The following is a 117052-nucleotide window of genomic DNA, read 5'->3' on the forward strand; positions in this document are numbered from 1 at the left end:
TAATGGAGCTTGGTTCGGCCCAAATGCGGCTTAAGTTTTTCTTTCTCTACTTTTCTTTTCTTTTCTTTTCTCCAACTGGCTTTGCTTGTCCAACCGACTATTCTCCGCTGGCAAATTATTTACATGCTCATAATATTTACTCTCTCCAAGTTATCTTACTCTTCGACTTCTTTTTTTGTGTGCATTTTCATTTTTGGCAAAACGAAAAAGAAACCTAAACCTTTTTCCTCATTCCAGTTGGCCAAACAAAGCTTCTAAAATATTCATAGAATTGCTTTAATAACGGTAAATGAGCAAGTCGGGGACAACAAAAAAATATCATACACTGAGCAAAATTATTAAAATATGAAACATTCACTGTGCCTGTGAGTAACATAATAGTGGTAAAAGAAAGTAGTAAAAGAACACATTAATAGTTTATAGGAAATGTTAGAGCAAATGAAAAAATTGGGATCGACCCCCATATATAAAGGAGGCCCCTCTAATAATGGCCCTTTCTCTGTATCTATTGCAGATAACAAACAATTATCTTTTGATACTCTTCCAGAGAGTGCCTTAAATATGGTTTGGGTTCTTCAATCAGTTTCTATTTAAGTCACTATCTTAATTAAACATCAACATAAGATTTATTTTCGAATTGTGCAGCATATTTATTGAAATCCTCCCGGTTGGGATGTACAAAATACTGTCCTAATATTGCTTCCCTGTGTGGAACCCAAATTATGATGTTTCCAGCGTAGCATTCAATAGGTCCAAAATCTGTTTATCAAGTAGTCGTGAAGCGGTCCAACTTGGGGTCCGGTTCTTGGCCTTGCCTTAACTTCTGAATAATGGCTATTCAATTTACAAGCGGAGGCTTTAGTTGACCATTAGTAACCATATTGAGTCACGGCAAAGTTATTTTATCTAACGTACTAGCTACTATAGACAAGCTACTTCTCTATTCACCTTGCGAGTTGCTAACTACTTCCCACCTTTCCTTTTCTTTTCCAATATTTTTTAACAACTCACCTTATCTCTCTTTAACCTTCTGTCTCCTCACTTTGATCTGTTTTCTACTGATTTGACTGTGAATCTTAGCATTGCAAATACCCTACCCAAATAAAATACCTCCACATGGTAGGTGATTTTTGGTTGCGAATTTATATTGAGCTTCTCTTTGTTATTTTCATACTTGCTCACAGAATATATTTTATATTTGTAGGCTTTTTATAGGATTGCATTACAAATTTTGAAAATTGCAAACTTTATTTCGCTGATGTGTCAATTTTATATAGATTTCTTGCAGTGTATCTACTAGTGTTGGTTAAATATCATTGACTTTTCAATGAAAAACGAACTTTTTCATTCTTCCTCATTTAATTCTGATTTGTTAAATGTTAAGCTGTATTTTATTTGGTTTTTTTAAGTCTCTGTTGAATATTAACCATATTAGAATTTATTTGAATAAAGAAAAAATACTTATTTAACAGTGTACTAGTTCGTTTAACACAAAAGTTCATCTATTTCTGTCATGAACGAGGCACCACTAGCATCTGTGTGTCTGAAGATGGAGTGAGCTGATTTCATCTGTTTTCAAATTGTCTCTGTATTCAATTGATGGGGCGGCAACAAGGACAACGGCAACGGCACACCACATACAGGTTATTGCGGCAAAAGGCAATTTTTTCAACTATGGTCGTGGTGGTGGTCGTCCTCTTCTCTGATGACTGATTGACGTAGACGGCGCCGAAGCGCAAATACTTTGGGCGTCCATCTCAAGATTGTGGGGAGTAGAGGAAAAGTATCCTGCCGGGTGAGCAAGTTTGGTATGCAAATCAGGGAGTCGCCATGGCGACGGCAAGAGCAACGGGAACGACGACTCCGAAGTCGAGGACAAGGACAGGACGAAGTAGGAAGTTGATTAAATGACAAAATAAATAGAAAGTGAAGGATAATGTCAACATTCTAAGTGGTTTTCTTTTAAAAAGCTTAACTGACAATGAACCGCAGGCCGGGCAGTACAGGCCACGGAATAAATTATTTTTGTGACTGAGCACGCTCCCCGCATTCCCCTCGAGCCCCTTGTCTGCTATATTGGTTAGTGGAGGCAAGGTCCTTTTTGTGGTTGACGGGAAATTGACTTTGATAGTGCATGAAATTTGATGATATCTTGTGAAGCGCCTGTTCCATGCATAAATGATTTAACATTTTTCAATTTTCATTTTATATGCCGCCTGGGCAACCGCCCTGCCACGTCACTCCACGCCCGCCTCAGGCTAATGAGGTCTACGAAAATGTAAAATAATGCCATGCCCGATATTTTATCTGTCAAGACTAGAGAAGAGAAATTGTTGCCTTGTTGCCATACGATTTTAATTGATTTTTTTTGTTGGTTGTTTGGTTGGCGTACCACTTGGACACTTGGCGTCTCCTTTGGCGCTGTTCCTAATTGGTTTCGTTGTGCCAGGATGCAGCAGTTGCCACTTTGATACACTCTTCCCGAACAGGACAAATGGCGGCGACACATATGCATCATTAAACTTCTGGCCAGACGCCAGTTTAAGCTACGGCCGGATGTGTCCTCTTTCACTTCCTTTTATTGCTTCCCATCCTTCTGGTCGAAGCCTCTACAATATATCCTGGTACATACATATGTCCTGTAAGTTAAATTGAGCGCAAAGATTATCATTTTTTGTAATTTGCCAATCTTGAAATAAAGTTATATATCTACAAATAACCTCGAAGGAATTGGCTTGTAATTTACAACAGAAAGAGTTTTTTTATGCGGGAAATGCATCCAATACCGTACCACAGAGAGCAACAGTATATCAAAGTAAAAGCAATTCTATCAAAAAAATTGCATTAAATAAATATACAAGTTAAAATCAAGACGCTATGCACACTATTATGCTTTTAAGTTATCTTAAATATCAGGATTACAAGCCCTTTACACATAAAAAAGGTGGAATCTGCAGTTGCAAGCTTCGCCGTTTTTTTTTTCGCTTCATGCAGTTTGAGTTCCCAACTACTTTTATCGTTGAAGATATAGTATGGCCAGTACAACTCTGGATTCTTTAGCAAAGTATGCTGATGATAGAACTTGGAGATTCTTGAAATAGCTATACAGAAAACCTGATCACCTTTTGTGCTGCCTATCTTATGAATTAGTAAGATTTAAGCCTGCTAAAACCAAGTTCATCAGAATTATTCTGATGATATTTTTACAAAACTTCCCCAAGGAAGTTGACGACAGAAATGAATCATGCTCCAAAGATTGGTCTTTACAGGAAAACTCTCTATAAGGAAAATATTAAGATTTGATTTGGATTTGACACCTGATCTCGCTTCTAATTCCGAGCCAAATTATTTGGTTTCAAATTGTTTGCCGTTGAGTCAGTGGATTAAAAATTATGAAAATAACAGCTTTTAAATATTTTTCTGTTAACCTGTAATAAGTTGAGAACAATTTCAAGTATTAGTAGATAATTTCATTCCAACCATTAATTTACAAGAATTATTCTTAGCGGGCAACAAAAAATTTAAATGCGAAAACAAGTCGTAATATAATATAAAACATATGTTTAAAATTGTGTAAAAATTAAATTTACTTTTCAGACCTTGAAGTTATTTGGTTCAAATTCTATTCACAAACCTGAGTTACTTTTGCCAAAAATTGCACTCAAAAACAAATTAAACTTAAATAATTATAGAGTTCGATAGCACTGTAAGTTAATGTAATGGGCGAAACAAAAGTATTTTGAACTAAGATTCGAAAAGGAAAAAAAACAACATTCGAATTGAGAACTGCAAGTTCAAAACGGTGTTGAATTACTCTCGATTTACATTTCGAATCAACTAGTACAAGAGAATAGGCCACATTGGTTGATTAAAAAAAAGTGATTTCCGTTGATAATTACAAAATTTCTTCAACATTTCATTCATTATTTGCTTTATTGCTCTTTGATAATACAATGTTCTTAAAGCTATATGTGATAGAAAGATTTTACAGAATTATAGCGGTTGCTTTTCAGCTGAGAAATTTGTATATACATAGTTATACAAGTTTGATGGATGACAATATAATATGGCAAGGAAAAATGAGCGAAAACCTTTAATACATATATACCTTAAATACGAACTTAAGCTAGGTGACTGGGACTAAGGTGACTAATCTAAGATTTGGCGGCTTAGTGCCAGTGGCTACCCTTAGGAGGAATGAGTATTGTGATCAAGAAAATATGCTGCTAAACTGTCTAATAGTAGTTTATGAGTAGTTTTTTCAATAAGAGTCCTCGGATTGGTCAATAATCTGGAAAAAAATGGTTTTGAATATGATCATTTTGTTAGCTGTAGAAAGTTTAGATTCTCGATTTATAATTGGGTAAAGGGTGCAAATAGTTTTGTTAATCTTATTGATTGTGGAACCAACATGAGTGCTAAACGAAAGCTTTTTATCGAAGTGGATACCTATCTACCCAGTTAACTGGAGAATTGCAGATTTTTAGAGGCCCGTCAGGGAAAAAACAAGCCTTTCTTTTCTTGGAAAAGAAGATGGCATTAGATTTGGTGGCATTAACTTTTATTTTCCACTTATGGTAGTAAGCTTCGAGTTCGTTTAACTCGCTTTGAAGGGCGTGTTTAATGTTTCTTCAACATGATTCATTTTAAATGTTTTCTAGAATAATTTTTAACATATTATTTATTGCATTATTAACTGCTTCGCTATGAATTCATCTTCTTTAAGAATAGTTCTTTGGAAATATTTCAATTGATAGATACATATATGGAAACTTGTTTTTTTGTTAATCTATTTTTCCTATCCTAAAGACAGTCATTAAATTTGTCATTTTGGCAAAGTTAGCAATTACAATTTGCAGTCAACGGAAGTCCTTAATTTGCTAAAGTATATACCTACATGCATAGACATTTTTCTGTGGGTGTATATGTGTGAGTATCACTGTGTGCGTGTGTTGCTCCCAACTATCACATAGTGTCAAGTTTGTCAAGTGAAATTTATGCGAGCAGCTTCAGTAATTGAAGCGGAAATCCACAAGTAGCAAGAAGACGACGACGCCGACAACGGCAGAACGAAAAAGACGAGGGCAACGAAGAAGGAAACGACGAAGAGGAATCTAATAATTTACTTTATTTGCACCTTTGAAGAGTCCTGATGCCTGATAGGGGAAGAGTAACATACAGTTGCTGTGGGGTAGTAGAAAAAACTTTTACACGTACACATGCCATCAGCAAAATGGAAAAAGTTTCGCTTCATATTCTTTCTTCGCTGCTCATCAAGGCGCACAAATTAAGAAAATTATCATGCATCGTATAATACTCTCTATGTATGTATATACATACATACATACGCACAAATACGTAATACCTAGGCTACGTACGAAACTTCTGGCAAGCTGTGAGAATCCAATTAAACATAAAAATAAAATAAATTGTGACATTTTCCAATTAGCAGCTAGGAAAATAGTCGTTGACAACAACCACAACAACAAAGGCAAGAAAGATGAGCCCGCTGACAACATGTGTCATGTCCATGGCATTCCCCAAAACTCCCCTTTTGTTCCCTCTCTTTCTCTCTCTGCCCATCTCTATGGTCTTGTCAGAAGACAAATGCCGGCACCGAGATGTCTATCGGTTGCTAGAGTCGAAGACTGAGGCTAATTAATGGCATCACCAGCAACTAGCAAAAACAACAATAAATGAGTGCAAAATGTGGTCAGAAAATAGACTCTGTGCTACCGTGTAGGCCAGGATCTTAACAATAAATGAAATGGGCTGAAAAAGGAAAAAAGAATTCTAAAAATTTAGTTTGTTTAATATCTGTAAAATTTGATAATTACCGGGTAATTACTTTACAACTTAGAAAATAAGCACTTATATTTGCCATGAATTGGTAATTCAATTGTAAAAAGAATATGTTATTGAAGCTAAATTGGAGTTAACATCTAACAATTCTAAGATAAATGAATAATGAATTTAATTGTGGAATTAAACGGTAAATCATTAGCATAAAATATATTTAATTAGTTTTTTAGGCTTAGGACTTTTGCCATTAATATTATTTTGTAGGAAATTTAATCAAAATGCATGAAGTATAAATATTTTTGGATAGAACAAATGAATTTTCCTTTGACTTCAAATCGTATTTACCCCAGTAATAGACGAAAATTCACTTACTGTAATTATTTACACACCAATTACAATTTTACTTGTAACAACTAAATTCTACATACAAATCTATATACAAAGTATACAAAATGTTTAGTTTACTTAAATAATACTGTTCAAATAATTTCCTGAATGTGTCTTACTAATGTTTTGTAGATTATGTAAAAGGAGTCAAAAATCTAATTACTATTTTAAGAAAAATACCCTTTTTGAATTATTTAAAATACTTAAAAATTAACAACTTTTAACAAAAAAACCTTTTTTGAAATGTTTAAAATAGTTAATAATTAACAACTTAATTTACCTAAAACTACTCATAAAAGAAAATACTCCAATAGTACTTTTTTTGAAATAATAAAACTAGTTAATTACGTATTTAAAAGTCATCTATAATTACTCTCCAAATAAAACAGTCCAGTAGTAATTTATGTAAAATACAATCTTTGGAAACAAATTATTAGTTTCTAATTTTCAATCGGTAACCCAAGTGTAATAACTCGTAGAATAGTTGTTTCTTATATAATGGATATAACCAGCTCAGTCTTAAACAGCAATTTGGAGGCGTCACACAATGTGAGAAGTGTGTCTTCTGGCATTCATGCCTCCGCCCATCCCTCCATTCCAACTGGCTGCAAATTACAAATGAGCTCAACGCAAAGACAAAGAGAATACACCATGACACACAGGGAGACAGTCAGACAGACAGTCGAATGTGAAAATAATTGCCAAAAATAACACAAATACACACACACACAGAATTTATTTATGCTTCGCCAGTCGCTGGTCTTCCACTAGTGATAGACCGTTTTCTTCTCCTGCTCCAATTGGAAGCAGTGCTCAATTGCTAGCAGCGAGATTTTATGATTTCGACATAGACAGTTTGAGTTCCTTTTGCTTTGCTTCTTCTGGCCATTCCTTTCTTTTTTTTCTCTAAATGCGCAAAAACACATAAAAATGTTGAGCAATTTCTCCTCGGTGGTCAGCTTCGGAGTTTGTTGTTGTCGTGGTGAACGTTCTTTGTCCTTTTGGTTTGCTTTTTCATGCAATTTGCAACTAATTGCTACAAATTAATTTTAGTATGCTTTTAATGGCATTTTGAATGTGGTATAAATGAGGGAAGAAGATGACATGGACTAGACAAAAGGATTTTTGTGGTTTTTGCCTTTTGCTTCTCTTTGCTATTTTTATTTTTCCGTTTCTTTTTTTTTTACATCAAATTTAATGAGCTGAGACAATCGTCAACGTTCTTGGCCTTGACAAAAGTCCTAGAGACTTACAATAGAGCGTATTAGCCTGACAGGAACAAAAGAACAGAAATGGTCGCATGAAAAAGAAAGTGGAAAAAAGAAACTCAAATGCTTACTCATTAAACTGACATTGTGTGGCATTCATCTTGATGCATAAATCAACAGAAACTAATTTATTTACAACTTTCTCTGATATTTTGATTGGTTCGCTTCGTTCTTTAAAACTATTTCAAAAATTTAATATACGACTCACAATCGTACACTTCGTTAAGATCACAAAACAGATTAAGTGAATTGAATAATAAAAGTTCTTTAGCTCAATAAAATATGCCTTGAAAAATAAAGCATACTTTTCTGCGCTTTTAAGTGCAAAATATAATCAGCTATTAATTATGGAACTATTCTCAATATTGAATTGATTCTTTATAATTCATCGTTGTTATTTAATGTTTTAAAAATCAGTAACACTGCCTTTTGCTATGCAATTTGTGGTTTTGTTTAATACTTAAATATCTAGAAACTCTATTAAGAGCAATTGATTAAAACTTTATTGAAGTTTCTTAACAAGGCCAGCAATGTTTTCGATTTAATATAAATTTGTTGGTATCAAAATTTAAATGTTTATGTGCTTCTGTACTAAAAAAATAAATTTCATAGAGATACTGCAATTTCTTCATCTATGTTGCTTCTATAACTATATGATATAGAGGTCCGATCCTGCTTTTCATACTTTATCTGCTCCGGGCTATAAGTAGCTCAAATACCAAGTTTCATTCCGATAGCTCTTAAGATGGCGGCGTGAAGTTGATTTGCACAGACGGACGGATGGACGGATGGATAGACGGACATTTATATATCGACTCAGCTTCTCATGCTGATTAAGAATATACATACTTTATGGGGTCGGAAACGTCTCCTTCTGTGCGTTACAAACATCTGACCAACTTTATAATACCCTCTGTAAGGGTATAATAATCAAAAGTTTTTCAGACTACTGTTTAATGCTGGTTGGCCTCATTTGGCTTCCATGGCTCTTTACTTTTTTCCTTCTTCTTTTACCCGTTCATCCCTCCCACTGCCTAATTTAATGTAAAACTTCCTTGGTAGACATTTTATTTAACTTTAAAATCATACAAAGTGAAGTGAAGTTAATGCCACTGCAACACTTAAACAATTATAACCCTCAATATGATGTTGAACAGCGTAGTATTGAATCGGTTCAGAAGGTTTTCCTTAAGTTCGCGTTACGCGGTCTTAATTGGGACCCGAGTCTTCGCCTACCTTTTTATTTTGACACACTGCTTCTTATTGATCTTCCTTCACTTTACAACCGGAGGCTCGTAGATGGCATTCTCTTTCTCCATAAACTAGTCGACAGTGAAGTTATTTTTACTAATTTACTAGATACTCTATATTTTTGTGTTCCCACACGTCGGATCAAAAGATTTTTTCCCATTAACCTTAGTAGATGTCTGACTAACTACTCTCCTGTTACAAACCTGTTCGTGTTTTGCCAATCTTTTAACAAACGTTTTCACCTTATCTCTCATCTTTCTGTAACTTCTCTTCGCTCTATTCCGCGACGGTTTCGGAATTTGTTGACCAAAACATGAAATTGGGCTATAATTTTGATACAGCAAATGGGGGCTTATTTTTCTTTGTTTCTACTTCTTTTTAAGAAATCGTTATTAAATTGAATAGTTTAAGTGAAAAAATTGTTTTTTATTCAAATTTATAAGCATAGTTATGAATAAAATAAGCACTGTATTTTGGACAGCGCATTGCTTGCATCTCTTTCCTGACCACACCTTGTGCAAATAAAACACCTCCACCGGGTCGGGGATGTTTAGTTGCGTATAAATCTAAGCTTACTTTTCTTCAATTAATGTTATCTGTTTTTTTGGCTTAAGCTTATTCGTCGACTGCTGTGCTAGTTGACGTACATAAATAAATTCATTTGAATGCAAATGGAGTAAGTAAGTCGTCTCGCCGACTTTGGTATACCATACACCAGTAAAGCAAATATTTCAACTTTATTAAACAAATGCATTTTCACATGCTTTTTACAAGCATATCTTAGTATCTCGCTCACTCAATCATACGTGCACCCTAGCGCCCCCACCAGCCAACGGCCGACTCCGACTATGGAAAAACGTTTATATGCATAACTCGACTGTTTTTTGTCCGATTTTGATCAAATTTGGTATTTTGCTAGATATTAGTATTAAATTTAAATGTGCCAAATTTGATTGCATAAGGTAAAAAAATACGGGAGATAATAAAGTTTCAAATTATGGGGGCGGAAAAGGGCGTGGAAAAATTCTTATACATACAAAATGTGTGCATTTACTAAGCGAATATACATACCAAATATGGTGTCTCTAGCTGGAATAGTTTTTGAGATAAACGCTTTTTTTAAATTGCGGGGCGGAAAGGGGCGTGGCAAAAATTTGAAATAAACTTGATCACTCTACATACTACATACCAAATTTGGTGGCTCTAACTCTTACAGTCTCCGAGATCTAGGTGTTCATACGGACAGACGGACGGACAGACGGACATGGCTATATCGACTCGGTTGTTGATCCTGATCAAGAATATATATGCTTTGTGGGGTCGGAGATGCTTCCTTCTGCCTGTTACATACATTTTGGCGACTTTAATAAACCATTTCACCCTATGGGAGTATGGTATAAAAATATTAAGGGTGTATTCCTACGTTTCAAACAGACTTTCCGTAAAGTGTGGCATGCATGTATATTTTACAAGATTAAGAATAGCTCCTAGCACATGACTAATCAGTGCTGATTCTCGAGGAAGTTTTTTAGGTCCAATGTTGTACACAATTTAACAGCTGACTGAATAGCAACTTCTGCTGACGATACCGCCATTCATTGTAACATGCACATCAAGCTACCCAAAATAATAGATTATATAAAGGAAAAATACTTTTAGATCTAAAAAAAATCAAAAATATAAGCGTTAACAAAAGGTATGACCATTTATAACAAAAAATATATATATATTTTTCTCTATCTTAGTAAAAAGACTACCATGAAATGAACTTCTAATAAAATAATATACTAAAGAGGCCCTAAAATGTTGAATATACTCAAGCTTACATGGCGAAAAGTTTGAAGAAGGTGTGGTTTGATTTGAAATAATAATGCGTATAAGTTTACGGAATCGTATAACTTCCACATTCGTATGTGTATAATTACTACTTCAAAGTGTCTTGCCATTCGACATTAATGTGTATACAGAATGTTATCCAATTCAAATGTCTTTGCTGTACATGTGTGTTGATATTTCCGACCCTTCGAAATAGTGCTGTTTAGTTTATTATTGAAATAACATTGGCAGTGGGCCATAAATATAATACGCACCGTTGGCCAATACAGGTACAGTTATTGGAGCCCATTATTGTGTGTGGGTCGAATTGTGAACACACTCATAAATCAAATGACAAAATCGAATTCAAATGCAGTTTCCAATTGGGCTGCTTCAATGCCATCCTGTCCAATTCTGTCCGGCCCTATACAGTCCTGGCCTGGCCTGTCCTGTCCTGTTCTCTGTCGAGCTGTCCTGTACTTCATCCTGCTGCAGCCACGCCTGTGTTTGGTTTACGTGCTTAAATTGGCAATTAGCAGATTAATTGTCACAGCCTCAATATATGCGTCAATATTTTGTACGCCATCGACAGATGCAGTTTGGTTCGTCGTTTGCTTTACTGCCCAGTTGTTTACACAATTGTTGCACTGTGTTTGATTTCACTAACGAGCATTAGCATAAATTGCAACTAGACAGAGGAGGGTGCGGTGAGGTAGAGTTCAAAGATGGGTGGCACAGGGACAGTCTCTTGCGGCTGCCATATGGCCAATAGCTAACCGTTCGTTTGCATCATTCATGGACCATTGGTCAGGCAACTGTCAGAAAAACCTAAATTCGTACAATGTACCGTAGTCAATCAATTGTAAATTTTTAATGAGTTTTCTCATTTTCCCAAAGTGTATAAGTTTGTGTGTGTACACACATCAGTGTGTGTATTTGTTGTATGTGTCACTGTTTGCTGGATATTGGCCTGTGGTTTCCATGGACTAAGCAATTTGTCACACTAATTAGCTACTGCGGGCATTCGTCTAGAATCTAGATTGATATACAGCATTTTTAGCTGTTTACTTTGCACAAAGTGATCAAACATATTTGGAAAAATATAACAGACATTCCAAAAAAACCTTTCACAATTTTTGTCTTTATAAGGCAGAGCTTTTCCGGTAGGAGATTGTCCATATTACAAAAAAAAAAAAAACAAAGTCTGCCCAATTTCAATATGTTAATTAGCAAAAATACTCAAAAAAACCAACTATCGACTCAAATATCTCGAAATTTGAATCTTTCCTACCAAATAAGACTTGTACAAATAATTTTACTATTTTTAGAGACAAACCATTTCAATCTTTATGAAATGTAAAAGATAAACCAATGAAAAGCACAATGCAAAAGCATTTTATATTTGTAAATTCTGCAAATAATTTTATTAGAAAGTGGTGCCAGCTATTAAGGCCTTGTGCAGGCTAGCCGTTATCTAAAGCCCCAGAAACCAATTGTAATGTACCCCAAGTATCTCTATGTAATGGTGTCAATGATTTTATATCCTAGAGGATGTTGGCTTCCGTGGCTACCGTGCAACAAATCGTCAAAACTAAATTTTTTTGAAGGATGCCCTATTGACAAAGCGTTCGCTGTCATTTAGGACATAGGATTCGTATAATTTTGAAAAGGATATCAGTTCATTGTAGAAAACCTATTTTAATGAGCGTACCAAAGAATGATATTCAGGTTTCTTTGCTCTGGCCGAGAATGTGGCTAGCTATGTAATTTGGTTTTCACACGCTCCAATTAGACTGCTCTTGGTCATGGCGATTGTTGGACGCCGAATTTGATAACTCAATACAATGATGAGGGTAATCCGGAGAAGATCATAATCATTGATTTTCAATTGGCAAGAGCCTAACTGGCCCTAGATGTTAGCTTCTTTATATACTCGTGCATCAGCAAATCATTGCGTGAGGAGCACTATGATGAACTATTGAGAGCATATTTGGAGAGTGTACAGACATTGATCACCGGTTTGGATGGCAATGCCAAAGCTATTATCAGTTCGAATACCTTGAATGAAGAATTGCCTCAATTTGGTCGTTTCGGTTGCGGCATAAGCATTGAATCGTTGCCCAAGTTTCTTATCGAAGACGATGAGATGGCCGATTTGGATGTTGAGAATGCTGTACTCGCCGAAGTTTTGGAATAAAACACCATTTAAGGAACCTGCCAAAAGTCAACGTATTGCTGATACATATATTCAAGCATGCCATTGATTAGGGATATCTTAGATAAGGATTTACTCTTTCTGCCCATATCTAATATTGACAAAATGAATAATGTACTTCAAACTTTTTAGACATGAGTTGAATAATTAAAACTAATAGCAGATATAATTAACTCTTTTTACATGGCCACGAAGTCTTTCTAATTGGACTAGATCTTGCTGGGAAATATCTAATTCGACAGAAAATCAATTCACTTTTATTTATGGTTTAAATGGAAGTACTGAAGAGTTATGTAGTGACATAGAATGATACCAAGCCGAAAGACAAAAAAATGCATACAAAAATCAGTGTTCCAAATAGGCCCAAAGAGGATTCTGATGATAAATTTCGATTTTTGTGGTTTACAGTTTTTATAAATTTTACTAGACCTATCACTTTTTTAAGAGCTAAAGCTGAATTATGAAATAAATCTTGTAAGTAATTTTTTTAATCTTTAAAGATTTTAATGTTCTAAAAAATCTCAATAAATCTGTTTAGACCAATCAAGTACATATAGCATTGTTCCTGAAAACTCTTCACAAGTTTCGAAAAACCCATCGCAAACTATTTACTAATACTAATTGAAATGCCATATAATTTCTATGTAAACCACAAATTTTAATTGACATGAATTTTAATTAAATGTAATTGTTATAAACAATTGAAGCTTACCTACACAGATACATACATAAGTCATATGCGGCTGCACATAATCAATATGTGGCAATATGTGTCCGTGCAATCTCTCGACGGTTGGCTGGTGGTATGAGTTGTGGCAACAATTTCAATTTGGCAAAACTCAGCGCAGCGTGAGGACACACAAAATGTCGAACGTGTCTAAGGGAAGTCCAAAGATCTGAAATGGTTCTGGCAATAGAACAAATGCAATTCCAAACCGCCCCTAAACCCCTTCTCAATATCAGGTCCTCCAACCGCAGGGCTGCCAATGCACAACAGAGTCGCCTTCTTTTGCCTTATTTATTTGTTGGTCGGTTTCGTTTCGGTTCGGCTTGGTTTGGTTTGGTTAGGCTAGATTCGCCCCATTCTGCATTTGGCAAAGGACAATTTTTCGTTCCTTTTGTGCAAAATTAATGATATGGTCCAACTCTCCTTCTGTGCGGTTAGGTCAGTCCAACGGTTGCCGTTTTTATTGTCAACAACAAAACTTTAGATAAAGAAAGAACACACAAAAATAAATATAAAAAAAAACACATCTCGAGTTAAATTTTGAGATGCTGTAGCTGTCATACCCTTTCCCGATGCATTAAGAGGTTCCTTTTGGTCGGAATTATCTTCAGATTTAAGAGACATAAACCTTTTGGCATGAATAACAGTTAACAACTATTTCTTCAGGTTCCCTTAATTTCAGTGGTAAACTATTAGCCAAATTGAATATACCCTGCTTGGTAAATGTATACAAATGTTTCCAGCGTGCTGGAAAAACGACCGCAAACAAAATAGAAAAAGAGAGAATGGAAAAAAAAAACAAAAAGAAAATGAAAATGGAAAGAAAGACAAAGAAAATTGAAAGAAATGCAGAGAGAGGCCGGAACTACGATTTGCATGGCCTCCATTGTTTGTGGGCGTGTCCTTAGCCCTTTTCATTCTGTCTGTTATCGCCGACAAAGCGCTTATAAATCACAGCACTTCACATGCATCCTCCACTAACGTTTGTCCAGGCTAACCGAACGACATGTGTATGTATATGTAGATAATGGAAAGGACCAAAGTCTCCCAGCGAGGACGAAACCAAAAAAAAAAGAAAGAAGACATTTCCCAAAAATTGCATCATCTCGCAATGGATTGATTGAATTGAAATAAATTTTGGGCAATTCAATTGCAACACTTAAACAAAATCTTTAAGAAACAATCAGGCGAAAAGGCAATAATACAATAATGATATAATTTAAATTTTAAGCCAACGACAATTTTTGAACATTTTACTCATTCTGGCTACGTGAAAATTTAACACATTTAAATTATGAATACCCAGCAAGCTCTTGGAATTATATAAAAGTCTTTATCGTCTTGCTTATTTAAATTATCATAAATGAGCTCAATTTTTTATCATTAATGATCACATCGTCGGGAGGAGGCACCCTAGCTGCGACACTTCTTGATGATTCGCTTTATTATCCCCTGTTTTAATCATTTTGAGTGATATTTAAGTCGTATTACTATTGCACATTTTAAGCAAGTGGAAAAGTCATTTTTGACACTCAAAATGATTTCTGACAAAACAGAATGCTAGGAGATTAATACCTACTGGGTATACACGTATTCAAGTTTTTGAAGCAATTATAGGGCTAGTCTAGAGGACTGCACGAATAAACTCACATAGAACTACTCATATACCACTCTTATTCGAAAAGAGGAAAAACTCGAATTCTTAAATGTGTACATACTCATTTTACTAGTTTTTGAGAAAACTTTTAGCAAACGAAAGCGTATTACACAAAAATTAAAAAAACTTTTTAACGATGTTTTGAGTATTCATACGACACCATATAAAATTAATATTATGAATATATTGCAATAAGAAGACACATTTTTGTATTCCTTGTTTTCTAAGCGCTTTCTTCTATCGTTTACACAAGGTTGGGGCTTGAGGACGAATCCTAATCAAGAAATTAAAAAAAAAAATTTATAGTCGTTTGTTTGTATGAGTACTCATTCATCTTATTCATTTCAATCAAGTCAGTTCAGCATTTAATAAAAGTAGTTTTGAAACTACATTTATTTTATTCCTTAAATTTTTAATAGTTTGAAATATTTCAAACGTTAATTTGAATATATTCATCCATTCTATTCCCTGGTCTATCCTTAAATATTTTTTTGGATATCCTTATTCATAGATATTTATTGAATGACATAGGATTCTTCTTCTTTCTGACCATTTGCATCGTGTATCCTCCACAAATCGTCAAAAGGGTGATAATGTTTTGAAGGCAAGTTGTAATATACTCGCTAATTTTATAGAAAAAGGAAACTTGTTTTTCTCAGTGTAGTGGATGGATTAAATATATATTTTTACACAATAGTTTTTTCCTGACATGCATGACGTGATTAATAAGCAATTGTGTTATAATTTATTTTGCACTCACTCTGTGATTTCAAAGCTTTTGTGTACTTTATCATGTAGACTTTGATGGAATGAAAATGTCAAACCCAGCTTTGGCTGTTGATTTTCATTTACCGCTTTTGGAGTTGTCATTTTTATTGGCTACAAATTGAATGGCATAATAATGATGACACTTTTATGGCACACACGGACACACACACACACACACACACACACACACTCGCCCAATGAGTGGAGATTGAGTTTTGAGGGTGAGGGAAAATGCAGAAGGCTGCGTTGGACTGCAAAAGATATTTCCGGAAAAACTACCAAGCACTGAAGGTAAGTGGCTGACAGAAGGGTTTCGAGTTTTCAGTTCGTTTTTTTCCCCCTTTTTTTTTTTGGTTGGGTTTGGGTTTTTGGATTGTGGGTTTATGTGGTCCTTACGACTGTAAAGTGGCAATTCTTTAACAATTTATGTTTGCCAAACCAACGTCGAGTGTCGTATGCCATGGCTTTGGATGGGTGAAGGGGGTCGGGTGTGTTCTATAGTATAATCAAGTAGCCCTGCAACAGCTGACGCCATGTCCCTTTCCTCTCGTTTCCTTTCTTCCTGTTCGTGCTTTATTTTTTTGATTTTGTTGGCCGCTGTGAAATTTTCGTGAATTTATGAGCACTTGAGAGCAGGCGCCATGGCCACTAGTGGCGGCTGTTGGCAGCGTCCTTCGCCACCTTCCATTCTTCACTTCCATCACTTTGTCCTGCGCCTTCTTCTAGAGCGACTTTGTTGGCCTAATATAAATTTCCAACTTGAACAACAAACACAATGGCCAGTGGCGTATCTATGATGACCCAATTGAAGGGATCATATGGTTTGACAAATGCTTTCGTTGAAGGTATTCTACCAAGAGTGCAACAACTTTTCTAACTTGAAGATCTTCTTCAAGCCTCTTGTTTGAAATTGCAACTAACTAATCCCTTTTGCTTGATAATTTATCCCCCTAGAGAACCCGCCACTGAAAGCAACAAAGGTTTTTTAGAGGGCAACATTTTAATGGTCCAAGCGGTTTCCTCTCGTGCTCCCTCTTTTTTTTCTAAGTGGGCAATAAAATGCGTCTCCAAATGTTATGAAAGGATTGCGGATCGTAAATTGTAAACCCCCATTTCGAGGCATAAAAATTAGTTTACGTGGCACATAATTATACCCTAGTCAAGGGGTATCTGCTTTTTCCCCAAAATGTTAGTTAGCCTACTTTGGGTAAACGTACAATTAAAGGGGTTTAAAGATTTGTCTGCAGGTCTAGCCAACCGAAACGTTATCTAAATTCAATATTTAAAATAAGGTAAACCTTTTTGAATTTCTCTCTTACTCCTTTTTGGAGTGGAAAACAGTTAAACAGAAGCCAGGATTGTTCAAAATAGAAAAGGAAGTTTAGGATTGATAGATGAAATCAAATTTCTTATCCACTAATTAAAAAGTACATCTGCCATTCGACTAAAAATTGGCAAGGGTATAGACACTTTGGCATAGTTAGAGTTTAGTCTTATTTTACATTAATTTAATTTCAAATTGGTACTTGGCAAAACCCGAAAAGAAAACAACAGAAACAAAAACATTTTGCCACATTTTAAAGTATCTGTCACATAAAATACACATGAAGATGATGCTGGTGCTTTTGCGAGTCGAGAGTCTGTGAAAGTGAGTGGATGCAGAGGTGGAGATGGAGGATGGAGGATGGAGAAGAAGACTCTGGCCACTGAGCAAACAAAATGCAACAAAATATTTTGTTTTTCTCTCTGCTGCACACAGAAAAAACATTTGAGGGCAAACAAAACAACCGAAACAAAAAACGAAAAAGCCAACAAAATGCTTATAAAATGATAAGTTGCCGGAGAAGATGAGGATGACGTGAAGTCAAGTGAAATGTGTAAAAGCAACAACATGGAGAAAGGAGTGGGAGCAGGAACAGGAGCAGGAGCATAAGCATCAGGACAAGAACAGGACATCTCTCGTCTAGTCAACGTCAACGACGATGTGTAGCGGAAATATTTTGTGTGAAATTATTGCGGCTAAAGTGAGGAAAAGACAAGTGAATGATACATAAAAAAAATTAATAAATAAACCGTAAAAACGAACCATATAACTACAAAAACAAATAGACCAGACAACTGGAATATTCTTTTCAAAAACCTGATGAAAATTCAGTTGAACTACTGCGACCATGTTATAAAGTGTTTATATCTTATTATTTGATTTACAACTTTATCAACACGGTAGATTTTAAAAAAAAATATGATGCTGATACCTAATTAGATATGCATTTAATCAGTTTTCAGATTAAACAACAAAATATTGAATTGTAAAATAGTTATTTTTGTTATTTTTAGGTGAAACATTTTTTTTAATCCTCTTTCATTTTGTGTGATTATAACGCAAATTGTGAAGTATAATGAGATCTTTAAAGATTAATTGCAGGGAAATTAGTTAAATTTTCAGTACAAAATCGATTTTCACGAATAGACCTATATATAAGTATATTAGGGGTGTTCTTATTTTCAAAAATTCGAAACCCATCGAATTGGAAGCAAACATTTGAATTTGAGGAAGGTTTGACATACTGCCGTGATCTTCTTGTGGTAAATGATATGGCCGAAAGAGGAGTCCAATTTATGCCGGAGTACAACAGAGTTCTCACAAACAACTAGGAAGAAAAGTAATTATTGAGTCAAGTTGTTGAACCTTAGAAAAGGAAATACCCCACTGTAAAAAAAGTGATCTAGTCAGTGATAATAATAAAAATTTAAGTTAAACCCATTAATTAAGAAACATTTGTTTCTATTCTTCTTTTCTTTTTGTAATATAACAGTAATAGTGTTAACAATGTACTAACATTTTATTTTATAGCATGCCATCTCGCTCTCTCTTGTGTTTTTTGTATGTTGCTACGTATGCTTATTTGGGAGCATCACACTGAAAACTTTAGGTGAGTCCCGCGTCCATTAAACATTATCCGTTCGGCCCCAATTTTTTTTGAGATTTTTTTTAGACTAAAAGCAAAAAAAAAATGCCCGGCGCTTAAAAAACTATTAATATTTTTTTTCCCCCATACAACTAAGAATACCCGTAATACATATATGTGCCACATATAAAGTCTAAACTGTGAAATGTATGGAGCTAAATGAAATGTAGTTAAATGTATATCAAATTTATATAAAAAACTATCAAACTAATCCATCTATCAAAAACTCAGAGCTAAAAATATTAGATTAAAAATACTTTGTGAAATAATTAAACTGATCCGGTATGGATTATATAGTTATGTTATGAAAATTAACAATAAGGTTTTTAATAAACAAACTAATCAGTATATTGATAATTTTTTCCAAAAATGAAGTATAATTATAACTTTCAGTCCCTGATATATACATATTTTATGAATGGTTTTCAATAAATTCTGATAGAATACCTTAAAAAGTTAGTGAAATTCTTTTAAGAACGATAACTCAATTAAACTTTCGTAAGGCTTTAATCTATAGAAACCCTTAAAAAAAACGAAAAGATCCTCTTGATATGTTTATATAACTAAGGGCTATGAGATATAATTAAGGTGGAAAAATATGAAATTTAGGTAGAGAAACTCGAAATCAAAATTTGTATATTTCTGCGAATGTGGCGCCTCCTTAACAGAGCTTTTGCATAAGCTTTCTGTTCAATTTGGTTAAAAGTTTGTATTGACAAATATTTCAGTTTGAATTTTAAAAAAAGAAAAAAAAACAACAAAAAATAAATATCTTTTTTTTATTATATGTACACATAATTTTTGTTTTAAAGTAAACACAATCCGCATCTTCTTTTAAAAATGTCGCAGAATGAATTGCAATCTAGTGAATTGGATGGAGGCGGCGGCGGTGATGGCGGCGATGACATTTCTGAGGAGCAGGAAGGCTCTCTGGAAGAAGAGTCTCAGCCGAAACCGAAACCTAGTAAACTTTCAAAAAACTCGGTTAAACCTAGTTATAGTGTGGCCAGATCAAAGGGGAACTACTGCTGCATAGTAAAGGAATGTAAGCTCATTACCATATAATTACCTTTTGAGATTATTCCATTTTGGATTTTTTTAAAGATTTCAGTGAATATACGAATTTGGTTGATTCACTGATTATATTGCCACGCCTCATAATACATAAGACTGGTTTTCAGAAGAATTTAACATATGGTCTAACATTGACTATTCGAAATATGGGTTTAGTATGTATTTGTGAAAAGATATATCCTTGAATCCGATTAACTTTCATGTGTTTTTTGTTAGTATCCTCGTTTGATCCAATTGAGTTCGGATAGCCCCATAGATACTTCTATTTCCATAGTGGAAGCGGATTTGCATCGTTATCTTGAAACAGACGAAACACTAGATGTAAAAATTTGGATACGTAGTAGTACACCACAGGATATCAATCGACGTCGTCACATTTTCATACAATCCTTTCATCCGGACATTATTTTCCAAGTTCCTATTATTGTGCTCGATAAGGAGAGCAGTCCATCCATCTGCGAAGCTATCACATTTCCCAGCAGTGTGCCAAGCAACAATACACACTTCGAGATGATCGTCTATAATCCCACCAAAAGTCGCCTGCGAATGCGTTGCAGAAAGTAAGTCAAAGTCAGAAAAAAGTGTTGTTTTATTTACTAAACCCTCGTGTTTTCAATTAGTACCTATCGTGGACTATCAATTAATACGCTTAATAAGGAGTTGATTCCTCCTCGGGATTATTTAAAGATTCTGCTCACGCTGCATCCACGTAAATTGCAAGTTTACAAGGGTTTTTTCAACGTTAAATTCGGAGTAAGTAGGTATCTGTTGATAGAGAGTAGTGTATCCGATTGCAATTGTCGATTTTTTTATCAGCCCCACCCCATTTGGTTGTCTTTGATTATACACCCAAGTCCATGGGAGTTTATGTAGGCGCTGGCTATGTGAAATTTGGCTTGGCTAGATTCGGGAGCGAACACTTGCGCTCGATTCGCGTCTGCAACGATAGTCCCCATGAGGTCTTTATCGATGGGGACTTTCAATATGAACGACGGCAAACAGATACATCGCGGAGTTCGGCATCGACACACTCGAAGCTATCCAATAAGTTGATTGAGGACGCCATTAGTATGCATAGTGTGCTCATGTATGACTTCGAGGATAATGCCAGCGCTCAGAATGTTGCCTATGATGCGAGGGCGGGAAAACATTTCTGTGTATCAGCTCCCAAGACTCTTGAGGCCTGGGCGAGTGATCAGATAATAATCTCTTTACGACCCGTGTACAGTGAGAGCGAACCCTTTGCGGAGGAGCTAGAACCTCCGTATCATCAGCGCACTAAATTGATGTTTTGCGTATCCGATGTCGAGGAGTGCGTCGAATCTCATTTTCTAATTGTCACTGGCGATGTGGCCGGCGTCGAGGTTGAGGTTCATCCCAGTGTAATTGATTTTCGAAAAATCTATTTGGGTGAAGAGCATTGTGCGCACATTAAATTCCTCAATGTCGATGACGTTCAGGCCAAGGTGACATTTAAAGATTATAACGATCCAGAAATGGGTGGAGTGCGCATAACTCCCGTGGAGGGATTTCAATTGGAGCCCTGTACACGGGGCATATTTCATTTGTCCTTTTTCTCGACTATTCCATCGCGTTTTACGCTTACATTGAGATTCAAAGTGGAGAACGGAGCTTACCACAAAGTGCTAGTCAAGTGAGTTAATTAGGAAACTGAGAGATTCGATCACCTAACTTGATTTCTTTCGTCCATTTAGAGGCACTGGCCAACACGTGCAGCTGCGTACATTTCCCCAGCTGGTGGAATTCGGTAGCATACCGATGGCTGTGCCGCAAAAGCGTTATATGCTTCTGATGAATCCACTGGCTGTGCCAATCACTCTGCAGGTTCATGCCACAGAGGATGGGGAGGAACAACCCCTTGTACTCAATATTCGAGACTCATCGGAAATGCTTCCCATAACGGTTCGCGATCCAATCAGCCATTTGCAGCGTGTCCATGAAGATTTGCGGAATAGTGATCCTCTGTTGAATGGAGACATCGAGTTGTCCAATATGGAACCAGATATGTTGTCCCTTCAGTCGTATAAGCAAAACGAATCCGTCTACAGTGTCGAGTTCGAGGAAGATGTCATGGGTGGGCTACCGAAAATTTTCAAGTATTCACTAGATTAACTAACTCAAATCTCTTTTGTGAATAGAGCCTGTTCCTGTTATGGCCGCACATCTTCTGACCAATCTAAAGAAACAGAAAATATTCGATAAGTCCGAAACAGATAAACGAGTCATTCAGGAAGCTTTGCAGAGTCTACTCAATACCAAATATTTTTCCGTATTCACCAAGCATAACAATTTCATATTCATGGACTGGAATGCCATACCCAGTGACCCCCAGGAAGTTTATTGCGACAATGAGATCATCTATTTGCGACCGAATACGGGCAGAAGTATAACCATATTGGTCATTCCGAATAAGGTGGGCTATTTCCATAGATCACTCACGGTGCGTATCTGCCCGGCACTTCCCAGTGGTAATCCGGATTCAAGTGAGGATCAACCGAATGCTCGTACTCTGATCAAATCTGATTTCCTGTGCTCCAAACTCTGGTTCGAATACAATTGCTGTGTTCCGGAAATCGAATGGGATAATTTGGTTGATCTGACTCGACGTATTATCTATGCGGGTGAAAGCTATGACTTTGATATGAAGTTTATGAACTTATCAAATGTCGGAGGTTTTCTCCATTTTGATGTCATTGTGAGTATGAGTATCAAGGATAAAAAGATAGGTTTTTGACTCGATTTGACTTGGCAGCCCAATGACATGAGTTTTCGGGATGGCACATGGAAATTTTACATCAGTTCCGGTTGTCAAATCGAGGCAAAATGTTCGGTAACATTCCGTTCGCTACGTACAACCAAATTGTCGGGTTTGGTGAAAATTGTGGGAGCCCCTAGACCTTATCCCTTTCATTTGTTGGCCAACGTCTTGCCCACGGAAATACGCATTGATCCAACCTATGTCCATGGACGTTTGCAGGTCTATGAACTAAGTAAAATTCATTTCTATATAGACAACTATTCGCCGACCAATACTAAGCTCTCAATGAAGTTGGTAAGATCCATTTATAGTTCACTATCTTCTTCGATGTCGTAACGTTGTTGTTTTCAGAAAGACGACGAGTTTCAGTACTTGACCACAATGGGAGGAATTTTAGCATCCTCGGGTCAAAGCATGTATACCACATTGGTTTCATGTTTCCCTGATCCGGATCTATATCAGAATGTTTTGTTCATCGACCTGCAATTTGAGCATATCATCGAATTACCGATTACGTTTCTGGTTGAGGGAGTGCCTCTCTACTTTTTTCCAAATATTCGGGAAGGATTTAACGCTGGTCTTCTCTATACCGATACGAAAGAGTCCTTTCATAATAATATCTACTCCCATCGTTTTCCCGTGAAGGTCATTAATCGTGGATTGCGAGACTATCGCGTTCAAATTACCCGTGTAAAGATCTACGGTACAAGTATGGTCAGTGGTGGTGCATGCTCGGTTCAACCTTTGACAGCACGGCTGGACATAATGCCCAAACACATCACGTTGGCATCGGGAGAGGAAGAACAGCTTGAGATACTGGCCAGTAGTTATGCACCAGGCACTTTCTTCTGTGATTTTCTTCTGGAGGTGACCGACTTGAAATACCCCCAACGGAAATTTGTCATCAAAATCAATACGCAAGCCACTTTCATGGAGGCCCAAATGAGTTGGCAGCCCAAACAATTGTTGGTCAATTGTCAACGTCGTGAACCTCATAAAGAACATCCACATATCGAGACCCTAAAACTGACTAATCATCTAAATGTCGAGATTGATCAGGTAGTTTTGCAAGCAGCAGGTCCCTTCCGGATCAAAGAGCTATTCGAGCACACGTTCGAGAAGGAAATAGGTGTAAAAATAAAAGCTCTGGAGCACAAGGAGATCTTTGTCATGATAAACAAGGGTGCCTTTAAGCACTTGCAGTGCAGACAGATCGAGGGTCGCATTAATGTTATGGCCAGAGGTAAGCCCCAGAAGCCACTTATCGTTAAGGTCTCAGTTCAAGTGCCTGAGGTCGTGATATTACAACCCGAATTGGTACTGTTCGATCGTGGCCATCCTTATAATGTCAGCGTTAACATAGTCAATCAAGGTTGCCTGATCGCGGACTTTAAGTGGAAGCGCCTAGAAACCCAGGAGCAATTCGTGGGTGATGTTGACGATCCCCAAGGCTTGGTTTCCGATTTTCTAGCCGAAATTCTACGTATGCTCGAATACAATTTCACCTGTGACGATGAACCGAATATGACTTTGCGCTATCAGCAGTGTCGCTGCCAGTTTGTGCGCGAGACAGAGTCAGGTAACTTGGTCCTGGACATACTCGATGAGGTCATCAACGATTTGGATTTAGCCCATCGACGTTTTGTCATTCCGGGCATGGAAATTGTTCCCCCTGCTGTGGATAACAGCGATGACTGCAATTCAAAGTGTTTCGTTGAACGCACCATCTACGACATATTGGATAGACTTAATATCGAGTCTAGTCAAGAACTGTCGCCTGTAAGTTCGGAATATTGTTTTGCCGAGAGCTATATCTACTTTCACGAGAAAAGCGGTCAAGTTAATATAGCCGAGGATCTTCAGTGTCTACTGCACATACCGCACATAAGACGCTCCCACGAGGTAAAGGCTCGTTTTGAACTATCCATTTTGGGTGGACAAAGTCAATATTTGTCTGTTACTTTAGTGAATCTACAGCAGTTGCTAAAGTTCCACAAGGAGACCCTATATCTGGGAATTAAGGTTGAGTATGTTTAAAATGAATTTAGGAATCTACTTGATGAACTTTATTTCGTTTGCAGCCTTGGTATGAGAGTTACCATGCCACGGTGAGGATCTCGAATGTCACGAAATATCCTTTGAGCCTTATTGTAGGGGAAATGAATCCCACACCACGTAATAGACAACTGATTGAGGGCTATGCCAAGTTGGAGTCTAGTGAAACATTTGAATCTAAGCCCTTCTCCGAGGATCGCATCAAAGTCAATGGAATTTTCGGTTTCAATGAGAACTTTCTCAGCACTTTCGGTGTGGTTATCAATACAAGTGCCTATTGTTACTTTCGACTGAAAGGTCAAGGGATTTTGCCCATACTCAGCTTGTCTTCGGACCTACCACGGGTCCCACAAGATACTAGTGAAATTATAGATGAATATTACTTCATGCAACGCATCTATCACTATGAAATATTCAAATCTATAACCGAAACCGATAAAGAGCTCATGGCACCAGCAGGCGAAGAGGATGGCAAATCGCATGGACTTGAGAGTGATGGCATCTCAGACGATTTCAGTCTTTATTCCACCACTGATGATGAGGACCAAGGCGAAGAGGAGATGAACAGTGAACGTCAACGCCTTCGTGATTATCAGATGTTTCGTGTGGTTCAGAGTTATGTGCTAGTCAACAACAATCAGGAAGTGCCCCATCCTGTGGTACTGAAGCAAATGTTACTAGCGGAACGTTACATCTATCGTTTGCACCATCGACCCGAAGTTTATGCCCTACATCAGCAAGTCTATCAGAGCTATGTGAAACAAGACAAGTCAGCCACTAAAGCCAAGGCTGTCAATGTGAAACATTTTACCGTCCAGCCCATTCCCTGTGAACAACACGGCTATGTCCTTGATCTGGGTCTGATGCCACTTAATACGCTACGTCGTTTTGAAATACGCCTACATTTCTATGGACCCGGGAAATTAAAAGCATCTGCCCGGACAGCGGTTCGTATACCGGGACTCTATGTGGATTTCCAAGTCGGAAACCAGTAAGTCATTTAAAAAGAAAGCGAGTTTCTTTGTTTAATGTTCTTGTTTATTTAGTGCCGACAAAAAGTTCTCCTTTTGGGCTGAGAAGTGCACAGCTCTGGAATACTTTAAGGATAAATATCGCAATATGGTGGAGCGTGTTACGTCCAATCCCGAGGAAAGTTTCCGTCTAAAGCATGCACATTCCTTTGATTTGGATCGAAGTACCAGACACCAACGTAATCTCCATTCCAAAGATCGTCATATAATTGACGAGTATTACAATAGTCTGAATCTCTCCGTCTATCCAGACCATAAGCATCATTTCACCTTGGCCAAAGTCTTCTCAGCCTCTCCAACAAACTTCTCTGGCGTTGATATTCACCTTGTGGGTTTCTTTAAGCCTGAGTCCAAGTTTTATGAACGAAATCAAATTCTACAGGACTATATCTATATAGATGTGAGTGGTATAAAGTTGAAATTAGATTCCAAAATTTTAATCCGCTTTCTCCTCATTATATTAGCTCCATTTGGGACCCACTTTACCCATTCTTCTAAAAGGTCGTCTAGTTTAGGCATTTGATTTTATATGTTTTTTGCTTTTATTTTATTTATTTTTTGTTTTATTGTGTGTTGCGATCACGAAAATAAAAACTGTTCGTAGATCCCTTTAGCAATACATGTTGAGTTGACGAAAGAAATAATGAAAAATGAGAAGAACTAAAAAGGAACTAGTGACAGGTAATCCTGCGGCCCTTATCCAACCCATTATATTGAAATCATCCGGATAGAATTCGAAATGTTCCGTGGGTATTTCTCCGCAATTGGAGATGACCACAGGCTCCACGGGGAAGTCATCGGTGTCGGTTTTTACCTAGCCAAAGATAAATCAATCGCTTGAAGGAACATTTTCTATGTGTTTGGACTTACGTCTTCTATGGCGTAGATAGTGTCCATGCCTTCGAGCACTTTGCCGAAAACCGTGTGCTTGCCATCCAACCACTGGGCTCCCACTGTGGTCACGTAGAATTGACACCCGTTCGTATTGGGTCCCCGATTAGCCATTCCCAAATAGCCCGGACGATTGTGCTCAACATCTAGGGCTTTCGCCTCATCTTCAAAATAATCGCCATAGATGCTTATCGAACCGGTTCCATCGCCATTGACTATGTCACCTCCTTGCACTAGAAAGCGATCCACAATCCTATGAAATCGTGCTCCAACATAGCTGGTACCATTGATCCCCCGAAGGCAAATGTGCCGAAAGTTGGCCACCGTTTTCGGAGCCAATTTGCCAAAGAGTCCGAATGTAATGCGTCCCAGAGGTTGCTTATTATGCTTGACATCCATATAGATGCGTGAGGTCACCGTGAAGCTGAGGCCAATTGCCGTGCGGGTCAGTAGGGCAGAGCAGAACAGAAAAAGTAGACCACTGAACTTCATGCTGCTGGCCGAAGACTCTTTGCATCGGATGACGAAATGTTAACAACTAAAGAAAGAATCTATGTGAAAAACCAAACTTCTGGCAGACCAAAGAAGAAGCCTTAGTAAATTTAGACAAAACACAATCATAGTCACCCTCCCTGCCCCTCCAACAAACGAAATGCATATACCTACATCTATATATTTGTATATAGCTAGGGAGGGGTAGTTTGGGAATTGATTTTACCGTCTTTTTCCACCTGTGAATTGCGTTTTCAAGAGCGTCTAATGGGGTTTTAGTATACCCTCAACAGGGGCAATTTAAAGACTAGAGTTATTCTATATTTTAAGATAAATGAATTCCAAACTTTTTGGTAAAAATGTTGATTATTTATTTGTAATAGCTAATTTTGTAATGATTATTTTTATGTTATCATTATAAACTTTCATTTATTATAAATATGTTTGTAAATATTTTTTCTTATACTAACTTATTTAATAAACGCTAAGAAAAAAAGTTAATTTTTGCATATTCACAATAAACGGTTTTAAAAATTCTACATATTATTGAAAGATGTGCAAATTTGCTGTTCGAACAAAGGCTACAAATGACAAGACTTAATGAATTTCAACTTTTTAAATGTTTAATTTTTCTTTGACGTTATTTTTAAAATTCTATAAAGAAATGTAGAATTCAAATGTAGAAGCTCGATGTGTGTAGATAATCGAAGTAGATAAGTGGGAGTTAACATAGCCATAACATAGCCCATTACAGAGAATATTTATAGGCTAGATGTAGCTTTTTTCACCCTTGACCGTTTTTTTTTCAGTTAAATATTACCGCCGAAACATGTTCATAATATGACTTGGTCTTTATTCTACATTTAGTATATAATTATAAACTTATCAATAGGAAATATGTATATATATATATATATGGGTGTGTGTGTGTATAAATGTAGTTTAATACAATTGTTAAATGAGAGTCCTTAATAAGTACAAAATGTGCGAACTCTATGTCTAACCTGGTTTGTTCACTATCCATCCAATAAATGCAACTTAATTTAAACAAATTTGATAGAGCTTGATGACTTCTACGCCTCTACTCTAAGAGACACTATAAATCTATAAATATATACACATACCGTAGTTATTTGGGCCTATTTTCTCCGTAGAACCATTAAAAGTTAAAATATAAAAAAAAAATTGCAAACCATTTCACATCTTAGGCAGAGATAATGGCCAAATAACTTTCAGCCAGTTATTAGTAAAACAAAAAAACTATAACTAAATGTAAGGCGATTGCAACAGTCTTCAGTGGCTTGGCTGGGGCATTGGCTCTGGCTTGTGGCTTTCATCCCAGTTCAGCATTGATTTTGATGATGATTGTAGTGACGATGATGAGATCTATGCAGTCGAATCTTCCGGAGATTGGGAAGATTCGTTTAGGTCCTCCTACATGCGGTTATTGTTCTTTTTCTGCGGATGCACATACTTGCAGGCTTTGCCCATGGAGCAGTGTCCACGCATGAATTGTTTACAGATGCCAGTGTTTCCTCCGCCACCGCGATTGGAGCCAGAGCCCGCTGAGCGCCAATTGCCACCGCCTCCGTCCTGAAAATTATTGCCACCGCTTCGCCAATTTCCATTTCCGTTATTCTTGTTATTCCGTTTGTTATTGTGTCGTCCATTTTGCATGGGACCATTGGGTCCATTTTGCATTGGTCCGTTCGGGCCATTTTGCATCGGCCCATTGGGTCCATTCATCATGGGACCGGGCCCAGGACCAGGTCCATTCATCATCATGGGACCAAACTGATTGAAATTTCCTGGGCCACCAAAAGGACCAACTGGTCCGCCACCTGGGCTACCGAACTGATTGCCGCCCATAAAGTTTTGATGAGGTGGCGGCATTCCTCCGCCTCCACCTTGATTCATATCTAGGCCACCAGGACCATTCATCCAAATTCCTGGAGGTGGACCATTCATGGGCATCTGTGGTTGCTGCTGCTGCTGCTGCTGCTGTTGTTGTTGCTGCTGCTGCTGTTGCTGTGGATTCGGCATAAAATTATTGCCTAAATGACCAAAGGGCTGGAAGGCATTATGTCCCATGCCCATGCCGATATTATTGACCGGAGGCGGTGGTCCTACCCCCATGGGTCCCATTGGTCCTCCAATCGGTCCTAACGGTCCACCAATAGGCGGTATAATTGGATCATTAAACCCTATATCAGGGGAATTCAGATTCATATTGCCACTATTTGCTACACCTATGCCGCTGTTGGCATAACCCTTCGGCTCTGGCCAGGGCAAGGCACTGTAGTCATTGACCGCATCCGGATTACCAGTGAGATCATCCATAGGTATCAGTGGGATGTCATGAGCGAAATGTGGCTCCAATTCAGCCTCGGTAGCACTATCAGGTATCATGTCGGGTGAGAAATACAAAGCCCGCAACGTGGTAGCTTCTCGGTCGGCTTGAACTTGGCGCTGCTTCGACAAATTTCCATTGGGATGATCAGGGACATTATCCACTTCTATCAGTGGTCGCCATTCCATTTGTGGCTCCATGATGTCATCGAAGCCTCGGCGAGCTATATTCAAGGCATCGCGTTCGCTATAACGCTCCATGTTCTTCATTTCCAGGAAACTTTGTTTTGTCACATTCACCCGCTCGGAGCGATCGACTTCAAAGTAACGAATCTGAGTGAGTTTATCCTCTGGTTGCCACGTTAGCTTCTTTTTAGGACCCCTTCGTCTATGGAGCATCAGAACACCTGGAGGACCGTCTGGACCACAGCCAGGGCCCGGTTTCTTAGGCTCTGGGGGCTCGTATTCTTCTTCAGCCGTCTCAGGATTTGATCCTTCCTCAGCTGTTGCCGCTTCACCCTTCTCCTTTCTCACTCGCTGCTCGATATCCTCTTTGACACGTTTTAGAGGAATATCATCATCATCGATGTCATCTTTGTCCCTGCTTTCGTCATTCTCTTTGCTGCTGTCATCCGATTTGGTGCTCTCCTCCAAACTCTTGGACTCATCCAGCGTGTCCTGATAGAATTTCAGAGGAGCCAATGGTACACCATCTTTCTCAGCAGTTGGTGATGTGGCCGTTGCATTTCTCTTACGCTTAACCACCTTCTTGGGCTCAATCGAGGCGGCCAAAGCATCCGAAAAAAGATTTGTCTCTACCAAAGTTTGAACTGCAATAGGTAAATGGAAAATAAATTTGTTTAAGTACATTGAAAATATACATTTTACACATATTAAATAGGTTAGGAAATAAAATGGTTTTTGCTTTTGTTGTACATCCAACCCCTTATCTGCTTCTCTATATGTGTGTGTGTGTGTGTGTGCTTGTTGGTTCCGCTCATATCTATCCAATTAAGGGGGCTTCTAACTGCATTACCCATCCCCAAACATTTACGCACCATAAAAATATCACCTATTCATCTGATCTATGGACTTCCCTTTGTAAACATATACTGGGAGTAACCCAGGAAAATGGAGAAACAAAGATCACACTCTGATCACTGAATATAGTAATAGTAAAGTGGAAGATCATTATATACCCAGGAGAATACATTCGTAAAGATTAGAGGACGATCATTTCAATTCTACACTGATCTTAATAAGAACAAAAGATTCTAAAATCCTTACGGCTATTCTGATTTTTATAATTATTTTTCAAAAAATATATCAATCGAATATATCGAATTATTTGTATGTATACATTCCTTAATCCTTTGATTTATATGCAATTATAACACAATTTTTTAAAGGGACTTGTCAGACATCGCCCCTTAATAGGTCTCTGACCTTCCATAGTTTGGAAAACCCCAGTTATCTTGTACATATATATATATATATAGATATATAAAAGTGTGTGGATATGGTATGTTGGGCATAGGCAGCTAAACCAATTAGAGCCGCCGCCGAGCTTAAATTGATCATATTTTTGTTGTTCTATTCCTTTTTTTTTTTCAACTCGTTCTTTTTAATTCAATAGAAAAAGTGTCAATTTTTCTAGTGGAGGGAAAATATCGTTTTTATTTTTATTTGTTTTCGGTTGTTTGTGGGTAAAAAATTGTTTTTAATACGATTTAAAGCTGCCGCAACGCTTCTACATACCTTATGAGCTAAAGCATATTTCAAATAAAATACTTAACACGGAATGGAATAACCAGAAACACACAAATACACACACACTGCAGAATCCAAAGTCTTATATGGCCAGGGCGCATGCGCAGGCAGTCATCGTGTTGGTATGGTCGGTTCATCTACAGTTTGGCGGAAGAGCGTCATCATCCTCCTCCTCCTCCTGCTTATCCTTCTATTTCACATTTGGCAACCAAATTATAAACTCACCGGAGTCAACAAAAAAAAAAAAAAATGAACCCCCAATAAAACTTTTTAATCAAAACGCGATCGAGAGAATATATAAAAAACCAAGTAATACAAAGAGAGAAGATAACGGCTATCTGAGATATCTTTTATGATCGATCGTTTTATAGGTAAAATGGGGATCTTATAATCCCAAAATGAAAAAGAATCCTTGATTCAGGATATTCCCCAAATGTAAAACAAACCCGAATTTGCACACAAACTACGCGACAAGGAATATTACTTTTGTTTCATTAATTAAATAGATATGTAGAGGCGAAGGTCGTACAATACGCAGATCATCCGATCTATCAATTTAGACGTTATCTTCCGTCTTGGTATCCTAATTAAAAACAAATTACTCAATACAAAACCAACCCCCAACACAACAAAAGCAAAAACCATCCAATTTCTGTGAATGAAAAAGAAAAAAACAAGATTAATAAAGCTCGTTTGTCTGGAATGCTTACTCTTTTTAGGTGCTATGAGCTTTGCGGAGCCGGGACGCTCCACAAGACCGTTGATGGTGCTAAGATCAATTTTGGGCTTCTTGCTCTCGACCACTGGGGAGGTGAGTGGAGATGTCAGCGATGGCGGCGGTGAGGGTCTCTTCAGCGGGATTTTCTCCGTCGTTCCCAGAGACGTGGCCACACTGCTTGGTGCCGATGAAGTAGGCTTCTTTAGTCCTTTGCGCGAAGGCGGCGGTGGTGCCTCTTCGGTTAAACCATGAGAACGAAATTTCGATTGATACGTTTTAACTGTAGCACCCTTTTCTGTATCACGACGAACCTCAATCGATATTGAGGCTTTCCTAGACATAATCGGTATTGATCTAGGCTTGGGCGGTGTGGAATCAGAATCTTTTTTGTTCAAATTATCAGTAGTCGGTGGGGGCATAAGCTTGTTGTCTTTCTCAAGCGACTCTCTCTTAGAAGAGGAAGAAGATGACGACGAAGAGGACAACGACGTCTTCTCCTTTTCTTTTCGCTGACCAGAGGAGGACGACGAAGAGGAAGAGGAAGAAGATGAAGAACTCTTAGACGACTTGTGCTTATTCGAGGAACTACTACTCCGCTCTTTATCTTTACTAGAACTTGAACTCGAACTGGAACTAGAGCGAGGTTTGTCTTTGTCACGACTTTTGTCACTCGAACTGCGATGAGAGGAGCTTTTCGAAGAGGAACTCTTAGAGGATGATGAGGAGGAGGACGACGACGACTTATGGCTAGATGAAGATGATCTATGACTACTGCTAGACGAGGACTTTCGTTCCTTGTCCTTGTCACGATCTTTATCCTTTTCTGACCTTTTACTGGAAGTTTTGTCTCGTGAGCTTTTTGATTTTTTCGCCTCCACATCCTCCTCCAGTTCATCATTTGTTTTTGCTGAACAACTATCATCTAAATTTGACAAATTTGTTTGCTTATTGACAATTTGCGATGCTGCCTCATCGTCATTATCATAATCATCATCCTGGTCATCTCCACATTGCTGAACAGACAATAACGATTTATCAACTGTCTTCAATTTGATAGTCAAGTTCTTCGTTTTGCTGTTATTCTGATTCGGGGGGGCAGAGGTAATGGTATAATTTAAAGTTAATGGAGCAGAAGCTGAAGGGCCACTCGAGCTATCCATGCTGTCCGATGATGCTGAAGAAGTCTCAGGTTCTGCGGGTATTGTAGCCGTTGCCGTCGTTGTAGAAACCACGGTCTGCTGGGGCTGCGGTGTGGATGAAGTAGCAGCTGCTGCAGATGCCGCAATAACTTCTGATGTGTTCTCTGTGACAATCTTTAACCATTGTTCTACCAACCGCTTGGCCAATATCCGTACTCCTAAAAATTACGAAATCAATATTAAATAAATTGTAGTGAAAAGACAAACATTTTTAATACAAATATGAAAAAAAGGTTACCAACTTACCCTCATTGCCGCCATCTCGACACAATCCTTTAACTAAAACGGGTGCTGAATTGATTTTCAATCGATTGACATCTACCGGGGATAGTAGCAATAGTTCCAAAATCTCCTGAACCAAAGGCCAGTTCATCGCCCTAATGGCATCATTTAACCAGTTGTAGACCAAAGACCATCCACCCACAGCCATGAAGTCGTCAAGCAACTCAGTTTTTGTCGATTTCAATATTTGTACATAAACACATTTGGAAACCAGCTTTTTGGAATATTTTGCCATAAGTCTATTGAAACGATGATAAGAATAAAAATGTTAGTTTCAAAATTTACCGGCCACTGTAACTGACTGTTGGACTTACCCAGCTATCCGTTTCACTTCCTGGCCACTTAATATGCCACCATTGTTGTCTAAAAGTACCCGCAGGCATTTTAATAATTGCAAAGGCACAATCCGTGGCTAAATAAAAACAAATTGGAAAAAAATTCAACATTTAATTTCAATTTCCTTTTTTTTAATTTTAAAAACCCAAACAAAACTCACCATTATAAATACTTAAATGTGAAAATTAAATTCAGAATTAATTGATATGGCAACGCCGACTTCGCAGCTGCCCTTTTCGTTTTCTCTCTTTATCTCACACACGTGCGTAATTGATACACAAAATATTTCACCAGATTACGTAATCGCCATTAAACAGTATTTCAGACCAAAATCTATAATAGCAGACAAAAAAAAAACACCAGATCTTAGTATTTAATCTAAAACATACTTTTCTACAATCCACTTTGCCATAGTTTAATTAATTGATTATTTTACCCCTCTTTATTATCCTACTTCTGTTGTGCTGTACGTGCCTCACTTTAGTTAAAAGTTAGCGTTATCGACTAGCTACAATCGATAATTGCCCTGGAATGCGCTTTGAAACAAAGCGGGGCTGACAACTCGTTCAAAATCACTCCCACCGCCGCCCCTCTTGAATGGTCGAAGAAAAATTGAATACAGGAAAAACAGCAATATTTTAGCAAATGACACGGTTCTTCCTTATTTTTGTTTGTAATTTAGTTAAGTTTCTTCAGGCCGATTTTTTTCTTCAAGTTGGCAGCTCTAATGGCCTTCTGCCTTGACACGTAGACGCCCTGGCGACGCCATATTGATTTTCACCACAATTTTTTTCTTTGTTTTCACAACTGCGTAATTGCCAAGATATGTGTTTTTCCAGTTTCTCTTTCGCTTGTCTTTCTAAGATTATTTTTCTTTTTGCCTTTATGTTTAACAATTGTGAAACTTTAAAACCACACGTCCACACCCACGCCCCAAAAAAATTATATATATTATTAATATGGACTAGGCAAAACTTTTCCTCGTACACTTGCTTTCTCGATTGCTGTTGAATAGTTTTTAGTGCCTACTAGGAAAATATACAATAATTCAGTTTTTAAATATATTTTCTTTTTTTTTTTGTTATAATTTTGTTACGGCCTTACTAGATGAAATTGTTTTAAGCGACGTCAAACTCTGCAAAATGATAGTGGTGGAAGGTGGAGAAAACAGTCGATGTTTTTCGATGTATCGATTTTTGAAAATCATCGATGTTTGACAACGACTACTAGGGGAATTTATATCAATAGTTTGTATCGATTGTTGTAAAGTGGCGCCACATTGATAGGTTTTTATTTTCCCTGGCAGTCTGGCAACTCTTTAATATAACGTGCTGATCGAATTTTATACAAAAAGAGGATTTCTGAACAATAAACAAATAAATATGAGTGATTCTGAGTCGGAGGAGGCAACCAAAATCAACACCGATCCCGTGGACAATGCCTGGTCTCTAAAAATACCCGCCTTTAAGGAGACAGACAACCCACATGGCATGATTGAAGAAAGCTCCTTTGCCACACTTTTCCCCAAATATCGTGAGAAATACTTAAAAGAAGTATGGCCCCTCGTTGAGCAGGCTGTGGGCGAACACCACCTCAAGGCAGAACTCGATTTGGTGGAGGGCAGCATGGTGGTGAAGACAACACGCAAAACCTGGGATCCTTATATCATAATTAAAGCGCGAGACATGATTAAGCTGATGGCTCGCAGTGTTCCCTTTGAGCAGGCCAAACGTGTATTGCAGGACGAAATTGGATGCGATATCATTAAAATAGGCAATCTAGTCCAAAAGAAGGAAAAATTTGTGAAGCGCCGGCAGCGTTTGATTGGACCCAATGGAGCCACATTAAAGTCCATTGAGCTGCTTACTGATTGCTATGTTCTTGTGCAAGGCAACACTGTCTCAGCCTTGGGGCCTTACAAGGGTCTGCAGCAGGTGCGCGATATAGTCCTGGAGACGATGAACAATGTCCATCCCATTTACAACATCAAAGCTTTAATGATCAAGCGTGAATTGATGAAGGACCCCAAATTGGCTAACGAGGATTGGTCACGTTTCTTGCCCAAATTCAAAAATAAAAACCTCAGCAAACGGAAGCAACCGAAGGTTAAGAAACCCAAAAAGGAATATACACCCTTCCCGCCAGCTCAGCCGGAGAGTAAAATTGACAAACAATTGGCAAGTGGTGAATATTTCCTCAACAAAGAACAGAAGCAGGCCAAAAGACAACAAGAACGCCAGACCAAGCAAGCAGAGGCAGCTAAGAAGCAGGATGAGCGGCGCAATAAGGACTTCATTCCACCTACAGAGGAACCACCAACGGGTAGCAAAAGGAAGGCAAATGATAATGACAGTTCCGATAGCAGGGTAGACGTCCAATCCCTAAAAGCGAAGCTCCTTAAGGCTAACAAAAAGTCAAAGAGCTGAAAGAGTGTACGATTAGTTTTGTAATTTTTGTATTTAAGCCTAATAGTAGCGTGAAATGGTTATGGAAAATAGTTTTTATTTTCCTCTCTTTTACCGACTCGTAATAAAACCTTGTGCAAATTATATTCGATCTTCCATTCTTTTAAATTCAAACAAAAAAAAAACATTGCAACATTTAAAAAATTTTAAAAATGTTCGTTACATCCATATTACTCCGTTACCAATATTGTCTTTTAGAATCCGGCTCCTGAGTATTCCATTAGGCAAAGAAAAAAGGAAATTTTGCGACACTGTTGGAAATTTAATTTTGTGTGAAATTATGTCATTTAAATTCATCTCGAGTTTTGCGTAGATAAGATCCCCAATCTAATAATATGGGAAACATTTTTCAAAGTATTATAATCAAAATATGAGAGAGAGCCTATACATAAGTGCCCCCCCACCAACACACTGTTATTCTCTCACCTGTTACTGCTCTCTCGCGGTCTTTCTCTCTCTCTCTTTGAAAAGCAAACAAGTGGGCAACTTGTTGTTGGATTCGCTTCAACATGGCTTAGCTCTTGGCTAACGCTAATAGAGAGTCAGAGAAAGAGGGGGGAAGGGGAAGAGCGAGCGTAGCCAGGTAAGGCAGAGAGTCGGGCACAGGTAAAGTCTAGCCAAGTTAGTACTTATTCTGGGTCTGGCCTGACTAAACGCGACCGCAAGCAGCGCATGGAAAACGTTCGCGTGCGTTTGCTATTGTTGAAAGAAGAAAGAGAGAAGAAGAAAACTACACTCTTCCTCCCGCTAATCATCCTCCTCCTTTTCTAGCGATTTCGACGTTTGGAGGCGACAGTTTATAAGCGGGTAGTCAGAATTGAAAATAAAAACCGAAAGAAATACATAAAGGTAAAAAGCAAAGAGAAGCTTGTTTTGTGACTGTGTGTGTGTGTGCGTGCATGTGATGATGTGAGCCCAATTACAGTTAGTTTTTTTTCGTGTTATTTTTGTCTCTAATAACAATAATAATAATAATACTCTGTTTTGTGAGAGATCATCAGATACGTTCCATATAAACCAGTTGCAAAGTGTCAAAGCGAAATTCGAAATTCGTGCTAATTAGCAGAGGAATGCGCAAAGTGAGAGGATGATGATGAGATGATGTCTAAAAATGCTAACTAGATATGCATATACTAAACCCATACATAGATATTATATCGTTTATATAAAGGTTATAAAACTATTGTGCCTCTCTGTGTGTTTGTGTGTGTGTGTGTGGTATGCCATGGAAAATGCGGTCAATTAGAATACCAATACCAGTGCAATGCAACAGATATCAAATTAGTGAATGAATTGAACAAAAAGCATTGAAAATCAATACCGAAATAGAAACAACTGAAACCTGAAACTGAACGCCGCTCCCAGTTTGTTCACACACACACAAACACTCGCACTCACACCAACACATTGAAATATAGACGATTCACTCATAAAAATATCAACAGAGAGAGCGAAAGAGAGAGGAAGCAAAAAAAACATATACAGGTGGAAAAGAAAGCTTAAAAATGCGGTCGGTCAAAAAGTAAAGTTATAAACTCAGACTTGCTGGCGAAGTGGGGACAATTATAATACAACAAAAGAGTTTTACGACATGAAGTTTTAACAATGACTTCAAGATACCCCTCAGCCACTGCGGTAGCACTCCGAATTCATTTAATAACCAATAGAAAATATAACGACAAGATCTATTAATTGGTCGTTTTTATAAAATAAATGAAGAACAACACGAATGTATCAATCAATTTAATATGCTCCTTGCTATTATCAAACGCCTACAGGGTATACAAATCAGAGTTACCTTTTCAAGCAAAACTCACACACAAACTCACACAGACAGCTCTACAGGTTAATCGTGTGTATCAGTTGCGCATGCGCCTGAAAGAGACGGCAATAACGCTACTTGGGGTGTCGATGTCCATACACATATCTGTCTCTGCCTCCCCCACTCCCCTCCCCTAAAGTTACCTCTATCAAGAAATAACTGAGCGGTCTTGCCGTGTTTTGCTTGTAAGCGCTCTCTCGCACACACACTCAAACTCCTTGTCTCTTAAGCTGGTTTTATCTAACGTTTGTTGTTTTTGTTCGAGGGGCTTCCACCTTATCTATTAAAATATGTGTATGTTGTCCTTCCTAAAAAAAGAAAACAACAACAAAACATACAATTATTTTGAGAACTTAATTCCACGCATTTTCAGAGATAACTAACTTAAAAGCAGTCAGTGACAAATGACTTCAGTTTCCTAGTGCCATGCTTATCGCATACCTTAATTAATTATCATCTCTTTGCTTGGTTAGTTTCAAATTTATGATCCTATGCCAGATATTTAACTACTCCACAGTAATTTACTTTCACTTGAGCGATAATAATTTCTCTCATTTTTTTCCCCCCGTTTTTTTATCGCCTCTAAAACCAGAGATCTCTGGTAAATATTTTGACAATGATGCAATATGACGGCAAAGAAGTATGCATTGCCACAACAAAGACCCCAGTTTCAGTTCCCAGTATCAGTAGCACTTAAGTCGGTATCGGTTGTGTTGACTCTCAAAGCAGAAACATTTATTTTAAATATATATTTAGATATAAATACGTACAGGGACGGACCCTATCATATGGTAGGGAGTTTAAAAATCATCTGTTTCCTCTCTTTTCAACAAATAAATAATAAAAAAAACAGGAAACACTGTTCAAAAAACAAATATTTAAAGTTTATAAATCAAATAAGTCAGAGATTTCATACCAATTTAAGGGAATAAGGGGGCAAAGTGATCCCCCAATTAGCAGCCGCAGATCCGCCTCTGTAAAAATCTAAATAATAATAGAATTTACATTTTTTAGTGCCTCTCACATTATAATGATTCAACAAATATCGTTTTTAAGTTATTGAGTTTTAAAATAATAATTGTTAACCAACCTACATACTTAAATTGTTAAACGCACATTTAGTGACGTAGGAGTGACAAGGTACTAGCCCACTTTTTTTTGTGTTTCCAAGTTTCGAAAAGTGTCAAGTTAGCGCCGATCTTTGGTAATTCCATTCCTAGTTAGTTTTCGTTTTGGTATGCCAAAGCCCAGCCTAAGTAATCAGAGGAAAAGTTGTTGCTGTCACTTCAAGTCGAGGGAGCGGCTCAGTGGCTGTGGTACGCTCTCTCTCTCACATTGGCTCTCTGTGTTTGCATTTGCCATTGTGTGTGTGTGTGTGTGTGTGGGGATTTTGCAGGTGTGTTGTCGTTCGTAGAGAAGGAGACGAGAAGGTAGCGGAACATTGTTGGTGTGGCGATTTCTGAATTCCAAAGCTGCGCCGCGCAGCTGCGAACAAAATGCTAAAGTTTATGAATAGTTGCGGTTGTAGCCATGTGTGGAATGTGGGTCTCTGTCTGAGACTGAGACTGAGTCTGAGTCAATCCGAGATCGAGGAGTGCGCAATAGCAAATTCTAATACAAATATTCGAAGGTCGCCTCGAAACTGATATTCTAGTCACTGTTGAGATCGTCAAAAATATCGGATTTTAGTTTGAAAAAAGTAAACCAAAGTGAGATTCATTGTTAAAAGTACTTTCGGAATACAAATTTATCCCTAAAATGCATAACAACCTGTATTTGATTAATTGTTTTTATATGGACGAAATACAATGCTCATAATCAACATAGAAATAGTTATTAAACAAAATACTTCACAATTGTTCTATGTTTTTTTGCTTTTAGGAACTTTTAATAGTGAATTCAGCGTTTTAAAAAGATTTTCAACATTTTGATTAAGCAATTTCTGCACTTTCCACACAAAAAAAAAAGATTTGCAAGCATCCAATGTAAAAAACTCATTTTCACAATTTCTTAAGCTAAGTCTATGCACAGATTAACGTAAACATGTACTAGAGATTTCACCCAATCTCATGATTTTATCCCAAAAATTCACATACATAGATGTGATGTACATATGTATTGTATATATGTACATACATATCATCACATCATATCACATCACATCTCAACAAGGATAATGTAATTTAAATTTACTAGATTAGTTGTCTAAATTTACTAGATTAGTTGCCAGTCAAACAGTTAACAGAACAACATTTCCCAGCCATAAGCCGATTAGATCAGAGCATTTTTTACATAAGTACGGACGTGGTGTTTGTTCTAAGCCAAAGGCTATAGTTGCTAGTGCTTGTTAAAAATATTTAGGGTGATAGTTTTTCAACTTTATTCTATATCCCATCAGTAGATAATAATAACAATTTAAATTTAATTGGCATTTTATTGTCTATCTCAGTATAATTCAGGGAAACACAACAAAAGTTAATAAGAATAACAGAACAACATGAAAAAAATCCTGTGGATCCTCCTGCGGATATCCTATCCTATCTTAGCGATAGAGCATTTCAATGAAGAAAAAGTTAATTATAAATAATAAAGTTCAAAAGGGATTGACAAAAAACACACGATCTTGCAAAGCAGTTTAAAATTCATTCAAATAAATTACAACCAACTCATTCTGCCCATTTCAAACGACTTCCCTAGTAAAAAAAATCTGTTGAACTAGACTTTTTGATCTAATAATAAGGTATTTTGATTAGAAAGGAATTTATGTATAAAGATATTATTTTCAAAAAAACAAAGAGTTATCAACGACTAGATTAGATCATTTTATATATTATACGAAATTAACTGCTTAATTTTATACAAAATTAATAGACTTGTTATTTTTACACACCATATTTGAGAAACTTTGGCCATTAAGAAAATAACTCATTTTCCATATAAAGAACTTTCTATTCTGATCCCCTTTCGGCTTTACTATGGGGAAATTCAATTCAATAAAAATTTGACATTTTTTTCCCACAACAAAAATATTGTATTGTAATTATAATAAGTATTATTAATAATAATTCTTATTAATTAGATTGATGAAAAATAGCCTGAACTTTAATTTGAAACTCATAAGATTCGACGACGCGAGGTCTGAGAATTCTTTTAAGTGATAAATAAGAAATGAGTAAAAAATGTACAAATACTGCTTTAGAGTCTCAAATTAATAAAGATATGATAATTTTAGGACGTGATTATATATATATTATATTTTAGTAGCTTAACTTAATTAACATTTGATATTTTGTTTAGAATATCGTCATGGTTAATCATCATTCAAATGGAGGCGGCAGCGCCGGCAACAGCAGTGGAAGTCTACGGGGCGGCGGCGGAGCTCATGGAGGCGGAGGCGACTATTCCGGTGATGATCGTAGTGGCGAGGAGCGTGAGAGGCTCGATGGCGGAGGAGACTTGCATGATAAGCCCACATATCTGCTCGAACATTTGGCCACATTTACAGTTAACAAAGAGTCGGGCATTGTCTATCCAGCCGATGGAATGCGGCGTCTGCTACAGCTGGAGAAGACCACGGGTATATGGTCGCAGAAAATGCAGCTCTGTTTGGACTATCAATGGGTGCTGATCATGGACTATGAGACGGGGGTAGGTCAATATCAAACAATTCACTAAAGTGTTTGATTGATTATTGTTTTTCATCCTTAGAATATTATTGAGCGTTTCCCGGCCACATTGATCCAGGAGCCAACGGCGTTCACTTCGAACGATGCTATGGAACTGTATAACAATATCCTTGTCTTTATTGTCTCAGGTGGTGGTGGAGGATCCCGTTCCGAGATGCATATATTTCAGGTGAGATCGTATTGCTATACTTGGAACTTTCTTGTCCTTACCTAAATCACTTTCATTGCAGTCACAAAGCGTTTCCGCCGTTCATTTGGTGGAAGATCTGAAGCAATTGCGCAGTGGCAAGATAATAACGCAACAACGCGGTGGCACACCGAGCCATGTGGGAGGCCTCATGATGAGCAAGACATCGTCATCATCCTCGCATAGTCATCACCAGCGAGTAGAGCGTGAGAGGGAACGAGAGAGAGAAAGAGAACGAGAGAATCATCACCAGCATCATCATCAGATGCAGCATCAACGCACAAGCGTCGAGCAATACGGGCTAGGTCGTGGTGGACCCGGTGACGTGGTGGACCACAATGGCGAAACAGATTCCGAGCATGCCGGTGGCAATGATGCCCGGGATGAGACCAGTTCCACGTCCAGCGAGAAGTATGAACGCGATGTGGCCGTATTGAATCATTGTTTCGATGACATTGAAAAGTTTATAGCGAGATTGCAGCATGCGGCTGCTGCTTCCCGGGAGCTGGAGCGTCGTCGACGCAATCGCAAGACAAAGAAACGTGATCCCGGCGAGGGGTTGCTCACCCTACGGACTCGTCCGCCGCACGAGAAGGAGTTTGTGGATATTTTTGCCAAATTTAAATTGTCATTCAATTTACTGGCCAAGCTTAAGGCACACATTCACGATCCGAATGCCCCAGAATTGGTACATTTTCTCTTCACCCCGCTCGCCCTCATTGTGGAGGCCTCCAGTGACACCTACTACGAGTCCCAGTTACCGGCCCGTGTTGTGAATCCATTGCTGACACGCGAGGCCATCAATTTGCTAATCAATTGTGTTACCTCAAAGGAGACAGAATTGTGGCGCTCGTTGGGCGATGCTTGGGTCATTCCACGGGATCAATGGAAGGATGATGTTGGCTCCTATCATCCCGTATTCCTTGATGGCTGGTCACCGGACTATTTGGTCAACGACGAACTAGAACCAACCTCACCTTCGCCATCGCAATTGCAGGTGCAGGGGGGTAAAAAGAGATTGGAGGTCCAAGCCTCTGGTCGGAGTACAATGGGCGTTTACGATGACTACGACACGGGCAATGGCCTAGGACTAGGCATGGAGAAATACACCATTCATCATGGCAATGATCGTGATAGGGAAAGGGACAGAGATCGAGATCGTGTGCCAGTGGATCGTAGTGAGCTCTCCTTTGACTCGATTGAGGGTCGAGGCGGCGGGGGGATTGCAAATGGCTCAGGTCCCAATGCCAATGCTGGACCCTCACTGAGCGCCATTACAGCTGGTCTGCAAAATCTTCACACACGAGAAAGCCGAGGAGGCGGCGGAGGAGGAGGGGGAGGCTATGGCCCCTCTTCGGAGTTATCAGCTCCACCGGGTGGAGCTGGTCGCTCCAATGCCGCTTCTGCTGCTGCTGCTGCTCCTCATGTCAGCGACGACCAAATGCTGGAATCATGGCTAGAGGATCTACAAGCAACGGGAGCTAAAGTTGTACTTGTCACCTACCCGCGCACCGCCAACAATGACAAAGAACTAAGTGTCATGCGAGGCGAGTACTTGGAGGTAGGTTACCCAAAACAAAATGATGTTTCATTGCTTTGCTTAATTTACAATTGGTTTGCCCTTAGATTCTGGATGATACTCGAAAATGGTGGAAGGCACGAAATATGCGTGGTCAGGTGGCCCATGTGCCACATACCATAGTCACGCCCTTCAATTACGGAGACGGTGATGGAGCCCAGTTCTATGGTCAACAACAACAGCAATCGGCAGGCAAGAATAGCAGTCGTCACTTGGTAAGTATGGCATCCAGTCCCGTTTTCTAAGGCCTCGCTTAACTCTTAACTTTTACAGGATAACATGGGCATGGGGATGGAACAGCAGCGATCGCCGGATGCCACAGATATGATGCGTAGCAAACATTTAGGTAAAAAGGGCGAGTTTCGTTACTTTTAGTGAACATTCCAAAACGCATTTCGGTAATATATAATATAAACCATAAGACTAAGATTAAGTACGACTTGAGATCGATTTGGTTAAGAGATGAGACAGAGTGCAGTGGCAATAAATTGTGTTTGAATACCGAGTGGATTTCAATTTATTAAGATTGATTTTAACAGTTCAACTGGTGCAGATAATAAACGGAGCAATTCAAATTGGTTTCTCGTCCTGGAATATATTCAAATTTAAATGATGGACAATTTCTCCACACGGGCCAAGAGCGGGGAATCGGAATGATATTCAATGCTGCGAACAGCAAAATCTCCAGCCTCATTGGTAAGACACTTCAATGTAGATATCGAAAAGGGACGCACCGAGAAGTTATAGTATGTAAAATATTGCCCATTGACGGCTATAAGAAAGGCTCGATCTCCCAGTCCGAAGGCGATCTTGAAGAGTTTGCCACGCACAAAGGGAAATTCTCCCTCGGTCTCTTCATCGTCCGTTGAGAAGCTGCAAAGAGGAAAAGGAAAATTAATTAACAAAACAAAAAAACTTCGCTCTCATAGCTCACCTATTATCCTCTCGCTGATAGCTACGAGTCACAGTTGTACGCTCGAAATTCACATGAAATTTGAGCACTGACCGACCCGTGTCATTGCATTGAAAGCATATGGAAAATTCTGAATTGGGTAAACCTTTGGCGATGCACTCCATAACCACGACAGTGCCAGCATCATAACGCCGGGGCACATCACTCTGAAAGGCCACCCGATCGGAACCGGCCAAAATAAGGCTACGTGGAAATACCAAGGGGAACAGCATCCGATGATGGAACTGGGTTATCTTCTCAAAGTCCCCATAGACGCGAACGAAATTGATTTGCTTTGGGAATTTCAGAAACTCAAACGATCCGTACAATTGATCATTCACATAGATTTCAAAGCAACGCTGCAAAACGGCTACTCGGAAAGTGAAATTCTGACCCGGTTGTAAAGGATTTTTGGGGCCATCGCATTTCCAATTTTTCGATATCTCCTCCTGTTGCCATCCTTCGCCCGGTTGGAACATGCTCCGTATGATTTGCCCCTCACGAAAATTCGCCTCGATTTTAAGAAAAACAGTTTCACTTTCATTCTGGGCATTCACATTGTCCGTTAGATCCAACGAAATTCTGAAAAACAATGCGAAAATAAAGAACATCCAAATCGAACACCATCGAAATAGGCAAAAGCAAAAAAGTATAGCCTACTTATTGGGATGCGGCTTGCAGCGTCCATTCACAATGAGAACATGACCAAATGGCACCTCGGTCAATACTTTCGCCTTCCAAATGTTCATAGCTGCTCAATGGTAATAACAATAATGCTGCTCTGCTCAACGGATCCAATGCAACTGATTTACAATAAACATTTCCCCTTTTTTCATGGGGCCCTTTTGTTTTATGCGATGTTATGCTAATAGATTTGCCATATTCATTGCCTTTCTACATTTATTATTATGGATGGAAGTGGAATGAAATGAGGAATTACCTGCAGCCGCATGCAAACAAGACACCAGGGGCGGACTATGGCCCCAAAAAGGGTCCATGCAACTTTGAAAGGAAACGTTAAAACAATGGGCGGGGAAGTGCTCTAAAATTTGATACTTTTGGCGTGTGTTAGTTTAGTTTTTCAAGAAATCATGATCGAAATTTCAAAATATTAGGTATTTCGTACATATTGGAATACAAATATTATCGACTCTTTATAGTAAATTCAAACTTTACAGGCAATTTTCTGAAAACTTTATTTTTCAAATAAGAGCTAGAAAAGCTTTTTAATGTTATTTTTTAGCATAATGACCACAAAAATACCATTTTAAAGGAAAAATGGTTGTCAAAATTTCTGGAAAATACACTTTTTTTTTTGTTAAAAGTATTTTTTTTAGCTAGGTTCATATAGTCAGCATGAGATTAATAAATGTTAGAAATGTCGGTTTTTAGTTTTTCAAGAAGAACCAGAATACCGATAGACCTCAATCTTAGGCACCTATATAGAAATTTTGCATTATACATAAATATATAAACCAAAGTACATTGCAATTTTGGAAAAAATCTAACACATTACACATTTTTTTCTATCAACGGAAAGTTAAGAGTTTCCCCCTGTAATACTTCAATAGCTTTCCAACTTTACGTCGCCATTTCTGAAATGGATCATAAGGAACCTAGTACAACTAAATTTAAAAAGATTTTTCAGTCATTGGAGTTGCTTTTAGGTAAAAACTCATATCACATTGAGTGGATATCATGAAGTATTTGGTAAAAATTAAATGCTTCAAAGATTGATTTCAAAAGGTGAATGAAAAAACTTTGCTTCCCAATATCTCAGCATCCTTGTTTTAGTGTAAGTCAAGTTTGGCTTAAGAATTTCATCCTTTCTAACAAAAATCTTTAAGAAATCGCTTGGGCCCGGTTTGGACGCAATCCGTTCCTGTTTGTTATGGACATGAACAGAGACTGAGAGAGAGAGAGAGAGTATAATACTAGAAGTATGTGGTAGTACATAGAGTAAGGTTATCCTCCAGTGACGACGAGCCAAAATCACCCACCCCTAAGAACCTTGCGCCTTTTATTTATTTGATTCAATCCTTGCCTTTGCCTTTGCTTTTTGTAACCCATAACTGTCATCCTGAAGTTCTTTTCACGGTTGTTCGTTTAGTTGTTGTTGTTGTTGTTATAGTTGTTGCGTGTCTCGTCGGCGCGGGAAGGCAACAACACTGGCAACAGCAACAGCAACAACACCTAAAACAACAAGGCAACAATTGATTCCCTGTCCAAAAGTTTTTGCATTTACTGCAAACGAAGTGCGACTAGGCGGCACTCCGGCACTCGTCATCCTCCAATCCTCCTATCGTCTTTGAAGGAACACACAAAGGCTGGCAGTCAGTCAAGCAGGCAATTCATTTCTTTTTTCTGACAGTTAGCTGAAGTTCGCCTACAACTACTACGTCTACGCCCAGTGACATCTCTGGCCATATTCCAACCAACCCAGTTAAGTATTGAGGGGAAAACCCATACCAAAAAATTCAAATAGTTGGTCAAGGACATGGGAAAAACGATCTTTAAAAACAAATGAACTCAAGAAAGTACCAAGCATTTAAAATTAAGAAAATGAACTAAAAATGGGTAAACATACAATTTAAGGCCATTTAATACGAAAATTGAACTTTATTTATATGAGGGTTTTGTTTTTGTTGTAGATCATGTCAAGTTTATATTCACTTATAATAGATTTTTGTTACCACTATCAATAACATGCCAACTTGGCAAAATGTCTAGATAAGAAGATGGGAATGAAAATAAAATCATTGATCTAATAAATCTTGGCAAAAGCAAACAAAAAATTTACGATAAGAACTTAACCCCCAAAACGACATTCCATTTCCATTTTCTTAGCTCAAGTTCAACAACAATATATTTTTCCAAGCGTACATGAGAGCCTTTCGTGCAGTCTTTCCATAATTTTCTTGTCCATCTATGTCTTTTGTGTGTCTGTCTATCCATCGTTTGCATTGAATTGCAATTTTCTGGACAGTTTTTATTTTTGGGTTTTACCTTGATAATACTACCTACCTACCACTAATCTACAAAATGGTTCTAAGAGGTACCGGTACCTGCTGTATACCGTCAAAAACATAAATTTGCTAATTGGCTAAGCGAAGGAGCCATAAATTGATTCTGTTGGCAAGTTGCTGCGACCTTGTCGACCTTTTGCCGCCATCAATCAGAGGAGAAGGCAGAGTTGGCAGCTGAATTGGGTAAATACTACCAACTAATGAAGTAATCGTGTCGACGATTTCCACTTTAATTTCCGCTTGTCACTTGTCCCCACCAGCAACTAAAAACTGATAACCGAATAGAACTTGCTTGCCATGTTTTAGCCTTCTACATAATTTAGTTTTTGTAAACGTTGCACAATTAGCAATGCGGCGAAGAGGAACTTGGGATGCGGCAGGGGGGGGAAATGTGCCACGTTGTCAGGTCAAACATTTAGAAGCTTACCTCACATTTTACCTGTATGTATTTCTCTAAAATAAAGTCTTATCGCAAATGTACGGCGTCCCCCCGTCTGTGGGCCCCTCGGCCCATAGATTCTTTTGCAGTGTCTTGTGCTCTAATAGCCGCCATGTCGAATCGTTTAAAAAGCAAGCGACGACACGTCTACAGTAGAAACAAAATATAAAAATCAGATTTTACACTCGTGGCCAAGTAACGCCGGGCGATGCGACCAATTCGAACAAGCCATAATGATAATGACTTTATGCCCATGCCACGACTGAACCGACAGAAACCATTGAGCGGGAGGGCAACGGTAGCGCTCTTTTTGATTATGGCAGTTAATCAGTTTTAACGTCAATTGATTAGGTTTCGATTCACCACCAGCACCTCCACCCGCCACCCGCCACCGTTGTGCAATGGAGAAAAGAATACACGATGCAAAGAAACTTTTGTAAAGTACGTTCAGCTTATCGCAAAACCATCTGCATTCAATTCTTTATTCGTCCGATGGTTTAGGTGACGTCGACACAACATGGGAATATACATATATCTCGTATAATGATCGACAGATTCGCAACGGTTCTGTGTATTGGAACTACTTCACCACGTGTCGCAATTGTACGGACATGAAAATAACTTAAGCCAAACGAACAAACTTTTTGCATTTTGAAATAATTCACAGTTTGAATTCCCTTGGCCCAAGTAATTCGCTGCCCCCAAAAAATGAAATGGAAAACGGTTTTAAATTTTTTTTTAGCAAGTGTTTTACACGTAGGCACAGAGAGATACAAATACATATACTATATGTACGTAGAACAACGCGAGATCGATCCAGTTGGAGCGATCGATCATTTTGAATCGTTATGCACTTGTCGCGTATCGGAACGTAACTGAAATGTTGAAAATGTGGGTGAAGTTTTGTGAAACGTCAACTCGATGTGGCCCACGAAGTCGAAGTAGATCGGTTTTTTTTTTTTTAAAGAAACGTCGTTAAACGAACAACAACCAACAACCAACTGATATCAAATTGTACAGGTGCTGGTGGTAGGCAAAGAGGAGTGGAGTCCAGGTAAAATGTGACGAGGAAAAACAGTGAAAACAAATAAGAATATCAAAAAAATATTGAACAACTCACGAAAAATGTAGAGCAAAAAAACAGAAACCGTGAAGCGTACTCAATTCGGATGTGTCACACTCTCTTTCTACCCTTGCAAATTAAGATTTTAATGGTTTTCGCACTAATCAGAAGAGCGATCAATCTAAGCGTCACCTAACCTCAAAAAAAACAACCCAAAAATTATCTCCTATGATGATCACCAAACCGATAATGACAATTTGACTACCTTAATTCTAAAGCAATTTCTACTTATCGCTATAACGAATATACCCTTATTGTAAGGGCAATACGGGTAAGTACAGTACAATTCTGGTGGAGACACATACAAAGATACCGTGCGGTGTGTTGTCTTTGTATTGGCCCATTGAGTGATGACGGTAGGTACTCCATTTCGTCAAAGAAAATGAAATAGAAATGAAAATGGAATGGAAATGGAAATGGTAAGGTGTCGTTGACAATGGTTACGATTGTTGTAGATAGTTTGAACAGCAATTTGTTATCAACCAGAAAACCAGAGACGTGGGCGGGCGTAGAACTTGAAATAATCAAGTATTTTACCTCGGACTAAAAACTAGAGCATGAAAAATGTGCGCAAATTTTTGTATTAACGAGAAAAGGTGATTCTAAGTTTTTGAAGAGCCATTAAATTATTTCTTATCGCCATGTTTGAAGGAAAAGATCCCCCTGACATCTACGCCCATATCCTCAAGTGATTGACAGCAGGTATCATCGACTGATCGTGAGGTGTGCGAGCGCGTGTGTGTGTGTGTGTGTGTGTGTGGCACCTTCCTTGGCTTGCTACGCTCTTATCTGTCCACTGAAAAACCTCATTGTAATTTACTTTGATGTTTGCTCGACTTGTGTCTGGGCCATTAATTGATTTATTACTGTAAAGTTTTTTCTTTTCAACTAATTATGGATATTGCCAACTAATTGGGAAATTGTGTTTGCCAAGATGTATTCTATGTATTCGAAAACCAAACATATACTCAGAATTCACTTACTTACGTTGATTGATACCTCCGATCCCCCCCAACTCAAAAGCCACCCCTGTGTAAATTGTGTCTTTTTCGTCATTTATTCTTTTCAATTTCTGTTGACATTTTTCGGAAAGAAACTTTTTATTTATTCAGCTTGCACCTCGGAAACAAACAAAAAGTGAAGCTATTCCATATAAAACACACAAAGACAGATAGGTCGATAGACAGCCACAAAAAAAACTCTGTCAGTTAAACAAAGTGTCAAGTCGGCTGTTGTTGATGATGATGATGATTATGCTGTTGCTGATGCTGCTTCTCAATGACATTTTGCATGACCAATTCATAGAGATTATCGTCTTCGTCGTCCACGTCCAAGTTTGCTGGCAGTTTATCTGGTTTTCCTTCATGCTTTTTCTGAATACCCTCAAGTTCCTTTTTGTAGTTATCCATTGCCTGTTGAAGCAGCTTTTCCACTGGCGAGTAAGTGGTGCGAGATCTCAAGCGAGCCTTGGCTATTTCCAGAGACTAAAAGACCTAAATTCATTATTTCTGTCATTTGCAAAATTTAACATATTTATCCTATTAATAACCTTTAGAGTATTTGTATTCCGTAATAGAGCCTCTTCGTAGGATAATACTTTTGTTGCTGGCATATTTATCTTGGCTTTATCTGCCAGTTTTTCCTTTTCATTTTCCAATTTTTGCTCTTCAGTCTGTCTAAAAAATTTGAAATTGAAACGTTAATTTTTACCGCCTCTAACGGTTATTCGTTTGTCATTTAAGTTACACTCTTTCCAATTTGTTGTCAATTTCTTCTTCTAGTGCTGAGTATTTTTCATTTATCTCTTTGATCAAGTCCATGATGAAATTAATGTTTGCTAAAAATGAATTTAAGTAAAATGAAATAATATAAATAAGTTACCCTAGCAACGGCCAAATTGATTTGTTTTGATTAGCCAAGGCGTTGCCACACCGCAAAAGAAAGTTCAGTAGTAAAAGGGCTGCCATTCTCTAAACGTTATTTTTGAAAAAAGAAAAAGTCTGGAAACTTCGTTTCATTCTGTCCACCAGACAATTTAAAATTTTATGGTTGTTTTTATTATTATTGTAAAGCTTCGTTAATAATTGGATATAAGATTGGAGCTGATTATATTTATGATATAATATTACTCTATAACCATTGTCCGCCTATTTGGCAAGTCTTTAGATTTCAATAAAGCCAACATTTTAAATACATTGCATCTATAAAAATATGTTAGTATCTCAGGACAGGCAAAATATCTTAAGACTGTGATTGAAGCTTTTTTCGCAAATCCGACAAAGATAAGAAGATTCTAAGTTAGAAAGCAGATTCTAAGTGTTCACCCGACTTCTCAAACAGATTCTAAACCCAAAACATATGATTAAGGCTTGGGAACTGTATAAATGGAATCATCAGACTACAAAAGAAACATATCATCTTCATAAATTCCGAAAGAGTAATGGACACGCTATAACAAGCGATTCAAAGTACAATAGGTTTATGACAAACCCAAAATGAAAACTTTTTTGTTTGTCTCAATAGAGATAAGATTGTTAGGGTCTTTTGTTGTTTTTAATACTCGCTCAAGCATTCTGATATTAGCAATTCACCGCCTTCACTTACTTAGCTTAGTCACATTCGTATTAACTAATTTACATCCATACATATCTACAGTTAGAGCCTCCTACTTAAAAATAGCTATCGCATCCATCGATCCCCGATTACTTGTCACTTAGAAAATTATTGATATAAGGAGCCACACGTTCAGGTGTGACCAAATGGAGATGATGGGTGCCAGGTACTTCGACGTATACAACAGATTTAGCATGTTCCTTTAGGATGGCTATCACATCAGCATAAACTTCGGGCATCTCAAATTTCATGCCCGGTATTCCACGTATGTTCAAAACTTCACAACGAATTTGCCGCGCATAGGCTTTAGTCTGTTCAGCCGTGAACATGCCCAAGAGACTAACTTTCAGACGAAGATCACGTGCGAAGAGATAACCTTCGTTGGCACCGGGATGATTTGGATTTACTTGCATGCCTCGTTTCATTAGAACTTTCACAGCCGTCTCATCCACTGATCCATCGTAGGCATCCAGCACCAACTTGATCATCTCATCGTAGCTATAGCAGGGCAACTTGCTGGCCGGCAGCGTTTCATAATCGAGGAATTTGTCTAGAGCCTTGCCGGTACCTTCGGCCATGCGTTTCACTCCCCTAACTGTTGGTCCAGCAATATCAATGTTGATCAATTTGGCAACTTCATCCGGAAAACTAGCCGCATACATAAAGGTCAATGCTCCGCCCAGCGAATGACCCAGCAGGATGACATTTTGCCAATTAAATTTTCGAACTATTCGACGAATCAGACAGATGCCATCCCAAAAGATGAAGTATTGCATGCCCTGGGGATAGTGCGACGATTTGCCATGGCCAGGCAAATCAATAGCCAAAACGGAATGATCAGCACTGAGCAGCGGACACAGTCGATCAAAGCTGCCGCAATTGTCCTGCCAGCCATGAAGGGCAATGATTGGTTGTCTATTCCGTGAACCCCACCATTTTCCTAGAAAGATAATACAGATTGATACGAATTTACTTAGTCATGCTGGTAAGTGATAATTTCAATATGAGTAATTCATTCATTCATACCTGCGACAGTTCCCCAGGGCACGTCTATTGAGAACTCCTCCCAGCTGTCCTCACCTAGGTTTAATACGCCATTGCTGCAATCTGATAACATGAAATGAAATAAACTACAATTAATTTTGCGATGGCGCGATGTGGAAAACCGGTTTTTTTTTTGTTTCTGTTTTTTTTATTGTATTTTCGGATGTCTGGCGAAATCTTTCATATCTGACGAAATCTCTGCCAACGACAAACAGGTGAGACTTCGGACTCGGACTAATCACCTACTTTTCTTTCCTTCTCTCACACTTACCCGATTTGTTGTGAGACATGGTAGTTGTTGTTGCTGTCCCAGTGCCGTTTAATGACGTTGTTGTTGCCACACGTGCCTGTGCCATGTCTCAAGTGCCAATGTTTGCAAGATTATGCGAAATTTCGGTATACCTGGGCACTATATATTTGCTATTTGGCCGACACGGGCTTGCAGACAAAACAAAATCGAATCGCCAAAAGCAATGGGCAGCTAACAACACAATTATCTATGTAAATAGTTATCTACACCGTATTAATAGAGATGCGCTTCTTTTCGATAACTCATTCAATGCGAGAAGATTGCAAGATTATAGGAATATTTGTTTATCTCCAATCCAATTGGAGAGTACCAAATGATAAATGTAGCACATACTTTTTGAGTTCAAGTTCCCTTACGACTCGTCATTATGCCATTTGAACCTTTTTAATAACCAGTCAATCATCGATTTATTTGCACATCTCTATTGCAGTATTTCGATATGTTGTTGCTAAAACAGCATGGTCACACTAACTAGTTTGTGTACAAAATTTCAGGAAACTAAGTCGAGTTTAACACAACGTTCTTTTGTACAATTTTAACATGTAAGTGCTTTTTAAAACTATGCCATGTAGAATTTACGAAACATTTCAATTCTTAGGACTGAATACTGGAAGTCTAACGAGAGGAAATACTGTGATTTTTGCAAATGCTGGATCAGCGACAACAAGGCCGTAAGTGTTGATACTCAATAAAATCAACTTTAGCTTTATTTTTTTTTTTTTTTTGTATTAAGTTACTTCCATGTGATTTATGGAAGGATTATTTGGCCTTCCCGTATCGAACAGGTTAACGCCACAGCGACAACTTTAGCTTTAATATTCTTCTTCCATCTAATCCTGGACAGAGTGTGGCCTTCCACGAAAGCGGCAAGCGACACAAACTAAATGTGGCCAAACGGATCACGGACATCAGTCGCAACAGCGAGAAGTCGGAGCGGGAGCGTCAGAAGATGGATGCAGACATACGTAAAATGGAGGAAGCTGCCATGAAGTCATATGCCCAGGATATTCACAATCGTAGTGATATGACGGCACGTTCAATCAACACAGTGATCAATGCCAGCACGTCCACCAGCGGTATCACATCCTCCTCAACAGGTTATCGAATGCAACGGCAAGTGGATCCCATGCGTTTGGTGGGTGACTCCGATGATGAGGATGGAGATGAAAGTCGTCGTGTTGGTATAACCAAAGTGACCGAATCTGTGGTGCCGGATGCCTCGCTCTGGGTGGAAGGAAAATCAGACGAGGGCCACACCTACTATTGGAACGTGAAGACAAATGAATCCGTCTGGGAGCCCCCCAAAGAGGGTTATCTTTCGTATGAGGAGTACGAGCGCATTAATCAATTGGCTTTACATCAGCAGGAGCTGTCACAAGAGCAGGAATCACTAAAGTTTCGTGCCAATGCCGACGAGGAAGTTGCCCGTGTAAACCGGGAACGTCTGAAGGCATTCCGGAAGCCAGAGGCTGCAAAAGAAAAGAAACAAAAGGAGGAGAAACGGCAAACATTTAAAACGGAAGAGGAGGCAGCCACCAATGAGATTGGTCAATGGCAAACAGTTGTTGTCAAGTAAATACCTTTAATTTGCACCACAGCTTAGCATGTAATCTATCCAAATGATTTTTATTTTCAGGCCTCCAGAGAAGCCGATTGATTGGGAATTGCCAAACTATGATAATTATAAGCCTGCACCTGTTGTCCCACAACCTGCGAATGATGCAGAGCCTCCAGTTAAACGGTTTAAAGAGAGGACAGTGACTGCTTTAGCAGCCGATGAGGATGAAGCGCACAGTGGAAGCTCCTCTTCAACTATGTTTAAAAAACGGAAATTTGGCAACAAAGGCAATGCACGTAAACGTTTGGATGATTAGTACAAATATGTTATTGTAAAAATTAAGTTAACTAGTAAACCGTAGATGTCAGGAATTACTAACATACCATTCAAATTATTTTGGTAATTAAGAAATTTTAAAACTTGTATATGGCTACATACAAAATCTAAAGTGTTTAGCTCTTACAGACTTTGAGATCGGGTTATTTATATAGATGGGTTAGATGCGGATAAAGAGTATTTATATTTATTGGTTTTACAAACTTTTATTGATCAAAAGTTACAAATATTTATGCAATGTTGTTCTGGCAAAACACCAAATTCTGAAAGGTTATCATGGTTAACAGAGAGAACTTTAACTTTATCCCGGACAATGGTAGCCCGGATAACCGTGGTCCAACTGAATACATATATTTTATGGGGTCTGATTTGATTTTTCATACAGCAAGAAGAACACTACACCTGCCTCGGCACATAGCTCCTTCTCAACGAATGGCAACTGGCTTATGGCACTACGTCCATATGCCTCCAATTTATGGTTGGAAAGGTGCTGGACGGTGAAGCTGGTTATGCCGGCATCCAACCCGAACACCTTCTTTAGCACCTTCTCCGATGACGTTAAGAACTCCCATAGTAATTGCAGCGTGTTGTAATTGGAAGCATTGCACAGCGTCTCGATCTCGTTTAGCTGGCTCGTAAAGGTCGCCCTTTTAAAAGGAGTCGCAAGTATTGCCTCCACACTAACCGATTCGAAGGGCTCCTTCTCCATGTTCAACTGGCTGACAAGATGGGTGGAGTCAAACACCACAGGAGGTAGAAGCACGGACATTCATCCGGTCGCGGTCCGACACCAGTGCCACAATATTTTTATGTCGGCGTGGTGGCACTTGTTGCATAACCAGGACTATTGCGTCAGTCACCTCGTCAGCTTTAGTCAGCTGGAGCATCAAAAAATATTATATTAATATTAACATAATCTATGTATACATATTTTGTCAATTGTACTTACAAATCTCTTCGTCTCCGGACTACAATTTAAGCAGCAGTTGACAGCGTAGACCAGATTTATGCCTCCCGTATTAAGATTTGTCAGCACCACTACAAAGATCTGCAAATGTATGTGAGACACAAGGGGTAAATTTGGATGCAGGACTCCTTGGATAATTATTGGATTTACCTTGTTGACAAAAGGAACGGAGTGGTGCCAGAACTCATCAATGTTGAGACTGTATGGCACCGACTCCTTCATCTCGCAAAGTGCATCCGGGTCAAAATAGGCTCCTTCCCAAATTCTTTTTATTTTCGCCTCCATCTGGGCCACGATCTTCGCTTGAACATCCTGCTCCAGATTGCCAAGACCAGGAAGGGAGTCCAAGTAAAAATTCTTGTTTTTGTATGAAAACGACATTTTATATATTAATTATTATCTTTTTTCGTTTAAAGTGACGCTTCCTTTTAAGTGTCTTAAAAGCTGGTTTTTAAACACTTATTTTTTAACAGTTGTTTTTTAACACTTGTTTTGTATGTGCCGCCAACATTACTCTCCAGTGCTGGAGACTCGATTTCAAAATGGCATCGGAACACCCACTGACCATCTGAGCCATTGCCAGCTAAGGAGTTGGAGTTGGAATGTGGATTCATGTGGAAGAGCAAGGATGGCCAATTAAAATACTTTTGGAAATCGTACCCCAGTCGAGGATGACGCCGGTGTCCTCCTAAATCCTGCCGTGGATTTATACAAGTATTTAATTCAAATGTATGAGTACGAATTCAAATAATGTGTTCAATGTGGCCCTCAATTGCAAGTTGAGCTGGTACCCCTCCCACAAGTTGTCAGGATAATATGCGACACTCCTCCTGAAATACGAGGTCGAAGAAAGAACCCCACTGCGGGACCTTAAACAGCGCAACATCCCGTTCTGGTGGGACTACTAAGAGTATGTCTGTAAGAGACACCAGCCAGTTCCTCGCAGAAGGAAGCCCTTCGAGAGAGACACCGTAGAAAACACGCTCTTTGAAATTTACTACCAATATTTCATTCAAAGCATTGGAACACGCTTCCGCGTAAAGGACTCCTGGCTCTACGTCGTGAGGATGAGCCCGCAGGAGTAGAAGTTGGTAAACTTTATGCGTCGCTTAAAGTAGCACCCGTTTCTCACGGTGTATAAAGTGAGGCAAATTCTTGACTTATCTTATGTATAGGGGTGCAAGCCAATCAAGTTCAGAAAGCCTTTCGTATGTTTGTTTTTCAAATATTATTATATTTTTTATTTATATTAACAATATTTCTTGTACAGTGCGAGTCTCTCACAGACCAAATATACATGTGGAAAGTGTATTAAACGTTTTTAAATTATAGAAACTTATCAAGTCAGACTTTTGGGCAAATTTTAGTGAGAGCTATATTATAGAATAATTTAGGAACAACTATCTTGTCTAAAGTAATATGTAATAAAAATTGTTACACATTATATATGTATTATTCAGAAATCAATAACAGTTCATTAATTTATTTCATTAATTTGTACAGCATTTTGGTCCATCTATTAACCAATAGATTTCCATATCACCCTTACCCTTAACTTGACAAATCCTCGCGTTTCGACTTCATAGCCCAATTTGTTTACCTTCATAGCCGTGTAATTCGATAATTGTATTTTCCATGGGCCACAGCTGCTCTCCATGCGGGAAGCTGCGTTTACGGTATCGCCAAACAGACAATATCTCGGCACCTTTTGGCCCCAGAGACTGCCCTATAGACGACAGATGATTTCCTCATCCAATGCAGAGAATACTTTATTTAATGTGGTCACCGCTTGCATGGCATCCTGAATGCTATTCGAACCACAATCGTAGACATTTAATACATCAATAAAGATCACGAAGACCTCTGCGAAACTCTGGCACACATGTTCTTCACTCTTTCGCATGCGTTCAATTATGGGCCGTGAAATCTTGGAGTATAAGAGCTCATCCCCCTAAGGTTTCCATGAATCAGCTAATTCCAAAGATTTCTCCAGCTCATCTGAACGCTGCTCTTCCTTTTCGACCATTATCTCCAGCTTGGAGCAATGTTGCCAACCGCCCAATTTGCCCAGACCGACCTCATTAAAGAGCTTTTCTTTGACAATTTGCGCGATTAGATCATGTATAAACTCAATGGTAAGACGGCTGCAATCACGTGTAGCCTTGGATTATTCTCCGAACGTTTCTCATTAACATCAATACCTGTTGAATGGAATGATAATGTAAATTATAAGATACAATACAAAATATAAAAGGTTTGCATAATGTACCACGACCTGAAAAGTTTTTACTTTGCTCCAACTTGCAGACTAGGCCGAAATCCACGAGGATCCGGAAGAGTTTTCCTTGGGTTGCTGTATAACTGTTGGGATATGTGCGAAAAGCACCGAGACACACTTTTCCAGCAGAGACAGTGCGCGCGGGCACAATGGCCACGAACGGCTCTTGATAGGTGTGATTGAGCATTTGAGTGGACACATCGATGCCAGGCAACCAACAGAAGTAACCTGAATGGCTGTGATACCAGCTAGCGGAATGCTCCATTCGTCGCACCTCCTTGGCGGCTTCCATGTAGGCTCTCATGTGCTCGTAGGCTTGGGCCTGAGCATTTACCCGAAGTTCCCTCAATTAGTAAAGCAAAAGTCCATAACAATCTGAAATTTGCATGTCATTTAACGGGGGTTTTGGTGACACACACCGAAGATCCAACTCACCATGCATAACCAATTTGAGCAGAGCCAATTCTGATATCTTAATGTCCATAAAGAAATGGGGGTCCTTCTCCCATGGTTTGGCAGCGGTAGCGGAAAATTTCATCGTAGCTGGGAAAGGTTTGTATATTGTTCTCCAGCTCCCAAATGGTGGGCGCCCTTGTTTACAATACACGAAATGCTGGTTATGTTTACAAATTGTATTTTGGTCCTCTGTTGCCGTTGCCTTTTAAATAACGATAATGTTGTTATCGATGGTGCTGGCTCGTTAGTTAGAAACATAGCTGGAAAGTTGGCAGGAAAAAATAAAAAAACCGAGCTAGTTCTTGGAGAGGTTCCGGTTCCGGGAGCAAATTTGAATTATAAAGAAGAAAGTGTCAGGTGTCCTGCGATTGCAGGAAAAATTCGAAAACTGTGGCAGCGGGAACTCTAGCTTTTTTCGCATATTAAGATATGTATATATTTGTAAGTCTGTATTGTCCCAAACATTCATTAATATTAAATAAAATTAAAATTAAATTTCAATTACCACCCAGCTGTCTAACTTCAATAGATCAGAGAGAATATTATCCGAGCGATACGGAAGGTATTCACAATATAGTATTATTGGATAATTCATTCATTCTTGAATGAAAAGACAATATATAAAATACACCTTTTTCCACTTTTTTCCCAGGTATTGCGCTTTTTTTAGTTATTTTCTTGAGTCGATTTAGTCAGTGGTTGGAATTGGACCTTAAATCAGTGTTGCCGAATCAGCTACTTTATAGCTGGTTTTGGCCACTTTTCAAGGCCGATTGCTACAAAAATTATAAAACAGCTATTAGTTAGCTATTAAAAGTGAACATTGTTGAAATTAAATCACTGAAGCACAATTTTATATCGCCGGATGATGACATCAATGTGCTAAAGAGTGACTTTAAAGCTTCCGTTAAGAGAGATCTCTATCTTGGTGTTCATCGATAAAAAAAAACTGTTTTCATTTTAGCTACTTTTTTTAGGCTATTTTTTAAGAAATTTTAAAGCTAGCTACTTTTGCTGGAAGTTTTGGATTGGGTGGTTGCGTCCAATGTTCAAAATTTTACGGCTAATGTCATTTTTTTTACGGCTCGGGTGGATGGTTGCAGTTCGGCTCATCGGTTGCAGTTTGCCTTATCGGTTGCAGTTCGGCTCAATTGTTCGATTCAATGGTTGCAGTTAGTATCATTCGTATGACGTTGGCATCAATTGCTCGAGTTCGAACTCGCGTTGTTGTTGTTTTTTTCTTGTTTTTTTTTTATTGTTGTTTTTATTTTTGAATTGAACGGACGTGCTGCGGATTGTCGTTTGGAAATTATTATAAACTAATTGTTTATTCTATTTGCGCGAAAGGGAAACGGGGCACAAATGTAGTAATGGTCGCTTTTAAATAAATGGAGCGACAACTTATTCAATCTACATAAACAAATAAAAAATTGTTTGCGCGCGGTAGTGCTTCGTTGCAATATTGCATAAAAATATTTGAAAAAAAAATTAAACGATTGGGCTGTGCGGGTAGCCCGTCGCTGTTTAGTTTGTTTAAACATTTCAAGTTCTGACTCAGGAAACAAGTGTAATCTAGTTTTTTTTTTGAGTAAAGAAACTTGGTAATTGCAATAAAACGGACGCAGGGCAAACGGAAAAATTTACAAAATTCAAAAAGAATTTAATTAAAGAAAAGCGAAGAAGAAGAGCGCGCGAGTGCAATTCAATTGCTGTTGTTGTGTGAATCAGTGCAGGCAGCGTCGGCGTCGGCAGAGCGTTCTTGCGAATTCAATTTACGAAGAAGGGGGGGGAGAAAGAGTGTGCAAAAAGTGTGAAAAACAAAATCGTCCATCAAAATAAATAGCAACAAAACAAAAAAAAAGTTTTTATTGTCACACATTTATGCGTATATGTTTATGTTCAACAACAACTAAATACGTAACTGCGGACGTCGGCGTCGCCGCCGTTGTTGTTTGTTGACAAGAGGGGGAAAGGTCAAAGCTGCACAACGTTACGTCAACATTGTCTCTCCTTTGTTGTTGTGTTTCATTTTTGTTTGCTGATCTTCGGGCCAAAATAAATCAGTCAAAATTCAGTTCGTTTACGTTTATAACAGCGCCGCCCCCCACGCTGCTGACAAATATCGGTCCGCTGTTGCACCCTACGCTCCCTACGCGGCTGAGAATCGCAGCAGCAGCAGACACCATCAGCAGCAGCATCTGCCTTCAGATACGGAGCAACTTAACATCGATTGCAGCAGCAGCAGCGGCAGCGGCACAGAGCGTGGGAGTGGAACTGAAAGTAAACCAGGTAGACCAGGTCAGCTAGTATCTTCGTTACCTGCAATTTCAACGGAAGCGGCCAAACTAGAGAATAGCAAGAAAATGGCTGCCGTAGTGCGAAACAAGAAGCCAGACGACAAATTTCTCTTAGCTCTGCGGGAATTGGTCACCAATGGTTCGAATGGCGGAAACCGTCAGTGCTTCGACTGTGGCCAAAAAGGACCGACTTATGTGAACATGACCATTGGCTCCTTTGTCTGCACACGATGTTCGGGTGTTCTGTAAGTATCTCTAAGATAATGTGGGTTGGTTTTTAAGATATGTTGGTTGGTTTTTAAGATGGGTTAAGTATGAGCTCAATATAGAAAGATCCGCCATGGAATGTTAGGACACGTCCCGATAATTGCTCTTTGTTAGTCCAAACCAACTTGGATCCATAGCAAAAGGTATTGGCGTTTCCCGTGTGACTTCTCCTTCAACTTTTGATTAGCTTATCAACAATTTCTTTACAATTGCCCATTACTTTATCAATCAAATTGTCGAAAGAGAGCGGAGAGTGGATTGACCGATAATTTAGCAATTGTGGATGCAATGACCGCCAGCTGCTGCTCCATCTCCTCATTACTTGGCCCCCATCGAAAAGTTTGTGTGAAAGCGAAAGCAATTTCATACCATTTCCTTTTTTTGACGAGCAATTTTTGTGCAAATGCAAATCGAAGACAACACACACACACACAGTAAAAACAACAACAAAACATTTAAGCTTTCAATTTGATGTCGCTTGATGGACGGGGGAGGGGGAATGTAGCACGGGGAACCGATTTCCACTTTTGGCCTCAAAACGAAAGCAAACAAAAAGTTGTAACTTTCAATTTAGCATGCGATTCGTGTTCAAGTCATAAAAATTGAAATCAATTTGAAGGGTTACATACAGATTAGCAAATTAAGGTCATCTCTAACTCGACAATGATTTGATTTACGCATTTCCGGATTGCATTTCCCACACACTATGCACATGCTGGGCGCCCATATAGTGCTCTAGTTAAGGAGCCGACCACCGACCCCGATCCGGCGATCCAAACAATTGTTTCAGCATTTACTGTAAGGCGGGGCAAGTTCCTTAATTTAAAATGCAATTTCCTGCAAACTCGTCGTCTCGTCTGATATTCGATATTCGTCTTAAATGAATGATTCATTCAATGTCCCCCTTTTTGGTTTGGAAAAGAAAAATATGTTGGATATGTAAAAAGCCGCAGAAATGCCTCCTGACAAGGGACACAAACGACCAGCAAAAACCAAACGGCCAGAAAGAAAGAAAAATATTCCATTTCTTATGTGTGTATGCAACGAACTCGGGATACCCTGTAGACGGAATGCATATTGAAAGAAATATTAGTCATTTGACTCTTTTGCAAAGAGAATACACCACCTAGCTGATAGATAGTGATAGGAAAGGTTAAGAAAAGGATATACTAACTGTTTACATATACAATTTCGATCTTAATCTACCCCGTTTTTCGACTCACAATCGTAGAGTATGAGGAGGGAAAGAACTTTGAAACCCCAAGACAATTTTGTTGAGCTCCGGCGATTGAGGAATGGGAATGGGACGTGGTATTGGACACGATGGGGAATAACAGGGGAATGGAATAGGTACAGGAGGAGGAAACCTGTCAAGCAGCTTTTGCGCATATTTTGCAGACAAATTGTTGTTGCTGTTGTTGTTGTTACTCCTGCTGCAGTTATACTTTACCCTCAATCAAGCGGCAGCGTCATTGGCACCATCTGGCTGGCTTTGGCTTTGGCCCACTCATCAGAGCAGCAGGCAGGCAGACAGACAGAAAGAGAGACTGACAGACAGACAGACAGAGGCATAGAGAGAATCGAAGTCGGTAAAGCTTGTCAAGAAACTTGTTGATTAGATAAGGCGAAAGCAAACATGGAGGTGCAGAGCAAATACTGAGCTACTTTCTCACACACTTCTTCTCCTCCTCCTCCACCTCCCCCTCTCCTCCTTGTCATAGTCATCGTCATCGTCAGCTTATGCGTCAGCCATATGGGGTTTTAGGTTGGGCCATTTACTGTTGCAGTCGCAGTTCTTTTTCAATCCACAACCTTTATGCCTTTGTCCCTCCATCTCTCTCACTCTCACATATGTGATCATGTATCTAAATTACACACACGCACACACACACACACACACACATATTTTGTTTTTTGTGGTTTATATGTAAATTTTGTCGATTATGAAACAACATGAAAATAAACATAAATCGTGTGGACAGAGAGAGGGAGAGAGAGAGACAGATACTGTGAAGTGAGAGGAGGAATGGCGGGGATAACTGAGGGCCCACTTTCACCCGGCACACACACAGCTGTGTGTGAGTGTGTGTCGGCCCGTTTTCACGTTTTTATTTCTTGTATTTTTCGTCGTCGCCTCGAAAATCAACAAAGAAACTAACCAAAAAGAAAAACTAAGAAAAATAATCACAAAAAGCGAAAAACAAAAAAAAAAAAAAAACAACCTAAACGTAATGACAATTAAATACTTTTCTTTGCCCATTTACATACCGCACTCGTATATACAGTAAACACTCTTTTGGGCCGACACCAAGACAATTGAGTGTGTTATCCGTATCTCAAGGTATCCACGTAAAGAGCACAAATGCATTTTTTTTGTATTCCTATTTAAGGTTATGACTCAATATCAGTCGAAAAACTATAAACACAATTTAAATGTATGAGTGTTATACTTTTTATTGCAAAATTGTTTGGACAAAAGTAATGTTCGTTAAGCTTATATTCACTGTAAATAGAAATTAATACACGTAACTTATACAGTGAAATTATATTATTTAATTGACTTGAAGTTGACTATTCACTAAAATTCAAGTTCGTGGTGAATAAACATGGCTCATTTTGTTGAACATGTTCACTTATTATCTTTTTCGATGTGAGTCGACTCACTCATTTTGTTTACTGCCCTGTTGCTTAGTTGCTCACTACATTCACTCACTTGTTCAGAAAAAAAGAGAACAATTGAACAAAAAGAGCAATCGGTTGCTGAGTTTGGTGAGCAATTCTTGTCTGTTCACTCATTAGCGTTTTGCAGGGTATTTTTCACATATGTAGATTAGCCATTTACCCATTTTAAATACAAACATGTCTGAATATAGTGAACAAATTTAAATTATAAACTCCCAAAACTATTCCCAAACATGTATTTTGGCTTCAAATCAATTGATTTTTAAACTACAAAATTCTAAAAAGTCATCGATAATATCTAACAGTGTTTCAAAAGTCAGTTTCCCACCGTTCTCCACTTATTTCAATAAATATATCTGCATGTATATTTATGTTTTCCTACCATAATTAGTTCGTTATATACGGACACGACTGTACTTATAATTTTACCATACATATGAGGACTCTGAAAGTATCTTATATATCTTGACTTGTCTTTTCCGCGGTGTCACATTTCACACACTTGATTTTCCTATGTGCATTTCCAGAGGGGAACTTCTAGTGTTTGGCTGGAAGTCACAAGATGCAACTGCAAGCACTTGTTATTTAAGAGGAATCATTTACAAAATACCATTCGACATTCCCTAGGTGTTATTTTTAGACTCCATAGTGAAACTATTGAAAACGACAAAGATAATTCGATCAATAGACATAAACTTGACCGTTTATTTTCGATGAGAGTGATGTTAAGTGAAAAACCGATAAAAAATCCATAAATATGAAATGCTACTACAAATATTAATGAAAAGCAATAAACAAAACGACCCACTACTTTCCTGCCTCCCACCACTCCTCATGGATGAATAGTAAAGTGGACACAAGTATACATTTGTGTTATTAAATGTTTTATAAGGAGACACTCCCTAGCATTTTTTACCCATCAATATTTATAAATGCAAAAAGGTTAGTCCCGCTTATTAGACTCTCCTACAAACATACATACATACATATGTATGTACATATAGATGTTCCTTATTCTCAAAATCCAACAAAAAAAACTACTAATAGCCACTCTCTCGATTCCACTAAGGTCGAAAATTGTGAATCCGTAAACAATAGAGCGTGGAGAGGGCAGTAGTATGGGGGAGGGAGAAGAACTAGTAAGGTGGGGATCGAAGTACCATATGCATATATACAAACATTTTTGGGTTGTGAGGGAGGTGGGGGTTTGAGGGTGACCCGACAATTACTGCGCAGTTTTACTCAGCTCGTCGATGTCGTAGCATATATACAATGAATATATGTAAGTATGTTTATACATAGACAGACAGACAGACAGAAGGTGTCGTTGTTGTAATTGCCGTCTGTTTGTGTCTCTCTTTCTTTGTGTGTATGTTATTTGTTTTTGCCTTGAAATAGAGATTTCAATTCTATTAATAATGCAAAAAGCGCCAAGTGAGACAAAACACAACACTCTACGTTTTGTACATACAAATGCGATGAGACGAAAGCCCTAAGTGCAATATAATGCGGCAAAAGAGAGAAGAGTAGAGTAAAAAAATCATTGCTCCAGTTACTTTTTCTTTTTGGCGAAAGAAAATAATGCAAAAATTGTATAAATAACAATTTTTGGCGCCCAATGTGGGGCATACGACAATATTTTGCTTGACCAAAGCTTGATGGTCCTTTAACAGAGAAATAAAGGCTCAAGGCTCTTTAGGCAATTTACAGCTGTGACACACACTCAAACACACACACACACACACTTATGCACAGACGATGACATTATTAAAATATTCATAGAGCCCCCTAGTGGAGAGGGAGATAGAAAGATTCACCCCATCCAGCTGGTTCTGGCCAAGTTTAATTTATTTGGTGCGACAGTTCTGCGCCAAAAAAAGGAACTTGTTGTTTGTGTGCTGGATTGGCGTCAGTTTTTGGCGCCCACATTGGCTACGGAACACTGCGTGGGATATCCAAGCCCAACCCCATTGAGTTTTGGCCTAATTGAGTAATGGCAACAGCAAAAGAAAAAAAAACTGCAACGTTTGTGGAAAAGTTTTATAATTAAAATGCTTCACAGCTGGTTGGTTGGTCAACAAAGAGACACTCACTACAGAACTCACCATAAACACAGAGACAGAAAGAGTAGGTCACAGTCTTCGTCAGCAGTTTTATGCCTTCGTCTCCTTCTTCAAACGAATGGGGGATTGGGATGGGGATGTGTGACGCCCTTGATTTATAGTTTTTGCAGTGTTTTGTTGAATTTATTGTTGTTCCAGTTTGAACTGGAGTGTATTTAACCAGTCGAGGTTGTCCCACTAGAACCCGTCACAAACAAACACACATATTCTTATTATGTAAATCAGATGATGATGATGATGATGATGTTTTCTCATCATATTCGCCTTGTGAGCCACTTGGCTGCGGTTTTTTTGAAATTGAAACTTTACTACGTCCCAATATCAAAGGCAATGTGAAGATCATTATGATTACAAAGAGATTGACTTTCATTGTTATCCAGAGTTTAGCAAGGCTCTTTGAAAAGGAAAATCCGCATGCAAGATTCGTCCATTTCTGGGCTTAATCATTAATATCAATTGCAATCAGTGCCGTCAAGACCGTCAAGTCCAGCTTGTTATTGATTCTCAGGGTCACATATGATTATTAACACTTTTGCTTTCCCTGTCTGCCGTCGATCTTTTGTTGTCTCTTCTTAATTGATAAGACAAACAACGTCTCCAATGATCTCCATAAAGGGCGTTACACAGACTTTGAACTCTGTCTTTCTGTTCTGTTTCATTGCGTCAAAAATTGTATTATTTTATTTCCGTGTAAATATCATGAGCAATTCCTAGAATGAAGGCGACGCGTCGCGACGCCCCCTTGACATCCACTTATCGGCATGGCAAATATTTGCATGAATTCCACAATGCCCAGATGGGTATATGAAACGCATTTCAGTCGCACATTGTGCATAGCTCTGGGCACACATCCATAAAGACATCACTGGAAACAATTCAATTTGGAGCCCAAACATTGTGTAAGTTGACCTTAGAAAGCTCTAGCCAGCCAGTCAGTCCGCTTGAGTCATCAGTTGTTTCTTTTGAGTTCAGATCCAGTTCTCCCAGCATCAGCAATTTCTATATTTTCCGATGTCTTGGGGCAAGGTCTCTTGACTTCTTGTGAAATTTTACTAATTGCTGTCTTCTCTTTTCATAATTCCTCTTTGGGTTTCTTTTTCTGTTTTACTACTCTAAAAGTGAATGGTCAGTTGCACAGTTTACCAGAAATGTATACCCACACGTTGATTTGGTCTTTCTCCTTTTGTGGGTCTTTCTACGTTTATTTCATGAATCATTTCATTTTAGACTAGATTGTTGTTTATACCCTGCACTGCTTAATATCAAAAGTGAGGGTATATATAGAGAGACGGAATGATATAATTGCGTTTTAGATTCTGGAAATATTTGAGGCTAATTTTACATTTGAGTGCCATTATCTTGACCTTTTTCTTAACCACTTCCGCTTCCACCACCATGAGAATTTTTAAAAAGCAGTTTTGAGATAATATTTTAAACCTGACCTAGGGTATTACAATATTCTGACTTCTAATTGAGATATCTTAATATGACTTTTCGCAAGTGCCTCTATCTATATCGATTGACATTATTCGCATCCTGTGATTATATTAGACTAAATTTTTTTTTTTTTTTGTATTCTTCCAAGTTTTTTAACTGGAAACAGCTGTAATTAAAAGAGGAATTAGGTATTACCCACTTTTATAGTTCCCTTGAAATCTTGTGTGGGTTAAGGGGGGAAGTTGGTCGGAGGCAGGTGTCTAAGGGGGAAATGTTATCATAAGTTAGAGTCGCCTTAAATAGCTTTACATCTATGTATGAGTAATTGTTAAATGAATTTCTATTTCCTTATAGTTTAGTATATTTAACATGTAGTTTATTATCATAATTTAGATTGCGCTATTGACGTTTCGTTTTTGTTTTGTTTTTTTTTGCACAATTTCTTGAGTTGGTTTATTATTAAACTATTTTAAAGAGAGCTTCGTCATGTGGTAGGTCTCTTTTTGTTGTGGGGTCTGTGGTCTTTTTTTATTTTTTGCTTTGAAGCTCTTTTTCGTTTCTGTTGGAAATGCACAATGTTGTTGTTGTTGCTTTTTGGGTTTTTTTTTTTTCGTTTTTTCTGTTGTGCGCCGCAACGAGTATTATTACTTTTGTTTTTGTTTAAATGCTCATATTTTTGTTGTATTGTGTATATATAATTTTTTTTTGTTTTTTTTCTGTATTTTCTTCACGCTGAGTGCGCAAAATGCGCAAAAAACAAGTTTTTGCACTTTGAAGCAAAGAAAAATTGACAATGTGTGTGTGAGTGAGTGTTGTATGAGTGTGTTCCTGTAAGCTAAGCTTTATGTTTATCTATGTGTGTGTGTGTGTGAGCTGGCTTGAGTGTATTTGTTTTAAATTTGTTTTGTATCCACTTGTGCCTAGCACGAGAGATCGCAGCTCAAGATCCATTTGATGCCGGTTTTTGAATAAAAATTAAAAACAAACTGAAAACAAACACAAAAAAGCCATCAACTCAGCTGATTTTACAACAAACAAAATTAAAAGAGCACACAATATAGAATTTAAAGCGTTGGCCCCGCCCTTCCCTTCCCTATGGCATTATATCTACTTGGGAAGTGTAAAAATTTTATATTTTGAAACGTGTTTTAATGTTTTAAGTAACTAAAAACTAAAAATCCTCTTATAGAATTATAAATTACAGCTATAACTAGGCTGGTTTCAAATTGTTTAATGACTATATTTACTTCTATAAATCGAGTGACAACTAATCAACTGTTTAGAGTTGTAACCAAATTCAAATTGTGATTCATTTGAGTAAGTTATGAATACTAAAATACTTTTCAACAGGTTAAACTTAATTACCTATCGAACAATGTATCGCCCGTATAGAAATGCACTGAAAATAATCCAAATATGATTATTTAACCCTGTTAGTCTCGTGACTTTTAGTCCAAATGATCAAAAATAATTTAAATCTGGTAAAATATCTATTAGACATTGAATAATTCTATAACCCTGCCACGATTGCATATCAATATTGGTCAAATGGTTTATAAGAAAGTATCTCTGACCATATAAAGGCTATATATTTTTGATCAGCTCGACAAGACGAGTTCAGATAGCCATGTCTGTCTGTTTGAACGCAAACGCCTCTTAGACCGTTAGAGCTTCAGAGCTAAAAAGTTTTCCCTTTAAGCTTCTATATTTTGCAAGGATTGTATACATATCTCGGATTCAGTCGGATCAGAATTGTATATTATCGAATAGCTTGCATAGAAAAGGCAAAGTCAAGTTATTTTTTAAGCTATTGTCCAAAGATTAATATTTGTCAGTTTAAAATACATACTAATGATTGTGGCAAATCTCACCAAGATCGGGTAACTATATAATATAGCTCCCTTAGAATAGGACGGTTTAAATACAGGGACTTTTATCAACAACTTTCTTAAAATCTGTTTAATATAGCTACAAATTGCACTTTGCCAAATTTCTTCAAGATCGGATTACTATATTATATAGATGCCATATAAGTAAACGATAAATAATCATGCTACTGGCCGTTCTTTCGCGGAAATTGGACATTTTCAACTTATTTAGATAAAATGTTTTTGCACTTTGATGCCTTAAAGTAGGAAATATTCAATATGGAAAATTTGCAAAAGATATTTCAAAGACGCCTTTCAAGACTCCGTTTTATGGTGCTAAGAGTCACGTTCGCCTCTTTGGTGCTCTTAGTTGAAAGCTTAAATCCCTGTAACTAGACTAATTTTTATCTGATAAAGATATTTCATGAAGTACTAGAATAGAAACTCTTCGTTTCGATCAACTTATAGACTATGAGTCGACTAAAATGTACTGATTTGAGTCAATCCACATTTGTGCATATTTCAATTAGGTTAAATGCTTAGTATACCCTTTGTTTTTTCCTGGAAAAGCAAGCTTATTTTATTTTGCAATATATTCTGCCATCTTTTGAGATATTTTAAAGCAATTTTATGAGTAGGTTAGTCACCCAGTTTGGGTTGAATGCCAGCCTAAGTTGTTGAACGAGTTCAGTTGTTGGTTTGTTGTGGGGCCACTACGCGAATATAAACAAACATACGTACATACAATATGTGTGTACATATGTGTCTCGATGTATATAGAAGTTCCGTCACCTTCTAGCAATTGCAATTGCCATTTTGTCAGTCTCTGAGTGTTAAAATGAGACCCTACAAACTTGTGCCAATTAGCATTTGTCTGCTAACAAGAACCAAAACAGACTGAGCCTTCTTTGAATGAAAATCTTGCAGAGATTTCTTACTGGCAATCCCAAAGAGTCTCCTTGACCACATCATCTCTCATCCATGTGCAGGCGTGGTCTTTTGTTGTATTCAGTTGTTGTTGTTGTTGTTGCAAGGCAACTTTCACTTTCTCTATTACACCCAACACTTACACTTTAAAAATAGTTGGCCACATTCTCTGGTGCTGCCACTTTTGCAACTAACGAACTGCCTGTGCGTGCCTTAACTTGGCCTCCATCGTCGCCGCCGCCGACGACGTCGACTCTTGAAACATTTGGAACTAAGTTACTTTTGCTTGAGTTGGCCTAACCACCACTTGGAATTGTTGTTTTCCTGTTGAAGATTTACATTTTACTGCCACAGATCATTTAACGTAACGCCAGAGAGACAGCAACAGAGCGGAAGTTCGTCTTGGGTCAGTGCAATCGAGATGCCAGCAAGAGTTACAAGCGAAAAGCAACTAATTGTTTTCCTTCCCGAGAGTCATTGATACGGGACGAGGAAAGGGAAAGGAGAAACTTGCTAGTAATTGTATTGAATTGCAGCTGCTGAAGGGAATCCGTCTGTCGGTTCAAAGGATGTCTGTAATTTTTATTGTATTAGGAAGTCATTAAACAGAAAAGACGGCAGGGTAGAGCTAGAGAAAAGTCGTGAGTCCAGATCGAAAATTATAGTTTAATTAAAAGATATTCAAGCCTGTGTGTGTGTGTATGTGTGAGTGTTCGTGTGTGTTCACAATTGACTGAGAAAAATAATAATTATAAAACCTGTAGGATCCATGAACGACTCATAAACTCAACAGAAATTCATCTGACAGAGTCTCAAAGTGATGTAAACATTTTTATAAGCCAAAATTTGATTTTTATTTGGGGCTAAACTTTTTAACTTGCATTATTCTATGCATTTTTCCTCCTTTAATAAAATCGAATTTAAGGAAACTTTGCATTTAAGCCGGCTCAAGGTCAATCTTCCAAAATAAGATTATTTCAAAGGCAACACGAATTCCCAACTAGTTTTAGCGTTGAAGACGTGGTATGACTATTGCAATTCTTTAGCAAAGATCCCTGCGATTTATGTAATATATTCAACTTTTCAGAGCTTGCAAAATAGTCCGTTATAGTTCCTAACGTATTGGTCAAGAATTCGACTTCGATCAGAGTAAAAAATGTTTAATCCAGTAATGATAATGTTTTCTCTTTCACTTTTAATAAACTGTTAATTCTCTACTAAAAGTTTAGTTGGTCTGTTTCCTTCAAATTTAGAAGATATAATCCGATTACTAACGTTTTTCAGACTTTTTTTGACATTTTGACTAACATTTTTAAAACATAATCTCGAGGGTTACAAAAGCCCAAAGATTAAAAGTAAAGATTAAATTAAATTGCCAAATTCATAAAATACCCAATTTCTGCTGGAAAATTATAGTTTTTCAGTATCTTTAATATTTCTAATATGATGAAAATAAAAGCGTTGATAAGTCCAAAACCCAAATCATTTTAACGTCGACGATTATCTATATATAATGATGTCTATCATTAAATCGACATTTTTTGCAGTGCAGTCAACAGTGTTTCTTTATAAATTAACTAATACAGTAAATAATAAAACCCAAAATTATAATTAAAGTAAACACTAGAATCTTGTCATTGCCATAGTCAAAAAGTATAGAAAAATATTATCCTTAAACAGTAATTTTTGGGATAAAAATTTTGTTTTTGGCCTTTTTTAAGGAAAACCATGTAAAACCTAAACCAAGATCAATCGGCAAGCGGGTTTGGATACAATTTATTTTGAAAAAACAAGTTTTAAAATTCGTTCTTAAAGTCTCCACAAATGACGCTACAAATTTTAATTCATAAAATGTTTATTAGATTTTTATAGATTTTTTCGATATGAAAGAAAGTTCAGTTAACTGACTAAACAGAGTGTAAAGCATAGTAAAAAATTTAAAAAAAAAATTTTTTGGGCCCTCTACGTCGGGATTAATATAAAGCTCTTTTCTTATCTGAAATACGAATTATCAGTGTTACTTTTCCAAGAAATATTCTGATGATTACACATTCTATTTTACAATATTTAATTCCTTATCACTAATTTCGTGTTAAACTTTGAATTAAATACCAATTTTACTCGAATAATTTTTTGATTTCTTATATCAAGGTCGTAGAGTCTAGGGCAATGACCAAATGGAAATTAACTTCTAAAAATTGTTTACCAATTCGATACCGAAAAAGTTATCTTTGCGTGCATCTCTTTTGCATTAAATTTTTGCAGGAAACACATTTAAATATTTGAATTGTAGAAGCAATTTAAATAAAAACTGTTGAATATCTGTATAAAGAATGAAGTAAAGAATAGTTCTGCAAATTTGATAAATCGTTAAAACATTTTGGGTGAAATCTAATCAAAACAATAAAGATTTTTTGGCTTAAAAGGTTTTTTATTTTTGCTGAACGGATTTTAGTATGATAATTTATCAAATTCGAAGACTGACTAATTGGATAGAAAAAAATGAAAATCTCCCTCCCAACTTCTACCCTGGATCCGTACAAACTCTGCCTCGAATTTTTGACTTTCAGTTAAAAAGCTTTAAGTGAATTGTAGAGAAAATTGTCAATAACTTTTCATTTCACAGACTTTAAAGTCAATCCAAAAATGGGAACAGGTCTGAAATCCATTTCCTACAAACTAAGTTCGGAGCGGGAAATAGGAAGTGGACTGATTTATGCATTAGTATGGTAGTTACATACTAGTCCACCTAATACGTCTAACAACTCTCGTTTCAATGCATTAATAATTACTCTTACTCTGTTGAAATCTCAGCTTAGCTATAATAGAGGGCTAAGGGTTGACTCAGATGTTGAAGAATTCCTGATATATATTAACCCCATTTTGAAATAAATAAATCCGCAAATAGACACAAGTATATGGATATATGTTCCATGGCATGCAATGAATGTTTGCTAATTAGAAATGTTAGTCACTTCAACAAAGCACTTCAATTGTTGTGATTCAAATGTCAATGGAAAGTATATATATGTGTGATCATACGTTATGATCATTAGGTTGATATATCTGATGTGTATTTTGCATATTGATATTTAATTTGCGAGGGAGAGAGAGAGAGAGAGATAATGGGCTGACTGGCTGCATCTCATCATAAACGAATCAACTACAACAGATAGATCTTACCGCCCATCCATCCATCAGTAGCGCCTGCCCATCCCCTCTCCATGCTCCTCCCAGCCCATCCACACCAGTCATCATATACACTGACTAGATGAAGCCAGCGAAGCGTTCATGTGAAACGTCCAGTTTCTTCTTTACACACATCTATGTGAATAGGTAGGTAGGTAGTTGCTTTTGCAGTGTGTTTTTGTATGTAAATGTTGTGGCTGAATGTTGTTGCCATGTTGCCACTGCTCTTAGCTGCATGTGTGTGTGTGTGTGTTCCCATTTTTCGTTGGGAAATTCGTGAAAAACACAAATTAGCTTTGAGTGTGGCGAGGCAAATTTGCTAGAAAGAAAAACAAAAATAAACTCTCCATGGCTGTCGTTTTTATTTGTGTGTTGTTGTTGTTGTTGGTGTTGGTGTTTGTGCTTTTATGGGTTTCATTTTCCATACTTTTCACTTCAAGTGCTCTAATTGCTAGCCAACGAGCACTAGCCCAGTGCTGCCCGCTCAAGGCCAAGTAAATGAATTTGCGCAATTAACTGAAATTGAATGCCCATTACATGGGTCGTTGTAAACGTTTTCTGGGTCATCATCAACAGGAAATTCAATATGAAAATAGATTTCAAATTAGAAACGTAAAATCGTCTGTCAATCGATAAGTTGTTTATAAGTTTGTGTTTAATAGTTTAATGACAAAAACACTTGAGAGTCGGGCCTGAAGTGCACTTTTCTCATGTGAAAAACAAACTAATTCGTTTTATTATTATCATTCCAGACGCGGACTGACTCCCCCACATCGTGTGAAATCGATTTCAATGGCCACTTTTACCCAGGATGAGATCGATTTCCTCAAATCGCATGGCAATGAGCTGTGCTCGAAAACCTGGCTGGGTCTATGGGATCCCAAGCGTGCCTCTCAACAGCAGCAGGATCAGCGGGAGCTAATCATCGATAAATATGAACGAAAGCGTTACTACTTGGAGCCGGGTAGTCCATTAAAGTCATTGAATCTAAAATCATCTCCAGCACAGAACTCCAATGCGAGTGCTGTTCGCCCAAATCAAAATGGTCATCATCATCATCATCATCAGCAGCAGCAGCAGCATCAACCAAATGGAGTCAGTTTGGTAGGAATGTCGACCAATGGCTATGCGAGCATTCAACTGACGCCTCCTGCTGCTCAGCGTACATCGAATGGCCAACAGAAGGCAGTGGCAACGGTTGCCACCGCGTCCAGCACAACGGCAATCAGTCGACCTCAGCACCATCATCACCATAATCAGCATCATCATGATGCTTTTGGCTCTTTGGCAAATGGTCTGACTAGCCTAAATAGTGCCGGCTCCACATCGACGGGCGCATTGTCCGATACGAGCAGCTGTGCCAGCAATGGCTTTGCCGCCGAATCCGACTTTGTGGCCGACTTTGGTTCGGCCAATATCTTTGATGCCACATCGGCGAGGTCAGCGGGATCGCCAGCTGTCTCCTCTGCCTCGTCTGTTAGTTCGACCAATGGCTATGCAAAAGTACAACCATTGAGAGCGGCCCATCTGCTGCAGCAGCAGCAACAGCAACAGCAGCAGCAGGCCCTTCTCAATGGAAGTGCCATTTCAAATGGCAACACGGAGAATTTCGCAGACTTTGACCATGCCCCCATCTATAATGCAGCGGGTAAGTGAATGAAATGTCGACACAAATTCATCAGAAAGCATTACAACATTAGAAAATAATTAAAAATAGTTTAGAATAGGAAACATAGCAAACATTTAGGGAAAAAAGCAATAGAGATTTTATAGAAACAATATATGTAATATATAGCAGAAGCTCGTTAATTAGGATTTCAATGGGATTCGTTTTATAGTGTTTTGTATATTTAACTATTATTAAAACACATACATCATTTGGTAAGGTTAGGCTTATGGGAGATCATATTAACTTCATGTTGTACACCTGACTTTCCACTCCGGTGTCTGCATACATTTTAAAGTCAGTGTGTGTCATTGCAAGGTGTATATTTTTAATTTCTTACATTTTTTATTGGTTTTGGAATACATTAATTTACCAACAGAGATAAGATAACAATTACTCAAGGCTGTTTACACTAAGCTGTGGAATATCGAGGAAGATCTTACCAATAAGATATAGATTAAAAGAGTTGGGAGATATATTTTCATTCTTAAATACAATACACGAAATGAAAATTACTTACTTTGAGTTGAACAACAAAAAGAGTATTCATAATTATTTACAACTAAAGAACTCAAAAGGAAAAGACAAAAAATTAATGGAAATTTAGTTGTTTTAAATAGACAATCATTGTCCTTTGCAAAGCAGTTGGGAATCATGGGAGCTATGATTAATTAATGTAAATAACCTAAATGAACGTGAAAAATAGTCTATATATAGATTTTTTAACTAAAAGAATAACGCAGCAAATAATATAAGTAATAGTCAAACTGTATAAAATTTAATAAGATTCCACACATTTTGTTTGGGTGCAAAGTAGGGTGTCCAGCGGTGGCCAGATCCACAAGGGGGTTAAATACATGTTAAGATATAAGTAGTTGCCTTATGCGAGAAGTTACTCCTATTAAGTCAATATAAATATTTAAAAAACAACACATTAGACTATCAACAAAGGGATTTACGATTAGAACATACAAGCTTAAAAAGTTATATGCTGGAAGAATTAAATCTATAGAGTTTTATTTAACGAGCTTCGCCTATGTATGGATATATAGAAATGTCTATAGAAAATACTTATACAGTAGTAGACATAAGTATTTGGACTTTTCACTCTTTTCATTTTTAGAATTTAATTTATGCAAGAAATATTTATGCACTTTTAAAATGTCAAAATCGATTATTTGCCTTTTCTAAATTTGGCATTTGCATTAGCCATAAACATCGCAGAAGGAAAAATACTATAAAGTCCAAGGGCCACTTGGGCAAAAACTAAAAAATACGGAAAAGAAACATTAACTTTTTTTAAAGAACAAGAATTTTAACAAGCTTATGTAAGCAACAAATGTAAAGTACGAAACTGAAAAGCCATTAGGCAAACAAAAGTAGAAAAAATGTCGAATATTGAGGAAAAAATGGAAATGGAATTCCCATCTGCGTTATTCTGCATCTAATAATATCAATGTTTTGCATATTATTTTGCCATATTTTTCATCTATAATTTTTTGTGTTGGGTTTTTTTTTTATAATTACTTTGAGTTAAACCAGAAGTTGTTAAACAATTTCTCTTTTTAATTGAAATTTGTTTTTTTGTTTGCTTGAAAAACAAAATTCCAACAACAACACACAAAGCAAATTGCTTAAGCAAGCGAAGTTGATTGCCCCCCAGCCTCAGCACCACCCTCTTGGCCAAGGCTGTTTAGAAGACTATATAAATAGGTTTATTTTTATATAGTTTGTGCCTCCAACTGCGCTTTATATTTTGGCATTGAACTTCTTTCGCACACACGCAGTTTGCTTACGCTTTGGGCCCCCAGGGCTCATCTGCCTATCTTGCCACCTGTCATCCGCAGCCGCAACACCTGCCACCACTTGCCACTTGCCACTGACGCCACCTTCTTCTTCAATGAGCTAATTTCTTTCTGCTCTTTCTCCATTTCTTCTCCAATTGTCACTGGTGATTAGCTGTAAGCAACAGTTCAAATGCTACGGCTTTCCATGATTGGATCAGCGATTGGAGTAGACGAGGGTTTCATGATCCTTTTGATGATGATGACGATGCTGATGATGCTAATGATTTTAAAATTTTGACGCCACCTCCACCTGTGCCGCCTGCTCCCTACTGCCCCCCGCCCGCAGATAATGAACCAGCACCAATGCCTAGCATTGACATCGGTAACTTTTGGAGTCACCAAGAAGAAGATGATGACGATGATGAAGATCAAGACGCGTTCTGCTCACAGTTGTCGCCTTTGAACCCCTTTCTACCTTATCTCAACAATGAGAGGCGGCAGCGAAACAGGTCAACAGCAGCAGGTCCTAGTCGAAGTGGGACATCTTTCTGTTCGTCCTTCGTTCCTTCCAATAGTTACTTTACCAGCAGCAATGATAACTCTGAAGAACAACCGACAAATATTTTCAATGGCAATTTCCATGATATTTTCACATGGAGTAAGTGTGTGTTGTGTGTGTGCAACCGAAACTGAACCCAATCCCATATTATGGGCGATGCTTAGTAACGGTTATTCATGATAGCGGAAATCGTTAAAAAGCCTTTTATAGCCGTTTCACGTTTCGGTTGCATTGTTTAGTTTACTTTTGTGTATTACAGTTGGCTCGTTTGTTCTTAGTTTGCTCCATGTTTATTTATTTATTTGTTTTGTTTATTGTTCTTGTTGTTCTTGAATCGCTAGTAGTCTCTCCTAGCTAATACTGCAGTTTTTCCTAGATGCAAGTTGTTCGTTGATGATGATGATGATGATTTTGCTAAAGTCCTCTCATCCTTGGCTAATTGCTGTTTTCTTAACTCTTCTCACATCTGTAGGCGCGCCACTACAAAATGGACATCTTAACGGTGGCAGCAAGGCCACGCCGTCAAAGAGCAGTCCCAGTGAGGACCGTTATGCAGCCCTAAAGGACCTCGACGAGCAGCTACGTGAGCTGAAGGCCAGCGAGACGGCGCCAGTTGTAACAAATGAAGCACCCACGCCTACCAACGGCAATGGCAATGGCCACTTTATTGAAACTTTTGGCACAGGTAAGTGTAAACAAACCAAATAGAAAGATGAAGAGAAATTACACAAATATTTTATCAACGTTGCAGGCCACATCATCAATAACAACAACAATCCAAATCCCTTCAAGGGCCAGCAGCAGCAGCTCAGCAATCACATAGTGAATCCATTCCAGCAACAGCAATCGCAACAGAATCTCTATGGCCAGCTAACGCTCATACCAAATGGTTATGCAATCAATCCCCAACAGCAGCAGCAGGCGGCACATCCTCATCCACAGCAGCAGCAGCAGCAGCAGCAACAGCAGCAGCAAGCCAGTTTCTTTAATTTTAACAATAATGGTTACGCCTTAAGCCAGGGACTGCCTAATGCCTGTGGATTTGGCATGGCCAATAATCCCTTTGCAGTGAGTATTCTTTGAATGATTGCTCGTGCTTATATTTATAATCCTCCTCCATTCTTTTATTCTCAGGCGAATACCAACAATCCGTTCTTATGAGGCAGTAGCAGCGGCAACGCCGGAAGTGGCGGAAATGGCGGCAGCTAGCTGAATGGATGCCCCATGTGAACCGAAATTTAGTCCATTTTACGAACAATAGCTATTAATCTATATAATGTAAATCACACATATATATATATATATATATAGATAGCGAGAGATCGACCCCATGATAATGATTATGATCATATATATAATATTGATAATGATATATATATATTTATATATATATTCTTTTACAAGCTAACTTTACTCTAAATGTTTACATAAAGAACAAAGATATGTATTTGTATTTACCGTTTGCCTTTAGTAGGACTTTTTACTAACCAAAACTTAACATAAACTACTACAATATGTACGATATATATGTACATACATATACATTGCATACATAAACTAACTAAAACTCTAGTAAGGGATTCGCGATTCATTTCCCTTTAGCTCCCTACGATTATCTATTTCTCTCTATCCCTTCTTTTTATACGCTTTCGCTTCTAATTTTGTTTGCGTTTGGCAGAAGAACAACAAAAACAAAAAAAAAATCAGTTATTGTGTGGCCTTAATAAGATTATAAAACTGATCAATCTTCAAAAAAATACTACTATCAAAACAAAGAAAAAAAACATAATATACAAACAAAAACTATTTAAATGCGTAAATATATATATTATTGCTTTTGTACCTAAATTGAATGTTTTGTTTTCATTGTCAACCGCGTGTAATTTGTTTCTTTTTTGCTTGTTTGTCTTTACTTGATTCTATTCTTTTAACCGATTTGCTTTATTTGTTAAACGAGACACGTACTATATAAATCTATGTACATCAATCTATGGGGCTTTAGGAATTTGCTCAAGACAAGTTTGTTATAAACTAATTACATTTGTAAGCCTTCAGACATATACATAAAGATAACTGATTAACCTTACCCGCTCATTCAATGATTCATTCATTCAATAACCACTTACGCAAAAAATTTCCCATATTTAGACTAAACAAAAACAACAAAAAAAAAAAACAAAACAAACAAAACATTTTCAAAGCCTTAATTATTTAATAAATTTCAATAAAAACAATCGAAAAATCAATCAACTGACGACTGTCTTTATTGGGTGGTAATGAAAACATAGCCGATATATCTACTAGAAGTGGCAATTAAAATTAAGGAATGAAAATCAATTTTCTATTGCTAGAATACACAAAAAAGTTAAGCATTATTTAAATCTATTATATCAATGGCAGAAGACAAAAAATTGGCACCCATTTCAAAGAGTTTTTTACAAGCTTAAAAATTATGTCATTACCTGAATATTTTCCGCATTTTGTGTTATCTGTAAAGACCGACACAAAAGGCCTTTAAATTAAAACCTATTTTATCGTTTCTTTGTTTCTTTGACAGCTATATGATATAGTTATTCGTTTTTGTTCACATTTTCCAGAAATTTAGATTATTATGGGGGTGAGAAAGAATGTTTGGTGATAATAATGTACATTGCTGAAAGTTAGTGTATTCGTTCGACTGTTCCTTTGGGAACTATGTAAATATATGATATTGTAGTCCGATCAGGTAGAATCCAAGTATATTTCGGAAAAACAAAACGATTTATTAATCGTTTAAGCCGTTAAAACTTGGCTTGACTGCCAAAAGGGGGTTTCGTCCCGAGTTCCCCATAATCGGCTGACCTACATTTTATAAAGAATGATAGGGAAATCATTATTTATCGGAGAATTATAGCCAAAATTCGTCCAAACAACCACCAATCCTTATGCTGGGGGCGTGGTAAATGTTGAAAACCTTAAAAATTAATTCTTACAAATTGATTTGAAATTTTAGTAGGTTTATCTTTGAAATGTTAAGAATTTTTATTTGTTGGCAATTACATTTTTTGAAATTGTTATATAAATACAGAAGTCAAAATTCCAATCATTTTTTCCTATTTATGTCTATTATTATTTAAGTTTAAACCACAAACAATTACGAATTTAATTCTTCTTTGAGTACACTTAAAAGAATTAGACACAAAAAGAGACCAAAATTATTAGACTTTGTTAATTGGAGGGTTTAGAAAATGATTTCAAATAATGTAAATAATGGGTTTTTATCTGCGACAACATTCTGCATGAATTTGAGAATACTTTATACAGTTGGACCTCGATTATCTGGCCACCCATTAACCGGGCACCCCTATTATCAGGGATGAAGTTGAATTTGCTTCATTCTCACTGTTAACCGTGATTTCAAACGAAATTTTTATACCCTTGCAAAAAGGGTATATTAATTTTGGTCAGAAGTGTGCAACGCATAGAAGGAAGCATTTCCGACCATATAAAGTATATATATTCTTGATCAGCACGACGAGACGAGTTCAAATAGCCATGTCCGTCCGTCCGTCTGGATCAACGCAAACTCCTCCTATACCGTTGGAGCTACAGAGCTAAAGAGAGCTGAAATTTTGCATGTAGGCTTGTATACACTGCAGGCGTTGTATATCTCGGATTCAGCCGGATCGGATCACTATATCATATAGCTCCCATACAAATGGCAAAGTCACGAACAGTGACTTTCTTAATAACTTCGTTATTTTTTGAGCTATTGTCATGAATTATATGAGGTAGAGCATTTCGTATCCGTTGCTTAGCTTAGGCTCTATTTATTGTCATGAATTATATTATATTGGTGAGTTAATTATACATATAAACAACTGTGCCAAATTTGATCGGGTGACTATATCATATAGCTCCCATAGGAACGATCTTTCGAAAACAGTGACTTTTGTCAATAACTTCGTTACTTTTGACGCGATTGCTTTCAAATTAAACATTTGTTAGTTTAATATATCTGTTAATGACTGTGCCGAATTTGATAAAGATCGGGTTACTATATCATATAGCTCCCATACGAACGATCGGTGGAAAACAGTGACTTTGATCAATATCTTAGTTTTTTCCTATGCTAAGATTGTTGGCCGTTTTTTCGCAAACATTAGCCTTTTTAGCTTGAACATTTTTCCACTTTGATGGCTATAGGTAAGAAAAGAGTTACCATAAAAGTTGCAAGGGTATACAAACTTTGACGCGGTCGAAGTTAGCCCCGGCCCTCTGGTTTTTTCTAATATAATAAAGCGAATTCGGGCCTTCCTCGTTATAGTTAGCAATCAATGAGAAACACACGTGTATATACATACATATTACATATTTCTAAGGCCAGTGTGCGGGATTTAAATCTTACATATGTACTTATAAAATTTCAAGTACGAAATACGTGGAATTTTTGTTGTCGACTTACCGTGTTTTTCGATTTTCCGTGATGGCTCTGGTCCCGACCGTCCCGGATAATCGAGGTCCAACTGTATTTGAAAGATAAAACTGCTTGAATTTTTAAAAAAAGTGCATAAAGTTTCTGAAATTCTAAGGAAACAAATAGCCAAATGTTTGGAAGGGCTCCAAAATTTACTATGCCCCAAATATGCTGATTTTTGGTTATAAATCATAAATATGCTATCACAGACAAAAACCATCCCCTCTATTAGATCCTTAAGCGATAGGAAGTGGTTCACTGAGTTATACAAGTTATCGTTCCTATAAGAGTGGTTTTATCAGGCTAGATCCCACATATATATTTGTGTGCATTGCCTGCAGTAAATCAAACTACAGCACTATAACTTTAACGTTCAAGGAGCAGTTTTGCATTGATACAAGCTAATCATATATACGTATACTTTTTAGAGGTGAGATGTGATTCTGACCTTAACTGACACCTCTGCCAAAGGTTCTTAAGTATCGTCTGCATCTTTTCATTCGTATCTGGCGCAGATCAAATTGCGCCATTGGTTATAACCAATTATCGATAATTAATGATTCTGAGAGAGCAACATCTTCATCTACTTGGACAGAAAAAAAAATCTCAAATGATGTCAACTACTGGTTCCTTTGATGGTTCTTCATCATCCTTATTTAACACAAATTTTTCACCTGTATATCAACGAAGCAATAACGGTATTTTTAAGGAAGACACAACATTTAAAGTACTCACTACCAAGAAACTTTGCAAATTTGTATTGTCAAGTGTTTGACCTTATGATTTTGGATTACCGCGTCGTAGCAATGATTTTTTGTTTCGAATTACCGAGTGCTTTAAAATATAATTCGAAATATAACGATTTTATATGGAACTCGTGATAACTTTGAATTAATAAGAGTTTGGAAATATCGCAAGTTTCAATTAACGAGATTCGATTGTAGTAATATTTTTACAAGGGTATAATAATACCTCATTTTTGGGTACGAGGGTGAACGAACCTAGTGAAAAATATCGACAAAATGATACAAAATTCTTTTCACAATGGATTAGTTTTTTTTATTTGATTGATTTATTTATTACAAAAGTTTGAAAAATTTCATTTAACTACATTTGACCATGTTTATATTTTTGTTTTACATATTTCTCACTGATTTGATCAGTTGAAGGCAACAAAATTACTGAGTTCTTTGAGTTAATTTTTAAGTACACACCTCGAAATGTGTTTTCATTTTTGGAGTTAATCTTTGTATACACGCATATATATAAGTATATATATATATATATATATATCTATAGAAAAGTAAGTACAATGGACATAGAAAAATACATTTGGTTATGCATTATGTTTTTGCATAACTCTAACACATACAAAATCATCATTCGAAATTTTCGAACTCGTGAAAATTTTTCGCTTAGACTAATGAACATTTAAATGGTATTTGCTAGTTTCTGTTGTTGTTGTTCTTATTGTTGTTGCTTGGGTTTAAGTTTTCCGCTATGCTGAGGTAGAGCATTTCGTATCCGTTTCTTAGCTTAGCTTCTTTTTAGTTGCCAGGTGATGTGATTTAGATTTTCTTTTCCTTTTTTCTTGATTTAATTTATCCTCATTTTGTTTAAAGCTACCGTTAATTGATTTGATTTATTGTTGCATATATATCTAGGTCCTAGATTCTTTCCCCTCTTTAACTTGGACATATCCGTTTTGAGTTTCATAGTTTATTCTTGCTTAAACTAAGTTGGCATCCTTGGCCATGCTATAGAAGGCCGACTTGGGGTTATCCAATAGTTCGGTGGGTGAGGCAAACTCTGTTATTTGTCCCTTATCCAAAACGATAACCTTATCCGAATCCAGAATGGTATTCAAACGATGGGCAATAGTGAGAACAGTGCAGTCCTTGAACTCACTGCGAATGGTTTTCTGTTGCGAAATAAACGAAATTTGAGTTAAATCTCTGATAAATCATCCCCAATAAAAAAAAACATACCTGTATAAGATCATCCGTTTCCAAATCAACAGCTGCGGTGGCTTCATCCAGCACCAGAACTTTTGTTTTTCTAAGCAATGCACGAGCCAGACAAACCAATTGACGTTGACCCACTGACAGATTTTCACCGCCCTCAGATATTTCATGATTCAGACCAGCGGCCAGACTCTTGACAAATGTTTTTAAATGTGATAGTTCTAATGCCTTCCAGATCTCTTCGTCACTCTTAATCTCAAAGGGATCCAAATTGATGCGCAGAGAGCCCGAGAATAGGACCGGATCCTGTGGGATAATGGTTAGACGGGAACGCAACATATGCAGACCCATGGTGGCAATGTCAACGCCATCGATGAGAATTTTGCCGCCAGCCGACTCAATGATGCGGAATAGGGCCAGCGTTAAACTGGATTTACCCGCTCCGGTGCGTCCAACAATGCCCACTTTCTCGCCACCGGTAATATTGAAGCTAACGCCACGTAACACCAGATCCAGTCCCTCGCGATAACGCACTTGGAAGTTCTCAAACTGGACGCGACCCTGCTCAGGCCAGTTTTTGGGCTTGTTGTTGTCCTGTGGCAGTTCCCAGGCGGCTTCTTGTTTCGTTTCACCGTACTCCTTGATACGCTCAACGGACACAATGTTTGTCTCAATGTCCGAAGTCATGCGAACCAGCCAATTGAGAGTCTGGGTGACCTGTAGGGCATAGCTCACAGAGAGACCAACAAGACCGGGATTAGTTTGTCCACCCAAGACGGCAAACAGAGAGGCAAACAATATGATCAAGTTGCCAACCATTTCCAAACGAATAGCCAGCCAACGATTGGCAATCAAAGAAGGATATTTGCAGACTTGATTCTTGTCCACCTTGTTATCGGATTCCTCAATGAAGCTGTAGCAAGGAAAAGTAAATCAATCAGAGGAATGACTGAATACAACGCATTCTAACTTACCGATCCTCAACTCCGTAGGCTCGAATGGTCGACACTCCAGTCACAGTTTCGCCGAAATGCGAGTAAATGGGTGAACGGGACACAGACTCCAGACGCATCAGTTGTCGAGATGTGGCCACATAGAAACGTTGGGCAAAGTAGTACAAGACCGCAATGGGCAGAATGACAGCCAGGAAAATCGGTGTAGAAATGCTAATAACCACAATGGTGGCCAATACCTACACACATACACATACAAATAGACAATATTATTTTCTCATTCTTTTTAGAGTCGGAGTAATCGAAATTTTGGTGCCAGTTGTGGGTGAAGAAGTTAGTTGAAAAGTTTGTTAAAAATCGGGCGGGAGCAAAAGGAATGATTTCAATTCGATTGACTGGGTTGTTAAAATTTAATACAAACGCCTTTTGGTAAAGTAGGTGATAAGTGATATGTGTGTGTTTGTTGTAATACTCTCTCATCTAATTCATAGTCTAGCGCAGACGAAAATCTGTTTTGAAATTTGGTTTTTTCTTGAGAAATTGATTACCTCGAACGCACACCAAAGTGAATCGTTAATGACTTGCGGCATTTTCTGGTCAACCGTTTCAATATCTTTCGAAAATCTGGATAATATGCGACCCACGGGTGTTGTATCATACACATTCATGGGCGCCCGCATCACATGTTTCAACAACATCGAATGCAACACCACGGCCGCATGAAGGCCTCCTAAGGCGGGGACCAAATCCGAAAAGAACGAGGTAATACCTAAATTGGATTCACAATCAATGTTCAATGAGAAATGGTCGTTGGGAATTAAATCTTTTAAAGGAGTAGCAAGACACGAGACAGGCACAAGAAGAAATATATTTGGAGAAATAAGTACAAACAGGATAAATCGGTTAAAATGTAACTATCTACAGTGCTAGAGCCTGAGAGAACGCTCAGTTGACCGCGAAATGAGCGGATCAAAGGGAAGTATTTTTGTTTTTTGGGGTTAGTTCATGTGAGTAATGGTTAGTTAATAAGGCATTTGGGTTAGTTACATCATCATCTGCATCAGCATCATCATAATCATCATCATCATCTATACAGACGCACATACCCGAAATATTTGCGAGTTAAAAACGCGTATCAACTCGGGCAGGACCACATCCAATTTGTATATATCGTTGGCTAAACGATCGAGTATACGAGCACGTGGCTTAATATCGAAAAATGATTGTGGGGCATGCATAATGCGTCCAAAGAGATGACCAAAGATCTTACGGGCGCCACGCAGGGCACCCAGATACACTATAATGACGGCGCTTATAAAGCTAATCACTGTCCGCATCGATCAAGGGAATGGAGAGAGCAGAGCATAAAAGGAAATCCAGTTAACAGTCGCAAGTAATTGGAATATTGGTTTGAAGAGGACAAAGACAACACAAGACGCATATTTGAGATTAGGAATTGTAACAGAACTGGAGTTAGATTTAACAATTAAGAAACAAAAACAATAAGATTAACCTAATAGAGAACTTCTTGCCATTTGTTACTTCTTTTCTTTCGAGAGCATTCATATGAACAATTTATAATATGGATATGGATAAATATTTGTCAAAATCATTGAATGAGGATGTAAATAGTTATGAAATCGGTTTTATGGGCTGACAAGCGAGAGAGAAGGAGAGATAATATAGTTTTTGGTTTTTGATATAGTGCAATGATCGTTACAAACTACGAAAAAGTTTCCGTTTTCGGGTAGTACAAACCATCTGGTAAAACGCTACAAACCGAAAATGTTTACATAAATATATATATATAAGTATATATGGTAGGTAGGTATATCGAAAAAAATAAGAAGAAAAAAATGGTCAATCAATGAATTGCAAATACCATCCAAATAAAGGTCATAAAGGAATCCATTGTGGCGGGCAATTCCTCATCGACCACATCCATATCACCGCTGAAACTATTCAAGAGACGTCCAAGGGGCGTTACATCAAAGAAACGGCACACCGAGGCCCGCATTACGATACGGAGTAAGTCGTTGTGAATTCTCTTGGCCGCCCGAAGACCGCCAGAGTAAACAATGACCACAGCAAAGTAGGCAAACACACCTAGCGGAATGCGGGGAAGATTATACTTTTTTAGCTTGATGGGATTATCAAAATTGGTCAAATTTATGAGAAGCGATGGGCATAGGGCTAATCCGTACCTGCTCTGAGACAAAAGTCGAATCATCAGAGTGAGAGTGGAGATTAAAAATAAGACCGTATCCTGTTAGATTTTAGATTCTAAATGTTAAAAGTTTCTTTTTCTATATTGTGCGATCTCTTACACACATACACACACACACACACATCACTTTCAAATCAGTTTACCCAAAAAAGAGGCGATTCGAAAGCAGCAAGAATGCGAAATTATTAAATTGTTGATGAATGAAAATGAAATGATTAATAAAATAGTTAGTAAAGCTTAGCTAGACTGGAGGTGGGTGGGTTAGATCAAGAGCTGGTGGGAAGGATTGGTTGGTACCTCTATAAACTTTACTATACTATACTGTCTTTACCCCGAAACATGTGTTTAGAAACATTGCCATTATATGCGGCAATACATTGTCAACTGTATCGATATCCTTCGAATAGCGACTGAGTATGCGACCAATTGGCGTTGTGTCAAACAATTCCATGGGCCATTTAAGGACCACCTGCAGCAATCTGGTGAACACATCCAACGAACAGTGTAAGCCACCCAAGGCCAATGATAATCCGGCTAAATATTTGGCCAGCACTGTCCACGATGCAGCAGCATTTGCAAATTGTACATAAGTGGTATATAAAGTGTGATTGAAAATCATTAAGTATCGGGTGTACATTCTAATCCTACAGCAGTTTGTGTTAGCCATGCAAGTGCAAGTTAAGGAAAAAGTGTATTTACATAGAATCTCTAATAGACACAAAGAACGAAAGTTATTTAGGTGTTATACAGAAAGTGCTGCCTGTCCATTTAGATAGTGCTATTAGTTAACATGCTTTCACAATTAGTACTCCGTTAAAGCTATGGTCCTCCTATACCCTCTTTCATTTTCTTTTCTCTTTCCCATTTAACCAAACGATGGGTTTTAATTGGAAATTTACCGCAAATGCTTGACTGATCACCATGCGCCACAACAGGGGCAAAGTATTGTCAACTTTATCGACATCGTTCGAGAAACGATTCACTATACGGCCCAGAGGCGTTGTGTCGAATATCTCCATGGGCCAGCGGAATACATTGAAGAGTAAATTGACGTGCAGTAGCTTGGCGCAATATATACAGCCCAATGCCAAGGTTAGTGAGGCACAAAAGTAGGATAAAACTATAAAAAGAAGTATACAAGTGTTCGATATATACATGGAGAAAGTTGTTGTGTATCAACTAAAGACAGACAAGAGGCAATAATGAGGCAATTCGAATTCGGAACCTAATATATATCTACTCAGCTATCGATTGATCGTTTTGAATTACCGCAAATATTTGGAGAACAGCTACACGCAAATTAAGGGGAAGTGTATTGTCAACGGTATCGATATCCTTTGAAAAACGATTCACTATACGACCCAGAGGCGTTATGTCAAACAGTTCCATTGGCCAACGCATGGTATGATGGATAAGTTGACCATGCAGCCAATTGGCGCTATATACGCAACCCAAGGATAGGGCCAAAGTGGACAAGTAACTGGTCAATACTTTGAAGAGAAGAAGACATTATTAGTCACAACAAAGCCAAAACCAAGCAAAAATGTATGAAGAAAAAAAGAAAGACCGTGATCCATGATCTGAGTTGTTGTTGTTGTTGTTACTGTTTTGGTGCATTTTCTTAAATATTTTGTTTTTGTTTTTCTTTTAAAGCTTTACCATAAATGCCTGGCCAACAACGACACGTATATTAAATGGCAACACATTATCTATGGTGTCGATATCTTTCGAGAATCGATTCACAACACGTCCCAGCGGTGTGGTATCAAACAGCTCCATCGGCCAACGCATATTATAATGCAATAAAGTTGTATGCAATATCCGTGAACACTCAAGGCAACCCAATGAGACGGCAAGTGATGAGAAGAAATTCACGACGACTAATTTTTGTTTTGTTGTGGGATTAAAGAATTGGATTTGGAATACGATTTTCAATAATTAGGATATCAACAGAGGGTAGAATAACAAATATAACATAACAAACGAAATTAATATTGCAATTATTACTGTTCTCTAATATAACTCACACAGACATACACACACACACACACGAACTGTTAGTGGTTCAGTATATAATTTTATATTAAACATAATCAAGTCACTTTTATGTGCATGCAAATCTAACAAATTTAAGTAATTTCATTTAAAGACTTTTGAGATTAGTTCTAGGAAAGGTAAGAATTAAATTCCGCTGCGGAATAAAAGTCAAATTTAATCTATAATCTAATTTCTAATGATTTTTCTGATTGTAATAAGCAGAAAAATGTATTTACAAAACTCTAATTATTACAGTTTATGTATCATTATATATATTCTATCTCCTTTATTAGGCAAATTCTGCTTAATTGTTATAACAGAGTGTTGAAACTGACATTTTAAACCAGTTAATCAAGAGACCCTATTTTTTAGGGCTTACATCTAGTAAGAAACATTTCAATATCAACTCAAACTCAAAATAATTGGAAAATCTCGTTCAAAAAGATAATCAAAATGATGTGCAAACCGCTTCTGCTTATTTGTTTTTCACAGAACTATCTGAACTAAATTTTCTAGAACTTAGTTGAAGCTTTTTAATCTTCGAAAAAATTTTCATTAAATACATAATTAAAGGCAAAATAGAATTTTTCTGAAAAGCCGCCAGAAGTTTAACAAAAAATGTTTTACTGATTCCTCCGACTTAATCATAATCATAACTTTATCAAAATCAGTTTGGTTATTTCATTTTCGATGATCCTAAAAAGCTTTAAAAGTGTTTTTTTGGGAGGGGTTCCTACTGAAACAGTTTTAAAAACTGAGAAATAAAATACTCGTCCTTAAAATGTAGACAAATCATTTATAAATTAAAACAAAAAACTTATTTTTTTCGGGCATTTTGGACCGGGCTAATTTTAAGCTGCAAAATGACTTTTAGAAAAAAAAAACATTCTGCCTCTTTTAGTTTGCGATGAAACTGGTTCGAAAAAGGGATTTGAAGGTTTATTTAATGTAATTTTTGTGAAACTAACTATATACTTCCCTTTGATTTAAATATAGTCAAATAAAATAAAGGATCTTTGAAAACATACAACACTTGCTGTTCGAAACATCGAACAGTGGTCCAAAATGGGTTAAAGTAATCTCTTGGCTAAGTATAACACCCAATAAAAAACGTTTTTATAAACAATCTCACGACAAGTTTTAAGGAACTTTTAAGAAAAAACTTTAGATTGTTGGGTGACTTGACTATGGACATAAATTTCAAAAGTTAATTCGTGCATTGAGAGGATAAATATTTGTGGTTTTGTGTGGTTAGCAGGCTTAAAAAAGTGCATTTCATTTCATTCAGTTATTGTCAGCGTGTGAGTTCCTTCAATAGCCAGTGTGTGGGGTTAAGTAAAGAACGTGCAATGCATTAAAATTAAGTTTGTTAAGTGTGGGGGAAAAATCAAGTGATCAGGATAACTGAGTAGCATTTTAAAGGTTCTCTCAACAACCATATTAAGGTCCAAAAGGTGAAAGCAAACGACCAGCAGGCAAACAAAAACTACATAAATATTATATTGATATATACAATTTCCTTTAAATAGAATTAAAAGAAGCATTTACAATTAAAAACCATCAGCCATAACCACAAAAACAAAGACGAAACAAACATGAAACGCATACATATAGATAACGAAAATAGTTTGAAATTAATTGAATCACAATCAGCTTACCTTGTCCGAAACCGAAGGCACCATAGACTCCCAAGTACATATCTCTCTTGCTTGTATCGTGTTCAACTTCTTTATCGTTTGACCATTTGGTTAGCCACAGATTCGAGCCGATTTGGAAGGCTTGGAACACGAAATTGAGAGCGAGAGTGGCCACCGAGAGGAAGACACCAACGCTTTTGATATAATGCTTATAGACGGCAAATTCCACGCCACCAGTTTGTGATTTTTCAGTCTCAATCAGTTTGCCTTCGACTTCTTGTTTCTTTTTCAGCGAAGCAGCCGATGCAACGGAATCATGGGAATTCTGACGTTTGGCAGTACGACGACGACGTAAACTTCCCATTAAGCTATCTCCAGATGTTACAGAACTGAAATAAAGAAAGATTTTGATAAGAAATGATAGTTAATGCAAATATCGAAGTGATCTTCCACTCACATTGAGTCAGAGAGGCTTTCCGTGCGTGCCAGTTTGATGGCATTCTCTACGCTGCCCATCAACACCTCGGGGGCATCTACTGTACTTGAGATTTGGCGTTTGATTTGGTTTAATTCCTCTTCCTCCTCGTTACCCTCTTGCAAATGCTGTATGATGAAATCGGCAAAGGCACCCTTGTTCTGTACCAATTGCGTGAAGGTGCCACTCTCGCTGATTTCGCCAGATTTCATGACATAAATGCTGTCCACTTGGGGCAAGAAAGTCACACCGTGTGTGACAAGGATTCGGGATTTCTTAGCCAACATGCCTTTCGGCCCGATAACTTCTTCAAAGATGTGTTTGCCTACATGCGAGTCGACTGCGCTTAGGGGATCATCCAGGAGATATAGATCCGCATCGCTATAGACCGCTCGTGCCAGAGAGATACGCTGCTTTTGGCCACCTGATAGATTAATGCCTTTCTCACCAATTTCCGTAAGATCGCCAGCTGATAAAATATCAATATCTGCTCTCAGGGCGCAGGCATCAATCACACGGTTGTATCGCTTCCGATCGTACTTCTCGCCAAACAGAATGTTATCCCTCAGTGTGGCATTCTGGATCCAGGCTTGTTGCGGTACATAGGCCAACTTGCCCACAGTGTTGACAATGCCGGTAAGTTTCTCCATTTCACCCAAGAAGGCTTGAATCACTGAGGATTTGCCTGAGCCGACAGAGCCCACAATGGCCACAAGATTACTCTTGCGTACCTCAATGTTAATGTTCTTCAAGGTAACCTCATTGTCGCCCCACGAGAATTCACCCTTCTCGATGGACATGGGATGGGCTGCAAAATATTCAATTCAATTGTAATTTATAAATACAAAATAAATGATGGTATAACTTACGCTTGGAGGGATCATGTGTCACACTGTTTGGATCTAGTTCTTCACTATTTAAGAACTTGTTAATACGATTCACAGAAACTTGGGTCTATATCCATCAGGATGAGAGAAAAATCGATTAGTTATAGTCATAATAAATAAACTTTTAAACACACAAAGTCAAATCAAAAAAAGAATCGGGGCAGGGGAAAAAATGGTTTGTCGGGATATATAGGGGAAAGGATGTAACCATGAATTATAGAAGGAGAAGGAGGAGGAAATGTATTCAACTCGGTTATGGCCGTAGCTGTAATTATACCCCCTGCAGACAGGTAGGAAGGTCACTTTACGAATTTTAAACTAATAAATTATTCATAATAATTATTGTACCCTTTAATTTCAAATGGGTGTATGTCTTCGGACAAAGCGAGAAAAACTTGTAAATTGTTCTTACTAAATATGACCGAAATTATCAACATGAAAACAAGGCCAAGTATAAAGAAATGGCCTCAAAATTACTGGCAAATTGAAAAGAAGATCGTGTGTCCCTGCAAAGGGTATAGAATGAACCCAATACCAAGATAAATATATATACAGATTGATAACTACAAATCGGAACTCTTTTGGATCGGACAATTTTAAGAACCGAAATTAAAAATGAAAATGATTTAAGCTTTTGTTCAATGAGTTTTTTGGTTGGTTGAGTGGATGGGATGGGATTCGGTTTTTGGGTTATATTGAAGGGATTGGGTTTTTTTTTGGTGGCTGTATTGGGGCTAAAATAAATAATAGAATTATCATCAAATTACAATCACAATAACATCACATTACAGAGATCAGTAGAAGAAGAAGTCGGCTCACAATGGGAGAGGAGACGCAGTCTTTCACTTTTTCCCAGGGTGAGCTGGCTTCGTTGTTAATTCATTTGATTTTCTTGAAACTTACTTGCACCAGGTTGGTGATCAGCATGGGCAACATTGTTAACGGAAAACGAAGAATGTTGAATAATGATAATGAAACAAAAGTTTTGGTGGCATCAAGCACATTATTTTCATCAATTAAAACGTAAGTGGCAAATGTAACTAATGAAACCTAAAATAATATAATTGGATTATGGTTAAATGGAGTGGAGGTGGAGGAGCATTTGTGGTTGAGCAGGTGGTGCCAAGATGCCGATGTCCCATAGCCGCAGGAAAAAGTTTCAGTTTCAGATTTGAGGTGGAGAAGGGGGCGGGATTGTCAGGAGGACTGCTGTGGACTTTTACCTCGGCTATGTCAGCAGTTAGCATGGGCAAGACGGTCAGCGGAAGTTTCATGATGTCAAATAATGAGAGACTAACAAAAACTTTTGCGACAGTCAGCTGATTCGCCTCGCTGGATAACACGTAAGTGGCAAATGTCACCAGTGAGACCTTTTTTTTGTGGAAATTGGTATTGACAGAGCAGAGAGCATAAGGGGTTTCCTCGTATTAGTCCAATTGTTCCATCGCCAGCTGAAAAAAAGAAATCAAAGTGTTGCACCTCCCGGTTGGTGCATATCTTACCAGGAATGGAGCACAGGACCAAAGGAAGGAAGTACTGGCATTCAAATAGGCGGTGGATTTTAATGTGGCTATCTCCTTGTCACGAATATCCAGGACTTGTTTCTCGAAGCTCGGCTCCCAGGCATACAATTTAAGAACCTTTTCGAAGTGAAAAGTATACATTAAAGTTTCCCAGACTGCGCAAAGATGATACTCACCTTGATGCCACTGAGAACTTCATTCATAAGTTTGACACGCTCATCTTTGTACTTCATTTGACGGATCTGATAGGTTTTGATGCGACTGGCAATGACACCGTTGACAGGTATCAAAATGATCATCACAGCGAGACCGGCGAGAACGGAGGGACCCAATTGGAGCCACAAGAAATAAAGGGCCAAGCCGATTTGCAGGGGTGCAGACCACAACATATTCAAATAGGTGGTCAAATCCATGAATCTCTGGGCGTCTACGGCCATCAAGTTGACAATTTCACCAACGGTTGACTCCTTACGAGTCGAATTGGAGATGCGCAGGGCCTTCCGGTAAATGGCATTGATGAGGGCGGTCCTAATGCGCAGGCCAACAATGAACATACGATGGAAATATTGACCCAGGATGAATGTTTGGGCGGCGGCCAATACGAATAGGGCGACGGAATAAAGGATACCCTTCCATTCTGGTTGAGGGTCTGTCTCATAATCCTCTACATAGCCAATGATAAGACTCAATACTTGGGGCTGAGCAAACGTCAGGACATCGGTGAACAGTTTCATCATCGCACCGAATAGAAAGACGCCGCCAAAGGACTTGTAAATTGGAGGCATAATGCTGGCCATGCTCTTTTTGCCACCGGCCGAATGCGGGTTTTCAAAGGACACTTTGCCATTGCTGAATTGAGCCTTTGGTTCTGGTTGGGGTGTGTATTTGTAGTTCTTGCGGACATTCTGGTTCCAGTGGTATGCAAAGACAGGCATCACTTCCTTGCAACTGTCCTGAGGACGCAAATCCCACAAGTCCTGGTGCTCCAGGGGATTCTTATAGCCCTTCCAGGCCATCTTATCGAACCATTGGTAAGTGATCCTTGACAAGAAACTGGCTGACAACTCGGGAATCTCATTTCTTCCTCGCGTGTACTTAGTTTCCCTTGGTAGGGCGTCGGAAGCGCAGTTGAGCAGCAACATGACACAGGAAAAGGCGAAAAAGATGAAGAAGCTAACGTATTGATATTCCTCCCAAGAGAAATCCTCCTCGGTAATTTGTTCAGTGCCTAATCTTTCGGCCCTATTGCGCTCGGCTCTCACCTCTGTACGGCAACGGGGTATGGACAAAATGGTCAATAGGAACCAAAACAGAAATTGACATCCTGTCGTCTGGACACCAAATTTCCGATTCAGTGGTATAAAGATGAAGATTAGCAAAAAGGTAGCAAACTTGATAATTGGACCCCAGACATCCAAGTCATAGAGGGGTAATGCCGAGTCCCCGCCTTTTTTCACCAGGGCCATTATCAAATCCAACGCCGTGATCACAAGCAATCCCAAGTTAACGAGCAACTTGCTCAGATTCAATTTATTCCATGGTATATTCTTATCCAAACTAGCCTTTAGGTAATAGAAATCAAACACCACAAATAGCCAGTAGAAGGCGCATGGCGTCCAAACCAAAACAGTTTGCTCGAAACAGGGTGTGAAATCGGGATCGGTTGTATACCAAGTTTCCGTGGAATTCTACAAAAATGAGTAATGTACATTTGTATCAAAGGTTTACGCTGTAAAATATAAACACTTACCCAAAACTTTGAACCACAAAATCTATCCATTGCAGAACTTGTGTCCTCCGCCATGGCTCATAGATTGGACTCTTACTTTAATCCACGTGCTAATGTTTAATTGATAATTGGATCTAACTGCAAAATGAATGGAACGAAATTTTTTTCTTGTTATTTTCTTCTAAAACAGCTGTTCTTTTCCCACAACAGTACAAAATAATAGCTTTTGTTTTTCTAGAGATGAGCAGCGTTTGGTGGAGTCACAGTCTAAAATTGTAGAAAATCTGTGACATTTTTTAAGCAATACTTAAATTTGAAACATTTAATCAAAATTTTTAAATGATGAAATTAATTGTCACGGTTTTTATATTATCTTTAATTTGAGACCACATATTTCAGAATAATATAACTAGCGTTGGGTAAACAGTGCTGAGTCAGCTCACTCATTTTGTCCACTTGCTCACTTCATAATATGTAAATAACATGCTTTTTAGCTAGTCGGGCCCAAAACAGACGATGTGAACCCTGTTATTGCATACTTCACTATTATTTGTCTTATTAAATTAAAAAGTATCGTAAACTGAACAGTATTCTCATTTGCAGCGTACAGTGTTTTAAAAAAACCGCGTACTTTTTTTTATCAGCTATCTACTATCGTATAATTTGTCAGCTTTTTTAGCCGGAAACAGTACGTTTAGCTATAGTCTAAATTCACTATACAAAAGTAATCGATAACGCGTTCGTCTACAAACGGCCACACCAATTTGTCACATTCTACTTCTCATGAAAATTGGCAAAAAAAAAAAAGAATAAACAACAAGAAATCAATTATTTGTTTTTTCAACGCTAAAAAAGGTGCAAAACGATAAAAAATGTCGCGACGCACAAACTTCCTGGATGGCAATGATAATTTTCGTGAACAGAATTTGCGTTTTGTTCGGGTAAGTCAAATTTGCTATGAGGCAATAAAAAAAACCGGCCGAAAATACATTTGCCTTAATTACATACATATTTTTCTTATCAGAATGAATATGAGGATAATTTAAATCAGTTCTTTGGTGGAGCTCCTGGCAACAACTCCCAACATCAACAACAACAACAAATGCAAGCACCGCCACGGGATTCTCTAATTGTGCAACCCACGCCAGGTAAGTGAGGGAAGACGTACGGTGGTCAGAAGGTGTGAGGAGTTCGCATGAGTAGCGTTATTTTAATTGGTTCAATAAAACAATAGCTGTTGATGGCCATATGACGATTTGAATTTAAACATATGTCAACAATCTTTGGCTAATCTTAAGCGAGACCGCGAACATGTCTTCCAGATAATGAACGCACGTCGCTGTCGATTTAGTTGTGCAGTGTTTATTCACTATGACAAACACTTGAAAAGATTACAGACATAATGAAGGGATTTTTGGACAAGGTAACACAGCCCTGTGTATATATCCGGCTTGGACAATAAATCACAGTGAGAGATTTTTCTGTATAGTCTCTTTTATGATAAACTACCAAAATCCGCCTTTAATTAGAGTGGGTTGACTTAAAAACGTTTGTTCAAACTTAATCCCCGCATCCAAAAAAAAAGAGGAAAACGTTAAGAAATGCAAATTCAAACATGTTTTAAGCATTCTTTTATATTCATCATGACCATAGTTTAGTTCAAAAATTAGACGCTTCTGCTAGTCACATTTTATTGACGCAAAAGCCGCAGAAAAACTTGTTTGTCAAAATATTAAGGTGTTTAGATAAAACTTCTAACAATCGGAGAAAACGAGTATTTATATGCCCAGTTTATATAATTAACATAAGCACAAACCTGTTTGCGAACTAAAACTAAAGATTATATAATACATTGGGTATATAGATATATAGAAGCATTGAAAAAGAATTGAATTTCTCCTCCAACGTAATGATCAATGTCAAATGTCTCAAGTCATCATGATGATAATGATTAAAATATATATATCTATGGGTCAAATTATATATACAAAATATATTTATGTATACATGTATAAGGGTTAATACACTTTTTCGTATGCCGGCTCGTAAATTTGTTTATAAATATTTTCAAAAGAAACGAGAGCGTGATATATATAATGGGGGGTAAAAACAAACATTTCGATATGTTTATCATTCCTTCTTGTTATCTTGATTTCCCCCTCATTCTTGCTCTATGTGCTCTTAAATATTACGCATGGGCATGAAATGATTAACAAATAGAATAAGTTATCCTTTCTCATGCTTTTGCTGGGCTTCTCTTAGTTCTTATCACACTTGTTCTTTTTATTATTGTTGCTTTGAATAGATTGCTCTATCACAAAAACAAAACAAGTCCATTTATACACATACACATACATATATTCGTTTATATGTGTTGAATTGCACTTTATAATTTGTTATATAGTACATAATACATATATGTTATTTTTTTTATTGTTTCCCAGTTTCTTATCGTACAAGCGAGTGGTTTTTTTTTCAGGGTCCTGAATTAGTATACACTTGAATGGGCGAAGGGGGAGGGTGGAGCGTAAATGATAATCAAAGCAGAAGCTGTTGTGTCGAAACTATAGATAACTTTGCCATATATATGTATGTACAAATGTTGTACATAAAAAGGCCTTGGAAACCTCTTTTTTTGGGGTTTTGGGTTATGACGTCATCATTTGTACATAACTCATTCATTAAATATTTCCCATATTTTTCTATTGTAATTAAATAAATTACACTTTGCTTCTGTTGGTTGGCCTTAAAAAAAATCACTCTTAGCATGACAATACACAAATTGCAGTAGAATTGTTGTTATCATTAATTATCAATTTGTGTTTGTTCTCTCCTGACTCATAAAAAAATAACCAACAACAAAATCAATTGGCGGGAAAGCCTTTTAAAAGTTTAAATAATTTCACAATTTGAATAGTTTTTGTTTTTCTATTCAATCTCCCACAATACACACATACAAACTGCGTGTAATGAATTATGGTTACGCTTCGCAGGGAACACACACACACACAGACACACAGACTCATTAACGGAGAGAATAAAGCAGAGACACAGAACAACAAAATGTCACTTATAATTACCTTCGTATAACAAAATCACAACAACAATTCGAATTTCAGTTTCAATTCAAATTTAATTCCTCAATATAAAATCACAAAGTATCTCGCGAACGACCACCAACCGGCTGAGGGTGGCTGAAAAAGGCAACTGAAACGGACAGCCAGTCGCACGTTGCGAGCAAACTTATTTTGTTTTATGTTTGCATTTTATTTCGGGCCCACACAGATACAACCGCACGCACACACACACACACACGCACACACAACAAATTAAACAAATTGAGTAGTAGTTCATTGGAGAGACTCGAATGTAGCGAGAGAGAGATAGGGTAAAAAGAGAGGGTCAGAAATCTATAAAAGAGATGGTTTAATTAAGCTACAAAGTACATTTCCCAGAAATTCTCTTCTCTCTCGTTCAAGACCGAGCTTAAGTGACCTAAAACGGGTTTTTTGCACGTGCAAACAAAATGCTCTTTCCCAAAAACAAACATCCACTTCTAAGAAGAGAAACCGCCGAGTCATTTACTATTGGCATTATTTTGTCGAAAGAGCGTTCCAGCTAAAAACAATACAGAAAAAGAGAGCGGCTAGATTGTGAGATAGCAAACAGGTGGCCTATCTCTGACTCTTGACGCAAAGAGCAAGCGGAATTTGTTACTCTGATGAAATTCAAATTCGCATTCACATTGGCATAAACATTGTCAGAGAACTTTCAGTCGCAGTGTATAATAGTCGACAATTCTCATTCACAAATTAAACAAAATAATTACCTACATATTTAGCTATGTACCTGGACAATGAAAAATATCTGTAGTAATTTTACGTGTCTGTTAACTCCATAGTTACTTGAAGTGGTCGGTCGGACAACTCAAAACAGAAAGTACTAGAATTTTTTTTTCAATTTCTATATATGTATGTATATCGATTATTGTGTTCTTTAATTGTAGATACAGTGAAGATTCGTTTGAGAGCTACATACATACATACATATGTATTTTTGTGGCAAACATTATTGTTTTCTATAAACAAATAAGGGTTCATCTGTTTTGTTATCACAGAAATTTATTGCCCATATTGTGGGTGTTCCCCTGGATAGAGACGCAAATTTTAATTTTGACTTTAATACAAAACTGTACATTTTGTTGAAAAAAAATTTGCAATTTCAGTTGTAGCGTCATAACGAATTTTGTATACCCTTACAAGTGCTAGTTTTACTTTCTTTCTACTGTCATAGTCGATAAAAATACTATATATAAAATCAAATTGTCTCCCAAGAAGTGTCCAGAAACAAAACCCCGAGATATATTACCTAAATCGCTATGTATTTAAAACATATAGACAGATGAACTTGATTAAATTTAACACAGATATTAATAAGAATATTCCAAAGACAATTAGTATTTATTGATTAAAAGTATTTCCAATTTAGACGACGCATTGCATCAATACTTTTTGTAGACTATTATCAAAACAATAATAATTTCTGTTTATGTTATCTATAACTAGTCTAACCCCTTCAAAGCGTTTAACTTTCTCCTGTCATGGGTGGGTATGATATACCTAAGTACAAGTATTGGAGGCCAATCCCTGTCCACCCAAAATTGGTTTCACTGTATGTAAAGTAATACCCAGTGTGTGCCTATTAAAACTTCAAATATAAACTTAAGAAAGGCATTTGGAATGCTGTCAGCTTAAATATGTTTGCAGTCTGCCACGCCTCTTGTTTGAAACAAAAATAAACATATCGGATAACGATCTGATTAGCTAGAACCGCATACAAAAAGGTTCAAAAGAGGCAAAAATGCATGTAAAACCGAGAAACTAATAACGAATTGGTTGATTATGTTTAATTTGTGCAATTAATTTAACAGAAATTCCTTTTCTTTCCAAAACAAGGGTAAATTTGTCAATTTGAATTTGTAGCAAAATTCGTGTTCTCTTATTCTGTTGTAGATGGCTTAATTAAATTGTGTTTATTTTCTACCATTATATAATTTCATGTGAATACGCCATGAAATTGAGAACAGGCAATCGTCGGGGTGTAGTCGGCACTGGAATCCCAGAGGTGGACAACCGTCGCCAATTTCTTCGCCAATTGGGCTTGACTCGGCAACAGGCACGTTCGCTTGTTAAGCGTTCCTTCAATGTGCCTAACTTCAATTTGCGCGACTTTCAACGTCGCCGCTATCGGATGAGCGTTGAATTGGGTGACAAACGGCAGAATGAAGTTGATGCAATTGTTAAAAACGAAATCTATGAATTCATTGCCGCCAATGAACGCAGGGTCAGACCTCGGACCCCATCACCGCCAAGGAACATCAATTGGAATGACCAGCCCAATTCGCCGCCACGACGATCCAGAAGTGCAAGCATAGATGATCGTTTTCGGGGTCGTTCAAGGGAACGCAATGAGGATCGTTTTGAACAAAGACGTAGTCCAGGCAGCGATCAACATGATGGAGATCGCTGGCAACAGCAGCAGTACCAAATGCGGGAGCATGAAGAACAGCAGTTAATGCGGCAGCGAGAGGAGCAACTAATACGGGAGCGTGAGGAGCACATAATGCGGCAGCGTGAGGAGCAGCATTTTGATCACTCGAACAATCGAAACACCGATTTTCAATTCGACAATCGGCGAATGCACGAGGACAATGAGAATCCGAATTCTAGGCGACAGCCTGAGCAATTCGAATTCGACGGCGACGATCGCCGTCATGTCAATTACAGTCCGCGAGAACGTTTTAACTTTACGGACGAGAATGATGACTTAGTCATGGCTAATCGGTCTCGCCAAATGAATGATGATCGCTATAATCCAAACCAAATGCTTGGTAATCGAGGTCCAGACAATAGAAATGACAATTACGATGACAGATTTGAAAGAGATTTCGATAATCCGGACTTTAATCCGCATTCTCGCGAAAGGGATAATAATCTCTGTTTACGTGGTGACTTTGAAAGGAACTTAGCTGAAGACCGTAATCAAGGATTTCGCAATGTTCAGTATGAGTCAGAGTTTCGTGGACCACAATTGTCACCTCCACCAAGAAATCTTGAAAGAGCTCCAGCTGCTTCTTTCAACAACAAAGGACCACGTTACCAACGAATTGTCCAAGTCGATAACGATGAAGATCGAGTTTTTTTGATTCGGGATAGTGATTCTGAGTCCGATCGTGATGTTGGCGAACAGCGTGGCAGATCAAACGAACGGGGAAACTTCATTGATGATCGTCCTCCTGACAGTTATGAAGACACCAGATTCAATAACCAGAATCAACAACGTTATTCCCATTCCGATGAAGAGTTCCGACGTTCCGGTGATTTCCGTCAAAACTTTGATGATCAGCGTTCCAATTTTTCCATTCCAAATAATCCAATGGAACAGCACCGACAAGGACGTAACTTTATTAACCATTCGAATATTCCGGATGAGATTCAAAATCGCCAACTTCACCATCGAGATGGCAATGATTTCCAACGCGATCAAATTATGCCCAACTTTTTACCAAGGCCAGGAAGTAATCAAATGATGAATATGCAAGGACCAGAAGGAGGTGGAGGAGGCCGACGAATGCCACTTGATGGCAACCGTATTCAACAAAGAGTGGAACAACGGGACCAGCGTATGCCAATGCCCTTAAATACGAATCGCTACCAGACCAATAGAAATGTTGCTGATTTCCAATCGGGGCAAAATCAATCCAATCTTAATAATCGCATCGGTTCCGGTCAACAATTTGACAGAATGAACCGACCAAACCCAGTAACGGCCACAATAACTAGTCAACAAGCTATTGGAAGCAGTCTACCGCCAGCTATTGCAAGGATTATCAATAAAAGTCGTATGATGGGAGATGGAAGATCTGCGATGATCCAAGCACAAGCCAATAATTTGCCCCTCGCCGCGGATCAATCCCAGGCCAGGAGAACCATAACCAACAGACGTCAAAATCAAGTTGGAAATAGAAGTAATGCTGGACCCCCGATGGCCCAGCAAGCCAGGAATCCGCGTTCGTCTGGCGCGCAAGGCCAAGCCAGGAAAACGATTACCAAAAATAATCAGAATCAAGTTGGAAATAAAGTCAACATTGCACCGCCAATAGCCAGAAACCCAGGGCAAAAGTCTGTGAACAACGATAACGCTCCACGCACTGGTAAATACCGTAAATTCAAAGCCAATGCCTCGGCTCTTTAATTAAAGGTTATGCAAATCGAAAAGCAGTAAGAACATACTAAAATTAAAACTTCCTAAGCAATCGATTTATCCGTTTAAGTACGGCATAAAATCAATGTTTCAGCTTTCTTAGCTGCTTTGATCTTGTATTTTCAATGGGACTAACTAAAGTTCGCTTAGTTGGTGTCAAAATAAACAAAAATTGTTTGGTTTTTGTTTCTAAACTCATCTGATGAAAAGATGGAGTAATATGGACTTAGATTCAGCTTGTCTTATCCTAAACTCCTAAAACTTTTGTTTATCTACTAAGCTAGAATGCAAACGAAGGAGTGCACATGGTGGCTTTTACTTTGATCAGGTCAAAGATTTAACACCACAGCAGGAGACGTTCTGCCTGCTCTTCCAGTTGATCAACTAAGCGAATTTTAGTCAGTGCCCTAGTACCACGCAGACTGCATTTGTAGTGAGTAAATGTCTATTTTCAACTTCTTGCAGGCCAAAAACGAGCCGGTGATCCGCCTGCGCGGTCTCGTCAAACAACGAACGTTGAGGCTAAGCAACGAAAGATTGCTGGAAAGCAAGACTTTCGCATAGCTGGCTTCAAGTTTCCGTACATTCGGAATAGTGTGAACCGATTGCCACAGCCCGAGTCTGAGTCTTATGCTTTAACGTTCTTTGAACAGAAACCAGATTATTACACCAACTATCTAACGGACTCTGTTGGCGATGACGAATCAGTGAATGTCGACACCAATGACGACGACGACGACGATGAAGTGGAGGACGACGATGATGATGATGATGACAATGGCGGTAATAAAAATGTGGCTAACAAAAACACAAAGTATGTGGGTGTTAGAAAAAGACGAGCCAACAAAAAGAAATTCCAAAAACGACTGCAGCGCGATTGGACTGAATTATACAGGAATAAGAACTACAAAGATTGGTTACCCTGGTGGACCGATTATAAATGGTGCGGAGTAGAAATCGAGAAGCAGTTGGGAACCTTCAAGAATAAGAGTATCAAATATCGTTTCATTCCGAGCTATCCGAATGCCACCACGGAACAGGTGGTTAATAATGTCCTTAAATGTGCTCACATGGCATTGGAGAAAAATCTGTTCAACCATTACCGCAACATGCGGACGATCTTTCTACTGATGAATGAGATTTTCTTGGAAAATCTAAGCATGGAAAATGTTGAGCAACTGCAGGAAATGATACGTAACATACCCAATCATTTGTGGCTCTTTAAAATGCGAAGTATGGTCTATTTGTGGCACAAGCAGTACACCATTATCGAGAAGGGTAACCCAGACGCTTCTGATGTCGTTGGTAGACAATGGAAGAATCCTGTCTTTCATTGGCTGGCCAAACAGGCCTTTGACGAATTGAAGGTGATAGCAAACTGATAGCCCTATTCGCTTTATAAGAAAATACTCATCCCCTCATATCATTTTACAGAGCATCAGCGAAAAAACCTGGCCCAGGCACAAGGATCTTTTTAACACTTTGAAGAGCAAATAAAACAAAACAATTTTACATTTTGAAATATTAAGCGAAACTCATGTAAATTTAAAAATAAATCCTTGGAAAAAGGGATAGCCAATAAAAGGCAAATGCCAAAGGCCTAAGAGATCTTTGATCGACACTTGCTCTCATTACAGAACAACGATGGGTTGAGAAACCTTGCGTTAGGTGGACAAGAAATCTTTGACACATAATTCAAATGAAATCGGAAATAACAATTCTGATTTGTGGCGACACAATGGAAGAATTTTCTATGCATCAGCTTGACTTATTTATTTATAATTTTTTTTTTTTTTTAATGTCACTGGAGTTTCCATTTCTAGTTGTTTTTGTTTTAATCTAGATTACAGTTATGTAGCTATTTTGTGTATATCTTTTGATTAATGTCTCTTTTTTTCCCAAACTCACATCAGGATTTTGTGTAAAGAGCTTCAGGGTTAACTCCAATGAAAAGTTCTTTATCAATGTTTGCCAAGCACCGGAGGTGCCCGCACCACCGGTTGATGTTACCGAAGAGGAGCTAATTGCCATATTGGAGTCACCAGATCCGGGCTCATTCCGTGTGCCAATGAGCATATCTGAGCCACGCCACACCAAGGATCGTTCAAATAACACTGTCGATGTGGTCGACATAGCCATTAATCCAATGTTTTTGGTGAAAATCAACAAATCGCAATTGTTTAACAATTTCTTCTTACAAATTGTCACTGAAGCATTGAGTGAGAAATACAACATACAAATATCCACAGAGAAGACAATTGTATTAAATAATCGCAAATTTATTGGCACTCTTGTCTCCCATCGCGTGCGCAACGATGACGTCAAGGTGGTCAATCAAATTACTTCACCAACGTCGCCCGAGGTGCAGCAATTGGTTCAGGAGATTAATGCAGCCGATGTGGCAGCCAGTAAGACACCCAAAGTTCAATCCACCCCCATAGCCAACAGCAAGGAACCGATGTACAAATTGCGTGCCCGTGTTCGAGACGATGTGGTAGATGAGATCTACGTTGAGCTCTATTTACCTATTTGTGTAAGTGTTTGAGAAACCATGAAATGAAATCTATTTTCATGACTTTATTGCACAGGTATCATCGCAGGAGCTCAGCTTGGATATCGGCGAAGATCGCATTCTGGTGGAGTCCATTCGTCATGATTACCTATTCGACAAGTTCCTGAATTATCGATTGCAGCAGGACCGTGCCCAGGCTCTCTTCGATAAGACCAGCAAGGTGAGATGAAAATGGCAAATAAGAGACGAATAAAACTAATTTTATTCTTTCTATTTTACAGATGCTTCAAATTCGCATTCCCGTCCACGCTGTGTAACAGTTTAAAAGAGCAGAAGATTATAATGTTTAAATTGAAAATGTATAAAATAATATATAGAAAATGTTTTAACTCGATATAAAAAGTAGGTGTTATTTTTATTTTGCTATAACAATAGTTCTAAAAAAGCAAAATCTATTAAATCTTTTCTAAAACAAAATGTCATTGATTGGCCTTTAGCCAATTGGCCTTTAATGCCTAAAATTCTTGCTGAACTGATATTGCCTAACTTATTTGACACAACATTTAAACAAATATTGCTAATGTGTAGAAATATGGGAAAAAATAAACTGATCTTGCTCTCTCTAAAAAAACATCAAACACGACAAGATGGGAATGAAACGTTACTAAATACGTGAAGTTCATCGAATTTCAATTAATACGAATGACTGGCGTTTACCAAATTGCAAAAAAATTGAGTGCCAGTTGAAATTATGTGATTTGCACCCTGTTACAAGGCAAAAACGGAAACTATATTCTGGAAGATCAAAATAGGATCGATGATGAGAAGCACTTATTTATTAAACTATGAAATTTTTAAAATCACTGTCAGTTAAAACACTTATTTAAGCAATGCGTCCTAAAAGAAAGAATACCAGAAACAATGAACGTGTCAAAACGTATTTCCTTCTCCATGCTGTACCACTAATATTGTAATTCATTCAGGCCATGGTTCCATACATTCTGCCTAGCAATATTGTAAGCACTGATTGAAAAGTTCTTGCCTAAACGTTAGTCTTGGATTCAGCTTGATGGAGTTGTGAAAGGACCTTTGTCTAGAATAAAAAGATGACACTTGGGTTCGAATAACGACCGTCAGTTGGGTTCTACTACTCTAAAGGCAATAATCTATCAATTTTTAGGGTTATTTCTGTAAGTAATTATATTGTAACTTAGTTTTTACCATTTACAGTCACAGTGTATGTTTCTAATGAAGACATTACTAATTTGTAAATACCATGAAATATTTTTTAAACTTTTGTATATGCCGGGTTAGAATTGGGGACGACACTGTCAAAGAACAGCAAGATTCTATTGAACGGCAGTGTCAGTGAAATCAAAAGCTGTAGTACAGTGCACTCGTGACTATTCGCCTTACGCAATCATAATGGACAAACACCAAGAAGGAAGTCTCAACGCTGACCAATCCCCAAGTCACCAAGAAGGAGACCCGAATCCCAATTCGGCTGAAGCTAACCCAGTTCCTGCGTCCCGACATATATTTATTAAAGGAATATGATGTCAAAGCAGATGTTATGAGGTCCAAAATGGAATGAGATATAAATATAATATTTTGTTCATTCAAAGATCATTGATTTTTATTTATATGTTACGTAATACAAAAGAAAATTATTCGGCAATGTTTTTGCTATTCAGAGGTAGAAGATAAGTTTTAAATTTATATACGATTCCGATGGAATACCATCTCCTTAGATAGTAGGAAATTCCTTCTCATGATCCGACCAAGCAAGTTCACTGACAGTCTGTAAAAAGATTATGATATTAATAAAATCAGCGTATATATTTAATGGCATGACTTACTTCTAACTCGCTAAAGGCCAACATTGCCAACCAATGGAAGCATGGATTTTTAAACGCTTGTTTGGCCATCCAATTGACTGCAGCCTTTTTGTCTGCTTTCTTATTTATAATAATATTATTATATTTAACCCACGTGAAGACCATGCTGCGCATTTTGAAAAGCCAGAGCTCATTTGGGACACTGCGAATAGTATCCTGAACAGCCTGCAGGTCCGATTCCGATTTAAGATTCGCCAAAAATGTGGTATTCATCAGGATGAGGATCGCCTTCATGTTATCATAAGGCATTCCCGGCTTATTGCCCAAAGCGTATTTAACCGATTTAATGACATCGTGCACAACTTCTTCGGTGTTTAAATTGACATAGTTTGGAAAAAAGCAATGCTCTAGGTTTAAACAACCTAGTTTGACCAATTCCTTTTGGATTTCGACTCCATAACGCTTGAAGTCGGTCCACCAATTCTTCCAGCTCTTATAATCTTTAGAATCGTGGAGATTAGTCCACTCAATTCGCAATTGCTTACGAGCAGTTTTTCCCATCCAACGCGAGGGTCGTTCCGAGTCGCCTTTGGTATTCTTCTGATCTGCATCATCGAATACAGCGGCAGTCACTTCATCGTCTTCATTCTTTACGTTGATAGTGTAAATGGGCTTCTCCTCGAAAAATGCTAAGGCATAGGATTCCTTTTCTGGTTGGGGCAATTGTTGACTTTTGTTGTCGAAATAAGGCAATTTAAAGCCGCCAAGGATGAAACCACGCTTACGGGCAATTTTGAGAATCCTCTTCTCCGACTTGGTCTTCTTAGTGGTCACTGGCTCATCTACTGTCATCTGATCTGCAATTCGGAATATTTGAAATATATATTTTATTAGTTTTCATAAAGTTAAATATATGTACTTACCTTGCACTGCAAGAACTTTAGCTTGTGTTTGCGCCTTCTGGCCACGAACTAAAGCTGGACGACCTGAACCAGGGCCAGGCACATTTAAACAAGCTGCTCCTATGGAAGGATGAGCTACAACTACAACCAATGCATCTGACGATACAGATTGTGGGCCAAAATGTTGTTGGCAGTTTTCCGATAATTGGCCATAGTATCCATTATTGTTTTGGCGCATGTTACGTCCGCCGTTGTTTCCCCCAAATTGTCTGCTTTTGTATCCTTGCTTTCTATTTAAACTACGATTGGTATTATAATGCTTCTGACGGGCAAGCCTCATATTTGACGATGAAGATTGATGGCCAGAGTCTTGAATGGAATTTAAATTCGATATTTGCATGTTGGAATCGAGATGTTCCATTGATTCGTCACAATTTCCACCATTATTATGCCCTTCATTGACGCCGGAGTCTTGATTATCATCCCAATTTTCCTCCGAGTTATCAGGATTGAAATTTGGATTGCCATAGTTTTGCTGAGAATTTAAGGATGGTCGCGATGTATAGGCCCAGTTGCTGGAGGAGTCTCCTGAATTTGGGATAGTATTCTCTATCTGGCGATCATCAGAATTCATCGGAATGAATGAGCGATGCTGTTGCTGACCAAAATCGTCGCCATTATCGGGTAATCCGAATCCGCAACTCTTGGCTCTATTAACGTTAGAATCATTCGGGAAGAAGCCGCCGGAATTGTGCGGTGAAGGCAATGGATTGCCATTTCCAGGTAAAAATAAATCCTTATTTATATTTACATAGTTGCTGTTGTTCTCGAATTCGGAGTTAAAGTTGGTATTTCGCTTGAAAGGGTTCATAGACAGGCTTTGTCCTTTTGTCAGGAAAGGATTTTGATCAATCTGGATATCACCGACTGTCTGGGATTCCCCGCTAAAGTTACCCCACATCTGACGCTGCGGCATTGACATGCCTGTTATGGACCCCATTTCATCATGTCCAACAGAATAGATGCCGGGTGGCTCATCGTTTTTAAAGACTACAGATTGACGCTTTACTCCATACTGGCCACTTGGGCCCATGTTATTTGGGGGTGATGCAGTCCTCTTAAGACAACCAGCCAATTTAAAGGCGGCTATTGAACAGGTGGCACCCCTTTGGCCAGGCCCACCAATGGGTCCGTGCAGCATCATGTTATTATTGCCGTGCGACGGCTTCATTTCCCGATCATTTACCATTGTCTCCATCTGTTGGTCATGTTCAATTTTATAATTGATGCGCTCCCAATCATAATTACCTGATCTCTGGCGTGGCTGTTGCTGCGCAACACCTGCAAAAAGCACCCCATCATCCGGATAGTGTTGCTGCAAAATTATTTTTGTGTTCATGTCTTATATATGTATGTAAGTAGTTTAAAATCCAAATAATACCTGTGATGGCATGCAATTGTGCATGTAAAAAGAATTATTCGACAAAGAAGATTGACCATATTGAGTGCCGTGCACGTGGTCTCTCTGGGAAAGACGCAATTCATATACGCTGTCGCCTGCATCGCCACACTCTTCCTTGAGGTGGATGGTCAAAAACTTTTTCTTTGCAAATATCGCGGTACAATTCATGCACTGAAATGATTTTTCCATAATGCACTTTTTTAATATTTGTTAATAAAATGCCACAAAGTTTTCTGATCACCAATACGACAAATTCGTTTGTAGTTTTCAACACTAATTGAAAGTTGGCGTCACTGTGTAAAGAACCACTTATCACGCTATACAACACTAAACCACCCTAGTGACAGTTTGTTTATTTTGACACTTATATTTTGACATTTATGTTTTGACTCACATATAAGTATCCTATTTTGACACTTTTATTTTATGTTATTGAAATGCTTTCGGCCGCAACGGTTTGTAATTGAATTCGCCAATTGATGTATCAGTTATTGACTTAATTTAGTTATCCACATGTAGTGACTAAATTCACAAAAATCACACTTTACGTATTTGTTGGTAATTCAAGATCACTTTTGACATTTGACATTTTGACAATATCGACATTTTCACGGGTTTGGCAAAACATTTTGGATTTGACATTTCAGAAGTAAATTTTTATGTGAACGAACTAAAAAGCAAAGCTAAAATAAGCAACTATCGTAAAACTAAGACATTCCTGGAAAATTTAACCATGGGAAATGCTGATCAAGTAATGACCTACATATGTATGTATATTGTTTTACATCTTTTAAATTTTTTTGGAGCTAGCTTTTATTTTGGTCTAGCAGCATCACCGACAAATCTGAGCATCACTGACATAAGCACATGTAACCGATCCTCTCTCTCACGCATACCCATGATCAACATTCTCGCTCTCTCTGGCACTGGGGATGCTCTAGAGTCGTCTCGTCATCATCGACAACAAGGGACAGATACTGGCATCTCTTTCTGGCTCACACATCAGTCGAGACGAAAACTTCGGAAACGGGACACGCAATGCCCGAAATTTCCATTCCAATGATCGCCCAGAGAGAGATAGAGAAAGAGATTGCGAGATACGCGTCGCATACACGCAACACAGTACGCTGAAAAAAAAGAAGGAAAATGTGGGTGCCGGGGCTAACTTCGCCCGCGCCAAAGTTTGTATAACCTTGCAAGGTTTTTTGTTACCCATCTTTTACCTACAAACTGGAAAAACGTTTTATCTAAAAAGTGAATTTCTGTAAAATAACGGCATTCAATGCGGCGCATGGGTCATGCTGTTTCATCGTACGTTTATATGACAGCTATAACTATACATACATATGTACATATATGTACATATGTATGTATGTACATATATGTAGTTATCCCATTTCAATCAAATTTGGCAATCATTAAGAGGTATGTACATATGTATGTATGTATGTATGTATGTATGTACATTCATACATATATTAAACTAACAAATACATTAAGAAACACAACTTTAAGCGCACCCACTTGTTTTCAGTGCAGCGTCTGGACTAGACGGAATATCGGAAAAGTGTAAATGAGGAATTAATACAACAATACGTACGAACGTAGAAAAAATGTAGAACTATGTATGTAAGTATTTATGTCATTACTAACTTTTTAGATCTACTTTTTGGTAGTTTCAATAATGAGTATACCCTCCATTATTTTAAATCGGTGCTTGTTGGAATTTGTTCCCAAGCCTTTATAACGACAAGTTTCATCTCTCGTATTATGTCGAATTGCTTATTCTTGTCGTAAATGGACCCATAGATTCGTAATACTTCATAAGTTCTGAAGTTTTCTTTGTCGCTAACCACTGTAACATTTCCACATACCCTGTAGGGTTTATACGAATGCTGGAAAATGCCAAATCCAACAGCCCAGACCATTAGAGATCGTGGATCCCTTCGCAAATCCCAATATTCATTGAAACCATCAGGACCATTAAAAAAATTCCTATCAAAAAATTTGCAGAAATGTGCTTCTGGCGTTATCAAATCGGCAACATTTTGATTGAGGCATGTTTCCGTCAACTTTTTCAAACCAATTATCCACAACAAATCACCATTGCGGCTCACATTCTTCCGTAACCAAATTTTGAAGAAGGACAAACTCTAAAGTTTCCCCTTTTTTCACGATTCCTTTCAAATTGTTCTCCAATAACTAATAAGTTATCTAGTTATGAGACCACAATGGGCCCAAAGTTGCCCACAAGTGCCATTGAACTTTGAAAATTACTCACCTGATTATTTATTTGTCATTATCAAATTTAATTTCAGCTCCGTTAAGTTAAGTCTATACCTAAAAATATATTATACATACCTTGTATATAATATATGTATGTTTTAGATATGTAAAACAGTTATTTTAAAAATTCCTCATACTCCTTTAAAAACATTTTTCTCCGATGCACGTGCAACTTATTGAATATAACTTTGCCAAACGATCTTCAAATGTATATGTTTTTGCATATATTTTAAAACAAAAAGTAAAAAGTGTGAATTAGCAGACAAAAATAAAGGAAGAGCATATCGTAAACTCTTAAACAGCCGAAGTTGCTGCTCACAGGCAACGCTGAGGTCGAAATGTGTTTACGGCCAAGTGCCGGAGCAATTTATCTTTTTCTTTAAGCGATTGTACAAATATGATACTAAAACCAAATACATAAGAAGTACATAAATACATATGTACATATGTGTGTGACTTCATATGGTCATGGTAAAGGCTCTCGTTCATCACACTATGTCAGCATATTTATGTTTAGATTATGAGCCCCTCTGTTGCGTCTCAAATGCTGCACTTGAGTTGTACTCTACACGAAATTGGATACATCGAAGTTTTAGTGCTGGGGCAGTTCGTTGGAGTGTTTGTTAACTTATACAATACAGTTATCCGTATTTGCATATATTAAACTGACAAATATTAACTTTTATGACAATCGCGTAAAAAATAATGAAGGTATTGTATAGGAGCTCAATAATTTAGTGATCCGATCCGAAAATAAGAAGTAACATAAAAAATGTGTAGTGTGAACACCATAAAGATCTAGTTATACCCTTGCAGAGGGTATAATAAAATTGGTCAAATGTTTATTCGTCCGTCCGACGGTGCAAATCAACTTCACGCCTCCAATTTAAAAGCAATTGGGATGAAGCTTGGTATTTAACCTATTTATTGCCTAGAAAGAATAAAGAATGAAAATCGTCAGGATTGGATCAATATATCATTTATAACACTGGCAGCAGCCAAGCACACACACATGCTTTATAATTGTATGTGTATGCATGTCGACCAGTGATATAAGTTAAGACCCAGAATTCTAATACCAATTAATATAGAGGGTATCATTCCATATGTAGCAAGATCACCCTTAGAGCGATAACAGTCGCATCAAAATCACAAAGCTATCCGCCAGACTAAACAACATTCCCGCACCACATCATCTCACACCCTCGAAGAATGGTGTCATGTTCCGTACATCAGTCAGTTAGCCGCCACATAACCAAATATTTCGGCAATAAACAAAATAATGGTCCCATTCATCCGATGGACTGTTGAACCAATCGAACGTCGCTGCCAGCTCCGCCGTCAAGTGCCCAAGCCTTCACTCGAACATAATCGATACACAACAACTCAGTCTTAAGCCCAGTGCCGAACAATAAACTAAGTTCGCTTAGTCAAGTAAAACCCTTGTCTTGCTCCGCGGATATCACTTATCTTCCAGTAAAGAATCGAATGTAATAAACAATAAGGATAATTTGAATATAAAAATATATTTTTTTCCGCTGTGATTAAAGTAATTAATAGGCGCGCGAGCAGGGACCCTGAAAAAATCTTGATCGAGTGTTAGTGACCAAAAAATGACAAAAGCCTTAAAATGTAACGTACAAGAACCAAACAGGTTAAAAAAAAAACACAACGCTGCGATTCTTTCTCGACTCCGCTCGGAACAAGGGGCGTTAGTTCCTTCGAAGGTGGAAAAGCGAGGACTCCAACAAGCCGTTCACCAGAAAAGCACCGAAGTGAAAATATTAATACTTTAAATTAAGTAAATCGATAATTATTAACAAATTTCAAAATAAGAAACAAAGTTGGGTCATACATAAAAATACAAAGCAAAGCAAAGAAAAGAAAATTATGTAAAACGAAACAAATCATCAATTATTTAAATTTATTTTAATTACTAAAAAGAAAAAGACAAAACCAGGGATAAGAAATTCCTTCAAAAGGATAAAAATAGACATTTCAATAATAATACGAAAATTTTGTTTCTTAAATAATCATTTACTATTAAGCCCTATAATATTGCAAACTTTTTACATTATTTATTCTGAAACCACAAATTAATATTTAAAAACCGAAAACCATTTCCATCTAAAATTATTTTTTCACTTAACTAACGAACACATCGCCATACTTTTAATTATTATTTCTGGCATATCGGTAATCGACGTCGTAATTTTCGTTTCCCTCAGATAGACTTAAGATTTAAAATTTTAGCAATGACTTATTATAGCAGATCCTCAGGCAAAATAGAGGCATTTTGATACAAGTCCTCGATACAGCTTTTCAGAATATTTTGTCAGGCCAAATGCAGGAAATCATTAGGCAATTGAATCAATCTCAGCCAGAACACACCCGCTGAACACACTAGACCAAATCGAAACCCTGGGTTATAGTACTTAGACTATGGAAGCCTTCATTAGGTGTCTAAATGGCGATCTCTCCGAAAGATTGAGTCAGCACAAATGTTACATAATAAAAGGGCTATAAATAACATCGGCCATTGCGACTCTCGGTCAGTGAACAGGAATTTGAGGGAGAAGGAAAATAACCCGATTTTCATTTGTTTAATTAAAAATATGGACTAATTTTATTTACCAAAGTGTGGTGTAAATTAAACACTTCCTTCACTCACGTTATAAAAAGATAAAGGTTTTTATTCAAAGTTACTTTATTACAATTTCAGAGTATTTCAAGTTACTGGAAGATTCTGACTTATAAGTGAGCGGAGCTAAAGCGAAGTTGTAGGTTGAACTTAGGCTAAAGATAAATTTTAGATAGATCGGCTATGTTTGTAGGAAGCCTCTGCTACTGGGAGTCGTTGTTGACAGCGACGGTTCTTGAGTCCAAGGGTCCAACACTTGTGTGGGGCTTGGCTTGTTTATCACTGAATCGATTTAGGCGGTTTGCCGTCTGATTTACAGAACTTCATCTGTCTATTGCCGAATTGATTTGTGAAATGCAGTCTGATATACCGAACTCGACACCATTCCCTTAGGAATGTTTACTCTAGTGATTGTCTGTATGACAACTAAGTCCCTTGCGAAAATTGCCTCTATTGGATTTCTATTGGTTGTACTGTGGATTGTTCTATTATACTCGTCTACTGCTTCAAAGATTAGGTCTTCAAATTCCTATTCGGGATACTCAAGGTTTAGGCATCTCATGATTTCTGTCAATGTAGAATGAAATCTTTCTACCTGACCATTGCTAGACGAGGTATATGGTGGTGTTGTATGGATATTTATTCCTAGCTGGTTATTCAAAAGGAATTTTATTGACGCGGAATTTAAGGGTTTTTCGTTGTCCATCACTACTGTTTTGGTCACGCCAAAAGCTATTAATAACTCGCTTAGTGGTACCTTTAAATGTTCTGCTTCTTTTGAGTTTACTAGTTTTACCTGCGCATACTTGGAGAACTCGTCTATTGCAGTTCAAATGATTTTATTTTACGGTGAGTATAGGTCTATGTGTATTATTTCGCTTGGATAAATTGGGATGGTTATTGGTTGGATTTCTTGGTTTGGAGGGTGCCTTTGGTATTTGGAAAGCTTACATGTTTGACAAGCTTTTACTACTGCTTCCACTTTTTTTTTCATACAGGGGAAAAACATTTGGATAATATTTGTTTTTTGTTTTCCATGGCATTCCTATGAGCTCTTACATGTTCCTTGGCTATTATATCTTGCTGTTGGCTATTGTCATCTGCACGTTTGCACTTCAAACCTGCGTAGATCTTGCTTTATAGTAAAATGTTTAAGGAATATCGATTGGATTTTTCCCATGATACTTTCAGAGGCGAAGATATAATTTACCATTCTAGGATCCATTTTAGCTTTTAGAATTGTTACAAGATCACTCTCCGAATCATTTCTCCTCACTACTACATGTCTATGAGATGTAGGGAACGGTAGTTCGAATGTCGTGGTTTCATTATGTGCCAGTGGGAATTATTAATTGGGTTTTGAAGACGTTAATGGGATATTCCATCGTTGCTATAATTTCGTGCCCCGAGCTTTCGCCACTATGCGCTGTGGCTGCTGACGTACAGCTAGCATTAATGCTATTAGGGTTCCTAGAGGGTGCGTCTGCTACCACGTTTGACCTACCCGGTTTATACTTCAACTCGTAGTTGTACTTTTCCACTTTTTTAGCTTTGCGTTGTTATTTTTTGGACTGAGTGCATAGGTAAGCTGTTGGTGACCAGTATAAATAATCCCTTTCGATTTGCAATTTTTTCAAGGACCATACTCAATTTTTACATTTGCCACTCGTTAGTCGCATAATTTTCTTCTGTTTTAGATAGCGCTCTAGATATAAATGTGATTGGTCTCCCATTTTGTTCCAGTGACGCACCTATTGCTATATTCAAGGCATCTGTGGTCAGATGAAATTCTAGATTAAAGTCGGGATATGCTAATACTACGTCTTCTGAAACTAATGCGTTTTTGACTTCTTCCAAAGAGTCAAGCTCTTCTTTGCCAAAACGAATTTCAACTTTGTTCGAGGGGCCTTGCTTGTTTAGCAAAATCTTTTGATGGTTTAGCCGGCTAAACCCAAGAAGGACCTCAGTTGTTTCAGGTACTTTGGTGTGGGGAAGTTTTTAATAGCCTGCTTTTTTCCTGGGTTAGTTTTAACACCTTCCCTCGATATTATTACACCTAGGAAATCGACGCTATGTTTGAGGAATTTACATTTGTCTACTTGTACTTTCATATTGGCCTCTGTCAAAGTAGAAAATACCTTGGCCCAATGACAGAAGTTTTCTTTCTCTGATTTGCTGAATATTATGATATCATCAATATAAACATAGCATATTTTCCCAATATGATCTCTTAAAATGTCGTCAAGGGCTCTGAAGAGGAGTTCAGCACCGCAAAAACTGAAAGCCCATCTTCATCACTTGAATTCAAAATATGAACTGATTTTATTTACAAACGTATTGTGTACATCAAAGAATTCTTAGACTCTAAGAGGCGACAATTGTTCTTAAAAATGCATACTCTAATGTTTATATTAATGCTTGTTTATATCATGCACAGCGTTGGCGACTTGATATTGCGCCGTTCTTAAAATCTTGAGTGCTTTCCCACAGAGTGTGGACGCATGTTTTGTTTGGTTTTAAGCAATAATTGTCATATGAATCTTTATGACTTATTTTTGTGTTATGTTTTTATTTCGTTTTGTATATTTCTTGGTGCATCTGATTTGGTGAAGCCATTTCAGATGAACACGATGTTTAATCTTAAACATTCTGCAAAGGGCCGCCAAATGCGACGATTTGGATTCTTTTATTTTTATTAAGTTGTCTTAAACAAATTATTATTATTAATATTATCATTAGTAAGATAATTGTTGTTAGAGAAGCATAAAAGCTACATGTTGGA

The 117052-nt window shown here is 37.9% G+C and overlaps 15 protein-coding genes, 1 long non-coding RNA gene and 1 pseudogene across 32 annotated transcripts; 7 read left to right on the forward strand and 10 right to left on the reverse strand.

The window, feature by feature from the left end:
* The first annotated feature begins 10534 nt into the window (after positions 1-10534).
* Positions 10535-12806, forward strand: LOC26528867 (annotated as a pseudogene).
* Positions 12807-19664: 6858 nt separating this feature from the next.
* Positions 19665-26417, forward strand: LOC6643997. Its single transcript, XM_002066635.3, has 12 exons — positions 19665-19904; positions 19964-20088; positions 20150-20493; positions 20554-20690; positions 20750-21587; positions 21649-22028; positions 22093-22649; positions 22707-23006; positions 23064-24734; positions 24794-25758; positions 25814-26198; positions 26263-26417. Exons 1-12 carry the CDS (start codon positions 19700-19702, stop codon positions 26311-26313), a joined length of 5958 nt encoding a protein of 1985 aa, XP_002066671.1. The 5' UTR covers positions 19665-19699; the 3' UTR covers positions 26314-26417.
* Positions 26409-27218, reverse strand: LOC6643998 (peptidyl-prolyl cis-trans isomerase, rhodopsin-specific isozyme). The gene is made up of 2 exons (XM_002066636.4): positions 26669-27218; positions 26409-26612 (listed from the first exon to the last, which is right to left on the reverse strand). The coding sequence occupies exons 1-2, from the start codon at positions 27179-27181 to the stop codon at positions 26409-26411; spliced, it is 717 nt and encodes a 238-aa protein (XP_002066672.1). The 5' UTR covers positions 27182-27218.
* Positions 27219-28013: 795 nt separating this feature from the next.
* LOC6643999 (serine/threonine-protein phosphatase 1 regulatory subunit 10) lies at positions 28014-34996 on the reverse strand. 2 transcript variants are annotated; one of them, XM_047010821.1, is made up of 6 exons: positions 34940-34996; positions 33996-34168; positions 33814-33911; positions 33464-33738; positions 32011-33375; positions 28014-30360 (listed from the first exon to the last, which is right to left on the reverse strand). In XM_047010821.1, the coding sequence occupies exons 2-6, from the start codon at positions 33996-33998 to the stop codon at positions 28616-28618; spliced, it is 3486 nt and encodes a 1161-aa protein (XP_046866777.1). In that variant the 5' UTR covers positions 33999-34168; positions 34940-34996; the 3' UTR covers positions 28014-28615. The 2 variants fall into 2 exon arrangements, with proteins under 2 accessions (XP_046866777.1, XP_023032558.1); XM_023176790.2 differs by lacking the exon at positions 34940-34996 and adding an exon at positions 34272-34570.
* A 123-nt stretch (positions 34997-35119) lies between these two features.
* LOC6644377 (KRR1 small subunit processome component homolog) lies at positions 35120-36386 on the forward strand. The gene has a single exon (XM_002066638.4). It carries the CDS (start codon positions 35218-35220, stop codon positions 36259-36261), a length of 1044 nt encoding a protein of 347 aa, XP_002066674.1. The 5' UTR covers positions 35120-35217; the 3' UTR covers positions 36262-36386.
* Positions 36387-36925: 539 nt separating this feature from the next.
* Positions 36926-44079, forward strand: LOC6644378 (epidermal growth factor receptor kinase substrate 8-like protein 2). Its single transcript, XM_002066639.4, has 6 exons — positions 36926-37149; positions 41420-41770; positions 41831-41977; positions 42039-43556; positions 43622-43789; positions 43848-44079. The coding sequence occupies exons 2-6, from the start codon at positions 41429-41431 to the stop codon at positions 43947-43949; spliced, it is 2277 nt and encodes a 758-aa protein (XP_002066675.1). The 5' UTR covers positions 36926-37149; positions 41420-41428; the 3' UTR covers positions 43950-44079.
* Positions 38842-39643, reverse strand: LOC111518807. Of its 5 annotated transcripts, none has more exons than XR_006954095.1 (3): positions 39239-39643; positions 39039-39106; positions 38842-38981 (listed from the first exon to the last, which is right to left on the reverse strand). It is a non-coding gene; the product is annotated as an uncharacterized LOC111518807 (long non-coding RNA). The 5 variants fall into 5 exon arrangements; XR_006954094.1 differs by having other exon boundaries at positions 39221-39643; XR_002724086.2 differs by having other exon boundaries at positions 39217-39643.
* LOC6644379 lies at positions 44063-45745 on the reverse strand. Its single transcript, XM_002066640.3, has 3 exons — positions 45187-45745; positions 44509-45108; positions 44063-44447 (listed from the first exon to the last, which is right to left on the reverse strand). The coding sequence occupies exons 1-3, from the start codon at positions 45273-45275 to the stop codon at positions 44180-44182; spliced, it is 957 nt and encodes a 318-aa protein (XP_002066676.1). The 5' UTR covers positions 45276-45745; the 3' UTR covers positions 44063-44179.
* Positions 45746-50119: 4374 nt separating this feature from the next.
* LOC6644380 lies at positions 50120-51010 on the reverse strand. The gene is made up of 3 exons (XM_002066641.3): positions 50861-51010; positions 50664-50790; positions 50120-50598 (listed from the first exon to the last, which is right to left on the reverse strand). The coding sequence occupies exons 1-3, from the start codon at positions 50932-50934 to the stop codon at positions 50335-50337; spliced, it is 465 nt and encodes a 154-aa protein (XP_002066677.1). The 5' UTR covers positions 50935-51010; the 3' UTR covers positions 50120-50334.
* Positions 51011-51648: 638 nt separating this feature from the next.
* On the reverse strand, positions 51649-53265 carry LOC6644381 (probable serine hydrolase). The gene is made up of 3 exons (XM_002066642.4): positions 53043-53265; positions 52754-52834; positions 51649-52667 (listed from the first exon to the last, which is right to left on the reverse strand). Exons 1-3 carry the CDS (start codon positions 53125-53127, stop codon positions 51817-51819), a joined length of 1017 nt encoding a protein of 338 aa, XP_002066678.3. The 5' UTR covers positions 53128-53265; the 3' UTR covers positions 51649-51816.
* A 271-nt stretch (positions 53266-53536) lies between these two features.
* LOC6644382 (WW domain-binding protein 4) lies at positions 53537-55081 on the forward strand. The gene is made up of 4 exons (XM_002066643.4): positions 53537-53623; positions 53680-53752; positions 53926-54653; positions 54718-55081. Coding segments are annotated over exons 1-4 (1041 nt in total). The 5' UTR covers positions 53537-53621; the 3' UTR covers positions 54956-55081.
* An 86-nt stretch (positions 55082-55167) lies between these two features.
* Positions 55168-56393, reverse strand: LOC6643886. Its single transcript, XM_015178013.3, has 3 exons — positions 56093-56393; positions 55925-56023; positions 55168-55853 (listed from the first exon to the last, which is right to left on the reverse strand). The coding sequence occupies exons 1-3, from the start codon at positions 56321-56323 to the stop codon at positions 55713-55715; spliced, it is 471 nt and encodes a 156-aa protein (XP_015033499.1). The 5' UTR covers positions 56324-56393; the 3' UTR covers positions 55168-55712.
* Positions 56394-57443: 1050 nt separating this feature from the next.
* LOC26529849 (COP9 signalosome complex subunit 5-like) lies at positions 57444-58877 on the reverse strand. 2 transcript variants are annotated; one of them, XM_047010697.1, is made up of 3 exons: positions 58656-58877; positions 58218-58595; positions 57444-58143 (listed from the first exon to the last, which is right to left on the reverse strand). In XM_047010697.1, exons 2-3 carry the CDS (start codon positions 58522-58524, stop codon positions 58055-58057), a joined length of 396 nt encoding a protein of 131 aa, XP_046866653.1. In that variant the 5' UTR covers positions 58525-58595; positions 58656-58877; the 3' UTR covers positions 57444-58054. The 2 variants fall into 2 exon arrangements, with proteins under 2 accessions (XP_046866653.1, XP_046866652.1); XM_047010696.1 differs by having other exon boundaries at positions 58215-58595.
* An 8048-nt stretch (positions 58878-66925) lies between these two features.
* On the forward strand, positions 66926-79326 carry LOC6643887 (alpha-protein kinase 1). The gene is made up of 6 exons (XM_023176540.2): positions 66926-66944; positions 74219-75114; positions 77092-77577; positions 77951-78163; positions 78230-78546; positions 78613-79326. Exons 2-6 carry the CDS (start codon positions 74259-74261, stop codon positions 78637-78639), a joined length of 1899 nt encoding a protein of 632 aa, XP_023032308.1. The 5' UTR covers positions 66926-66944; positions 74219-74258; the 3' UTR covers positions 78640-79326.
* Positions 79327-83242: 3916 nt separating this feature from the next.
* LOC6643888 (multidrug resistance-associated protein 1) lies at positions 83243-98527 on the reverse strand. Of its 9 annotated transcripts, none has more exons than XM_023176832.2 (12): positions 98447-98525; positions 95388-95504; positions 93814-95325; positions 93617-93754; positions 93018-93164; positions 92097-92181; positions 91210-92035; positions 90774-91141; positions 85400-85620; positions 84873-85090; positions 83923-84811; positions 83243-83855 (listed from the first exon to the last, which is right to left on the reverse strand). In XM_023176832.2, exons 2-12 carry the CDS (start codon positions 95439-95441, stop codon positions 83664-83666), a joined length of 4650 nt encoding a protein of 1549 aa, XP_023032600.1. In that variant the 5' UTR covers positions 95442-95504; positions 98447-98525; the 3' UTR covers positions 83243-83663. The 9 variants fall into 9 exon arrangements, with proteins under 9 accessions (XP_023032600.1, XP_023032602.1, XP_002066683.2 ...); XM_023176834.2 differs by lacking the exon at positions 85400-85620 and adding an exon at positions 85958-86178; XM_002066647.4 differs by lacking the exon at positions 85400-85620 and adding an exon at positions 86734-86957.
* LOC6643889 (PIH1 domain-containing protein 1) lies at positions 96101-105529 on the forward strand. 3 transcript variants are annotated; one of them, XM_023176846.2, is made up of 5 exons: positions 96101-96307; positions 96391-96514; positions 100453-102579; positions 103095-103996; positions 104064-104235. In XM_023176846.2, the coding sequence occupies exons 1-5, from the start codon at positions 96239-96241 to the stop codon at positions 104124-104126; spliced, it is 3285 nt and encodes a 1094-aa protein (XP_023032614.1). In that variant the 5' UTR covers positions 96101-96238; the 3' UTR covers positions 104127-104235. The 3 variants fall into 3 exon arrangements, with proteins under 3 accessions (XP_023032614.1, XP_046866876.1, XP_002066684.2); XM_002066648.4 differs by lacking the exons at positions 100453-102579; positions 103095-103996; positions 104064-104235 and adding exons at positions 104543-105162; positions 105218-105361; positions 105423-105529 and having other exon boundaries at positions 96108-96307; XM_047010920.1 differs by lacking the exon at positions 100453-102579 and having other exon boundaries at positions 96103-96307.
* Positions 105530-106760: 1231 nt separating this feature from the next.
* On the reverse strand, positions 106761-109617 carry LOC6643890. Its single transcript, XM_023176730.2, has 4 exons — positions 109323-109617; positions 107903-109256; positions 107001-107836; positions 106761-106942 (listed from the first exon to the last, which is right to left on the reverse strand). The coding sequence occupies exons 1-4, from the start codon at positions 109530-109532 to the stop codon at positions 106889-106891; spliced, it is 2454 nt and encodes an 817-aa protein (XP_023032498.2). The 5' UTR covers positions 109533-109617; the 3' UTR covers positions 106761-106888.
* Positions 109618-117052: the final 7435 nt, after the last annotated feature.

This window comes from Drosophila willistoni (genome assembly GCF_018902025.1).
Source record: "Drosophila willistoni isolate 14030-0811.24 chromosome 2R unlocalized genomic scaffold, UCI_dwil_1.1 Seg167, whole genome shotgun sequence".
Taxonomy (NCBI): Eukaryota; Metazoa; Arthropoda; class Insecta; order Diptera; family Drosophilidae; genus Drosophila; species Drosophila willistoni.

What these genes read in the sequence shown, in the direction of transcription:
- LOC6644380 (XM_002066641.3), bottom strand. Translation starts at nt 50,934, where the DNA reads ATGGACTTGATCAAAGAGATAAATGAAAAATACTCAGCACTAGAAGAA. An exon ending in GACAACAAATTGGAAAGAGT is followed by an intron (nt 50,791 to 50,860) that starts GTAACTTAAATG and finishes CAAATTTTTTAG; the next exon opens with ACAGACTGAAGAGCAAAAAT. An exon ending in GGAATACAAATACTCTAAAG is followed by an intron (nt 50,599 to 50,663) that starts GTTATTAATAGG and finishes TAGGTCTTTTAG; the next exon opens with TCTCTGGAAATAGCCAAGGC.
- LOC6643997 (XM_002066635.3), top strand. Translation starts at nt 19,700, where the DNA reads ATGTCGCAGAATGAATTGCAATCTAGTGAATTGGATGGAGGCGGCGGC. An exon ending in TACCACAAAGTGCTAGTCAA is followed by an intron (nt 21,588 to 21,648) that starts GTGAGTTAATTA and finishes TCGTCCATTTAG; the next exon opens with AGGCACTGGCCAACACGTGC. An exon ending in GATTTCCAAGTCGGAAACCA is followed by an intron (nt 25,759 to 25,813) that starts GTAAGTCATTTA and finishes TTGTTTATTTAG; the next exon opens with TGCCGACAAAAAGTTCTCCT.
- LOC6643998 (XM_002066636.4), bottom strand. Translation starts at nt 27,181, where the DNA reads ATGAAGTTCAGTGGTCTACTTTTTCTGTTCTGCTCTGCCCTACTGACC. An exon ending in CTATCTACGCCATAGAAGAC is followed by an intron (nt 26,613 to 26,668) that starts GTAAGTCCAAAC and finishes ATCTTTGGCTAG; the next exon opens with GTAAAAACCGACACCGATGA.
- LOC6643888 (XM_002066647.4), bottom strand. Translation starts at nt 95,441, where the DNA reads ATGGCGGAGGACACAAGTTCTGCAATGGATAGATTTTGTGGTTCAAAG. An exon ending in TTTGTGGTTCAAAGTTTTGG is followed by an intron (nt 95,326 to 95,387) that starts GTAAGTGTTTAT and finishes TCATTTTTGTAG; the next exon opens with AATTCCACGGAAACTTGGTA. An exon ending in GAAAGCCTCTCTGACTCAAT is followed by an intron (nt 91,142 to 91,209) that starts GTGAGTGGAAGA and finishes TCTTTATTTCAG; the next exon opens with TTCTGTAACATCTGGAGATA.
- LOC6644378 (XM_002066639.4), top strand. Translation starts at nt 41,429, where the DNA reads ATGGTTAATCATCATTCAAATGGAGGCGGCAGCGCCGGCAACAGCAGT. An exon ending in TCATGGACTATGAGACGGGG is followed by an intron (nt 41,771 to 41,830) that starts GTAGGTCAATAT and finishes TTTCATCCTTAG; the next exon opens with AATATTATTGAGCGTTTCCC. An exon ending in CCGAGATGCATATATTTCAG is followed by an intron (nt 41,978 to 42,038) that starts GTGAGATCGTAT and finishes CTTTCATTGCAG; the next exon opens with TCACAAAGCGTTTCCGCCGT.
- LOC6643886 (XM_015178013.3), bottom strand. Translation starts at nt 56,323, where the DNA reads ATGTCGTTTTCATACAAAAACAAGAATTTTTACTTGGACTCCCTTCCT. An exon ending in CCGTTCCTTTTGTCAACAAG is followed by an intron (nt 56,024 to 56,092) that starts GTAAATCCAATA and finishes ATACATTTGCAG; the next exon opens with ATCTTTGTAGTGGTGCTGAC. An exon ending in GTCCGGAGACGAAGAGATTT is followed by an intron (nt 55,854 to 55,924) that starts GTAAGTACAATT and finishes TTGATGCTCCAG; the next exon opens with CTGACTAAAGCTGACGAGGT.
- LOC6643887 (XM_023176540.2), top strand. Translation starts at nt 74,259, where the DNA reads ATGGCCACTTTTACCCAGGATGAGATCGATTTCCTCAAATCGCATGGC. An exon ending in CCATGATATTTTCACATGGA is followed by an intron (nt 77,578 to 77,950) that starts GTAAGTGTGTGT and finishes TCACATCTGTAG; the next exon opens with GCGCGCCACTACAAAATGGA. An exon ending in TATTGAAACTTTTGGCACAG is followed by an intron (nt 78,164 to 78,229) that starts GTAAGTGTAAAC and finishes TCAACGTTGCAG; the next exon opens with GCCACATCATCAATAACAAC.
- LOC6644377 (XM_002066638.4), top strand. Translation starts at nt 35,218, where the DNA reads ATGAGTGATTCTGAGTCGGAGGAGGCAACCAAAATCAACACCGATCCC.
- LOC6643890 (XM_023176730.2), bottom strand. Translation starts at nt 109,532, where the DNA reads ATGGAAAAATCATTTCAGTGCATGAATTGTACCGCGATATTTGCAAAG. An exon ending in ACAATTGCATGCCATCACAG is followed by an intron (nt 109,257 to 109,322) that starts GTATTATTTGGA and finishes ATAATTTTGCAG; the next exon opens with CAACACTATCCGGATGATGG. An exon ending in TAAAGTTCTTGCAGTGCAAG is followed by an intron (nt 107,837 to 107,902) that starts GTAAGTACATAT and finishes TCCGAATTGCAG; the next exon opens with ATCAGATGACAGTAGATGAG.
- LOC6643889 (XM_023176846.2), top strand. Translation starts at nt 96,239, where the DNA reads ATGTCGCGACGCACAAACTTCCTGGATGGCAATGATAATTTTCGTGAA. An exon ending in AGAATTTGCGTTTTGTTCGG is followed by an intron (nt 96,308 to 96,390) that starts GTAAGTCAAATT and finishes TTTTCTTATCAG; the next exon opens with AATGAATATGAGGATAATTT. An exon ending in CGATAACGCTCCACGCACTG is followed by an intron (nt 102,580 to 103,094) that starts GTAAATACCGTA and finishes AACTTCTTGCAG; the next exon opens with GCCAAAAACGAGCCGGTGAT.
- LOC6644381 (XM_002066642.4), bottom strand. Translation starts at nt 53,127, where the DNA reads ATGGCACAGGCACGTGTGGCAACAACAACGTCATTAAACGGCACTGGG. An exon ending in CATGTCTCACAACAAATCGG is followed by an intron (nt 52,835 to 53,042) that starts GTAAGTGTGAGA and finishes TCATGTTATCAG; the next exon opens with ATTGCAGCAATGGCGTATTA. An exon ending in GCCCTGGGGAACTGTCGCAG is followed by an intron (nt 52,668 to 52,753) that starts GTATGAATGAAT and finishes TTATCTTTCTAG; the next exon opens with GAAAATGGTGGGGTTCACGG.
- LOC6643999 (XM_047010821.1), bottom strand. An exon ending in GAAGTGAAACGGATAGCTGG is followed by an intron (nt 33,739 to 33,813) that starts GTAAGTCCAACA and finishes TCGTTTCAATAG; the next exon opens with ACTTATGGCAAAATATTCCA. An exon ending in TCGAGATGGCGGCAATGAGG is followed by an intron (nt 33,376 to 33,463) that starts GTAAGTTGGTAA and finishes CGTAATTTTTAG; the next exon opens with GAGTACGGATATTGGCCAAG.
- LOC6644382 (XM_002066643.4), top strand. An exon ending in GGATCAGCGACAACAAGGCC is followed by an intron (nt 53,753 to 53,925) that starts GTAAGTGTTGAT and finishes AATCCTGGACAG; the next exon opens with AGTGTGGCCTTCCACGAAAG. An exon ending in TGGCAAACAGTTGTTGTCAA is followed by an intron (nt 54,654 to 54,717) that starts GTAAATACCTTT and finishes TTTTATTTTCAG; the next exon opens with GCCTCCAGAGAAGCCGATTG.
- LOC6644379 (XM_002066640.3), bottom strand. Translation starts at nt 45,275, where the DNA reads ATGAACATTTGGAAGGCGAAAGTATTGACCGAGGTGCCATTTGGTCAT. An exon ending in TGCAAGCCGCATCCCAATAA is followed by an intron (nt 45,109 to 45,186) that starts GTAGGCTATACT and finishes ATTGTTTTTCAG; the next exon opens with AATTTCGTTGGATCTAACGG. An exon ending in TATCAGCGAGAGGATAATAG is followed by an intron (nt 44,448 to 44,508) that starts GTGAGCTATGAG and finishes TCCTCTTTGCAG; the next exon opens with CTTCTCAACGGACGATGAAG.
- LOC26529849 (XM_047010696.1), bottom strand. Translation starts at nt 58,524, where the DNA reads ATGAGAGCCTACATGGAAGCCGCCAAGGAGGTGCGACGAATGGAGCAT. An exon ending in AAGTAAAAACTTTTCAGGTC is followed by an intron (nt 58,144 to 58,214) that starts GTGGTACATTAT and finishes TCCATTCAACAG; the next exon opens with GTATTGATGTTAATGAGAAA.